Here is a 134,799-nt window from a genome sequence, read left to right on the forward strand (position 1 = left end):
CCGTGGACACATGTGTGCCCTACCCCTGCCCAGACCCTGGCCCCTCAGCTCACACACGAGCCTCTGCAGACACTGGGGCACCTGCTTCTCTCTCCTGTCCTATTTCAAGTCGCCCCTGGCAACCTTTCCCTCTGTTCACCTCTTGTCCTCAGAGAGCTGCTCTCCTCCCTAAAGCCAGCCTCTATAGCTGGCTGTCCTATTTATCAAACTTGACCCTTTTATAGGCCTAAATGCATTAAAATTTTTTTTTTTAATTTTGTAGTGATCTCTATGCCCAACACGAGGCTCGAAGCCCCGACCCCGAGATCAAGCATCACACACTCCTCCAGGTGCTCCTGCTGAGGTGCATTTTAAAACACCAGAAGTAGATACACGGGAATAGCAGCAACGAGCACCTCTGGGTAACGGGACTTCTTTTTTTTTTTTTTTTAAGATTTATTTATTTATTCATTCAAAGAGAGCGAGAGAGAGGCAGAGACACAGGCAGAGGGAGAAGCAGGCTCCACGCAGGAGGCCCGACGTGGGACTTGATCCCGGGTCTCCAGGACCACACCCCAGGCTGCAGGCGGTGCTAAACCGCTGCACCACCAGGGCTGCCCATAATGGGACTTCTTTCCAGTTGAGCACATTCCCGAATTCCTGCAGCGCACACGTATGACTTTTGTAGCAGGAAAAAGGACCCTGTAGATGGCATCTCATGGGATCGTCGATGGCCGTCTCCATTCCACCTCCACACCGGCTGCCAGAACTCCTTTTCCTATTTTTTCCCAGTTTGGGAACATCTGAAATGACTTTAGTCTGTTCATCGAAGGATCTTTGCATCACAGCAGCAGGGACACTTGGAGCCCCCAGTGAGAAAGTTAAGGCCTCAGAGAATCTCCTGCGCAGGACAGGCTGGCTCTCGCCTGCGAGGCCGCGGGTGAGCCCAGGCCGGAGCCTCTTCTGCTGAGCTGTCACCGAGTCACCAGATCCCCCAAGATCACAGCCAGGAGGAAAAGGGGTTCAATTGAAAAGAGCAAACTCTGGGCAGAGGTTTGGCTGGAGCCGTTGGGAGGAAGGTGTGGGTGGGCACCGGGCATGCAGGGAGGGGCTCCGTGGGGGTGGGGGGGGAGCAGGGGCCCACGACGCCCAGTGCGCCGGGGGGTGCAGGACCCGAGCGCTGGAGGCGGGAGCACGGAGTGGCCTCGGACCCTCGGACGGCCTCTTCTTACAGGCCCGCACCCACGCTCACTGGGAGCCTGCGACTGCCCGGCTGGGCGCTCACCCAGCAGGATGGAAGCATTTATGTCACAAAGACTCATGCACACATGTTCCAGAAGCTCTCTTCGAAATAGCCCAGACAAACCTCCCAATGATAGTGGGCTGGTGCACGGATGGATAGCCCCTGATCAGGACAGGAGGGCCCTGCCTGCACAAGTCGCCAGTCAGCAGAGATGAGCCTGAAAGCCGGGTGTAGGCGGAGGAAGCGGCACAGATGAGCACATCCTGCATGATTTCATTTATTTGAAATCTTAGGAAATCTAGTGACAAAAGGACCAGCGATTCTCCAGAGCTGAGTTTGGGAGGAGACAGGGTGTCACAGACCCAGCCCCGGCGGGGATGACACTGTCTACATTTTGCGCGCCATGGGGAGGTGCACGAGTGCATGCATCTGTCAAAATTTTAATTAAACTTCACTGTGAACATAGGTGCATTTTATCGTGTGGATGTTGAACCTCCATAAGGCCAAGCGGGAAGACGAAACAGGAAAACTCAGAGAAGATGCAGCTAAACATCATGCTGTACAGGGCCCATGACCCGACTAGAGAGTGACTGTGTAATGGCTGTGGGGTCCGGAGCTTCCGGAGGGCGGTGAAAATCTTATGGAGCTAGAGGATGGTGACCCGCACAGCACCGTGCATGCGCTGGAGGTCACTGCCCCGCACAGTTTGAACTGGCTGAAATGGCAAATTCTATCTTCTGTGTATTTTACCACAATAAAAATATCCGCTAGCCTCGTACGGCCTGTGGACTGATGTGGGAGACATCACAGACACCTCCTTTGCTGGAGAGCCCCAGAGAGGTGGGAACCAGGGTCAGGGGGTGGGAGCACAGAGAAGATGATGCTCCAGGCCCAAAGGCATGCCGGTGGGGTGTTCAGACCTCCAGCTCTGAGGGTTGGTAGCTCTGGGGACACAGACCCCGCTCTGGATCTCCTCCAGATTCACGTGGGGTGAAAGGGAGAGGTGCACCCCTTGGGAAGCGGGAAGCAACTAGCCCGAGGGTCGCAACCTTGGCCTGCTGCAGTTTGGGGCCAGAGAGCTATCTTGCGTGTGCACATGGGGTCCATGCGGTGCATTGTAGGGTATCCACCAACGTCTCGGCCTCTGTCCCCTCAAGGTCTGTGACATTCACCCAGTTGTGACAACCCAAAATGTCTCCTGACCCGGCCAAAGGTCCCGAGGGGGCACCACCAGCCCCAGCTGGAACCACAGCTCTAAACCAAGGGAGTTAGTCCTAGTCTTGGGAAAATGGGAGACCCTCTCAATGAAACTGAGCTGCCCCCATGCCTGCGGAGACTCCCCCCAGGGTCAGGGGCCAGCCCTGCGCCCTCCCTGCCTGGCTTGCATAAAGCTCCTTACCAAATCACCCTTCGTTGACAGAGACACCCCTGGGGTCAGCTGTTCTCTCGGACGGGTCTCTACAGCCTCTGAATGGATGCGAGGCCCTGGAAACCGGGAGCGAGCCCCTGGCGGAGGCCTCTGGCCGGTAGGGACCAGCTGCCCGTGTGGGTTTCTGCCTTCTTCATCTATGAGCACGGGTTCCTGGCTCTGCTCAGGCCTGGCCACGTGTTGGCCCCCGGGGGTCCCTGCTCCGCCACAGGTAAGGCCCAACCCATTGACTTCTCCTCCTGGGGTCCCAGCCAGCTCACCCCGAAAATGGGGCAGACATCGCTTACTCAGTAGGACCAGACAAGATGGGCCCTAGCCCTCTGCTCGGTGACTGGCACATGGTAAAGATGAAGGAAGCGGGGGGCCTCTGGACCCGCCCGCCCTTCCTCCCTCCCTCCCTCCCTCCCTCCCTCCCTCCCTCCAGGAAGCTGCCTCAGGACCTGAAAGGGCAGCCAAACCCACAAAGGGGATTCCAGCCTGGGGCTCAGCCTGTGGAACCACAGGCCCTTTGTCTGCCTTCTCTGCGTGCCCTTTCCTCGCTGAGGGCTTAGCTGGCAGCTCTGGAGGCCCGGCCTCCGCCGCCTGCCCTGGCACCCCAGCAGCCCATCGCCCCTGCAGCCTCCCGGGGCTGGCCGTCCCTTCCCTTCCGCTCCCAGCGCATCCCATGGGGTGAATGGGTGGCAGCCCTGGGCAGGCGTGTAGGATGGAGCTAGCTGTGCCCTGGGCGCTGGCTGGGAGCCAGTGGGGACACCAGAGCCAGGGAAAGGAGAGAAGCTGGGGGCGGGGGGACAAGGAGCCCTGGGGGCACCCGGGGCCGGTGGCAGGTGTCCCTCCTCTGGCATCTCTGTGGGGGCGGAGGCGGGGACAGTGGGTCCTGCCCAGGACTCCTCTCTGGGAATGAGTTTGGCCCTGGCCCCTCACTCCTTCGGTGACTTGGGGCAAGGCACTAAACACTACCGAGGCTGATTCTTGCACTGGAAGATGTGATGTCCTGAGGCCTGGGCAGCAGGGTTTGTGGGGGTCCTTGGGCGCTGCGGCGGGGCGGGATGCTTCTTAGAGGGAACCTAGGAAGAGCTTCGGCAAGCCCACCGAGAGGCGGAAACCCGGGGGAAACCCGGTGGCCCGGTGCGACCCCCTGCGGCTGGCGGGTGCTTCGTGTCCTGTTGAAGGGCCCTTCGCAGGCAGGACGCGTCTGCTCTCCTCCTCCCTGCCCGCCCGGGCTGCTTGGAGAGAACACGAGCTGCCCACTTTGGGCCATCAGTCCCCTCTGGTGGTCGAGACGTCGCAGCCGGTGACTGTCCCTGCCTACCTGCCCGGCTTTCTCCCGTGTGCGTGGGCGCGGCCTGGGCCGCAGGGCTCCGGTGGGGCTGTGGGCTGGGGCACAGGCGGAGCAGCTGTGCTCTCCGGGACGCCCGCCGGAGAGCCCCGAGTTCCTGCAAGAGTCCGGGCCAGCCGGAGGTCTGCGGGCTGCAGGCTGCCTGGGTCGGTGGGCGGGCGGGCGAGGGGCGCAGACCACCTCCTGGGGGCTGGCGGGACCCTGCAAGGTGTTGGGGGGCCGGGCGGACGGGAAGAGGAGGCCCGCCCTCAGGGCCCAGTGCACGATGAAGACGCAGGGCCCCTCCCTCCCCCTCAACGGCCCGGACGCTGGAGGGAGAAGGGAATGACATCAGTGCGGCCGGTGCTGCTGAGAGCCTGACGCCCAGGAAAGCCGGGACACGCGTGGCAGGAGGGGAGCATCTGAAGGTCCCTGGTCGGCACCTTCCCTGGCGGCAGACACCCGCTCAGGCGAGTGCACGCTGCAGATGCCTCCCGCATCTGCTCTCATGTCACCTGCAGTTCTGTCCCAGAAAGGCCGCTGTGTCCGACGTCCCTGACTGCTCCTGCAGCACCCAACGTGCCTCGTGTTAGGGTTGCCAAATCCAGCAAATATAAAGATGGTACGCCCAGTTAAATCTGAATTTCAGATAAACAAGGAAAAAAATTTTTAGCATAAGTGCGTCCCATACTGTGTTTGGGATATACTTATACTTGGGAGGGGGAAAATATTTAGGACATAGTTATACTTACAAAAATGCAATGTTGAAGGATCCCTGGGTGGCGCAGCGGTTTGGCGCCTGCCTTTGGCCCAGGGCATGGTCCTGGAGACCCGGGATCGAATCCCACGTCGGGCTCCTGGTGCATGGAGCCTGCTTCTCCCTCTGCCTGTGTCTCGGCCTCTCTCTCACTGTGTGCCTATCATAAACAAATAAAAATTTTTAAAAAATGCAATGTTGATATTTACTTCAGTAAAAAAAAATTTTATCTGAAATTCTGAAATTTATCTGGCAACCGTCCTTGAGAGATAGATGTCTTGCTATGAAAGAGCAGGAGCGAGCTGGGGTTCAGGGTGGCCTAGAGCTCGGCTGGAAGACCATCGGGGCCACCTCTCTGTTTCTATTCTGTTGTCCTTTATCCATCATCTTCCTCTCCCACTCGAGAGAGGGCTGAGCGCCTCACTGCACAAGGCTGCCCCCAGCTCCTGGTCACACATGATGACACCGGGCACATGCTCCCCTGACAGTGGCCTGTGGCTCTCACTGTGGCTGCCACGGCCACAGCTCAGGTGCGCTGGGCAGGGAGGTGGGGTCCACAGGGGGGAGCAGTAAGCGGGGCAGACCCTGCAGGAGACACTGGCCCAGGAGGAGGACCTGGTGGGAAAGCTGCCCCCACTCCCAATTAGAGTCTTGCTCACCAGGCCAGCAAGAGGTCACTGCCCGCAGCATTGTAGACCTCTGTCCTGGCCACGGGCCCTGGGCCCACCTGGACCCATGAGGATACATGGGAGCAGAGGCGGCCCCGGGTCTCTGAGGGGGCAGGAGCCATCCTGAGCTCAGGTATGAGGACAGGTGAGCAGGTGTTCCGATGGGGAGGAGCCCCAGCAGCCGGGGGTTGGTCCACATAGGGAAGAACTGGTCACTTGTGAGGGACAACGCGGGCTGACAATGAAGCTCAGAAGCTGGGTGGACAGCAGGAAGGACTTCCGAGGGCCGTTGCAGCTGGGAGCGCTGAGGCCAGACAGGACAGGCGTCGAGGACAGGACAGGCATCGAGGGGAGATGGTCTGGAAAGCCAGTCTCCTTCCTGGCATCCAGCAGAGGTTTGGGGCTCTCCGTATCCTGCAGGACAAGGCGTTGGTGCCGTGGACAGGCAAGCGTATCACTGTGAGGGCCGCCAGTCACCTCCCCCCCGGGCACCTCCACTGGAGCACCCCCAGGGCACCCGCCTCACCCCAGGGCGCAGGAGCCACACACCCTGCTGCTGAGCGCCCCTGCAGGCTCTCCTGCCTCTCGGAACCGGATTCAAGAGGGGGCAGTCCTTGTAGGAGCTGTGACCCCAGGGGCCCACCCCAGTGACCTGTGTGGGGAAGGCCACTCCATGAGGCCACCTGCTGGGTTCTGATGGGGGCCTGGGTCCCCTGGCCCAGAGATCAGGTGACCTCAGGCCAGAGTGCATGGTCCTTGTCACTAAGGGAAGCAGGCCTGGGTGCCCCCAAGCTCCCTCGCCCCCCTTCTGGGCCCCTGCGGTGCATTCTGCAGGGCTTGCACCGTGGTGGCTACAAGGGAGCAGGGGCAGTGGGTCCAAAGGGCCTGTTCGTGGGCCCCCCAGGCAGGCACCATGAGGGACAGGCACGCGGAGTTCACGGGGAGGCGGGGGGGAGCCACACAGGGTTTTCTGACAGCTGCTGGCAGATCCAGATTGTCTGCGCCACGGCTGCTGCGCTGAGCTGGCCCCCTGGCATGCCCCTCCTGCTCCCCCTCCTCCCGCTCCCCCTCCTCCCACTCCCCCTCCTCCTCCACCTCTAGCTCCCGCCCTGTCCTCGTCCTTCCTTCTGATCCTGGTCACAAGGCCTTGACTCCAACGCAGATCAGTGCTTGCCCTCTTCAACCCCACATGTTCTCATTTCTGACCATCCTGGTTGCCGTACAGGGCGCATGGGGACATAGGGTTCCCGCCCCCCGCAAGCTGCCAGCCCCAAGAACCACCCCTGTGAGAGTGGTCAGGAGTCTCTCTCACATTGAAAACAGATTTTCCTTTTAGCCACCTGCAGGGCAAGGAATTAATCATTCAACGGAAGTGGCCCTGGGGTCCCACGGCACCGCTGGGGTGGGGGTGGGGGTGGGGGTGGGGGGCTTTTCCACCACGCAGGAGGAAAACCGTGTCCTGCAAAGTCAGCACAGACGCATCTGTCACAATGTGCCCCTTGGTGTGTTCTCCAAATACCTTTTACCACCCGCAGATCAAGTGGCAAGTCTAAAAACACCCATGGTGTGCAAGCTGTGAGGAGTGTGAATTTCAAGATGACCTTTGACAAAGGTAAGTGACACGCCAAGGTCACAGACGCTGCAGAGGAGCCGGCTGAGGTCACACTCACACTTGAAGAAAACCCGAAATTTCCAGTAGGAAACAAAGAAAATAAACAGGAGTTTTGTTTTCTTCTCCCCAGCCTAGGTCGAGGATTGTCGGAAACCGGCCCTGGGACCCCGGGGGAGCAGCACCCCATGGCCCCCAGCCAGCATTTTAAGGACAAGGAGCAGGACGGCGTAAAACGTCGGCCTGTTTCTGGGGCTCCAGGCCACGCGAACCCCAACTTGGAGGCTTGCTGCTGTGTGACCCAGGCCAACCCTGGGGGGCTGTCTCTGGGACGCGGGCGGCGAACTCCCGTGTGGGACTCCAGGCTTGGGACGGGCAGGGTGTGGAGTCTGCATTAGCGCCCTAGGCTGCTGTCACAAATCACACATCGAAGAGCCCTGTCCCCAGCCACCTCTGGTCCCAGCCTCTGCCCCTGCGGGTCCCTCGGCCCGGGATGCCCTCCTCCTCCTGTCTCTACGGGGCCAGCTCCCACTCCCCCTCCACCCTCCTCCGTTGCCTCCTCCAGGAAGGCTTCCCTGGAGCACTCCCCCATCACCCTGCCTGTACGCTGGTGCCTACTCACAATGCCCTGCGTGTGTCCCCATCAATGCAGATGCCACCACCCACTTCTACAGGGCACCCTTTGGCTAGACACCTGGCCTCTTCTAACCCTGAGTGGCCAGGGGAGCCCAGGCCCCGGCAAGTGTGTGCTGAGTGGGCAAATAAGTGAACGGCTGGCTGCCCTAAGGCCCCAGAGAAGATGGGGACTGAGCCTGGGCCATCAGAGGCCAGCTGGACGGCTTGGGGTAGGGACGGGGTCGGGAGCATCCTCAGAGCCCAGACTCCTCAAGACTGAAGATCTTTGAGGCCTGAAGCCTGCACTTGTCGTTGCGGGCCCTTGTCGTTGGCGGAATCCCCGAGGCCTGGGGCGCCGGACCCCCTCCTCCCTACTCCTTCACCTCCTCCCCGGGCCTCATCCCCCACCGGCTGGGAAGGCTTCGGTCACACCCCGGACCCAAGGACCACACCCGGAGGCACCGTTCGTGCAGAAGCTTTATTAATCGGTAGATTCCAGCCTGAGGTCCAGACTCGGCTCCTCTCGGCCCCCTTGGCTCACAGGGAGGCATACACCTCTGTGATGTTGGTTGGAGGATAGCCCCAGTTAAAGCAGAGGCCCGAGATGCCTAAGAGCTTGTGCTGGCCACAGATGCCCGTGAGCACCTGCCCCTCCTCATCGGGGTAGGCCATGAAGTTGAAGTCACTTTCCTTGCCAAATAAGCCGTAGCGACCCACATGTGTGTATATGACCAGGGAGTGCATGTACAACTTGTAGGAGCCAGAGATCATAGTGATGTACTCTCCCGGCTGCAGGATGAATTCCTGGGTGTTCCCCCCGGAGGTGCCATACACTGTGCTCCAGGACGACCCGCATCTCACCTGGATACTGGGAGACGGGGGAAGAGTTGCCATACTGCCTCCCCGCTCCCCAGGTGCTCTGTCCCCTTGCACGGACAACAACCCTGTCATACAGGTGGACCTCCCCAAGCACGTGGATTTGGGGTCCTGGCACAGGGGTGCTGCTCTCAGACTCCTGCTCTGATGCTTTCGAGCCCTGTGATCTTGGGCTCGTCACCCAGCCTCTCTGGGCCTGTTTCCTTACCTGAAGAGTGGGAGTGCGTGGGGGGGGGGCATCAATGACATCATTCATAAGGGGAGCTTGGCAAGTCGCCACAACCCTCAGGCTCCAGCTGCTGTCGCTGCTCACGGTGGGGAACTGTCCCCAGGCCCAACGTTGGAGCTTCTGAGCCCCAGTTATGGACTAGACCCGGTCACAGGCCCTAGAGGCAGGTGACTCCCACACTGGCCTAGCTGTGCTCATCAGGGCTTCCGTCCACCTGGCCCTGCCGGCGCTCTGTCCCCGGTGGTGCTGGCCGCTCCCCGCAGGACCCTGTGAGTGCAGAGCACAGATCCCCCGCCAGGCCCAGAGCCTGGCTCTTGGCCTCTGCACACTTCTGGCGACTTGCGTCCTGCCAGTGGTCTTTTCTGACCATCACTTTCCTCTGACCCTCCCCTGGACAGACCGTCCCCTGGGTTCCCCATCAGGCAGGCATCTCAGACTGACAGGCTGTTTGGGGTTCAAATGAGAAAGGAGGGAGAAGCATCATCTACCCCTCCTTTCACATCAGCCCAGGAAGCCGCTCAGGACTTGCAGACAGAACCAGAGGGGCCGGTGTGCAGGGCGGGAGGAGCCTGAGGACAGGAACGAAGGGACAGGCCGTGGCTCCAGAACTCCCAGGGTCCTCCGGAGCCCAGCGAAGGTACAGGGAAAGGGGGTAAAGCCCCTCCCCCGGCTCCCAAGGTCCTGCTCCTCTCACCTCTTCATCAGGCCAAAGGTACTCGTGGCCACCCGGATCCCGGTGATTTCGCAGTCACTAGAGGTGCTGAAGTATTTGCCTTGCCCAATCCCGTACATCTCTAGGTGATGAGGGGATCGGGTGGGAGGAAGGGACGCTCAGGCGGAGGTACGGTGCGTCCCTGACCGGAACTGGGCTCGGCCCCCCCACCAGGCAGCCCGCGGGCTCCCGAGATTGGAGTCGGTCTGCGCGAGGGCTCTGCCCAGGGCCCGGTGGGCGGAGGGTGGCCGCGCAGGGGGACGGGCTGGGGGGGGTGGGGCATACCCAGCAGACTTACGCCCTGCCCAGCAGCCGGTGCTCCCCAGGAGGGCGAGGGTCAGCCACAGCAGCATGGCCTCTGGATGGGGAGTCCCAAGGCTCCTGGAGGGAAGAGGCAGGCCACCGAGTCCGACAGGGACCCCGTCCCACCTCACCGGGCCTGTGGGGGAAGGGGCGCTGCCCTACCTGGCCAGGAGAGTCTTGTCGCCCAGTCCTGGTGGCGCAGAGTCTTGTGCCTGGTGCTCTCCGCCGGCTCTTTATACCCATCACGGCCCTGTGGGCCCCCATCCAGAAGGAAGGAGTGAGGGCCGCGGGGGGAACAGGAAGGAACGGGCAGTGGGAGCTCTTCCTGGGGGAGTCCCAAGCCATCCTGGGGGAGGCTCCCGGACACGCTGTGCTTATTGTCTTGGCCCCATGGCCTACACAAACAAAACGGGACGGTGACAACCATTGTCCTGCCGCCTCCGGGCCTCTCCACTCCGCACCTGGACCAGAGCTGCACCCAGATGTGACGGGGTTGCTGGGGGCCCTCCCCAGCTTGGCCAGAAGGTCTCCACCCCATGGGGGGCTCCAGGCCACGTGCCCCCTAGAAGCTCCTGCCTTGTTCAGAACCTGGCCCAGGACCTCATTCGGGCCTGTGCAGAGCTCAGTGTCCCGTGGGCTTCCAGCCGCTGAGGCTGAGGTCCCCGCCGACCCTCGGGGAGCGCCGTGTGTGCCTGGGGCCAGCTGGAAGAGACCCCCCAGGCGCTGGCCCTCCATGGTGTGTCATTTAGAAGACGGTGATGATCTTTGCTCTGTGCGTGGGCCAGGCGTTGCTGGGATGGGCTGGCCTCCACGGGCTTTGGGGTGACCGCATAGCCGAGGTGCCTGGCACGGGCACAGAGGATCGGGGACAGGACGATTCCCTAGGCCAGTGCTGAGGGCTCCTGGGGTCAGGCCTCGGGGTCAGACTCACTGGGGAGGTGACAGAGTACTTTTCGAAGGCTGCGGGTCTCCGGTCCCTGCCGGTGCTACTGCTGAAGCCAGACTGGGGCCAAATCTTGGCTTCCCTGCCTACGAGGTGTGTGCCTTCCGGGGGGCTCCTGTCCCCCGAGTGCTGCGACTGGGTCATCAGTTGTACACAGGCGGCCGCAGAGCCTCGTCGCGGACGTTAGGAGAATCCGGTGATCCTTCTCCGTGCAAGGGCCCGAACACCAGACCCTCACGAGAGCCGCTGGCGTGCAGGTCTTGGCCGTGTCCTTCAGAATTGCAAAAGATCAGAAACGACACACTTGTCCTTTGGTGACCAGTCGCATAAGTGCCAGTGGTGACCAGTCACATAAGTGCCAGTGGCTGGCTCTCCATACTGGTTGCACTGGGACGGCAGTGTCTGGGGCCTGGGCATGGGGGGAGGCCCTGTCCCGCTGGAGCCTCCACCCCTACATGAGGCGCCCAGGCCCGGGGACACACTCTCCTCTCCCGCCCCCCCCCAGGCCAAATCGAGCCCCCCTACCCCGCCTGTTGCAGCACAGCCCGTGAGCTAAGAACACTCCTTACATTTTGTCAATGGTTAGAAACGACGCAAGAGAAGCGCAGCACTTAGCGACGTGAAAGTTCTATGGAATTTCAATGCTGTTGCCCGTGGGTAGTGCTGCGGGCACACAGACCGGCCCTCTCGCGTGCATACCCTCTGGGGTGGCCTTCACCCCCCAGGGCTGTGCAGTCGGTGACCCAGACACCCAACCACGTGTATCCTCTGGCCCTTGCCTGGGGGCTCCCCGGCCCCCACCCTGCAGGGGAGGCAGCCCGCAGCAGTGGACTCGACCCTTCCCTCAGGGCCCGCGCTGTCTCCCTAGGGGCCCTGGGGCCCAGGCCCCCCCAAGCCCGGCCTCCCAGGGCTCCTCGCCCCCTCCCACAGGCCCTGGGGCCCACGGAGGCCGCTGTGGAGGAAGAGCCAGAGCTGCACAAAGGGGCTCTGTTCTGGCCCCGCTCCCCGCCAGCGCAGGTGCCCGCTCTCCAGTGCCAGGCCGGCCGGGCTCGGCGCCCAGAGGAGGCTCTGTATGACCCGGAACCCCGGGGGGCAGTCCCTGGGGGGTGGAGGCAGAGTGGGTGCTCCTGGATGACGGGGGTGCTGGGGGGTGCCCGGACGTGCCCCAGAGCGCACACAACATGCACTCTCAGAGCGCAGGAGCGTGGTTACAGCAGATGCACATGCACACGTGCGCTCACACAGCTACAGCAAACACGCACCGGCTTGCACGCGACCTGCACACACCTGTGCCCGTGCACACCTGCAAAGGGGCCCTTTTCTGGAGGGGCGCCCTGCACCCTCATCCCCGCTGGCCCAGGGCTGGCCCTGGGGAGAGTCCACACAGGCGCTTTGTCCCTCGGGAGGAAGGCTCCCCACCAGGGGATTTGCAAGGCCATAATCCCTCCGTGGGCGGCCCCAGCCCTCCCTCTGCTGGGAGCTGGAACAATGCGGTCTGCTCCCAGCAGAGGTCAGGGCTTCGGTCACCCTCTGGGTGTGGGTTTGGGGAGACCCCTCTGCACTCTGTGGCTTGCAGCACAGAACGCAAGAAGGCCTTAAACTGATGCCACGCTCTAAGCCGAGCATTTTTTTTTCCACTTTTCCCCCCGGAGAAATGCAACATTTACTTTGGAAAACCAGGACGCCCAACCACACATTTTATCTAATCTTTTATGTAACTAAAATCCCATGGGCGCCTGGGTGGCTCAGTCGGTGTCTGACTGCAGCTCAGGTCCTGATCCCGGGTCCTGGGATCCAGCCCCGCATGGAGCCCCACGTGAGTTCCACACTCAGCGCGGGGTCTGCTTGTCCGTCGCCCTCTCCCTCTGCTCCACCCTCCGCCTGTGTTCCATCTCCCCCTCAAATAAACAACTAAAACCTTTACTCAGCCCCAGGTCTCTGAAGGAGAACATTTCCTTGCTTCTTCCAGTGTCTGGTGGCTGCCAGTCGGCCCGGGGCGGAGGGGGTGCAAGGGGCTTCTCGGCTCATAGCTGCACCCCTGCAGCCTCTCCCCTGCCCTCACCGGCTCTGCTGGCCTGTGGCTTCCCTTTTCCTGTCTTCTGTAAAGACGGCTGTTGTTGCATTTACGGCCCATCCTAACCAGGAGAAACTCAGGATCTCTACCTTATTTACATCTGCTAAGACCCTTATTCCACATAAGGTCACCTCAGAGGTTCCGAGTGCACATATCCTTTTGAGGGGTGCCACAGTCTAACTCACCACAGGGCATTACCCAGCCAGCCTGGGGCTCTGCTGGGAGCCTCTCCTGAGCCCCAAGCCCTGCATCCCACCTCCAAGTGGCCGGAACCCCGGCCCCGCCCCCATCATCTCAACCCCACGCGCCTCTCTCTCTCTCTCTCTCTCTCTCTCTTTCGGGCCCGGCCACAGAGCTGGGGTCCAACACACTCAGAGAATGATTCCCTCTGTAAACATCTTGTAGTCCCCCTGGACTGCGGGGTGTCTAGGAGAAGCAGGAACCTGGGTCTAGGCCTCCACCCTGGCCCACCCCTCCCCATCCTTCCACCTGCCCATCCTTGAACAATGTTCAAACAAAACTTCGGTTACTTCCACTTGATAAGATTTAGGACATTTTTCTATTCTTCCCCTGTCCTCCTTTGTATTGCTTTGATTTTTCTTTTCTTTCTTTTCTTTCTTTCTTTTCTTTCTTTCTTTCTTTCTTTCTTTCTTTCTTTCTTTCTTTCTTTTTTTGTAAGACTGTACCACTTTTACAAACATAAAGTGATTACTCTTAAAAACTGAAACGTGTGGGGCATGTAGGTGGCTCAGTCAGTTGGGAGTCTGCCTTCAGCTCAGGTCGTGATCCTGGGGTCCCCGCTCAATGGGGAGTCGGCTTCTCCTCCTGCCATTCCTCCCAGTGCATGTTCTCTCTCTCAAATAAATAAAACCTTAAAAAAAACACACAAAAAAGAAAAAAGAAAAAAAAAAAAACCACACAAAAAAACTGAGAGGTGTTCCTTAACCTATATGTTTATAAAGGATATGAAAGTAGAAGCCTTCAGTGTCAAACAGGGTGGGAAGTGGGTCCATCTTCCTTTGTGGGAGGAGCTCACGGGAGCCATTCTCGTGGTTTAAAACCCTTTGAAGACATGAAGTGCATTTGACTAAAGCATTGCACCCATAGGAAAGCTAGCTTCAGAAATGATTAGGAACAGTGGCCGAGATTTATAAATATTTACATGCAGGTGTCGTGGGTTTTCTGTTTTTAAGTGGGCTCCATGCCCAGTGCAGAGCCCAATGTGGAGCTTGAACTCACAACCTAAGATCAAGACTTGAGCTGAGATCAAGATTTTTTTTTTAAGCATAGTTTTTATAGGGCAGCCCGGGGGGCTCAGCAGTTTAGCACCCCACCAACTGGGTCCTTGTTTGGTTTTTAAATATACTTATATGGAGAAGCCTGGGTGGCTCAGAGGTTTAGCTCCTGCCTTAGGCCCAGGGTGGGATCCTGGAGACGCCGGATCAAGTCCCGCGTCGGGCTCCCTGCAAGGAGCCTGCTTCTCCCTCTGCCTGTGTCTCTGCCTCTCTCTCTCTAGCTATGTCTCTCATGAATAAATAAATAGAATTTTAGGGCAGCCCCGGTGGCGCAGCGGTTTAGCGCCTCCTGCAGCCCAGGGTGTGATCCTGGAGACCCGGAATCGAGTCCCACATCAGGCTCCCTGCATGGTGCCTGCTTCTCCCTCTGCCTGTGTCTCTGCCTCTCTCTCTCTAGCTGTGTCTCTATGAATAAATAAATAAAATCTTTAAAAAATTAAAAATAAAATAAAATTTTAAAAAGCATAGTTTTTATAGAGTAAATGTTGGTTTATTAGACTTGTGATCATTTTTCACTTATGTTGTGGGTGCTACCACCAATGTATTTTTTTTTCTTTTTCTTATTCTCCAAAAAAGTTGTAGAAAGCCAAAGGGGATATTTTATTTTTACTTTTTTTTCAAAGCCGATATTTTAGATATCACTAAGATTTTTACTTCCCTTATGCAAACAAGAATAATTATGGAGAAACTGAAGTATTTCTAATGGGTTCTAAACGTAACCACAATCCAGGGCTTCGTGTATCTCGTAGCCTACTGTATGTTGGATGCGCCTAGGGACACACTAGAGCATCAACCCTTGTCGCCCCGGGTGACAGTGTAGGCGATCACCATCAGTTTTAACCTTCTTACACATTTTCTTTGCTACCCTTTTCCTATCATGTTGAAATCAGAAAACAAAATTAATAAGTGTATTTTTTTTATTTTAAAAAATATTTTATGTATTTATCTGACAGAGAGAGAGCATGAGCAGAGGGAGCATCAGAGGGAATGGGAGAAGCAGGCTCCTCACTGTGCAGGGAGCCTGACGCAGGACTCGATCCCAGGACCCCAGGATCACAACCTGAGCTGAAAGCAGACGCTCAACTGACTGAGCCCCCCAGGCACCAAGCAGCCCCCGCCCCCACATAAGTGTATTTATTTATTTATTTTAAATATTTTATTTATTTTTAATTTATTTATTTATGATAGTCACACAGAGAGAGAGGCAGAGACACAGGCAGAGGGAGAAGCAGGCTCCATGCACCAGGAACCCGATGTGGGACTCGATCCCAGGTCTCCAGGATCGCGCCCTGGGCCAAAGGCAGGCGCCAAACCGCTGCGCCACCCAGGGAATCCCTAAAGATTTTATTTATTTATTCATGAGAGACACAGAGAGAGAGGCAGAGACACAGGCAGAGGGAGAAGCAGGCTCCTTGCAGGGAGCCCCACGTGGGACTCGATCCGGCGTCTCCAGGATCCCACCCTGGGCCTAAGGCAGGAGCTAAACCTCTGAGCCACCCAGGCTTCTCCATATAAGTATATTTAAAAACCAAACAAGAAAAAAAAAAAACAAACAAACAAACAAGGACCCAGTTGGTGGGGTGTGTGGACAAGTGACATTTTCTCAGGCTTATGGAAGAAGCTCTGTAGATGCAGATTCAAGGCACCTGCCTGCCACCAGACTGCTGCTGTGTCACTTCCAAGGACAAATGCCAGGGCTGCCACTATTAGCGACAGCAGAATGCTACCAAGATTTCGGAATAGGATCCCAGAAGGTGGTGCTTCAGGGTCTTCCAAGAGCTGAAAAAAAAGCTATTTCGTTTTTTGGACTCTAGACCTGCTAATAACCAGTCAAGGGGGAGGGCAACACGATGTCATTGTCAGGCAGGAAGGCTTAAGAAGGGGACTCCCTGCCTGCCCTTCCCCAGGGAGGTCCCTGCAGGAGGCAAAAGAACAGAGCCCCAGGATGTCAGCACCCTAAACTCTGGAGACTGAGCACGTCACTCTATGCCGCAGGTGTGGTGGAGCCAACAGCGTGACATGGGGACATTATCCTGGGTTGCCCAGGTGGGACCCGTGTCATCACAGGGGTCCTTCGAACTGGAAGGGGTCAGAGGTCTGAGCGATGCCACCTGACAAGGCCATGCAAGGGAACGGATGCAGGAAAGAGGAAATGAGAGAGCCACACGGTAGAACCAAGGCGTCGGAGCCACGTTTCTACTCCTGGAAAGCCAAGAAGTCGGTCAGGAGTGCTGGGGGGAGGGCAACGAGTCCGAGGCCCGAAAGTCGCCAGCAACCCCTGCCCCCCGGGGCTGCATGGTGGCCTGGGAGGCAGCAGGTGTCCCGCTGACCCCAGCTCGGGGCATGAGGCGGCCCTTGCCATCCCTGTCTACACAGGGGTGCCGACACCGCCCGCTGCTTGGGGAACCAGACGAGCCAACATGTGAGGGGATTAGGACAAAGCCCAAAGCCGGGCACTGGCTGTTGTCGGTAGCCCAGGCCACCGGCCACCCTGCTCATCCCCATCGTCATCATCACCATCTGAGCCCAGCGGGCAGAAGAGAGCACCAGGCAGAGCCAGGACTGTGGCACTCCTCCTCTGCCTCCCCCCCACCCCCGGGTGGCCCAGGCCCCCTCCTCGCCCCCTGCATCCCCTCAGCTGTGGCTCCCATGCGTACTCCACGGGGTGTTATTTCCACACAGTATTAGACTTTATTTGTAAAGGGACTGTGTGATCTCAGACTTCGGGGAAAGTTAAACTGGTCTTGGTCGCAGGACCTTTCAGGCTTTGATATGCCGAGATGCATTAAAAATCTCCAAGGGGAGGGATCCCTGGGTGGCTCAGCAGTTGAGCGCCTGCCTTCACCCCAGGACGTGATCCTGGAGACCCAGGATCGAGTCCCATGTCGGGCTCCCTGTGTGGAGCCTGCTTCTCCCTCTGCTTGTGTGTCTGCCTCTCTCTCTCTCTCTCTCTCTCTGTCTCTGTCTGTGTCTGTCATGAATAAATAAATAAAATCTTTTAAAAAAAAATCTCCAAGGGGACCTACAGTGGGTAGCATTCCCCAGAGTGATCCTGGAGCCCTCCCTTTGGGGGAATTTCACAAGAGACCTGTGAGCCAGCCGCTGCCCCCCGGGACCTGGCAGTTCCCCGGGTCCCTCCCTCTCGCAGGAGCCCCTCATCTCACACCCACCCTACACCTTATGGGGCAGATTTTTCTTCCATCAAATCTCAGGGCTTTCGGCACCTGTCTGCCATGTGCCCCCTCTGACACAAGGGAGCACTGCTGAGCTGCAGGCTCCCTCCCCAGCGGCCCAGGGGCTCCCCTAGAGGGGCGCAAGGGCACGGGGCTGAACCAGCAGGCACCTGAACACGCAGCAGACTTAAGGGGCCTGAAACTATGTTTATTTCCCCCACTTACTCATACTTGTTGGGGACCCCGGCCCCCCCGCCTCTGTGGCCGCAGCCCCATTCTGTGTCTCTCCACCCAGGAGGCCTCTCCCTTACAGAGCCGAGGATCCGCATCCACGTGTGGGCCTGTGCACAGAGCAGACTGGCCTCCTCTGCACGTGGGAAGCGGGCGGTTGCTGGAAGTTTGCACACAAGCAGCCTAGGGCTGCTCATTCCCAGCCCGACAAACTCTGCTGCCCCCAGACAGCAACTTAAGATAACGGGGGAAATGGGTGTCATTGCGCGGCCAGACTTGTTTGTAAAGTACAAATAGCTTTACGGTGATTCTAAAAAGCATGCGTTCTCCTTAGAAAACAAAAGTCAACGAAAGGAGCAAGAAGAAGAAATGGTTAAGGATCACCAGAACCACACTTTGACGCAATCTCATAATATTGGACATTTAGGTTGCTGGCAGATGGCATTCAAAACGACACCTTTGGGGCACCTGGGCAGCTCTGCGGGTTGAGGGTCTGACTCTTGATCTCAGCTCAGGCCTTGAGCTCAGGGTCAAGAGTTCTAGCCCCCAGGTGGGCTCTGCACTGGGCGTGGAGTCTCCAAGACAAATCTTGACTCCAGGCTAAAGATGTCCTGGAAGATGAAAGTTCTGGGTTTAACTCTCCGTGAACTCGATCACAAGGGAAGGCCGCCCTCTGTTGGGCCCCGGGATGCTAGTCCCTTACTGCCCCCCAGCTTCCAGCTTCCTCCCCAGACGGGCCTCCCTGGCCCCCCAGCACGTGGTCCCCCGGGGCAGGACCCTCAGCTGTGCACCAGCGGCCACGGCGGCAGCGGCGGAAGGCCAAGCAGGTGCCCTGGTCAGTGCGGGGTCCCGGCGCGGCCTGCGCCTCTAGGAGGGTGGTGGGCACCCACTCCGGCGGGCGGGCAGTGGCTCCAGCAACAAGGGCACGTGGCTGCGTAGTCTCTGCTGGCCCTTGGGGACCCCTCGGGACGGAGGGCGGGGTAGGCAGGGCGAGACCAGCTGGTGGGAGGGCTGTGAGGGGCGAGGGTCTCAGGCCGGGAGGGGGAACATCCTCCACCAAGGGAACAGCACCTGCAAGGACCTCAGGTCTGACAAGAGCTGGCCACACAAGGGCCACGGGACGGCGTGCGTGGAGCCTTGCAAGGGTGAGGGGCCCAGCCGGGCCAGGAGCCCCGGAGCCCCAGGAAGCCAAGGCAGGGTTCAGTGCCCTTGCCTGCTGGGGGACGGGAGCCCCTCCAGCGCAGGGGGAGCGCAGGAAGGAGCAGAAACAGGGTGCCCACACAGGGCCCCTGAATTGGTGAGGCAGTGAGCGCCCTGCGGGGGCCTCTCTGCCTAGAGGGGAGAACTTTGGTCTTGTTCGTGGTGGCACCGGCGACTGACCACTCTCCCCATTCGAGGAAGCAGAGCCCCCCTTCTGGCCTCCCCCCCCTGCAGATCACAGGTGCGCAGGTGGGTTTGCCCCGGGGATGCAGAGGCAACCCCTGTGATTTCCCACCTGTGATTTCCCACGGGCTTCGGCGGGACTGTGCCTCCCTTGCCCGCAGCGGGAACCTCCTCACTGGGGCTTCTTGCTATCACCCCCCAAATAAACTTCCCGCACCCCGGTCCTGGCCCCAGGCCGGCCTCTGGGAGACAGAGCTCAGGCCTGAGTGGCTGGCATGTGTGGTGGGGCCCACCAGCTAGAGAAGTGGGGAGGTTAGGATATTTCCTCCCCGCACCCCTGCTCCAGTCCTCCTGGGGCCCCAGGGGCTACTAATGTCTTCCCATAAAGGCTCGTTCTTTCTTTCTTTCTTTCTTTCTTTCTTTCTTTCTTTCTTTCTTTCTTTCTTTCTTTCTTTCCTTCTTTCTTTCTTTCCTTCTTTCCTCCTTTCTTTTCTTTCCTTTCTTTCCTTTCTTTCCTTTCTTTCTTTCTTTCTTTCTTTCTTTCTTTCTTTCTTTCTTTCTTTCTTTCTTCTTTTTCTTTTTTTGTTAAGATTTTATTTATTTGAGAGAGACAGAGCAAGAGCAGATGGAAGAGGCAGAGAGAGGCAGAGGGAGGAGGAGAAGCAGGCTCCCAGCTGAGCAGGGAGCCTGACTCGGGGCTCAATCCCAGGTCCCTAAGATCATGACCTGAGCCGAAGGCAGACACTTCACCAACTAAGCCCCATAAGTTATCTTTCTGTCTGAACTAACTGGAGAAGGTTCTGGGGTATGCAACCCAGACCTGCATGGTCAGACAGCTGGAGCAAGGGTTGCCAGTCAGGGAGTGGTCCTAGGGTGACTGGGAGGGTGTACAGGGAGCCACCTGGGGCCACAGAAGGCTCTGCAAAGCATAGACTCCAACATGCAACCCTGTTTATTTAAAAAGGAACAGTTGGGGGAACCGGGCCTGGCTCAGCAGACGGCCCCAACTCTCAGGGGCTCTGCTGGACTCAGGCCAGCTACAGGAGGGAGGCAAGCCAGAGCAGAGGGAGGAGCAGCTGCAGGCAGGGGGCTGGCCTCTGAATGCTGTTGCGGGCCATGAGCGTCCTGATCCACTTGAAGTGCCTACTGACGTTGGTGTAGACACCAGGCCGGTTGGGCCTACCACAGCCGGATCCCCAGCTCACGATTCCAACCTGAATCCACAGCCCTCTCTTCTCACAGGCCAAGGGTCCGCCTGAGTCACCCTGGGGAGCAGTGCAGATGAGCCAGGCCTGGGGTGGGGCCGGAGGGGCCAGTGGAGAGGTGGGGCCGGCAGGAGGGACTGTGGAGCTGGGCAGACTGGGTGCAAACCTGCCCCCTACCCCAGAAGTGAACAAGCCTCAGTTCCTGCATCTCCAAAGTGGGGCGATAGTCTCTACCCTCTGGGGTGGACACAAGGACCAAATGAGGTGCAAGGAGACAGTTCACTCTCAGGCCTGGGGCTGGGGTGGTGGGAGGCCAGACCCCCAAAACCCCTAGTTGGGGCAGGGAGGAGGACTCACAAAGCAGGCGTCCTGGCCACCGAGGGGGTTGCCAGCACAAACCATGTCTCCCCAGATGTCACGGCGGAAAGTCGGCTGTGCGTAGAGGTAGTTACAGATGGCAGTGTTTATGATGCCGACCTGCACTTCCTGGAGGACGTAGGGGGATGGCAGTGCTGCCGGGGGTGGAGGGGACAGAGAAAGATGGCACCCTGAGCCTCTCCTCTGCCATCTGGTTGGGAGGAATGGCACAGGCCATGGGGTGCGGGAAAGGGTCCCTGGGGCCAGCAGCCAGCATCTGTGGGGTCGGCACGCTGCCAGAGCCCCTTCCTGAGAGCCGGCCTCCCCGTCTGCAGCAAGCGCAGGGCAGCCCTCCCAAGCCAGCACCCTGGGCAAGGGGGGGGGGGAGCCTGCACAGGTGGAACAGCCCAGGAGCCTTCCTCTCCTCACACAGGAAGTGCTTCCAGAGCCACAGGCCAGTGCTTTAGGATGTGCTCTCAGGGCTCCCAGGGCCGCCTAGGATGCAGCACCATCATCACCCACTTCCAGGTAAGGGAAGATTCAGGGGGAGTTGGGCCCTGGCCGCTCCCCCGCGGAGCACCACAGAAGTGCCAGAGCCTCTTGGCTCACACCCATTCAGCCCTTTCGGCCAGGGGAGGTCTGCGGGGGGGGGGGGGGGGGTGCACAGTAGCCAGCCCCTTGCAGGGACAGGACCCTAATTCTAGAGGAAGGCAGGGCTAGCCCTGATTCCTCTAGCACCTGCTGCCCCCTGCTGCCAATTCCAGATTGTGACCTTAAGGACACCCACCCAGGGAGCCCTGGCTTCCCCACTGACTCTCTCTGGGGCCCTGGGGCAATTTCCATGTCTCTCTCACTTTCCTCATTTATGAAGCAGATACAAAAATGTTCCCAGCCTCATCCATAGGTAAGGCCCAGAAGGAAAAGAGACCTCACGCTGCTCCTTCCTCGGCCTTGAGAGCCTGGAACAGTGCCAGGCAAGCAGCACGCATGCCAGGAGCTTCATTTGTCGTGACTGCTGTGTGAAGGGGCTGCAGGAACAGGCCGGGCCAGGGAGCAGTGGATGGGGCAGCTCCAGACCCAGGGCATCTCTGGGGAGGCTGTGCCCAGCAGTTTCAGGGAGTTCATGGGGAGATACACAGGTGGCCCTTCATGCTGGCCCAAGGCCCCCTGGAGTGGGATGGGGAGCTGAGGATCATGAATGGCTGGAGATTGCAAGGATAGAGGAATGGGCAAGGAGTTAGTGCAGGCAGATGAAGAAGGGACGGGAAAGCCAGGGTCAGGGTGCTGAAGGCCGAGTGCACACCCTGGCCGAGGTGCAAAGAATGCTTGGCTAAATCAATCAATGCCGAGGCCTTCTGAGGCCATGCCACAACCCCAACAGCCCTGCAGCCTGGGGAGTGCAGCCCCGGTCCAGCTGGCCTCCCTTTCACTGGGGCTTCTGGCTCACAGTGTCTGGATGGGAGAGGGAACTGGGCGCAGGAACAGGAAGTCCTGTCCTTTCAGGGGGAGCAGCAGCAGACAGCAGGGGAGCAGACAATGCTGAGCTGCCCCCAGGAGGGACCCAGCTGCGCACAGACCCAGGTGGGGGCTGCTGAAGCTGGTGTGGGTGGAACAGATGGTGGAACATAAGGTCCCCCTGTGTACCCCCACACTTGCCCCCAGCCTCACCCTGATTTTCCTGGATGTCCCCCCAGCCAGTCACCCAGCAGTCGGTCCGGTTCTGGAACTCGGAGGAGGAGATCATAACACAGATGGGCTGGACAAACTTATTGTAGGTGACAGAGGAGGATAGCTTTAGCAGGGCGATGTCATAGGATGAAGCCCCCAGGTACATGGGGCTCAAAAAGATCTCCTGCACACTGTACCGGTTGTAGTAAGCCTGAAGATTCCAGATAGATGGGGCGGAAGACAGCTCGCCAAACTGGACTGACCACTCAAAGGGATCATTGTACCTGACCAGGAAAGAGAGAGCAGTCAGGGAGCTTTAGAGAGAGCAGGGTCCCTGAGCACACCTGATGTCTTAGGGACTGGGGGCAGCCGGGTACCTCCCCTGGGGCCTGATGTGGCCCCTCAACCAGCCTGTCACGTCCCACCGCTGTCCTAAAAAGAATGAACAGATGCACAGGACCAAAGCTGGTGGCATCCAAATAGCTGCCTCCACCTGGGGCCACAGGCCAGGCTCTGTGACCAGCACTTATCTGCCTCCTTCCACCTCCTGGTACACCTCCGTTGGGAGGTGGGATGAGGAAGGGGATGGCTGGCGCTGCTACTTGGGAGAAAAGCCAGAAAAGCACAACACAAAAGTGTGTGTGAATGTTCTGAAGAACATTCTAGAAGATGGAGAACAGGGTTTTCCTCACATGGCTGCAGCCAGGCCTGTGGCAGAGGGGCACCCGAGGGTCGCATCTGCACCGGAAGGGCACACAGGCCCCCTCCCGCCCATCAGCCGGCCGTGCCCCCCGACTCACTTGTCGAAGCAGTGCGCGGCCGTGAGCACCCAGCGGCGGCTGAGCAGGCTCGCCCCGCAGTGGTGGGAGCCCCACAGGCGCAGGCTGCCCTGCCAGGGCCAGCGCCCCAGCTGCGAGTCCTTTCCACCCACGACGCGCGTCGAAACAGTTCGTTGGCCACAGGGCCCTGCGACGGACAGACGGACAGATGGATGGACAGACGGACGGAGATACAGGCGGCTGAGCCCGTGGGCGTGAAGGGCAGGGGCTCCCGGGACGGCGGGCGTCGGGGGTCCCGGGGCGGGGGCCTCCCGGGGCCTGGGGACTCTCCCCGCGTGGTCCGCGCCCGCCCCCGCCCCCCCCACCCGGGCCCGGCAGTTACACGTGAGCAACGACGAGTTCTCGAAACCTGGGGGGGTGGGGCGGGGAGAGAGGAGACGGTGAGGCGCCCCCCGCGCTCGGTGGTCAGGGGTCAGGACCCGCGGGCAGCTGGTCCCACGTCCCGGCGCCTTACCTGCGAACAGCTGGTCGCGGTCCTGAAACTCTGGGGGGGGGGTGGCGGGTGAGCTCAGCCCCGCCTGCACGCCCCCCACCTGCAGGGCCCCCGCCTGCACTACCCCCGCCCCCCCTCGACCCCCGCCCGCCCCCGCGGGGCTCACCCTGCCTCCCGAGCTCCGCTAGCACCAGCAGCGCCGCCAGCGCCAGCAGCGCCCCGACGTGCGCGCCCATGGCCTCCTCTCCAGCCTCCTGCGCCGCCTCGGCTTCCGCCCGCTGGGGCGGCCCGGGGCGGCCCCTGGGGGAGAGGGAGCGCCCGCCACGCCGCCCGCGCCTGCCCCCAGCCGGACCTCTGGGGGTGCGGGGGTGCCGGGGTGCGGGGATGCGCGGCCGTCGGGGAGCGTCCGGCCTCCTGGAGCCGGCTTGGCCCTGCCCCTCGGCCTGCGCCCCCAGCCTCAGCGCGCGCCCCAACGGTCCTGTCTGCGGCGACCCCGGGGTCCTGGCGGCCCCCGCCCACCCCCTCCTGCGGGAAGGTCCAGGCTGGCCCACAGCCGGGTTCCCGGGACTCCCGTGGGAATACAGGGACAGCAGTTGCGTGGCTCTTCAGTTGAGCATCTGCCTTCAGCCGAAGTTGGGGTCCCAGGATCGAGTCCCACATCGGGCTCCCTGCAGGGAGCCTGTTTCTCCCTCTGCCTGTCTCTCTCTCTCTCTGTGTCTCGTGAATAAATTTTAAAAATCTTAAAAACAAAACAAAACACAGGGACAAGTCCTGTAGGTGCACTTGGGGCCGGGCCTATGGGGCTCCTGCTGAAGCAAGGGTCCCCCACGGGAGCCAGAGGAGGATGGCCTGGTTTTGACCACCTGGAGGGCACCTACCCCCTCCAGGTCTGCGGCTCCCAGCTGGCGCCGCCCACCTGCACAGGGCCCGCAGCCAGCTTTCCTCTTCAGTGGAGCCAGTTGCAGGGCACAAAGTCACCAAGTTGGCTCTTCAGTTACAGGTGTGAATGGGACAACTGAACTGGGGTCTCCAGGACACCCACAGAGTCACGATTCACCAGAACCCACAGAACTCTTGGAAGCTGTTCTACTCAGGGTTGTAGCTCACTACAGTGGTACAGGGAGCATCAGCAAATGACAAAGGTACAGGGGATAGGTCCAGGAGAGCCAGGTGGAAGCTTCTAGCTTCCCCTTCACCATGGAGTCAGATGGGTGGAGATCAGTTCTCCCAGCAATGACGTGTGTTGACACTCGTGAAGTACGGCCAGCCAGGGAAGCTCACATGAGCCCAGGGGCCTGGGGGTGCTATTATGGGGCTTCCATCATGCAGGCACTGACAGCCCACATGGCTAACCTTAGTTCACAGACATGAGCCCCTCCAGAGGCCCTGAGGATGTGGGTGGCCCCAGGTGGTATTCCCGCTAACTCTCTAGAGGCGCACACAGCTCCAGGTCTACAGAGACACAGTTTTCAAGCAAGACATTCCAAAGGCTCAGGGGTGATTCCCTAGGAGCTGGTCAAGAGCCAGCCCCTTCTTCAGACCGCGCAGCGTGGGAACGTGCTAGGCCTGTTCAGCGAGCCTGTTATGAACCCACAGCAACCAAGACAAAGCAACGCTTGAGGAAAGTCTGTACATGCACCAGAACCATCTATTCGAATAAAATGAGCTGTCTTCAAAGAAAACCAAGACATTCCATTGAATAGCTGACGACTTGGAAAATCCCAGCTGGTACGTCCTCAGAAAGTTCCTTGAGGGTATTTGTAAACACCACACAAGAATTCCTACCCAGGAAAGGGGCAATCAGAGAACTAGAGGGCAGACACTAGACGCTGCTTAGAGAAATCCTTGGAGGCAAGGGCTGAATACTAAAATGGAGGTAACTAGAGGATGAACTGGCAATTTTTTTTTTTAAGATTTTATTTATTCATGAGAGACACACAGACAGAAGGAGGCAGAGACACAGGCAGAGGGAGAAGCAGACTTCCTGCAGGGAGCCCGACACGGGACTTGATTACAGGACCTCAGGATCAAGACCTGAGCCAGAGGCAGACGCTCAACCAGTGAGCCAGCCAGGCGCCCCTACAAGAAGTTTTTTAAGTAATAAAATTAAGGGTTGAGAGAAGACAAGACGAGGCGGAGCTCTAGACCACCCGTCAGGTGAGCCGACTGGCAGACCGGCAGGTGTGTGCCTTGTGTCGCAGCTAGATGCTCCAGGTGTGTCTGCAGCAGCGTGCACTGGCTGGCCCGCCAAATGTGCGGGCAGGTGGTCTCCCCTCCGCATCCTAGGTCTCTAACACAAGCTCAGCAGTAACAAGGGATGGGGTGAGCCTGCATGGAGGAAGAGCAACGTGACGTCACCTCTGAGTCGAATGTTGCCTTGTCCGCTCAGGCTGCTATGACAAAATGCCATAAAGTAGGTGCGTGGCCCATAAACAGCATTTCTTTCTTGTGGTTCCTGGGTTGGAAGTCTGAGGTCAAGGTTTCAGGTGAGCCTGCTTCCTGGTTCACAACTGGGCCCTCACATAGCAGAAGGGGTGAGGGAGCTCTCTGTGTCTCCGAGGGCACTGATCCCACTCACGAGGACTCCACCCTCCTGACCTCATCACCCCCCAGAGGCTCCACCTCTGAACACTGGGCTTCAACAGATGGATTTTGACAGATGAACGTGGCGGCGGGGTGGGCATTCTGATCACAGCACAAGCCTGTGCATATATTTTTCTTTTTTAAGATTTTATTTATTTATTTGACAGAGAGCACAAGCAGGAGAGCTGCAGAGAGAGAGGAAGAAGCAGACTCCCAGATGAGCAGGGAGCCCAATGCGGGGCTCAATCCCACAAACCCCCGAGATTACCACCTGAGCCAAAATCAAGAGTCAGACCTTTAGTTTGCCTTCGACCCAGGGTGTGATCCTAGAGTCCTGGGATCGAGTCCCGCATCAGGCTCCCTGCATGGAGCCTGCTTCTCCCTCTGCCTGTGTCTCTGCCTCTCTCTCTCTCTCTCATGAATAAATAAATAAAATATATATATTTTTTAAAAAGTCAGGCGCTTAACCAATGGAGCCACCCAGGCACCCCAGGGCTAAGAGTCTTAAGAATGAAATACAGGAAAACTTCACATTGACCCAAGTTACAAGCCACCAAAAAGCTATGAGGCCTTTATGGCACTGACAACAGAGCTTTGAAATACATAAAGGAAAAAAAAAGTTCTAAACGCTCAAGATATAAATAAATTCACATTCTTCTCAGAAATCAAGAGATCTGGCAAGTGGAAAAAGCAGTAACACCAGAGTATCTGCTGAAGGTGATTTTGGCCTAACTCAAGGATGTGAGGCTGCTCCGAGATCCACACACCCTCCAGGGGAGTGAGTGCTCTGGAGGGGAGGCTGCCCCTGGGCTAGGTTGACGGGGCACCAGAAAGGATGGGTACTTCTTGAGAAACGGAGAAAGCGGGAATCAGGGAAGATCTCCCGCACCCCTCCGTCCCCCTGTGCCCAGGGCTGGGCAGCTCTGCTTTCTGGGCCACAGGTTTTCCAGACGCAAGGCCAGGCCAGGCCAGGCCGTCCAGGTGCTTGCTATTTGTGGTCAGGCAAAGACACCAGGGTGTCTGCTCCACCTCCTTGAATAATGGGTCCCCTCTCACTTCCTGGGCATCCTGGCCCCATCTTAGGACCTTCAGAGCCCCGGGGCGGAAATGAACTGCTTAGGCAGCAGAGTAGAGTGTGTCCTAGGTGCCAGTTCCAGCCCCTCTGCCCCCGGGCCCCCCCGCACTGTGGCACAAAGTAGAATTTCTGGCTTCGTCACCTGTTGGGCCTTGGGCAAGTGGTTCAACCACAGGAGTCTGGCTTCCTGTGCTGTAAGATGGGGGTCGTACTAGCTCCTGGGGAATCAGTTGGGAGGTACACGGCCTGGCTGATGTGGGGCCGCTACATGTGGCCGTCAGTGGTGTGGGAGGCTGGTGCTAGGAGGCCAGGGCCAGGGAGGGAGGGTCCCCAGGGTCTTGCCTAAGATGTGGAGGAGACCCAGGATCCTGTGCCCAGGAGGAGTGGGAGCCAGGCGAGGCGTGGAGGCGTCAGCCCCGCCCTGAGGCAAGCCCCGCTCCTGGGCTGGACTGCAATCATCCCCTGCTCCTCAGTCTGAGGACTCTGGCCCCGGAAGTGGTGGCGGGAGCACACCATGGAGCTGGCCCTCACTGCCGTCCTGCTCTCCCTCCTCCCCGTGGCCCTCCAGGAGAGCACCCCCGCTCTCCCATCCGGCAGCTCCCTGATGAATGAGATAGACCTGGATGCAGGTAGGACAAATACCGGGGTGGGGAGACAGTGAGAGCCTGAGGTTTGCGGGCAGATAAAGAGGAGGAGATCCTCCCAGCCCCATCCCTTATGGCCTGAACTCAGGCAGGTGCGCTAAGGAGCCCAGGCTCTCAATCAGACACTCCCAGGCTGCTGCACCTACACCGCCTCCACCAGGCAGGTGCCGATGACGTGGCACACAGAGTGCTGCAGACCCTCCCGGGAGCCCGGGGCCAGCGGCCCACCACCTCCCTGTTCCTGCCGCGCCTGGAAAGCCCATCCAGGCCCCCAGCTCCCACTTCCCTCAGCTCAGCTGCCCTGTCCCCCCACCCCGGGTCACCAAGCCCTGCCCTCCAGCAGGAATTCTTACAAAGAATTCCACCTCGTGGAGCCCAAGAAGAAGAGACCAGATGCCAACCCATGAGTGGTAGGGATAAATGAGGCCGGGTCTGCAGGGCCCGAGGAGCCCAGAGGGGACCACCTATAACCGGCCCATGGACTCCTCCTGCAGTGTGTGGACGCCCACGTATGACAGGCCGCATCGTGTCAGGGCAGGATGCCCAGCTGGGCCAGTGGCCATGGCAGGTCAGCCTGAGGGAGAATGGAGAGCATGTGTGTGGGGGCTCCCTGATTGCTGAGGACTGGGTGCTGACTGCGGCCCACTGCTTCCACCAGTGAGTATCTTCTGGGAGGGCACAAGTATGAGCCCCGGGGGGAGCCAGGACCCGCCCTTCCCCACCAGCACCCTTCCTTCCCCATTTGAACCACAGCCTTCCACCCATCTGGAATTAGGTGGCATAAATATCCTCCTGGGGGGTCACTTATCCACCCAGGATGGCCTCTGCCCTCAAGCCTGTCTCACACTCACCAAATAGAGGAGGTGGTCGCATCTTTGCAGGGGTGTCTTGAGGAATAAACGGGGTACTCTTCGTTTCTGGTGTGCACTCAGCTTGTAAAGTTGTCCGTCTATAAAACAACAAGTTGTCCGTCTGTAATGTTAGGACCCTCAAATCAAGACGGTCCCTGGCCCCCACCCGGGAGACCCTGGCACAGCCTCCGTGACCCCCTGGACTTCCCCACCTCCAGGAACCAGCCCCTGTCTTCCTACGTCGTGCTGCTGGGCTCCATCTCCTCCTACCCTCAGGCCGATGAGCCCCAGGAGTTCCAAGCCGTGGCCCAGTTCATCATCTACCCAGATTATTCGGAGAAGCTCGGCACTGGGGACATCGCCCTAGTGCAGCTGGCCTCACCGGTCAACTTCACTGACCTCATCCTTCCTGTCTGCCTCCCCAAACCCGGAGACCCCCTGGGTAATGGCACCTGGTGCTGGGTCACCGGCTGGGGAAACATCGCCGCGAATCAGCGTAAGGACACAGGGAGCGTGGTGGGGGGTGGGGGGTGGGGACCAGTGTGGGCGGGGCCTCCCTGGCCAGCAGCACCGGCCACCACACTCACACAGGATGGACCCGGAGCCTGCACACCGGGATGGGCGGAGCACAGGGGAGCCGGTGAAATACCGGGACCTCCCTCGGATAAGCAGCCTGCGGCCCCAGACCCCCTCCCGGGCTCCCCGAAGGCTCCAGCGGAGGATCCTCCAGGCTCCTTCCAGCTTCTGCTGGCTCCTGGCAATGCTTGGTGTCCCTGGGCTGGTGGCCCCAGCCTGCCCCCATCTTCACCCGGCCTCTCCCCTGGGGGTCTGCGTGTCCTCTGCTTTTCTGTCTTGCCTGGATCCAGGATGACTTCACCTTGACTAGTTAAATTGCGAAGGCCCTCTTCCCACAAAAGTTCACCTTCTGAGGTGTGGGTGCATATGAGTCTTTGAGAGGCACTCTTCAGGCCATTTCTGGCCACAGCCTGGGAGGGCTGAGAAGAGTAGGGTCATCTGCTGAAAGTGACTTGCCCCGGGTCTTGGCTCGTGCCCCTCGGTCCCTTGTGTGTCCAGCTCGCCCCACTGCCTGGTCACCGGGAGGGCAGCGCCACACCTTGGAGCAGGTCCTGCCACAGGAAGGAAGGGAACAGCTTTCCCTTTCCTTAAAGATTTTATTTATTCGTGAGAGACACACAGAGAGACAGGCAGAGACACAGGCACAGGGAGATGCAGGCTCCCTGCAGGAAGCCCGACACGGAACTCGATCCCAGGACCCTGGGATCAGGACCTGAGCTAAAGGCAGACACTTAACCGCTGAGCCACCTAGGCGTCCCTCCCTTTCCCTTTCTGAGTGGGCTCACCGCGCTACCTCGGCCTTGTGTCAGGGCTTCCTGAACACCAATGCGGGACCCTGTTCGTCGAGCAGCAGAGGAGGGCGTGCAAAACGGCAAGAAACGGCTTCTTGTCATTAGTTCATCAGAGTGTGTGCAAGAGAGTAGGGACTGGCCAGCTGAGAGCCAGGGGATGGTGCCGTCCCGTCTGAGTGCCGCTCTGCTCCCCACCCAGCACTCCCTCCACCCTTCACCCTGAAGGAGGTGAACGTACCCCTCATTGACACCCAGACCTGTGATGCCTACTACCAGGAGAACTCTAACAACCCCAGCCAGGAGCCCATCATCTTCGAGGACATGCTCTGTGCCGGCTTCGAGAGTGGCCAGAAAGACGCCTGCGGGGTGAGCAAGCAGCCCTGATGGGGGCCAGGGTCTCCCAGTGCCCATTACCCCCTGGGGACTCCCCAGGGCAGACACGCTCCCTGTCACCCCCCCCGGGACCCCCTAGGGCAGACCCACTCCCTGTCACCCAGTGACACCCCCCCCCAAAGACCCCCCTTCCAGGGCAGAGGAGGACAACATTGTTTTAAATACAAGAGTCAATTCAAATAGAAAAACAATCCCTTTAAATACATCATACCAACATGATCAGAATATGAAATATTTCAAAAGTGCTTAAGCAAACTGTGACCATATCCCTTATTCCTAAAGCTTTTATTTTGGGGCCAGAAATGTCTTTTTTTCTTTCCCAAAAATAACACTCAGGGCCTCTGAGCAAATTATCCTGAGGAGCAGGTCACTTCTAGGCTGCATTGGTTTCGTCTTTGACTGCTCTTCATCACATGCCCTATTAGTCTTGTTTAATCACAGAATTTTTTCATCAAAACCAAAGCAAACAGCATGAGTAGCAACACAGAAGTGTTCCTCAGAACCCCTACTCTGAAATGCACGGTTTTATTTAAAGAATGCGGTATTCCCATCCCACAGCTTGTCCCACGTGTCAGGGATTTTGCCCCAAATTCCCAGGCCTCTGCTGCCTTCCAGAAACATCCAGCTCACCAATCCTCCATCCACTAGACCTAGCCAACAGGCCTGAAGAGAGGTTGGTGGGCATAGGGAGGCCCTCGTGGAAGGAGGGAAGACGAAGCAGGTGGCCCTACACTCCTGGACTCCTTTGTCCCTAGGGCGACTCTGGAGGCCCCCTGGTCTGCGACGTTGGAGTCTGGACCCAGGCAGGCATAGTGAGCTGGGGATATGACTGCGGCCTCCCTAAAAGGCCAGGAGTGTACATCAACGTCAGCGTCTACACCACGTGGATTACCAGCCAGATCCAGAGCTCAGCCCAAGGCGTCAGAGCCTTCTTCCCCGCCAGGCTGTTGGTTCTGATCCCGCTGGGGGCTGCCCTGGCCGCCGTGGGGCTTGCCTAACCGGGCAGCGGGCCCTGCGGCCTCAGCCTCTGCGTTGTAGACCCTCCGCTGCTGGCCTGCGTCCTGCAAGAAACCCCTCCCCAGACCCTCCGTGGCTGGCTGCCTTCCGCCAGCCTCCCCGGCCCCTGCCTGCCCCCCATCCCCCCACTTCAGACCCCACGACCTGGGACCCATAGGCCTCAAGGTGCCCTCAGCCTCCCTGCCAACTTGGGAACCCCTGGGGACAGAGCCTGGTTGTCCTGCCCCTCACTCACCATCCAAGTCCGATTCCCAGGTGCACCTGCACTCGGGGACTCCTCTGGGGGCTTGGGGGACCCTTGGAACTGGGCTTTCAAGTCCCCAGTGCTGGGCTGGTGCCTTTGCGGGCCTGTCTACCTGAGAGGCAATAAACGCAAGCTGGCGGGCAGAAGGGCATCGCTTCCTCGCGGGCCGAGCCGCCCCCCGCGCCTCCGGACCCCAGAGGCTGTCCGCGAAAGCATCTCCCATTCCCGGTTTTTCAGACGGGGAGACTGAGGGCTTCAAGCTCCAGGGCTTGCCCGAGCACAGTCACATGGCAGCCCTGTCCCTAGGTTCAGTGGGTGGCACAGCAACACCCTGGGGGCGCGGCAGGGCTGGCAGTGAATCCGTCCACCTCAGGTGTGAACCTGGAAGGCTCAGAGCCGGGCCGAGCTCGCCGGCCATCCTCTCCCTCTTTCCCCAGCTTGGCTCTCCAGGAGCCTGGAACCTGCTGGAGATGTGTGAGCCAGCCGGCAGCGGGAGGAGGGAGCCCAGGTTGGGTCCTAGGGCGACGGTTTCCATCGGGTGGGACATGGGGGGGGCAGGCGGCAGGCTGAGCCCCTTCTGGGACAGGCGCCACCCCGCCTATGCCTGGCTCTCCCACCCACAGGCGAGCCGAGTGGTCACATCCTCAGCGGCCCCCTCGGCCCCCAGGCAGCAGGCTGAGAAACCTTCATCCTCTGAGCACCGCCCCCACCGCCCCTGCAGCGCCTTCTCCAGTGTCCCCTGTCCCTGCAGCCGAGGCCACCCAAACCCCACACCCCTCCCTCTCTGGAGGCTTCTCTGGATGCACAGGGCCTGGGTGTCCCCGTCAGGGCTGTCTCCTGGTGGCCAGGTAGCTGAGGACCCCCAGCCCCAGCCCCCGGGCCTCTCTGGGCGGCGGGGAGCAGCTGTGCAGGCAGGATGGGGGCGGTGGCTAAGGACGGCCACGAGCCTGGAGCCCCAACTGTTAGAGCGTGAGCCCCACACCGCAGCCCGCCCTGTGGGAGACAAGCATGTGCAGGATCTCCGTGGTCATCTGGCACTCAGACCGCAGCTACGGGCTGACACCAGGGTCATCGCTGCTGTCACCACGCCCCCCAGGCCCCAGATGCTGCTCGTATCCAACATGTGCCAGCCAGAGCAGTGTGCTGGGTAGCCAGCCGGGCACACCAGGGGGAGGGTGAGCACAAGTAAGCACAGACATGAGCTCCAGCTGCTGCCGTCCACCGTCTGTGGGCACCTCGAGGGGTGGCAGCCGAGTGTGGTGGCACAGATGAGGGAGAGGAGGACATGCTACCTCCTCACCCACCTGGAGGGATCTCAGTGACCTCCCTGAGCCTTGCGCACCCTGTCTGAGGATCCCCAAGAGCTGACGTCCCCTAAGGAGCTTGGAGGGGCCACCTCCTGCCCCCCCCCCGCCCCCCGTGCTCCTCCACACTGCTCCTCCTGGGCCAGGATACCTGGAGGGCCCTCTGGGATGGCTGCGATGGGGCCCGCCAGGGCCAGAGCCCCCCACCCTGGGAGATGCTCTGCCTCCCTCCTTCTCTTCTACCTTTTCTCCTTCCCCCTTCCTTCCTTGCCTCTCCGTCCACCCTTAATTCCACATAGCTTGTCATGTGGGGGCAGTCCACGGCCAGGTGCACATGTGACCGAATGAGATCATTTTGGATATGGCTGACTTCTTGGGGGGGCCTGGGGCATGGAGCTTGCTGGAGATGGGAGGGGGGCCGGGCAAGCTTTGCTGAGGGGTCACCTTAGCACAAGACTGGACGGGCTGTGGAGCAGCCTCGGGAGAGGAGTCGGCAGGGAGAGCCCGCCCCCCCTGAAGCAAGCTTGGAGTTCAGGAGGAAGAGGAAAAGACAGCTTGGGGGGGGTGCTGGGGGGTGCTGGGGGGCAAGGGAGAGGTGGTCAGAGGGGCTGTTGTGGGCTGCGGGAGCCTGGACCCTTTGTGGCAAGACCTCGGCTTGAGCGACCCTCTGGGCCGCAGCTCCCCGAACAGCTTCAGGATGTGGTGGCTGGCACGGTGTCGCCGGCAACCAACGTGCCACACTTGGCCCAGACCGTAGGAGCTCACAGGACACTAGCAGGTTACAAGTGCTGTGGTGCCAAAGGCCACACCGGGGGACCACTTTAGGGAAAAATCTTGCCCCCTTGCCATGCCTGGGGACCCAGTCCCTACCCAACCATGGCCTCCCACACGCCCCATCTGTCCCGAGTCCACCTGCCTGAGCCCCTCACTCTGCAGGTGATGGGGGTGAGCACGCCAGTGTGTGAAGCCAAGGGGGCCAGCTTCATGGTCTGGAGAAGGTTCCAAGGTCACCAAGCACCGAGTGCCTCTCACAGGCATCTCCTTCAAGGTGCCCTGGGTCAAGGACACCCTGAGGACCTCTCTCGCCTGCTCCTCCAGGTAGGGACCGCGCTCTGGCTGCTGCTGCCTCTAGCACCTGATCCCTTGGCCACTCACCCCTGGGGCGTTGTGGGGCAGGGCTCCCACTAGTGCACACCGAGGGAGACTCCCGCAAGCCCACACTGGCTCTCCTCTGGCTGGGCAGACCTCAGAAGGCAATCGCTTTGCAAATCCTCCCCCATCCGCGCTAATGCTCAGGACACCGAGAGGGCCATCGAGAGGGCACAACCCCCCACACTCCAAGGCGCATTGAGGGAGTCACTGGTTACAGGGACGCTGGGATGGAGGACCTCATGGTGTCCGTGAAACCGCCTTGAGGTTTCAACTCCAAAATTTACCTCGGAGGAAGAGGAGGAGGAAGAGGAAGGGGGCTGGGGGCAGCCTGGGTTGGGCGGGAGCAGCCCGGCGTGGGCTCAGGGAGGGGCTACACCTGACGCCATCATCTCCCCCAACAAAGAAACGGATCTTCTTTTCCTGGCTCGGCCCCATACCGCCCGGCTGAGCGCGCCCTCAGGAGGACTTGTTCCTGTGTTCCCACGGGAGTCCCGGGGACCCGGCTGTGGGCCAGCCCGGCCCTTCCCGCAGGAGGGGGTGGGCGGGGGCCGCCAGGACCCCGGGGTCGCCGCAGGCAGGACCTTTGGGGCGCGCGCTGTGGCTGGGGGCAACTGCCCGAGGGGAAGGAAGGGCCAAGCCGGCACCGGGAGGACATCGGCTGCACCCCCGCACCCCCAGAGGTCCGGCTGGGGGCAGGCGCGGGCGGCGTGGCGGGCGCTCCCTCTCCCCCAGGGGCCGCCCCGGGCCCCCCCAGCGGGCAGAAGCGGAGGCGGCGCAGGAGGCTGGAGAGGAGGTCATGGGCGCGCACGTCGGGGCGCTGCTGCTGGCGCTGGCGGCGCTGCTGGTGCAAGCTGAGCTCGTGGGGGCGGGCGGGCGTCGAGGGGGGGCGGGGGTCTTGCGGGGGGGGGGCGGGGGCCCTGCAGGTGGGGGGCGTGCTGGCGGGGCTGAGCTCACCCGCCCCCCGCACCTCCCCCAGAGTTTCAGGACCTCGACCAGCTGTTCGCAGGTAAGGCACCGGGATGTGGGACGAGCTGCCCGCGGGCCCTGACCCCCCACCCCCGACCACCGAGCGCGGGGACGCCTCACCGTCTCCTCTTCCCCCGCCCAGGTTTCGAGAACTCGTCGTTGCTCACGTGTAACTGCCGGGCCGGGGGCGGGGGGGGGGGGGGGGGGGGGGAGCCGGCGCGGACCACGCGGGGAGGGTCCCCAGGCCCCGGGAGGCCCCCGCCCCGAGACCCCCGACTCCCGCCGTCCCGGGAGCCCCTGCCCTTCGCGCCCGCGGGCTCAGCCGCTGTCCATCTGTCCGCCTGTCCGTCGCAGGGCCCTGCGGCTTCCACAAAATCCAGCTGCGCACGTGGTGGGTGGAAAGGACTTGGAGCCGGGGCAATGGCCCTGGCAGGGCAGCCAGCTCCGGGGGAGGCACCAGCACTGCGGGGCAAGCCTGCTCAGCTGCCGGGTGCTCAAGGCCATGCACTGCTTCCTCAAGTGAGTCGGAGGTGGGGGCCCGGTTCCACCCGCTGGGGTGCCCCTCAGCCCCAGGCCAGGCTGCAGCCACGTGAGGAAAACCCTGTTCTCCATCTTCTAGAATGTTCTTCAGAACATTCACACACACTTTTGTGTCATGCTTTTCTGGCTTTTCTCCCCAAGTAGCAGCGCCGCCATCCCCTTCCTCATCCCACCTCCCCACGGAGGTGTACCAGGAGGTGGAAGGAGGTGGGTAAGTGCTGGGCACAGAGCCTGGCCTGTGGCCCCGGGTGGAGGCAGCTACTTGGATGCCACCAGCTTTGGTCCTGTGCATCCGTTCATTGTTTTTTAGGACAGTGGTGGGAGGTAACAGGCTGGTTGAGGGGCCACATCAAGCCCCAGGGGAGGCACCCGGCTGCCTCACCTCCATGTCCCCAGAGGCCTCAGATTCTAGGACTTTGGACTATCTTCTCTGGGCCGTCATCATTTCTGCACTGGACACTTCAGGCCATGAAAGGAACTCTGTTGTTGTTGTCCAGGGTGCACCCTAGTAGCACCTGAAGCAGTCTCCCCTCAGGAAGTGAGCCCCAGGTGTGCTCAGGTGGCCCTCCGTTCTCTAAGGACTCATAACTGCTCTTTCCTCCCTTGCCAGGCACAGTGATCCCTTAAAATGGACGGCCCATATTGGTGAGCTGTCTTCTAGGCCACATTACTGGAAACTGTGGACCTTCTACCATCGTTACAGGGTGAAGGATATTATCATATACCCCCAATTTGAGGGGACTTCACTCAACGACATCGCCCTGCTGAAGCTGTCCTCTTCTGTCACCTACAATAAGTATATCCAGCCCATCTGTGTTATGATCTCCTCCTCCAAGTTCCAGAACCAGACCAACTGCTGGGTGACTGGCTGGGGGGACATCCAGGAAAATCAGGGTGAGGCTGGGGGCAAGTGAGAGGTGCACAGGGGGTCTTATGTTCCACCATCTGTTCCACCCACACCAGCTTCAGCAGCCCCCACCTGGGTCTGTGCGCAGCTGGGTCCCTCCTGGGGGCAGCTTAGCATTGTCTGCTCCCCGGCTGTCTGCTGCTGCTCCCCCTGAAAGGACCAGACTTCCTGTCCCTGCACCCGGTTCCTTCTCCCATCCAGACACTGTGAGCCAGAAGTCCCAGTGAGAGGGAGGCCGGCTGGACCGGGGCTACACTCCCCAGGCTGCAGGGGCTTGGTAATTTTGGGGGTGGGCTTGTCAGAAAGGTCTCAGGTGTTTTGGGGTTTTTTTATTTCAGATTTAACTCACAACACATAAAATTCACCATTTAAAAATGTGCAACTGTGCAATTTAATACATTCATGGTGTATAACCATCAACGTTGTCAAGTCTCACAACATTTCCATCGCTCCCCAAGGAGACCTGACAATCAGTGAGCAGTGACCATGTCTTACCCTTTCCTTCCGGCCTTTGGCAGCCACTAACAAGCTTTTTGTCCTTATGGATTTATCTATTCTGGCTATTTCATGTAAATGGATTCATACACTCTGTGGCCCTTTGGTTACTTTCATTTAATGCAGTGTTTTCAAAATTTGTCCATGTTATAGTACATGTCGGAATTTCGTTCCTTTTTTTTTTTTTTTTAAGGTTTTCTTTATTTGTTCTTGAGACACACAGACAGAGAGAGGCGGAGACACAGGCAGAGGGAGAAGCGGACTCCATGCAGGGAGCCTGATGTGGGACTTGATCCCAGAATTCCAGGATCACTCCCTGAGCTGAAAGCAGACGCTCAACCACTGAGCCACCCAGGCGTCCCTAAATACCTCTTTTCTTTTCTTTTGTGTATATACCTAGGAGTACAACTGCTGAATCATGTGGTAATTCCATATTTAACTTTTTGAGGAACCAAGAAGCAGCATTCCACAATAGCTGCACCATTTTACATTGCCATCAACAATGAATGAGGGTTAGAATTTCTCTTCTTCTCAATACTTGTTATTTCCATTTTTTTCCATACTAGTGGATGTGAAGTGGTACCTCATTGTGGGTTTGATTTGCATTTCCCTAATATGACAGTAATACTGAGCATCTTTTCATGTGCTTTTTGGCTATATGTAGATCTTTCCTAGATAAATGACTATTCAAGGCCTTTACTTATTTTTACTTAAATATTTTATTTATTTATTTGACAGAAAGAGAGAGAGCACAGATAGGCTGAAAAACAGGCAGAGGGAGAGGTAGAGGCAGGCCCCCCACTGAGCAGAGAGCGCGATGCAGGGCTCGATCCCATGGCCCTGGGATCATGACCTGAGTTAAAGGCAGATGCTTAACCAGTTGAGCTACCCAGGCATCCCTACCCTCATCTTTTGATAGTTTGATGAAAATATATCTCAGTGTGGATTTCGTTCTGTTTATCCTATTTGGAGATTGTTCAGCTTCTTCTGGATATAGATTCATATCTTTTAACAAATCCGTGGCATTTTCAAGCTGGATGCTGCAGGTGTAGTATATTAATCCTAAACCGCCTCAGTGTGTTTATACCCCACCCCCTGCAGCCCTGTGCATGCTGTGGCTAAGGGACCTCCCCAGTGGTTCAGGCAGGGGCTGTCATCTCCCTTCTACAGAGAGGGAAACCGAGTGTCAGCTGTCCATCCATTGGATCCTTCTGCGATGTTATTCATCACCCACCATGAGCAGGGTGCTGGGCTGGCACAGAAGAGTCCTCGAGAGTGATGTCCCCGGCTCTGTGGGTTCCCCAGGGACTTCACCCCTGTCCCAGATGGCAGAGGAAGGGCTAAAGGCTAAAGTCGCCGTCTCTCTCTCTCTCTGTCACCCCCAACCCTTGGCAGCTCTACCGCCTCCTTAGAATCTCCAGGAAGTGCAGGTCTCTATCATAAACAACTCCAGGTGTGACTACCTGTTCCAACAGCCCAGCATCCTCAGTTACAACCTCAATGACATGATTTGTGCTGGCTCCGAGGATGGTAGCCGTGATGCCTGTAGAGTGAGTGCTCCAGCCCCAACAGCGCCTTGCTGGAACCAGGCACCACCCCTCCGGACCTGGAGCCTGGGAGCAACCACTGTGATGCTCATCAACCCCCCTTAGCATTTATTTGTGAGAAAAAGCAGAAGGCCTTAGTTATCCAGGCTGGGAGACAAGCATTGTTTTGCATTAATTGTACCTCCTTTTATCCTCACCTGAAAATGGGGGGGGGGGCAGACAGAGACTATTGCCCCACTTTGCAGACGTAGAAACTGAGGCTTGTTCACTTCCGGGGTGGGGGGTAGGGTTTGCACCCAGTCTGCCCAGCTCCACAGTCCCTCCTACTGGCCCCACTTCTCCACTGGCCCCTCCGGCCCCACCCCAGGCCTGGCTCATCTGCACTGCTCCCCCAGGTGACTCAGGCGGACCCTTGGCCTGTGAGAAGAGAGGGCTGTGGATTCAGGTTGGAATCGTGAGCTGGGGATCCGGCTGTGGTAGGCCCAACCGGCCTGGCGTCTACACCAACATCAGTGCATATTTCAACTGGATCAGGACGCTCATGGCCCACAGCAGCATTCAGAGGTCAGCCCCCTGCCTGCAGCTGCTCCTCCCTCTGCTCTGGCTTGCCTCCCTCCTGTAGCTGGCCTGAGTCCAGCAGAGCCCCTGAGAGTTGGGGCCATCTGCTGAGCCAGGCCCCGTTCCCCCAACTGTCCCTTTTTTATTATTTATTTATTTATTTATTTATTTATTTATTTATTTATTTTTATTTATTTATGATAGTCACAGAGAGAGAGAGAGAGAGAGAGGCAGAGACACAGGCAGAGGGAGAAGCAGGCTCCATGCACCGGGAGCCCGACGTGGGATTCGATCCCGGGTCTCCAGGATCACGCCCTGGGCCAAAGGCAGGTGCCAAACCGCTGCGCCACCAGGGATCCCTGTCCCTTTTTTAATAAACAGGTTTGCATGTTGGAGTCTATGCTTTGCAGAGCCTTCTGTGGCCCTGGGTGGCTCCCTGGACACCCTCCCAGTCACCCCAGGACCACTTCCTGACTGGCAACCCTTGCTCCAGCTGTCTGCACCATGCAGGTCTGGGTTGTAAACCCCAGAGCCCTCTCCAGTTAATTCAGCCAGAAAGATAACTTATGAGAGGACATGAGAGCTGGCCAGCTCCCCTCTCAGGTTTGGCCCATGCCCCCAGAGATGGCGGTGTATCCCCAGGGTCTCTTGTCACCATCCCACCAGCCCCTCCAGCTGCCCCAAGGGGAACACCTGTGGCCCCACTGCCACCAAGCCCTCCGAGGCCATAAAGGTCAGGAGCTGTGGGAGGACAGGAGGCTGCTGCTTTCATTCTTGTAGCACTTTTACGTGTTTGCATCAGCTAGGCTCCACTGCAGGCTGGGCCTGGGCTGCCCTAGCTCATCTTCACAACAGCCTTTTACAGAAGAACAACCTGCCCGCACGGTGTCAGGCCTGGAGATGGAGCGTGCCACGGCCTAATGGCAGACACCTAGGGCTGGAGCGTGGACAGCAGGGTCATGCCCGCCGTCCACCGCAGGTGAAAAGCTGGTGCCAGGATGCCACCAGGTCGCCTCTCCTGTGGCCCTCGCCCTCACCCCCAGCCTGCCGCCCTGCTCGGCCCGTTGACTCGCGCACGGTGCCTGCTCTGCGCTGGGCTCGACTCTGGCCATGGAGGACTGTTAGGGACTGGATGTGCGGGTCCCCCCCAACGTTCACATATTGAAGCCCAACCTCCAGTGCCTATATTTAGAGATCGGGCCTGTATGGAAAGAGTCAAGGTTAAGATGGTTCCTGAGAGTGGGCTCTGATCCCACAGGCCCCTCTTCTTGTAAGAAGAGCGCTCAGAGAGTGCGCCCTGCGTCCAGCACCTGCCCCCCACCAGGCGGAGAGGGGACCGCAGCCCATGCAGAAGGAGCGGAGGTCGCCGAACAGGACCCACCTCCCCAGCACCTGGTTTATGGGCCTGGCAGCTTCCAGAACGTGAGAGATGTTCATCCCAGTGGCTCAGTCTGGCGTTGGGTTCTGGCAGCCTGAGCCGCGACAGACACCCAGACCCCACCTCACAGAGAGGAGCCGGGCAGATGTGACTCAGGCCCCCTCCCTCACCGGGAAGGGCGACACCAGCAGGAGGGCCGGGTTGGAGGGACTTGGAGGGACCGCTGCGAGATGCGGAGTCCACCAGGTAAAAGGGCGCTCCCGAGCCTGCCTTCCAGGTGGTGGACGCAGCCCAGGCCCCACCCTCCACCAAGCCTTGTCCCCAGCATCTGCCCGCGTCACTGGGGCCAGCAGCCTCACGTCCTGGCCACACCCAATTCAAGAGTGGACTGTGCCCCAAGGTCAAGTCTGCGTCTGCTTCCAGTCACGCGAGGAGCGCTGGCGGCTTAGAATTAGGGCAGAGCGCAGAGCGCGGGTCTGGGTGGGCTCCTTGGGGCAGGTGGGGTCGCTGCCGCGCTGGGGTTTCGGGACAGAGCAGTAGTGTTGCCAGCGCCGGCGACCCGCAGGGACAGCCAGGGACCTGCAGGGACAGCCGCGAGTGAGGCTCAGGCTCAGGATTGTCCAGAGCTGCCTGGCCGCTGCCCCCCCCCCGGCTCCTGCCCCCGCCCCCCGGGCCCAGCTCCCACCCCAGCTCTCGGCCCCTTGGCCCAAGCCGCATCCTTTGACAAACCCAGGTGTCCCTTTCCTTTCGCCTGGAAAGTGCTGCTCAAAGCATCTTTGTTTGAGGCTGCCGGTGAAGCCGCAGCCCCGCCCTGCCTCCTTAATCGCCCCGGGCAGGGCCCCCACCCCCTCTGGCCCTTTAAGCCCCCAGGGCCTCCCCTGCCCAGTCAGCAGGGAGTGCACCAGCCGAGCGGGTGAGAGCAGGGCTGGGGGCTGCCAGGAGCAGGCGCCCACCAGGAAGTAGGGGCCGGGCGGGCTCCAGGGCTCCAGGGCTCCTGCGGACACGAGGGAGCTCACATCTTGCAGGGGTTGGGGGGACAGCCAGAGCCCCTGGGGTGTGGGCAGAGGGACGTGCATAGAACCTGTGCCCCGGGGAGATGCCCAGGACCTGGGTGGGGGGCGCTGAGGGAAGGCAGAGGGTCTCTGGGACCTGGGGCTAGGACCCTCCTCTCCTGTCCTTGCAGGTTCAGACCAGAGTCTAGACCCTGAGCGGTGCCGCCCTTCCCCGGGCCCAGCCCCGAAGACAGAATGACGGGGGCTGCCTGCCTCCAGGCCTTGCTCCTGCTGCTGGGTGAGTGGGGCGCAGGGGCTCGGGGTGTTCTCGGGTGTCCTGTCTCATCTCTCTCTGGCATGGTGCCCCTAGAGTACTTCAGGGCACCCCGATCTGGGCTTCATGGGTTCCCATCTCTCCCAGCTCAGGCCCATGTGTGTACCGGGTGAGACCCCACCTGCCAGTGCCCGGGGGAGGGTTAAATCAGGTAACCAGGCCAGCCTGCTGATTGCACAAAAGCCTGGCACCAGCTCCGAGCGACCAGTACGGTCCACCCTCCTTCCTAATCTGTGACCTCCCTCCTGCTCACCCCGTTATCTGACACCAAATTCATAATCCTGTCCCTTCTCTGCTTCCTCCTCCAGGAGCCGCTGGGACAGGGACGCTGGAATCCGCAGGTAAGGAAGCCATGGAGTCCCTGGGCCAGCCCCTCCCTGACCTGGGCCCTGTGTCTCCTGGGCCCCAGCTCCCCCCCGCCCTCGGTCCCCCTTGTACCCTGCAGCCTGCGGGCAGCCCCAGGTGTCCAGTCGCATCGTGGGGGGCCGAGATGCCCGGGATGGACAGTGGCCGTGGCAGGCGAGCATCCAGCACCGCGGGGCACACGTGTGCGGGGGCTCGCTCATCGCCCCCCAGTGGGTGCTGACGGCGGCGCACTGCTTCCTGAGGTCAGGGGGGTGCGGCCGCGGGGGGCAGGGGGAGGCGGGCAGGGGCGGCCAGCGCCCTCAGACGCCCCCCACCCATGGCGCAGGCCGACGCGGCCATCTGAGTACCGCGTGCGCCTCGGGGCGCTGCACCTGGGCCCCGCGTCTCCCCGCGCGCTCTGGGCGCAGGTGCGCAGGGTGCTGCTGCCCCCGGACCACAGCGAGGAGCGCGCCCGCGGCGACCTGGCGCTGCTGCAGCTGCGCCGGCCGGTGCCCCTCAGCGCCCGCGTCCAGCCCGTCTGCCTGCCCGAGGCCTGCCCGCCCCCTGGCACGCCGTGCTGGGTCACCGGCTGGGGCAGCCTCCACCCTGGAGGTGCGGTAGGGGGCCGGGGGGGGGGGGAGGGCGGGGGAGGCGGCCCTGGGCGGGGAAGGGGGAATCCCAGCCACCGCGCTGTCCCAGTCGGGCACCACCTCCGACCTCCCTCCAAGGACCCAAACCTCCCTCCTAGCTCCTAGCTGGATGGCAGAGTCCAGCCCCGCCTGGCGGGTCACACTGTGAGCCCCCGCCTCTCCCAGTTCTCAGAAGCCCCCCTTCCTCCCCCCAGAGCCCCTTCCGGACTGGCGACCTCTGCAGGGAGTCAGGGTGCCCCTGCTGGACTCGCGCACCTGTGACCGCCTCTACCACGTGGGCACCAACCTGCCCCGCGGGGAGCACATAGTGCTGCCGGGGAGTGTGTGTGCCGGCTACATCCAGGGCCACAGAGACGCCTGTCAGGTGTGGGAAGCTGCCTGGAAGTCTGGGGTCTAGCTCCCAAGCCCAGCACCCTGCCTCCCTAGAACCCAACACCCAGGGCTGCCTGTCCTGGACCCCAGCCAGGAGGCACCACCTCGGGGACTGGAGCCCCGGGACTGCCATGCCAAGTTGCCAGATGGCCCAGACCTAGGTTTGCCTTCCTCCTGCAGGGTGACTCTGGGGGACCCCTGACCTGCGTGAAATCTGGGCGCTGGGTGCTGGTGGGCGTGGTGAGCTGGGGCAAGGGCTGTGCCCTGCCCAACCGTCCAGGCGTCTATACCAACGTGGCCACCTACAGCCCCTGGATTCGGGCTCACCTTAGCCTCTAGTGCAGTAACACTGACCCGGAGCTAGAGGCTGGGGGGTCCCTCCGACGACCTGCATGTCTCCCCCACCTTGCCCCCTCCTCCTTGAGGCTCACAGGTGTCATCCATCTGTTCACCCCCTGCCCCCCTGGGGCTCACCAAGCCCAGCCGCCAGCCATCCTGCAGGAGCCTCCCATGTGTCCTGGTCTCATGATCCCTCTCTCCCCTTCTGTTCATATTTACCCTTTCCAGCTCCAACCAGGGGCTGGGCCTGTGTCCCCAGAGACAGACAAGCCAGCTGGTGCCCGGCCCGGCCTCTGTGCCCCCTTTTTTTGCAGGAAGTCAAGGAGATTCAGGGACCCAATTCCTCCCCGCAGCCTCCAGATAAGAGCCCCCCAGGCCAAGCCTGAACCCGGCGGAGCCCACCCAGACTTCTGGCCCACAGAGCTGTGATTTAATAAACTTGGGTTGTTTCAGGCTGCTATGTTGGTAATTGTTGACTACAGAGCAATAGCAAACGAACATAGACCTCGCCTCACTGCCGTGGAGGTGCCCCCAGGGGTCTAGAAGGCTCAGGAGCCTGGGGCACCTGGCATCATGCCCTCTACCCAAGAGGGGCTGAGAGCCCCAGGCAGGCCTGGCCAGAGCTTCTGCTGTGCCTGTTGTTTGTGTGGCTACAGCCATCCTCCCAGGGGGAGTCTGGGGCTGTGTCTCAGCCATGGCAAGGCCCACAGACCCGGGCCACTCCCCTACCCCCACCCCTTGCCCCCTGCATCTGAAAACTGCCCTAGGCCCCTTGCAGCTCCCTGCCCACCCTTGTGGGCCTGGGACCCGGTTCCTATCCCCCCCTGCCATCTGCTTATCCCCAGGCAGAAGACCATCCAGCCCAATAGATACAGCTCAGTGTCTAGAACTACAGAGGGAATAGGAAATACCACCACCTGGAAACCCCAAAGCCTAAAGGGGGCAGTGGGGGAGGACACGGAGGCCTGCCTCAGAGCTGCAGCTGCTGGGGAGGGCCTGAGGCTTGCTGGCTCCCTGTCCCTGCCCTGGGGGAGAGGGTAGCTGCAGCAGGCTGGTGCTGCTGGGCCAGGCGCACAGACTGGGCGGGGGGAGTGGGGGACTCCAGACTGCTCTCTCCCTGCGGCCGGGGCCCATCCATCTGGGGAAGCACTTCACTATCCTTGGGGGACGGTTATCAGGGAGCAGGGTGTCCAGGACAAGGTATGGCTGTGGGCGCGTCAGCAGGGACCTGGTGGTCCCTGCTGGGTGATGCTGGCCACCCCGGCTCCTTCCCTCAGCCTGGAGCCTTCCCAGGGATGCCTCCTGTGGCATTAATATGGGAACAAGCCAGGGGCTGGGAGGCCGTGGGCCGCAGCCTTGGACCTGCTGTGATTTCAGTAGCGGTCCCTCCCTGCCCCCTTCAGAGAGCCCCGTTTCTGAAGTATAGCCTGGGAGCTAAACAGGGGGGTCCGGAGCTGGAGGGACAGGGGCTGGCCCTGGAAGGGAAGGGTCAGCGGGTGAGAAGAAATGAGCTGCTCCACATTGAGCCCTTACCGGATGCCACGCGATGGCTTGGCCACACCAGCTGCTGGGATCCTCACCTGACACCCAGGTGTCACACGGGAAGCCAAGGCCCAGGGTCCTGCTGCAGCTGGTAGATGGTAGGCTGGGATTCTGGGATTCCCGCCCAGGGTCTGCTTCTGGAGGCAGCTGGGGATGGCAGAGGGGGGTCATAATCCCCTCTCCTCTCTCCACTTCCCAGCAGTGCAGGCTCCCGGCTCCCCTCTTCTCAGCCCCTTCCTGATGTGCAAGTTGCCTCTCTTCGCCCAGCAGGCTCAGTGGCACAACAGCCTGTGCTGGTGCATCCTGCCTGCCAGCGAGGTCAGCAGGGGTGGGGGGGACTTGACCCTGCATCAGCCACAGCTGCTTACTGCCCCTGGCCTCACGGCACCTGCCTGACCTTCGAGGCGACAGGCTAGGAGGCTGTGCGGCCAGGAGGGGAGCACCAGGGCAGCAGGGCTGGTCCTGGGAAGTCCTGGGCATGGGGCATGCTGGGATCCCACCTCAGGCCGCCATTTGCTAGCTGCCCACCTGCTCTGGCAGGTGATGCTGCAACCAGATGGCCTCGCCTCCTCCAAGAGTACTGACTTGACCTCAGTATCCCCTCCTGTCATCTGAATGGATGCCACCCACCCTGCCGTAGCTGCTGGGAAGGCTAAGGAAATGGCTAAAGCGCTCACCCTTCTGCCCGCTGGGCACGAATGCTGCACCTGGCACGAGCACGCTCTCGGCGGCTCCAAGAACACCTCGTGGGTGTTTTCAATTTCACCGATGGGCAGACAGGCCCAGAGAGGTTAGGGGGCGTGCCCTAAGGCCCACAGCAGGTGAGGCGGAACCGGGTCAGAGCTGGGCAGCTGACTCAAACTCCATACTGAGCTGTAAATCTTCCCTTGTGGGGATGAAAGTAGTTGTAAAACACTCTACAAATGAGAGGCACCCCAAGAACTACCAGTCATGATAATTATATGATAATCAATGCTTTTAAAAAAAGGAGAGGAAGGCCAACTAGGCTGCTGCCCTCTCCTTGGCACACCCTTTCCCTGCCCCGTGCTCTCCTTCCTCAGCAGTACAGGATCTAAGGCCTCCAAATCTCTGTAGCAAAGATGCTGAGATTAAATGGAAATCTTGGGCCTGAGCCAAGGACTAGCCGCCCTGTTACTCGCCCACTGCCGCTGCCGCTGCACGCAGGCCATGATGCGGACGTGGTCAGCCTGGGGCTGGGGAGCCAGGGGAAGCCAGGCCGCCCAGGCCCAGGGAGGGAAGAGTGACAGGAGGGGAGAGGACTGTGGGGGCCCCCCCAAGGAGGCAGGGGCTAGAAGTCAAAAATGAGTAGTACGGTTGCAGTTGTAGAAACACCTACTGAATACTGATTTTTTTTTTTAAGATTTTATTTGAGAGAGAGGCAGAAAGAAGTGCGTGGGGGGACAATGGAAAGAGAGGGACAAGCACACTCCCCACTGAGCATGGAGCCCCGATGCGGAACTCCATCCCAGAACCCCAGGATCCCGCCCTGAGCCACTCAGATGCCCCCTGAACACCAACTTTTTTTTTAAGATTTATTTATTTATTCATGAGAGACACACAGAGAAGCAGAGACAGAGGGAGAAGCAGGCTCCACGCAGGGAGCCTGATGCGAGACTCGGTCCGGATCCCGGGGTCACGCCCTGAGCCAGAGGCAGACGCTCAACCGCGAGCCCCCCCGGGGCGCCCCCGAATACCAATTCTTGATGAAAATCTGCAAACTTTACAAACAGCTGTTCCGTCGTCTTAAAGAAGACGAAACTGAACTCTAACTGCCGAAAGCTGCCCTGGGGGGCAGGTGGGGGGCCAGGATTTGGATCCCAGGTGGTCCGCGCGCGGAGCCTGCACCCCCCCTCCCCCCGCGATTAGTAGAAGGAAACCGCGCTCGGGGTGCAGGCGGGAGGCCGGCAGGGGGCACTCGGCCTCCCCGCCCGGCCGCCGCAGCCCCGCGGGACCAGCCGCCCGCGAGCGCGAGGAAGCCGCTCCATTCCAGGGGACATGCTGGGGGTGACAGCCGCCCGCATGGCCCCTTCCCTGCGGTCTCTCCCTTGTCCTGCCGCGCAATTCTCTGCCGTCCCCCCTGAAGCCCAGTTTTGCTGGTAAAGCAACTGGCAGTTTCCGTTTCTTCGGGTGAGTCGCCGTCAGCCACCGGCTGGACTCAGGCCCCGCCGGCGGCATCTCCGGGTCCCGCCCGCTCGCAACTGTCAAATGCAGCCCCCCCCGAGGGGCGGAGCCGGCGGCGGGGGGCTCCCGCGGCTCCTGGGGGCCCCGCCAGGGACCTGGCTGAGGCTCGCGCCCTCCCGGGGCTGGCTGCGTCCCAAGGGGAGCTGCGACCGCGGGCGCGCGGCGGCCCCGCCCCCCCGGGGCCGAGCGAGTTCCCCTGACCACCCCCGACCCCGACGGCCGCTTCCCGGAGTCCCTCCAGGTCACCAAGCCCCGCTACGGCTGGTCGTGGAGATGGGGACGGCCAACCACGGGGGCGGCCAGAAGACCCAGAACCTCACCCCCGTGGCGGCCAGGGAGCCCCTCAATTATGAACAGACCCTCCTCCCCCCCCCGACACACGCAGCAGCCAAGGGGTCGCTGCGGCGCGAAAGTTGTGCCGCCCCGATGACCAGGATGCACAGCGGTCACAGCCCTCCCAGGCCCGGGGGTACTCCGCACTCGCCGGGTCAGCCCCCCTCGTTCCCCACGGAGCGCCGAGGCTGCGCCCACACCTCCTGACCGCAGGCGGTGGGGGGCGGGGGGCCTTCCGCTCTGCCACTCCCAACATGGCGCCGCCACCTGCCGCGCCGGACCCCGTCCCACGCCCACCACGCCACGGCGCCAAGATGGCCGCCCGCCGCGCGGTCCGGCCGAGCCGGGGGCGCATCACTTAAAATGGCGGCCGCGGGGCGGGGCCACCGGGCGCGAGGCACGCTGGGGCGGGGCGCGCGGCCTGCCGGGAACGGGGCGGAGCGCGGCCGCGCCGGCGCGTCGAGGGGGGACAGGCAGCCGCCGCGATGGTGAGCGGGTGCGGGGGGAGGGGCGGCGGGCCGGGGCCGGCGGGGGGTGGCGGAGGGCGTCGGGCCGCGCGGGGCTGGGGGAGTGGCGGCCGGCGGGGGCGCGGGGGGTCCGGGCTCCGTGCTCACGCCGGCCCGCCGCCCCCAGGACGTGTTCCTCATGATCCGGCGCCACAAGACCACCATCTTCACGGACGCCAAGGAGTCGAGCACTGTGTTCGAGCTGAAGCGCATCGTCGAGGGCATCCTCAAGCGGCCGCCCGACGAGCAGCGGCTGTACAAGGTGCGGCGCGGGCGGGAGGGCGGGCGGGGGCGGCAGCGCTGCGCGGCGGCCGCGTCGTTGGTGTAAACAGTGGCCGGAACTCCCCCCGCGTGGAGGCGAGGCGGCCGGCTGGGGAAACTGAGGCTGGGCGAGGCGGCCTCGCAGTCCAAGGTCAGCAGCGGCCGAGCGCGGGATTGAAGCCCCGGCCCCCGCCCCCCGCGGGCCGGTCGGGAGCGCCCCCAGCCCTGATGGGCGGCAGCCGAGCGGCCCAGCCCAGCGGGCCTCCCTGCCCCTCCCCCGAGCTCCTGCGAGGCTCTGCAAGCCCGTCCCGCCCTCACTGGTCAGTCGCAGCCGTGCGGCGAAGGCGGCTTGGGCCGCTGGGTCTTCACGGGGCAGGCTGGCCGTCGCCTTGGCCCGACGCAGGGGTCCAGGGGCAGGGGCCCCGCTAGGCCTCGCCGGAAGTCACTCCCGACGGAGCTGGCCGCGGTCAGTCCCTGGGCTTCCCCGCTGCGTGTGCCCCTTCCGGGCCCGGTGCTCTCTGCTTTCCGGGTCGGCTGCCCTCGGCAAAGCCCCTGGCTGCCCAAAACGGTGCGAAAATTCTGGTAATTCCCATCTTACAGATGAGAAAACCACACCTTCCAAGAGATCCACCACTTTGTCCAAGGTGGCGGAGCTGGGATTTAAAGCAAGTCTGCCACTGGACACACTGGGTCACTGAGTCTTAAAATTAGGATCACTTGGAGTTTGGTGGGGAAAGGAGATTGAGGAGCCCCAGTCTGGGAGGTTCTGGTTTTGGAAGTAATGCACGTAGCCCTGGAAGTCGTGTTTGGTATGCTCTGGGGGTGGTTCTCAGCCCTCCTGGGGGCCATCTATCTTCCCTCTTCTGACTTTCAGGGTACTTGCTGACCAGGGAAGTCCTTGGGACTCACCCCTCCTGGGGCCTCTCCCAACACCCTGCCTGCCTCTCTCCTCAGGATGACCAGCTTCTGGATGATGGCAAGACACTGGGAGAGTGTGGCTTCACCAGTCAGACGGCGAGGCCGCAGGCCCCAGCCACTGTAGGGCTGGCCTTCCGAGCAGGTGAGCGGGGGCAGCCAAAGAAAGGGGTCACAGGGAGCCTGCTGCTGTTCCTCCCAGCCTCTAGGGCAGTGTCTTCTGACAGTGTTTCCTCACAAAGGGGGGGAGGGGCAAAGGAGATGCTTGTCGAAATTGAAGCCTAGGGACTAGGGGACGCCTGGGTGGTTTGGGTGGTTTAGTAGTGCCTGCCTTCTGCCCGGGGTCCTGGGATCGAGTCCCACATTGGGCTCCCTGCGTGGAGCCTGCTTCTCCCTCTACCTGTGTCTCTGCCTCTTTCTCTGTGTGTCTCATGAATAAATAGATAAAATCTTCAAAAAAGAAAAAAATTGAAGCCTATTTCACAAGGGATTGAGGTATTCCTAATCACAATACCAGCTTTGTTTTTAAAGAGGTCTTAGTGAGTCCTGGGCCTTGTATTTTATTTCCATTGTCCTATTTAATACTCCGCAGCCTGAGAGGGAAGCACTGCTGTCCCCACTTTGGAGACATGGACGCTGAGGCTTGCTGGCAGTCACGGGGAGAGCTGTGGTTCAGATGCAGACAGGCGGGACCTTGCCTGAGCTGGGCACCATGCCAAGTAGTCTTTGCCAGGCATCGCTTAATCCCACGGCATCTCTGTGCATTCCAGACTGGTATTGTGCCCATTTTAAGAATGAGTAGCTGAGCCTGAGGAAATTAGGTCACTTGCTGGGACTGACAGGCCTGGAATTGATGTTCAGCCCCTGCCCTAGTATTTAAAAATCCAAGGGATACCTGGGGGGAGTGGTTCACTGCTTTCCGTATATGTCCTGCCTATAAGAAAAAGGCTTCAATTTTAACTGGACTGGCTGTTGTTTGCTCCTCCCACAGGTTACTTTTGTTGCAAAATGTATGGGGGGGGGGTCCTTATAGAGTTCTAACACAGGACTCTTCCCACCCTAAACTGGCTGCTCAGTCAAATCAAGTGTTAAATAGCATTTTTCCGGACTATTAACCAAAAATGAGAGCGGCGATGAGAGAGTGGTCATTGCAGATCTGTAGCTTGGAAGATGAAGCCATTATTAAGCTGGGGCAGGGGATCTTTCTTTCAGTTCACTGTTGACATCTAGGTTGGAAAATCGTGTGAGGGGTCTTGTGCCCTACAGGATGTTTACCGTCTCTGGCCATTACTATGGAGGGCTATACACCCACTCTGCCAATTGCTTCAAAACCCTGCACCAGGAAGAGATAAAGTCTCCCTGTTAGAAAAAAGTGCAGGAGAAAAGTGAGGAAGCAGGGCTCATTTGCTCTGTGCTGAGGTGACAGGAACAAGAAGGGCCCTTTTGGAACTGGTGGTAATGGGGGAAGCAGCTGGTCAAAAGAAATCTCCATTTTGGCCAGTGGTAGGTAAATACTCCTGTAGCAACGCACAGGCATTGGAATGCACCGAGTTGGTGTTTTTGATAATTTTGCCAGCAAGAGGGAGGAGCAGAGTGGAGAGGCAGAGACCGACTTCCAGCTAAGCGGGGAGCTAGGAATCAAGACCTGAGCAGAAAGCAGATGCTTAAGCTTAAAGGACTGAGCCACTGCTGCGGTGCAGGGGCTATATAGGATGGTGGGGGAGGGCTTCTCTGAGGTGACTTGGGGTTGACACTCAGCCTGCCCCCAACCAGCCACTCGCAGTGGGAATTCTCAGGATCATCAAATACAAAGGCCCTGAGGCAGGAAAGAGCTTAATGGGGAAACTGGGAGCGCAGGAGACAGGTAGACCAAGGTATGGATGTGTAGACTTGGAATTTTATTCAGAGTGATGGGGAAGGTATCGGGAGGTTTCAGGTAAGGGAAGAACAGTCTGGTTTGAACTCAAAATTGTGTGGTAGAGAAAAACTGTGAATGGAACAGATGGTGGAGATTCTGGGTGAGAGGAGACAAGTGGGTAGGGGTCAGTACATGGGCACACTGGTAGGTGCAAAGGGTTGAGGAGGGACAGGGATGTTGGAGATGGGCAATCTGGGTAGGAGGAGACTCCCTCTTCAGAGGTGGGAATTTGCCCAGAGGACCCCAGAAGCTAGAGGTGGCTGCTCCCTCCAGCTTTCCCCACTCCCCTGTCCACCAGATGAAGCTTTCGAGGCCCTGCGCATTGAACCCTTCTCCAGCCCACCTGAGCTGCCAGACGTGATGAAGCCGCAGGACTCAGGAAGCAGCGCCAATGAACAAGCGGTGCAGTGAGAGGGCCCTGGGCCCGCCCCCAGTGCCCCCCAATAAAAGAGATTTGGGTGTCTGCCTGGTTGCTGCCTTTTTTGCGCACCCTCTTCTGACTCAGGCATTACCCTTTTCCTGGGATGGGGTCTGCCCCCCATTCAAGACTCCTTCTTGGGCCCTTGCTTGCTAGGCCAGCAGGAGAGACCCCAAGCTCTGTGGGCCCAACCGTCCACCCCCACCTGCCCGAAGCCCCTGGCAGAGGACTGGGAGGTACCTGGAGCCCCAGAAGATATTTCTACTCAGCCTGGGGATTAAGGTTTGAGGCTTTGTTCCTTTAGAGACTTCCTCCCAGCAGGCAGGCTCCCACTGCTCCCCCAAGCTCCTGAGCTGAGGAGAAGCAAGCTGGAGCCAGGGTGTAGGCTTTAGACTGGGATCCCTGGAGGACCTGCAGCCTGAGATCCTGAGGCCCAAGGGGCAGCGGGGGCAGTGTCAGAGGACAGCTCTTGTCTCCACCCCTAATAAACAATCTATAGACCCAATTCCTGCATTTCTCATTTTTATTTGACAGAAAAAGTTGCTCTTGCTGTACAGATTTTAAAAAACCAAAATGCCTTTAAGAAACGTGAAGAAAAGTTGGGGGAGGGGCCACAACCTCACTGGGGGGCAGTAGGGGCCAACTAATTTCCACTCCTGCCCCTTCCCTCTGGGAACACCTCACACAAGTTCCCAAGTTCCAAACCACCGCCCCCCCAGGAACTTAGGGGTAAAGGAGGGGGCATCATGGCCTCCCAGACCCTTTCTAACTCAAGACCAGGGTGTCCCCAACTGTATCCTCCCCTCCCACAACTCCCATTCTCATTCCCACCCACCCCAAACCCCCCAAAAACGTGAACCAGGAAAAACTCACAGAGATTAACATTTCACAGGAACAAAGAAAAAGGGGGGGGGGGGAGAGCCCGCCCCCAAGATGCTGCCGGGGCTCAAAGGGGGGCAGACAAGGACCCTTCCCACAGTTCTGCTGGGGAAAGGGGACACTCCCTGCAGCTCCGGAACTTGGGGTATGATAGAATGAGCCCCAGAAAGATTCAAGGAGACCTGCAACAGAAAGGGACAGTCAGGGAAGTGGCCCGCCAAGCCCGCACACTCACAAGGACACTAGCACCTGAGTGCCAGGACGACGCACCTGGAGGAACGGTGCCGCACAGGCCGGGGGCTGGGTGTCTCCTTCCTGCGCTTGTGGCCTGGGGAGCGGCTGTCCCCACGCTGGCCTCTGCGGGAACCCCGCTCACTGCTGCTGCAACAACACCGAGAAGAGATCAGATCACACACAAGGCAACATCAAACTGGCCCCTTTGGGCCTCAGAACTTCTCAGCAATGCTGGTCAGACTGGGCTTACAGACAGGAGGCCCTACCTCTGCTGGTCCCGTGGCGAGGGCTGGGGCGAGGGGCGGCGGCGCTCCGCAGGCGAGTAGCTGAGAGACCGAGAGTCTCGGAGAGAGTCTATTGGCTTCCGGGGGCTACGGGACCTGAGGAGCAGAGCAAGCCCCCATAGCACCACGCACTTCCAAAGCCGCCAGCCGACACTCAGGACCACCCCCCAGGTCCTGACCACCAAACCTCATACCACACAGGGCCAGCCTCAGACCCACCTTTGTCTGCTCACTCACCCATCCGCCCGCACACCATCCACCGAGTGCCCCAAGGGGCAGGGCACGGGGTGCAGCGGGGGATGCAAAGATAAAGACAATCCCTGCCCTTGGAGGGGCTCAGTCTGGTGGTGAAGGCAGGCCAAGGGAGGCCCACCTGGCCCCATGTATGGGAAGCAGCCCCACAAGGACCGATGTACGTGGGTCTGGGGACCCCGGGGGAGGGGATGTGGGGCAGGGAAGGGGCAGGGTAGTCTTCTCGTAGGTGCTGTTTGAGCGGAGTCTTGCAGAACGAGGAGTTCACCAGGCGGACAAGGGAATTCCAGGCAGAAGGAACAGCATGTCCAAAGGCATGGGGTTCTCCTTAGACTGCAAGGCGCTGGGTGTGGCTGGAGCACAGGGCATGTGTGGGGGCGGGCAGGAGAGGAGAACACAGGGCAGGCAAGGCCAGTTGGTGAAGAGCCTCACACGCCATTCCCGCAGAGGTGGGGCTTTATCCTGCAGGCCACAGGGCGTCCCGGAAGGATTTGTGGAGTGGAGGGAAGTAACCAGATGTGCGTTTTAGAAAGATCCCTCTGGCTACGTGTGGAAGAGAATGGCGTGGAGGCAGGGAGACAGGGAAGAGGCTGTGGACAGAGTCGGGAGAAGATGACGGTGGCCAGACCAAAGCCCTGGCAGTAGCAACGGGGAGATTTAAAAGCTAGAATCCCTGGGACCTGGGAGCAGGGAACAGGATGCATGTCAGGGGCAGGGAGAGGAAGGAACCTAGGACTACTCCACAATTCTGACTGGAGCACCCACTCGGATGGTGCAGCCCTTCGCCACAATGGGACACAACCAAGGTGGTAGGGAGAGGAGAGCCCGACTCCTCCCACATAACCAGACACCACAGTCCACCTGAGATTCCCAGCAGGGATCTCATGGGATCTCACACCCAGGGTCTCACCCCACCCCTTCCATCTCAAGCAAGGCAGCACTCACCTCCGCTCACCAGGGGGCGGCTTCTTAGGGCTTGCAGGTTTGGGCAAGGCCTGAGGGCCAGGCTTAGCAGGGGAGGGGGAGGAAGAAGTAGAAGAGGAGGAAGAGGAGGAGGAGGAAGAGGAGGAGGAAGAGGAGGAAGAGGAGGAGGACGAGGAGGAAGATGAAGAGGAAGAGGAAGAGCTGGAACTGGAGCTACTAGAGCGCCTCTTCCGCTTGGCTGGGGTAGGCTCCTGAGGACGTCCCTCTCGAACAGCCTCCTTTGGGGCTGGGGTGGGGCTGGGTACCCTGTGGGAGAAGCAAAGTGTCACAAGGAGACGAGCTGCCCCAGCCCCAACCCTACCTTCCTTGGCCTGGAGGAACGGCAGTGGGGGAGTGGTGCTGCAGAAAGGCTGTGAGTGCTCTCCAGGCCGAGAGCTCAGAGAGCCAGTGAGCGCGTTCTCTGGAGAGCAGTGGCCCCGAGCTGACCCAACCTCTGCTAAGACAAGCAACAGGCTGGGGCCCGCAGCACAAGGGATCAAGGCTAAACCTCAAGAATGTCCCTGATGGAATAAGGCTCCTGGGCTCAGGTGTGGAAGGTGAGCTGGGTGGTCTCCTTCCACGGAGAGCCACAGTTTGGGGAGGCCCCTGTGAGTGCAGGTTGGCTGGGGGAGGGGCCGTCCTGCCTGGAGGCAGGGAGAGGGATGGGATGACCTCTGAAGATCCTTCCAGCCCAGGGAGTTCCTCTTGAGGTCTAACTGCCATCCCTCCTGCTGTAAAATTAAGTCCATTTCCTCTAGTTCTGTCCTCTGTAGAGACGGAAAACTCATCATTATCCTCTAGAGAATTAACCTTAGGAGACTTTTATCTGACCCATTCCTCCCCCCCCGTTGCCCCCACCCCAGCATTCTCTTCTACCCCCAGCTTAAGGGTCAAGCTCCCCATACCTCCATCAAAGAGCAGAGAACCTCTGGACAGGGCTTCTCCCTCCCCACCACCAACCATCCCCAAAACCTGCCCCATAGAAACAGTTCTAAAAGTCAAGCCTCTCACCTCTTCAGTGCTACCTCAGGTTGAGTAGGAAGGCTAGAGCCCTCTGAGTCGCTAGAACTGGAACCGGAAGAGGAGGAGGAGGAAGAGGACGATGATGACGACGATGAGGAAGAGGAGCTGGAGGAGGAGGAGGAGGAGGAACTCCGCCGCTCCTTTGCCGGCTGCAGGGCGGCCAATGCAGAAGACTGCTGGGCCCCCGTGGAGACAGGTGGTTCCCCACCCTCAGGATGGGACATGCCAGGGGCAGGGCCAGAGAGCATGCCATTGTGGTCATCAGCAGAAGACGTGGTCTTGGCCACTGTCCCAGAGGAAAGGGACTGAGACCCTGCTGCAGGAGTGGTCTGGGCAAGCAAAGCTCGGGACTGGTCAGAAAAAGCAGATGGCACAGGTGACCTAGGTCTATCCTGAGCTGGAGGAAGAACACACTGTGAGGAAGCCTGGACCATTCTAGAGGCAGGAGAGGGAGCCCGCTCAGAGGTCATTCTAGACTGGCTCAGGGCAGATGGTGGGGTTCTGGAACCTGGCCCTCCTGGTGGGGTTCTGGATCTGGCTCGGTCAAGAAGCGGTGGTGAGGTTCTACCACTAACGCGCTCATAAGCAGAGAGGGGCACCCTGGGGCTGGTAAGGTTTGCGCCAGACAAGGCTGGAGCCATTCTAGCACTGGTGAGGCTTGCAGGTGCCAAGGCAGGAGGGGTTCTTGAGCTGGCAATATTCACAGGAGCTGTGGCATGTGTAGATCTAGGACCCACCAGGTTTGCAGGCGCTGCAGCCTGGGGTGTTCTGGAGCTGGAAGGATAGTTTGCAGCAGTTGGGGGTGTGCCAGAGCCGGTGAGACTCAAAGCTGCCAGAGCAGCTGGGGTTCTGGTTCCTGCTAGGTTCACAGCTGGAGCTGTAGGGGTGCGAGGGTCAGCAAGGTTCACAGCAGAGGGTGCCACTGCTGTTCTGGGGCTGGCCAAGTTCATGGCTGCTGCAGCAGCTGGTGTTCTTGAATCAGCCAGGTTCACTGCTGTTGGTATGGCAGGTGTCCTGGCACTGGCCAGGTTCATGGCTGCTGCAGAGGCTGCAGGAATCCTGCTGGCAAGGCTGGCAGCTGGGGCCGTTCTGAGACTCATGAGAGGCACTGGAGCTGGAACTTGGGACATTCTTGCAGCAAGGCCAGCAGCGGACATGGATGGAGGTGGCCGCGCAGTGCCAAGACTGATGGCTGTCAGGGCAAGTGCAATTCTTGACTGTGCATGATTTTCTGGCACAGATGTTCTTGGGTGATCAGGAATTCGGGGACCTGGACCATCCATCATGGAGCCACCAGCTTGCTGCAGGACAGACATGGGTGTTCTAGAACTGCCAAGGGGTTCAAGCATTCCAGGTGATCTACAGCGGTCCAGAGGTGTTGGTGACATGCTAGGACGACTGAAGCAGCTCATTCTAGAGCTATTGAGTGCTACTGGAGGTGTCCGAGAACCAGAATGATTCCTTGTTGCTGGAGGACTAGCAGACCGTGAGCGATCGGAACTGCTTCCAGATGCAGAACGCCTTCGGATGGCAGGAGGAGATCTTGTTAAGGACCGCTTGCCCCGAGTTGTTCGCGGAGTACGGGATCTAGAACGGCGGCGGATAGCAAGTGGAGAGCGACTTCGAGACCGTTTGCGTGGCAACAGTGGGGTCCGAGACCTGGAGCGGCGCCGAATAGCTGGAGGTGTTCGGGACCGTGATCGGCGGCGTGTGACTGGAGAGGTTCGAGAGCGGGACCTCCTTCGAGTTACCGGAGATGTGCGAGATCGAGATCTCCTACGGGTGACTGGAGATGTCCTGGATCTTGATCTTCTGCGAGTGATAGAAGTTCTGCTTCGAGATCGCCTCCTGGTTACTGGTGGAGTCCTAGATCTAGACCTTCTTCGGGTCACTGGCGGAGTTCTAGAACGGGAGCGGCGGCGTGTTGGTGTTCTGGACCTTGAACGACGGCGGGTTACTGGTGGTGTTCTAGACCTGGATCGCCTTCGACTCACTGGGGATGCTCTGGATCGAGATCTTCGTCGAGTCACTGATGTCCTGGACCTTGATCGTCTCCGACTGACTGGTGAAGTTCGAGACCTAGACCTACGGCGGCTAACCAGCGGTGTTCTGGACCGGGATCGCCTGTGAGTGGCGGGAGAGGCCCGAGACCTTGACCGTTTCCACGGGGCTGGTGAGGTGCGTGAGCGGGACCGCTTCCGACTGGTTGGGGGTGTCCGAGAACGACCTCTTCGACGTCGGGAAGAAGTTCGGGAACTCTCCTGCCGGGCAGGAGACCTTGAATGGTAACCAGAACCTCCCCTCCGCCGCCGAGTGACCCGAGACCTTGACCGGCTCCGCTGTCTTCTCCGAGAGGTTGACTGAGAAGATCCAGACCTATCTCGACGTCGAGTCGTTCTGGTTTTCTCCCTCCTTGAGCGGGAACGGGACCTCTGGAGCCCGCGAGGCTTTGGTGAAGGAGAACGGCCCCTCCTTGAAGTTGTCTTAGCACGTGGGGATGAAGCTGAGCGCCGACGGCGAGAGGATCTGGACTTTTCAGCTGGCTCTGGAGAAGACACTGAAGGACTTCTTCTGCGTCTTGGTGGAGTTCTAGAACGGGTCTCTGGTGAGGATGATGCAGAGCGGCTTCTACGAGAGAGTCTGGCCTTCCTAGTCAGCTCAGGAGATGATCGAGAACTGCGACGGCGAGGTGGAGTACGGGATTTGGTCTTGGGCTCTGGTGATGACCTAGAGCTTCTTCTAGCAGTTCTAGATTTGGGTGGGTGTTCTGGAGAGGACTCTGAACTGCTGCTTCCTTCAGGAGAAGGGCCTCTGCCTTTACTTGATGACCCCGATCTGCTTCGTCTGGGAAGAGCTCGAAGGGCAGGAGCCTTGGGTTCAGGAGAGGAATCAGAACCACTCTGTGCCCTGGGTGCTGCTCTTGGCTTATCTTTAACTTCAGGAGATGAGCCAGATCTACTGCGCCGAGGAGAAGGTCGAGATTTGCTCTCGACCTCTATAGATGATCCAGAGCGACTCCTTTCTCTAAGCGGTACTCGTGTCTTAGCTTTAGAATCTGGAGAAGAGTCTGACTCACTTCTCTCTTGAGGGGATGCACTCGGTTTCCCATCAAGTTCTTGAGAAGATCCCGATCGACTTCTCTGCCCAAGAGGAGTCCTAGCCATAGTCTTCTGTTCAACTGAAGATTCTGACCCACTTCTTTCTCTCTGGGGGGTAAGACCCTTGTTGTTGAGCTCTGGGGATGATGGTGAACGACTTCTTGGTCTAGGAGTCTGAGGCAAAGCTTTTGGTTCTGGAGAAGAATCACATTCACTTCTCCCCCTGGATGGTGTTCTAGGTATATCTTTCATTCCAGGAGAGGACCCAGATAAGCTGTGTCTTGAGGGAGTCCCAGACCCATCTCTAAGTCCTGGAGAAGACCCAGACCTACTTCTCCTTGAAGGGGTTCTGGGTAAACCATCTTTCAGCTCAGGAGATGCAGAGCTACTTCTTTCCCTTGATGGTGTTCTAGGTACTGCATCAAGTACTGGTGAAGAAACACTCTGATTTGAAGACATTCCAGCTTTTTCTACTGCATCTGGGGATAACTCTGAACTGCTACGTCTAGAGGACCTTGTTGATTGTTCTTTCAGGTCTATATACGGATCTGTCTCCAGTTGATTAGGAAAAGAGCCATTCAAATCTTCTTTAACTTCAGGAGAAAATCCAGTATTCATTTCTGCAACAGGGCCTGAGTTTCTAAATTCTAAAGGTGACCCAAAGCTATTCTCCCGTGGAGGAGAGTTAGACAGTTCTTTATGTTCTGGAGAAAAATGTGGCCCACTCCAAGTTGAGGCCACTGCAGGGACTTCTGCTTCCAAAGAAGTCTGTGACTGACTTTGGTCAACACTCAAACACACAGTGGGTCTTTCTTCTATTTCAGGTGATGATTCAAAGTTACTTCCAGCCACTTCTTTAAGTTCCGGAGACAAATGGGAGAGAACCTGGTTTGAGGATTCTTCAGATTTCTCTACCACTTCCATTAATTCCTCATCTTGGTTTGGCTTAGCTAACGCACTTTGGTCTTTCGTATCTGGAGATGATCCAACACCACCTCTTTCCCTTGACGGGGTTTTAGGTGTTTCTCTGAGTACTGGTGAGGAATCAGGCTTATCCTGCACTGGAAGAGGACTCAATTTGTCTCTTGGTATGGGAGACGATGCAGTAAAATCCTCCTGAAGGAGTAAGACTGATTTCTCTTTCAATTCAGAAGGCTCCAATCTACTCTGCCCCAGAAAAGATTTAGAGTCCATTGCAGGATATGGGGAAGAGTCAGATTGGGACTTGCTTTGCTCAGGAGACAGTCCAGATTTTAGCCTAGGACTTGACAATTCCCTTCTTTCTGGTCTTGCTGGAGATTTGGGTGCCAGCTCAGTGATTGGAGAGGAGGACCTGGACCGGCCACCCATAAGAGGTGTCTGAGATTTGCTCTGCAGAGATGGAGACTCAGAATGACTCTGTTTCATTTCTGGGCTTGAAGTATCAGATCTAGGATCTGGTGAAGTTTGAGATTGTCCTTTCTGTTGCAAAGAGGAGGCTGCAAAATACAGCTCTCCTGGTGGTGTGCTAGACTTTATTCCTGGACAGAGAGAGAAGAATCCTGAACTTTGTGCTGGTGAGTCTTTAGACTTCTCTTGGGAACATGGTGATTTTGATTCACTAAGACTGTGCCCTGATGGAGTTTGGGGCTTTACTTTAGGGCATGGCGAAGTAGACCCTGAGTGACTTTGTCTTGGTGGTGTTCCAGGTTTCACTTTGGTATCTGGTGAGGAGGACCTAGAACGGCTCTGTCTTTGCAACAATCTAGATTCCATCTTGGAGCAAGGAGACTCTGATCTGCTTTGCCTTGGCGGTGTTTTAGATGTCACCCTACTAGGACTAGGAGAAGAAGAGCCAGAATGGCTTTGGACTGGTGATGTTATTGCCTTGACTTTGGGTTGTGGAGAGGATGACCCAGATCGGCTCCGTCTCGGAGGTGTGCTAGATTTTACTCTAGGAGGAGAGGACCCGGAGCAGCTATGTCTTGAAGGGGTTGCAGATTTCAGCTCAGGGTCAGGTGATGATTCTGAACAGCTCTGTATTTGTGGTGTTGCAGATTGTTCATTTGCCTGGGGACTTGTTACAGACCCTTGCCTTGGTGGTGTTCCAGACTTCACTTTAGGTTGAGGAGATGAACTGGAACAACTCTGTCTTGATGGTGTCTTAGATTTCTGATTAGAAGGAGGTGAAGAACCAGACCGACTTCGCCTCGGTGGTGTTCTGGACTTAGCTTTTGGTTGGGATGATCCAGAGCGACTGCGCCTTGGTGGTGTCCTAGACTTTTGTTTAGGACATGGAGATGATCCTGAAAGGCTTCGCCTCAAAGACAAGCGAGATTTTGCTTTGGACCGTGGTGAAGAAAGAGACCTACTCCGCCTTGAAGAAATGCGAGACTTTTTCATTTCTGGGCTTGAGTTGGACCTGCTCCTTCTCTGTGACGTCCTGGATTTGTTCTTCCGTTCTGATGATGAACCAGATCTGCCTCTTCTTTGTGGTGTTCTAGAGTGAGATCTTCCTCGTCTAACTACACTTCTACTACGAGATCTTCGTCTTGCAGGTGTCCTAGACCGAGATCGTCCTCGTCTTGCTGGTGTCCTAGACCGAGATCGTCCTCGTCTTGCAGGTGTTCTAGACCGAGATCTCCCTCTTCTGGCTGGGGTTCTAGAGCGTGACCGACCCCGTCTGGCTGGGGTTCTAGAGCGTGACCTGCCACTTCTCCTGGCTGGTGATCTGCTACGAGACCTCCGTCGTACTGGCGACCGGGTCCTAGATCTGCGCCTAGCAGGTGTTCTAGAGCGAGACCTGCCCCGCCGGGCTGGTGTTCTAGAGCGTGACCTACGTCTGGCAGGTGTCCTGGATCGTGACCTCCGCCTGGCAGGTGTTCTAGAGCGAGACCTGGCCCGACGGGCTGGTGTTCTAGAACGTGATCTGCCCCTAGTGGCTGGGGATCTAGAGTGTGACCTGCCTCGCCTTGCTGATCTAGACCTGCCTCTTCTCTGGGTATTTCTGCTTCTAGACCAGCCTGGTCTCTGAGGAGACCTAGAGCGGCCACGTCGCTGGGGACTTCTGGAACGTCCCCACCTCTGTGCAGACCGGGACCTACGCCACTGAGGGGACCGGGACCGAGAATGACCCCTTTTGGTAGGGGTTCGAGACCGAGATCGCCCCCTCTTGGTAGCAGTAGGGCTACGGGACCTCCCCACTCTTCGAGAAGGGGTATGAGAATGTGACTTATCCCGCTTTCCCCGGCCATGTGAGCGACTCTTGGATGCGGGAGAAGAAGAAATCTCTCGGCGGGACCCAGGAGCCGGTGCAGGTTTAGGACTTTCAGGGGAAGAGCTGGCATGTCGAGAAACTTTGGTAGGTTGAGGGGATGGTGGGCAGCTCTCTGAAGAAGACTGGGGAGGTTTCTCAGGAGACTTAGGTAGTGAACGGCCCCTGGTTGGGGAACCCTCAGATGGGGGGTTCACTGGCTCCTGACTTAAGGTGGCTGTTGCAAGGGGTTGTGGGGAGCCGCCATGTTGCTCAGCAAGGAGCGGAGTGGGAGCAGGTGGTTCTGGGCCTGTGCTGCTCCTTTCCGGAGAGGGGCTAGGTCGAATTCCAGATTTCTAAGAGTGGAAAAGAAAGTATGGATAGGAACATAAGCACCAGAACTTCCTATTACCTAAAAGACCCCAAACACCCTTTCCAATGAAATTTTCCTCTCACACACCCCATCACACCAACTGGTCCTTTTCTCACCACAGGCAGTCATTCATTAACGAAAGACCGTATAAAAAGACAGTGGGGAAAACATGAAAATATGGACAGGCTATCACTTTAAAAGTCTTATTATCTAGAAAAAACACAATGTAAACTAACATATGACATTTTCTAACAACCGTAACAAAGTGCCATGGCAACATAAAAAAAAGGCACTTTTATTAAATTGAGAAGCAAAGCAATTTCCCTTAAAGTGGGAGGCATCTAACTTCACCCTTGAAAAAGAATACTGAAATAAAAAACAAAGGCAAAGGTTCGAGGACATGACTTATGTAAATAAGACTACAGTTGGTATAGTTATAAGAGCTTTAAATATAAAAAAAAACATTAAGTTTTTGAAGTGATCCATCCTGTAGTTAGAAAACTTGATGACGTGAAAAAAAGAACAAAGAGCTAAGAATTTAGCAAAAAACTATTTATGGAATTTATGAAGTAAGAAAACATTGTGAATAAGGCTCAATCAGAATACCCATAAAACGACACATACTTAAAGCACAGGTATAGTAGCGTGTTCAAATTGCAGGCAGCAACCCAGTGGGTTGGAAACGAGCATTTAAGGAAATAAAAAAGCCTAGATATCACAGATAGTAAAGCTAAACATAATTTAGAAAAAATAAACTTTTACCCAGACTGTATATAAACACATTAAAGGACAATGACATAAAACCTATCAATAGCCAGCAGTCTGAAAACCAGAATTCTGAAGAATTTGTAAATACAAAAGAGAACTTGATCAAAAAGAACCAAATTCACTTCTTTCCTTCTCTTTAAACATCCATCCTAACCCTGCAACCCAATAAACATCCATTAACTCAGAAACATACCTCCTTCTCTTTATCTTTTTCATGAGGACTGCTAGGCTGCTTTGTAGATGGCTCTGGGCTGCTAGGCTGCCCTGTGTTAGTGGTACCTGGTTCTTTAGAAGGCGCATCTCCCTCCCCTCGACGCCCTGAAACGGGGGAAGGACTTCGCCCAGTCAAGGCAGTTGTATGGGTTTTTGCTGCCGTACTTCGAGACCTGAGGAAGGTAATTGAGGGCAGGGAAGAGGAAGGAAATCAGCTCAGGGAAGAACAGAGAACCCCCTCCCCAACTCCCAACCACCTTTACTGACTGTACAAACCCTCTTCCAAAAAGCCTTCTCTTACACACAAGACTCAACTCACTCATATGGAAATTCAAGTCCAATTCACTTTGGTCCTTTTCTTCCCAACACAGTTCCCAGAAATGTTCTCCCTCTACCCCTTTATTCACCTCCCTCAACCTCCCCAAACCCTCCACCCTGCCCATTCCCTACCCACTTCATTCACAACTCACCTCTGAGCCCACCTCCTTCAGGAAGCCTTCCCCGATTAAGGAAGCCAGGGTAAGGATTCCTTCCTCCCCCAGACACCACGAACAAACCACCACCCCCCCTATTCTGGCAGTCCATATACATCAGAACAAAACAAAAAAAAAACAACAAAATAAACAAAAACAAAAACAAAAAAAAAAAGAGAAGGGGAAATGTATATGTCTGTCCATCCTGTTGCTTTAGCCTGTCAGCTCCTAGAGGGCAGGGACCGTGTCTTCCGAATGGTCTGTGCAGCGCCTAGCACACCGTGGGCGCTCAATAAATATTAAATTGATTAACCCACAAGTCCCTCTCCCTCCCTTCCTCCTGGACCACCCCTTACCGACTGCGAGAAGTATCGGAAGAGGAAGCAGAGTCAGCAGACGTTGAACGGTGGGCCCGGCGGCTCTTGGGGGCTGGTGTTGTACTTCGAGACCTGAAGAAAAGCCACAACTCAGAGTGCTGTCTCACTTGTACTGAATTCTCCTCATCCATCTCTCAACCCTTTACCATTAGTCAAGAACATAACTAACTCTCCTCATCCCCCACTCTGTAGCCTTCACCTACTTCCTAAGCAAATTACCCTTAAATCAACACAAATTCACTTACCGCTTCCGCTTCTTGTCCTTAGATTTACGTTTGCTCTTTGGAGTGGGAGACCTGCCAAATAAAAGATTATTAAAAATAATCATTTTAAAAGTTCATAAAACCAAAAATGAAATAAAAAGAATCAGGAAATTATTAACAGTCCAAGATCGAGAAATTGAGCTATACTGCAAGAAGCTCTCTAGAGAACAGGTAAGGCCAAACTGGCTCACCTTTCCATGTGCCACTATGCCCCTTATGCCCCAAAAAGCGCTTACCTATGCTTTCGTTTTTTGGATTCAGACTCTGACCTGTTGGGACGGAGGAGGGGAGGGGAAAAAAAAAAAAAGAACATGAACCAACACCTACGCCTGGAACAATCAAGCCTCTCCTATCACCCCACATACTCCCATCTCATACCTGTGCTTCTTCTTCTTAGAGCTCTTCTTCCTTTCTCTTCGAGGAGAGCTGCTCTCTGACCTGCTAAACATGGGTTCAAAAACAGTCATCCTGCTTTGCTCCTTCCATGACTTACAACCCATCCCCACAAAGGCTTCTAAATAATAATAAAGAAAAACTAACAGCACCATGGTCTTACACCTAAGCCCAGCACTTATTTATTCTCCAAGAAGTTTAAGTACCTCTGCTCTGAAGCAATAAATCTCAAATGAAAAAGAAAATCGGGCAGCCCCGGTGGCGCAGCGGTTTAGCGCCGCCTGCAGCCCAGGGTGTGATCCTGGAGACCTGGGATCGAGTCCCACATCAGGCTCCTTGCATGGAGCCTGCTTCTCCCTCTGCCTGTCTCTCTGCCCCCCCCCCCCCCCCCCGTGTGTGTTTCTCATGAATAAATAATAATTATTTTAAAAAAAAAAGAAAGAAAAAGAAAATCCAATTTAAGATATTGCTAGCTAGTTCTCAGTTGGCAAAACTACAGAAATCAACCCTTTCCCACTCAAGAAACATACATATTCTTCCTCCAACTGAAATCTGAATTGTAACTCCCAGGACGCCTGGTTGGCTCAGCCTTTGGCTCAGGGCATGATCCCGGGGTCCAGGATAGAGTCCCACATCAGGGTCCTTGCAGGGAGCCCGCTTCTCCCTCTGCCTGTGTCTCTGTCTCTCTCTCATGAATAAATAAAATCTTAAAAATAAATAAAGAACAGTAACTCCCTCTTCCTTATCTGACAATTCTTACCTCCTTCCTAAAAGCAAGAACTCCTTATTTCCAGAAAGAAAAACAGAATTTGTTCAATAGCTATTGAGTAACTTTCCAACTAACTTACCGTCCTCTATCTTTCTTCTTTTTTTTCTTCTTTTGCTTTGGGGTTGGTGAGCGAGAACTGCTGGATTCCCGGACAAGGCTGGAGAAAGATAAAGAGTAGTAGAATAAAGACTAAGACATATCTTAGACATTTTAGCTTCAAAACAACAAAATCTGAACAGCTTGATTAAAAAAACAAAAACAAAACCCAACAAAGAAACCCCCACAGAAACAAAAAACAAAGCTTAGAATCAAGAAAAGCAGCTGATGTGGGTTCCTTGGCTTTGAGTACCTATAAGGTTTGGGAGGTTCTGGAGCTGGTTGTTTAGCTTCTCGAGCACGACGTTGAGGATCAAAAGAGCTGCCATCCACATACGAATCACTGATGCCAAAGGCAGCACGGAGTCGCTCATTTTTCTTCTCATTCAGTTCTGCCAACTGGTGAGTCTCAGTTACCCTAAGGGGAAAAAAGGCAAAGCTCAGAAAGAGTTAGCAAAAAACAGTCATAATCACATAACTGTAGGCAGCCAAATGAGACTGGGAAAAGAACATGAGAGCAGGCAGAGAGTACAAAGTAAAAGACGACAACAGAAGCAGCTATTTAGGGTTCTGAGGAAACAAGTAACAATTAAAACACTCACGCTGGCCTCTGTCCTGGGGTCTCTTCCTTGCCCCCAGGGTTCACATCCTTCTCCAGCAACATGAGTCGAAAGGTAGCCACTTTTTCCTGAATTTGCTGTTCCTCGTACCTAAAGAACAAATCCCTTCAAGGTTAAAGCTTGACTAGGCACTTTCCCCAGTCCCAAGTTTATAGTCTCCTCATTCCCAGGAGGATCCCTTTCCTTTCCATGCACACATAAAACTTCACTCACTGTTACCCAAAGGGCCTTTCTCTTAAATCTTGCTATTATCTTTCTTCTCTCTGCTTACTGAAGCCTCTAGAACAGTGGATTTTAAACAAGCTACACTCGAGGGGCCAAAAGAGTAAAGTTAAGCAGAATTCCAGGTGTTCCTCCCCAACTTCAACAGGCTATTTCCTGAGATTCCAAGGTAAGGTACACTGTATAAAAAGGGTGCCACTGCTGAAGTTTGAAAACCACTGCTCTAAAAGGTTTTCTGCCTGATTGTGCTCCAAAATTTCACTTCCCTACCCATCATCCCCTTATCCAGCTATTATTCCAGTTCTTCTTTTCCTGCCTTCGATATTTTCCAAGGCCTCAATCCTTTATATCCGTTTACTTTCCTCTTCTCTACCAATGGCAACACCTGTCAGCTTATACCTTAGCTCTTCTCTTGCCTGACACCTGCTTTCCCACCTCTCCCCTTAAAGTACATTTTTGTTTCTCAATGGCTCCCCCCTTTCCCCAAGGACCTTCACCTAAATAATTCAGACTCCCTCAGGCTTCCTCTTGTCGCAGTTACCTCATCTCCCACTTTGAGCTGTCCCTTAACTCCTTTCCACTTGCTAGCTCCTTAACCTCCTCCCCTCCTACAACTCCTCTCCAAGTCTCTTCAACCAGCCCTAAGTGCTCTACATCCCACCTAATTCCCCCAGCTCTGCACTCAGTGCTTGGCTCTCCCCCAGCCCTCCCCTCACCCCTGCTCTTCCATCATCTCTTCCAGCTCGAGGCATCGCAGCTCCACGCGCCGCTTGCGCTCGTGGTCCAGGATGTCAGGATTAGGCCGCTTCACCAGGGCAGCCTCCAGGCGCCGCAGTTCCTCCTCTCCCTTGTAGTCAGGCCGCTCACCCCGGCGGCCCCGCACCAGGGACAGGTTGCGCTGGACGTAGCCGTTGGTGCCGCTGCCCCGGGGCGTCGGCAGCCCGATCCCGTTGTACATGGCCCCGTGCCCGGGGGGAGGGGGGGGCACCACCGCTCCTGAAGGGGAGCGGGGAAACACGGGTCAGGGCCCTGACCCCAAACTAACCACCACCCAAATCCCTGTTCTCCTTCATCCCTATTTCAACATGAATCTCCACATTACACCTCCTTTAGCTGCATAATCCTCCTGGTCTCCTAACAAAAACCCTTCCTTACCTTTCCTATACTTTCCATTGAATGACATCTACGCTTACAGCCCTTTCCCCCCAAAATGCAAGAACTATTTCCATTTGTTTGCACCTAAATGTTCTTTTCCACCCTTAAAAAAAAAAAAAAAAAAAAAAAAAGAAACCTATTTCTCCCAAATTTCTCCACACTACCTCTTTATTCTCCTTTGGCCCCAATAAGCACAAGTGACGTCTCCACCAACCAATCTAATCCCAAACATCTGTTAACTGACTAGGATCTCCCAACACGGCACAACCACCACCATGGATCTGTGTCACCTAAAGGCCCACAGTCCAAGTTCAAAGGTTCTTCTAAAAACTGACCTGAAAACTTCAGACTACCCCGATACAAAAACAAAACCTACATATTTGAACTGTGGACTAATTGGTTCCAACATAAACCAAGTGTCCTGTGCAACCTCACACTCAAGAATAAAAGCCAGCACGCCTATCATAAACATATGATTCCTGAATACAGAATCCTCTTCTTCTTTACCTCCCAAGAGACCATTTCCTTGTTTCCAAATATTATAAGCTCCTATTACCAACCCCACCTAATAACTTATTCCTTTAATTTCCTTCCCAATAGGATTTCTTACATGATCTGCAGCTCACCCAAGTCTCGTTAGCTTTTACACATCATCTGTTCTCAACTCAATGCTCTGAACACATCAAATCAGCCTCCTCTGCTCCAACTACCCTGTACTCTCTACGTCCCTTGCCCTCAACTTATTCAGAAGCCCCCTCACACTTTATACCCATCTTCACTAACCTCAAACTGTCAGCTTTCCCTGGCAATCCTCTGTATCTGACTTCCTAGAGTTTCTCCTCCAGCCCTGTCTTATCCCTTTCATGTTATCTCCATGCCTCCTACCAAGTTCTATTTTCTCAACCTGTTCCAAAGAACCCTCAAACCCCCATTCTTCTGGTTAGATCGCTTAGTTACGCATACTCTATTTATTTTCCCTATTATGTATACTTTATTTCTTCCCTCATCTTATCCTGTCGAAGACAGCTTCACAGAGCGTAAATGAGGGAAAATTACCCCAAGAATAAAACCCAAAAAATAAGTAAAATTAGTTAAAGAGATAAAAATGGATAAAAGACTTATTTTTAAAATTCTAAAATTTTTTTAAAAAGTATACAAACACCTGGAAAAATATACTAAAACAAAAACATAAGTATGGGGAGACAACGAATGGAAGAAAAATTGCCGAATTCCAGAACTGCTTGTACCTCTATCCCCAAACTCTAAAGGCTGGATCCCTGCCCAATCCCATTAGCAGATCCAAGAAAGCTTGGGGGGGGGGGGGGGGGGCTTGGAAAAAAAAAAAAAAGGCCTAAGGTAAAGGAGACAAAGCTAAACCTAGGAAAGGCAAGTAAATATGCACAAAAAATTGAAAAATCTCCTTACAGCACAAATCACTTTCTCTACCTTCCAATCTTCACTTCATTTTCTCAAATCCCAATCCTCCCTACTCTAAACCTAGGTCTCTTTCTCTAAACCCCACCTAATTTCTGCCTCCCATAAAGAACGCTTCTGACATGCAATTAATTCTTCAGCTTAACCATTCACCCACACTTCCATACCACCTCACACAAAAATCCTCCCACTCCATTAGGAGAAAAAACCAGTAGCTGCTGAGAAAAGAGTATTAAAACACAACGAATTGTAGAACTTTTAGAGAACAAGCCCCCCCCCCAATCCCACAGCTTCAGAGGCAGTCCTCAAAACACTAAAAGGAAGAACCTAAGGGGAACGTCAACACAGAGAAATAACCAAAAAAAGTAACTTTGTAATAAAACAGGCATTCTTAACTGGAGTCCACAGACTGGGAAAGCACAAAAGTTACTCAAGCTAAAGTCAGAGTAAAAATAAGCTGCAAAGCAAGACAACAGAGAATTTCTTTTGTTGGGAAATTTATCACAATGCCAAACTAACAAAGCGTTAGAAAGCAACCTGGAAATTCAATACTAAGATACTGAAGACAACGCACCAAAAACAAGGAGGTAGACGTGCAGGAAAATGGACATAGGTAAGCGCGGAGAGGGGGCATTTCGGTGGCTCGGAGGACACTATGGAACCCAGAAAGTTTGAAATATTAGTTCAAGAAGAAAACCTAATAGCACACACTTAAAACACAACACTGTCTCCGAATTTCTGGTCCAGACGACATCTTAGATAAGCGTGAGTGGAAATGAAGCCTCCGAGAGTTGGGTGCCAAATAATGCCTGAAACGGCGCCCAGCGATTCCTTCCCAAGGAAGGGCTCCAACGGCCTCCTCGGCTTTAACACAACTTTTGAGAAGACGATTATAGAGTGGAAAAATGAAAAAAAGAATTAAGAGAGACCCAGACTGCCTTTACGTACCTGGGCTGAACACGTCTTAAAAAAAAAAAAAAAAAAAAAAAGGTGGGGGGAGCAAGGTTTGCAGCGCCCCTCTGCCTAGCGCTTCGGGGCCCGACGCGCGGACACCTCGTCCCGGGCCTCCCAGCAGCGGCCGGGCTGCCGAGGCCTATTTTCGGCCTTGAGGCATGGGGGAGGGGGCTGCGCGGCGCCCGGGAGTCTGGGCGGCTCTGCGCCGGACCGCAAGCCCGCAGGAGGGCCCGGAGGCCGGAGGGGCTCGGGGGAAGCGATCGGGGAACTGGCCCCCGCCGCCGCCTCCCCACCGACAAAATGTCGGAAGGGGCAGCCGCGGGAGGGCCTCCTCGGCCGCACGCGTGGGGGAGGCGAGAAGCCGAGGCGCGCGCTCCCCACCTCCCCGCCGCGAGCGCGCGCGAACCCGAGAGCAGTCGGCGGCGCGAGCCGTTGCCATGGGGGAGGGGAGGGCAGTAAAAGCCCGCGCGCGACGGGAACCGAACGCAGCCGAGGGGGGGAGGGGAGGCAGGCGAGCGAGAGCGTCCGCACGAGCTAGGAGCGGCGAGCGCGCGTGCGCGCGGCGGCCTGGACCGTTCTCCGCGCGCTTTGGCCTCGCGCCGGGGGCCGCCGCCCCTCCCCCACCCGGCTCGCGCGCTCCCTCACCCTCTCACCCGCCGCCGCCTCCGCCCGCCGCCTCCGAGGGGGAGAGGTGTTGCCGCCGCTGCCGCTGCTTAAGCTCCCGAGTCCCTCGGGGCCTGGAGCTGCCGCCTCGCCTCGCCGGTCCGCCCGCCTGCCTCAGCCGAGACCGACGCCTCCTCGCTTCCTCAGGGGCCGCAGCGGGTTCCGACTGCGCCACTCGCACCCCGCCTGGGCCGCGCTGCACGTCAGCACGACCAACTAAGCGCGTCAGCACGCACCCGCGCGCGCGGCGCAGGGCCCGTCGGGAACCGTAGTACGCCCTGCGGCATTGTGCGCAGGCGCCGAAGCCACACCGGGAACTGTAGTTTCTTAAGGCCCGAGGGAGGGTCAACTCCACAGCCAAGGAACTACAAATCCCTTTAGCCAGTGCGACGAAGGGCGGGCGAGCGGCCCGAAACGGGCCACGTATTCCAGAGCGTTTCCGCCGGGAGCGGGGCGGGGCACAGGGCCTAAGCGCCACATCGAGGGTCGCTAGCGCGCTCCCCGCCCTCCCACTTTCGACGCAGAGCACTGTGGGAGTTGTAGGTCGTGCGTGCCGCGGGACCCGTATGTGGCTTCGCCAGGGACACGGCCGCCATTTTATCTCCCCATGTTTGGAGTTGATGGTGCGAGCCCAGCGACATAGCTGCTCCCGCGTGAGCGCGGGCTTCGCGGGGCGTTCCCGCGGCCGCGTCGCCCTCGGCCTTCAGCCCCCGAGAGAAGCCCCCGCAGCCCCCAGGCAGCGGGCACGCCCCTAGCTTCCAAGCCCGGCGTCAGGCGCAGGGCAGGGCCTGAGCCGAAGGCCGCGGCAGCTGCGTAGGCCTGGACCACCCGCAGGCCGCTGCACCCGGCGCTGAGCCGGCCCGTACCGGTGGCTCTGGCTGAGGAGGCCGGTGGCCAGGCCGCGCTCTCCTCCGGAACCTGGACAGGCTCTCCGGGCACGGCGGAAATGTCACAAACACTCTTGGTTGCTCACCTCGCACGGGAGGGCGGGTCTCCCGTTACCGACTTAAAGTCCGTTTCTCCAGCCGCTGTCTCCAAGCAGAGCGGACAGGCGCCAGGCTCCGCCGACCTTGGGCTCGCCCTTGGCGGTGCCCGGGGTCATGACCTCTGGTGCCCCGCAGGCAGCGGCAGGCCCTTAGCCTTCGGGGCCTTGTGCTGGCTGTTCACAGATTTCTTCTTTAACCTGCCCCCGGGGCTCAGGGGCTGGACCGGGACCGCGAGCGGGACCCTCCCGGGACCCAGGGGACCGTGTGCACCTGAGCTGGGGTTTCTGGAGTGCAGGGTGCGGTGAGACTCTCTTCCCAGGGATGATCCTTGTAATTACCCAATGTTTTTGTGCGGTGTTTTTTTTTTTTTTTTTTTAAGATTTAATTTATTTATTCATGAGAGACAGAGAAGCAGAGACACAAGCAGAGGGAGAAGCAGGCTCCACGCAGGGAGCCCGACATAGGATTCATCTCGAGTCTCCAGGATCACGACCTGGGCCCAAGGCGGTGCTAAACCACTGAGCCACCCCGGCTGCCCTTACCCAGTGTTTTATGCTGAATCCTGTATGTGAGTCTGCATTTGATTTGATGTTCGTAACAACCGCACGCAGAGAACAACAGTGAACCCCTTACATATCCACAGCCTGGCTTTCCGAATCTGGAAAAGCTGGCTGAAACAATACATAATCTGCGGGTCTGTCTGTTTTTTTTGTTGTTGTCGTTGTTGTTGTTGTTGTTGTTGTTCTATGAAAGAGAGAGAAAGAAGCAGGCTCCATGCAGGGATCCAACGGACTCAATCCTGGGACTCCAGGATCATGCCCGGGGCTAAAGGCAGGTGCTAAACCGCTGAGCCACCCAGGGATTCCTACAATCTGCGGGTGTTACTGAAGCATTGTTAGTGGTTCCAATAAATCTTTCCTAGTAAGACAAGGTTCAAAACCGTGCACGCCTGGCATTCAGTTGTCCCGTCTTTTTCAGACTTCTTTAATCTGGAACAGTTCTAGTTCTTGGTAATTCATGACATTGCCATTTTTTGTAGGACATCCCTAAAGTTGGGTCTGTCTTATGTTTCGTTGTTTTCGACTGGGGTCGCACACGTTGGCCAAGAGAGACCATGGAAGTGATGCTGTGTTCTCAGCGCATAACACGAAGAGGTACATACTTTCCAGAGTTGATGTGTTTCCGAAGGGCAGTCAGCATGGTTTCCTTGCTGCACAATTAGCATTACTGGGGCATCATTTCTTCTAGGCCTTCTTGGAGGACAGAGCTGGAACGTGGACGAATGCGAATAAGCATGAGTTTACAGACTCTAATTCCAACCCAATCCTGTAGGCTTCCTTCTCTTCCCCACTCAGTATTTGTAACTCCTTTGTCTGGCCCGGAGGGACTTGGCTTCCTTTATTTATGTGCTCAATATGCTAGAATCCCAAAGAGAAGCTTCAGAATTGTTCATTTATACTTGGAGGGGCAGAGAAGCTTATCAATTAGAGGTAAATGTTTCTTTGGAGTTCTTTTTGTCTTTGCCCTGGGGGCATATGCTCTAAAGAATATATTCAGAAGTTACTTGAGTTACCAGTTTTATTTTTTCTCACCCTTGAGTGTATTATTCACTTGAAACAATGCTTCCGTTCATTTATTTCTGTTTGTATTAAATTTTAGGATTTTTCTTGCCATCCTTGAAGATTTTATTTTACTTTATTTTTTAAATGTGAAACAATAACATAGTTCCAGTAGGCGGGTCTGCACAGGAAGGTCTATTCAGAGAAATGGCTTCTCCCATTCCCTCTCTCCATGCAATTCCTGCCAACTACCTTTTGAAATCGGTCTCAATCCTCTCTGGGTTTTCTTTCCTAGGTTTCTCTTTGCTCAGGTGAAGAGGCAAATGTACATCTTCTTAATTCCCCTTCCTCTATATGCACATTATAGATATTCTTTCACACTTGCCTTTTTCACTTAGCAACAGAGCCTGGAAATCATTCCACATCAGTTCACAGAGATGTATGAATGGACTTTCATTCAATCACTCTTCTCTGTGTATGAACATCTAAATTGTTTGCAATATTTTATAATCACAAACCAAGCTGCAGTGAATAACAAGGTCAGAGGTATTTTCATATTGTTGAGGGTGTACCTTCAAGGTAATTCCAGAATTAGGATTGCTAAGGCAAATGGTAAAGACACATGGGGCGCCTGAGTGGCTCAGTGGGTTGGATATCCGACTCTTGATTTCAGCTCACACTGAGTTCTCAGGGTCATGAGATTGAGCCCAGCAGTAGGCTTGGCCTCAGCGGGGAGCCGGCTTCTCTCTCAGACCTTCTGCCCCCCTCCTGCGCACACACTCCTACACTCTCTGCCCTCCCCCCTTCCTCTCTCTCTCGGCCAGTGGGAGGAAGAGTGGATGAGCAGACCTGAGCAGTAAAATAAATAAATAATTTTTAGGGATGCTTGGGTGGCTCAGTGGTTGAGCGTCTGCTTTTAGCTCAGGGCCTGATCCCAGAGTCGGGCTCCCTGCATGGAGCCTGCTTCTCCCTCTGCCTGTGTCTCTTCCGCTTTCTCTGTCTCTGTTTCTCTCTGTCTCTCTCTCTGTCTCTCATGAATAAATAAATAAAATATTTTTTAAAAATAATTTTTTTTTTTTATGATAGTCACAGAGAGAGAGAGGCAGAGACACAGGCAGAGGGAGAAGCAGACTCCATGCACCGGGAGCCCGACGTGGGATTCGATCCCGGGTCTCCAGGATCGCGCCCTGGGCCAAGGGCAGGCGCTAAACCGCTGTGCCAGCCAGGGATCCCAAAAAATAAATATTTTTTAAAGGTAAAAACCTGTAGTATTGTTGGTAATGATAGATTTGTTCCAGGAGGAAAATAGGAGAAGGCCTGCTTTCCCACAGCCTCTCCAACAAAGTGGATTTGCTGTACTTTCCATTTCCTGCTAATCTGATGTGAGGAATGGTATTTCAGTGTAGTGGTAAAATGTACATAACATGTACCATTTTCACCATTAGTGTCCAGTGTTTTGCAGCCATCACCACCATTCATTTCCAGAACTTTTTCATCACCCCAACTGAAACGTTGTCCCCATTAACAATAACTCCTTTCTTCCTCCTTCTCCCACCCCCAGTAACCTCTATTCTATTTTCTGTTCGTATAAATGTGCCTGTTCTAGGTATCCCAAGCATGGAATCACACAATATTTCTTCTTTTGTGTTTGGCTTATTGCACTTAGCATCATGTTTTCAAGGTTTCTCCATGTTGTAGCAAATGTCAGAATCTCATCTTTTTCATGGCGGAACGTATTCCATTGCATGGATAGACCACATTGTGTTTATCCATTCGTTCGTTGATGGGCATTTAGGTTTCCACACTTGGGCTATTGTGAATAATGCTGCTGTGAATGTTGGTATACAACTTGGTGTGTGGACATATGTTTTTATTTTCTTGGGTGTGCACCTAGGATTAGGATTGCTGGGTCATATGTAACTCTACGTTTAAGCTTTTTTTTTTTTTTTTAAAGACTTATTTATTTATTTATTCAGAGAGAGAGGGAGAGAGAGAGGCAGAGACACAGGCAGAGGGAGAAGCAGGCTCCATGCAGGGAGCCCGACATGGGACTCAATCCTGGGTCTCCAGGATCACACCCCGGGCAGCAGGCGGCGCTAAACCGCTGCGCCACCGGGGCTGCCCCTACATTTAAGCTTTTTTTTTTTTTTTTTTTTTTTTATGATAGTCACAGAGAGAGAGAGAGAGGCAGAGACACAGGCAGAGGGAGAAGCAGGCTCCATGCACCGGGAGCCTGACGTGGGATTCGATCCCGGGTCTCCAGGATCGCGCCCTGGGCCAAAGGCAGGCGCCAAACCACTCATTTAAGCTTTTGAGGAACTTGCCACACTTTCCAACGGAGGCTGCACCATTTCACATCCCCACCAGCAGTGGACAAGGGTTCCAATGCTCCACATCCTCGCCAACACTTGTTATCTGCCTTTTTTATTCCAGCCATGCTAGTGGATGAGAAGTGCTATCTCATTGTAGTTTTGATTTGCATTTTTCTGAGGACCCAGAGCCTCTTTTCATGTGTTTTTTGTTCATTTGAATATCTTTCTTGGAGAAATGTCTATTCAGGCTTTTCATCCTTTTTTAAAAATTGGGTTGGGTTTTTTTGCTATTGAGTTTTAAGAGTTCTTTATGTATGTTTCCTTCCATTCTGTGGGATGTTTCTTGTGTTTTGATAGTATCCTTTCATGCATGAAGGTTTTTAATTTTAATGGAGCCTGACGAGGGAAGGCCTGCCACGGGCCACAGGGACAGTCCCAGTCCGCAGCATCTGGGGCATTGTCTCCTTTATGTACTCAGCAGCCTTTGTGCAGCACATACTGGCCCTGTCAGTGCTGTGCCCGGCCCCCCTCCCTCCTTCTTGGAGAGGACACTTTCTACAGATTTGGGATTTTTCTACAGCTTCAAAAGCAATAACTTGTGACACCTGGGTGGCTCAATCGGTTGAGTGTCTGGCCCTTGGTTTCGGTTCAGGTTGTGATCTCAGGGTCCTGGCACTCCAGCCCTGTGTGGGGCTCTGCCTTCAGTGGGGGAGTCTGCTGGAGGATTCTCTCTCTCTGTCCTTCTGCAGGCCCCCACCCCCGCCCCGCTCATGCGTGCACATTCAACTGCTCTCAAATACATCTTTAAAAAAAGTAAAAAATAAAATCAAAGCAATTAGTTTAGGGACACTTGGCTTACTCAGTTGGAAGAGCATGCACCTCTTGATCTCTAGAAGGTGAGTTTGAGTCCCATGTTGGGTGTAGAGATTACTAAAAAAATAAACTTAAATAAAATGAAATAAAAGTAGCTATTTTTTTTAATTTTTATTTATTTATGATAATCACACAGAGAGAGAGAGAGAGAGAGAGGCAGAGACATAGGCAGAGGGAGAAGCAGGCTCCATGCACCGGGAGCCCGACGTGGGATTCCATCCTGGGTCTCCAGGATCGCGCCCTGGGCCAAAGGCAGGCGCTAAACCGCTGCGCCACCCAGGGATCCCTAAAGTAGCTATTTTTTTAGGATTGTTTTATGAAAATTCAGATCAATTATGACTACTAGGCTTGGCACTTTTTTTTTTGTTTGTTTTTGTTTTTGTTTTTGTTTTTTTGGCACTTTTTTTATTTAAAAATGTTAGGAAATGGGGATGCCTGAGTGGCTCAGGGCATGGTCCCGGGGTCCTGGGATCGAGTCTCACATGGGGCTCACTGCTCAGCAGGAACCTGCTTCTCCCTCTCCCTGCCACTCCCACCCACTCCCAACTCGTGCTGTCTCTCAAAGAAATAAAATCTTTAAAAAAAAATTCCTGGGATAAAACAAACACTGAAAGGTAAAAGATCAGCCAAATCCCATCACTTAAAAATTACAAAATTAGAAAATACAAAGTGGCTTCCCCTACCTGGCCACAACTTAGCCCCGCACTGTGGAGCCCCCAGAGCCACTTGGGAGCTGCTGGCTGGGGGCCCACAGAGTCACCTCACGGGCTCCCAAGTACAGTGTTGGCACAATTTCATCATACAAAAAGATGAGGAGGGCAGCCCCTGTAGCGCAGCGGTTTGGCGTGGCCTGCAGCCTGGGGTGTGATCCTGGAGACCCGGGATCAAGTTCCACATCAGGCTCCCTGCATAGAGCCTGCTTCTCCCTCTCCCTCTGTCTGTGTCTCTGCCCCTCTCTCTCTGTGCCTATGAATAAATAAATAAAATCTTAAAAAAAAAAAAAAAAAGATGCGGAAAACCTAAATGCTTCTGTAGTTTAAGTCCTGGCAGTTGTTTTGGTTGGGTTGGGTTTGGTTTAGTAATGCTGGTGTGTGACTTCAGCTTTGATTGCTAAAGCCTCCATTTCACAGTGGCATTCCCGCCAAAAAAATAAAAATAAAAATAAATAAAAAATTAAAAATGAATAAATTTTTAAAAGAGAAAGTAAGCAAGCAAGCAAGCTATCTCAAACACATTTCCAGCCACACTAAGAAGCCAGGCCACGTCCCCCAACTGAGGCTCCTCTGTATTAGAGAGTTTAGTTGATCTGAGTAACTGACCACTTGGGCCACTTGTCCATCCCTCTCCACCACCACCCCCAGCTTTAAATTCCTGCTCTTAAATTTTAAATCCAGCAATAAGAACAAAGTCATGAAACCCTAAGCCTGCATCCTGGACCCCAACAAAAGCAGAACCCTCAGCCTGTGAACCTGCCTTTCCAAGCTCAGAATCTCTCCCTCCCAGAGACCTCACTGCCTGGCCCCAGGTGTGTTGTATAATTTCCTGGTCCTAAAGTAATAAACTTCCCCCACCCCACCCCCCGCCACAATTTCCTTATGGTTGTTGCCGAAATGCTTCTTGCAATTATCTCAACAACACTGGTTATTGAGAAGCTCTGACCAGCACACAAAACAATCTGCAGTTGGCAGGATTGCATGATTGCCCTTGCAATTAACTGAGGGGAATGCCTTTACCTGTAACTTGCTTACAACGGCCTAACTCACTCCAGTGGGTGGCACCATCTGGGAAACAAGCACCACTTGCAGGCAGTCCTGCAGCTTTGTGCTTTTGCAAATTGCCTCTGTCCTCTGTTGCCTGCGGTGACCCAACCCCAAAAGGTCACAGCTGCCATAATTATCCAATGATCTCCTTAGCGCAGTGTGATCTGTGGTGGAGGCCATGTAGTCTAACGAGATGATTAGACCACTAATTATAAAGCCCTTAATTGACTGTTGACATGCATGAGGGTGCTCCACATCTCAAGGCCAAGTTGAGCTAAGGAGAGTGGGCTGGATCTCAAGGCTAGGAGCCCCGCCCAAGGGGGAGGTGAGGGCTGACTCAGTGAGAAGATTCCCATAAGTGAGGACAGGAGACCTATACCAGCGACCAAAGTCAGTGGGCCATGCCCGCACTATGCGTCCCGACCCAGAAGAGTCCAATAACCTTGCAGTGGAAACCAACGGTGGCACCAGAGAAAGAAACGACAAAGGCCCTGGTCTCTGGGCCACCCCCTCACACACTACTGTCGTTCTCTGTCCCCTGATATCCTATTCCTGGTGAGATATTGCTAAAAGATTAATGCACAAATGTAAATGCCCTGAGCATCTGCTGCCAGCACTCCCTGAGAAGCCTGAGGAGGGTACCAGCTCCTTGATAAACCCAAACCCCGTGGAAGCTTCTGGGCATCACTCGGTGCCATGTATTCCAACACGCTGAGCCTCATACACCACTCCAGAAGCCTGGGGCTTTTCCCAAAGGCCCAGCACAGAGCACACCCGCGGAAGTGTACCCTAATTTCAGGGAGATCTCTTGGAACACCCCGGGAAGGAAAGCAGACACAAAGAGGGCTCCCAGTGACATCATCCTAAGATTTTCTGGCGTCCTGGCCACCAAGGGAAAAGCTGATGAGCTTATCAAGGTCTCTAGTGAGGAGGCAGAGGGAAAAGGGAAGCAAAGGCCCCCAGAGCCTGATACTCATACCCCCTCTTCACTTGAATAATATGTATTGCCTGGTGCCATGCCCACACCGTGATCACTGCCGAGGCTCACAGGGAACAGCAAATATTAAGATGAGGCCCATATCCTGTGCAAATTTGGCACGATCTAGTGGGCTGGTCATTTCTGCGACCATAGGGACCCAAATGATCCCCTCTTTATTTCCAACCTGCAAGAGGTCCCTTTTTGACCCTGAGTCCAGAGAATTCTTCTCAGGGCATTCCTCTGAATTACAGGGTGATACTTCCACCTTTTAATTGGGAAAAATTGCCCCATGAGGAAATGTTATGTTTCTTTTTTTTTTATTTTTAAGATTTTATTTATTCATGAGAGACACAGAGAGGCAGAGACACGGGCAGAGGGAGAAGCAGGCTCCATGCAGGGACCTGATGCAGGACTCCATCCCGGGACCCTGGGGGTCACGCCCTGAGTCAAAGGCAGACGCTCAACTGCTGAGCCACCCAGGCGTCCCTGAAATGTTATGTTTCTAGGAATTAAGAGATGTATTCATAAGCTTAACAATCTAAAAGATGGCCGTGTAGTTCGCAGCTGCACATTTCTTAGTTTGCACTAGAAACTAAGTTTTCTAAGGGTTGAGAACTTAATTAATATATGTAATTTAAACTACTAGAAATAATAAAGAGAAAGAAAGTAATTTCATCCTATTTTTAAGCAATCTCTACATCCATCATGCGGTTCGAACTTACAACCATGAGATCAAGAGTCATGCACTCCACCTACTGAGCTGGCCAGGTGCTCCAAAAGTAATTGTGTCCTAAAGGAAAGCTGGCTATTTCAGAATAAGAAAGGGGAAAATAAAGAAAAAACTGTGCACATAGGAAGTTGAGAAGAGAAAGAAAAATTGGGGGGCAGGGGATCTTGTATGGTCAACTTGGCTAAAAATGGAATGACTATTATAAGAGTTTTAAAAATAGGCTTGGGGCGCCTGGCTGGCTCAGTCCCCAGAGACTACCACTCTTGATCTCTGGGTCTTTCCAGCCCCATGTTGGATGTAGAGATTACTTGGAATAAAAAAAATTCTTTTTAGTCTTTAAAAATAAGCTGTAGTCCTGATATTGTACTGATCCAGAACTAAAACTTAATTCTTTCATCTGCTCAGAGGACAAAGTTTTCTTGGACTACTGCTCTGCCCCTAAAAGAGATTATTAGGGTTTTCTTTACCTTTTAAGTAATATGCCTAGAAAACCAAGATCCTGTGTTTTATCCAAATTATTTCCTGTGCTTCCTGTTATTTGTATCATCAAGTGTTTGATTATTGAGTAAACGGAATCTTCTCCATATTAAAAGAGCTAAGTTTTGCTCAGATCCATGTCACCTTCTATATTTACCTTTGAAATCTTTTTGTCACTTTGGTTAAAGGGATAAGTATTGTTGGGAGATCCCTAGGTGGTTCAGTGGTTCAGTGCCTGCCTTTGGCCCAGGGAGTGATCCTGGAGTCCTATGATCGAGTCCTGGGATAAGTCCCGCATCAGGCTCCCTGCATGGAGCCTGCTTCTCCCTCTCTGTGTCTCTCACGAATAAATAAATAAAATCTTTTTTTAAAAAAAGAGATAAGTACTGTTTCATAATTATTTGTGATCCTGGAGTGCCTAGGTGGCTCAGTCGGTTAAGTGTCTGCCTTAGACTCAGCTCATGATCTGAGGGTCCTGGGATGGAGCCCGGATTGGGCTCCCTACTCAGCGGGGAGCCTGCTTCTCCTTCTCCCTCTGCCCCTCCCCCTGCTTGTGCTCTCTCCCTCTGTTAAATAAATAAAATCTTAAAAAAAAAATGATTTGTGATCCTATTTAGTTAACTGCCCAAAACCTTTTGATGTTTTTTGAAAGATTTTATTTATTCATTTGAGACAGAGAGATACTGAGAGAGAACATGAGCAGGGGGAGGGGCAGAGAGATTGGGAGAAGCAGGCTCTCCACTTGGAGGCAGGGCTCAATCCCAGGACCCCAGGACCCCAGGACCCCGGGACCATGACCCAAGCCAAAGGCAGGTGCTTAATCATCCATGCCATCCAGGTGCCCCTTTTTTGATATTCTTTTAAAGATCTTAAAAAGTATTTATTTATTTATTTGAGAGGGGGAGAGAGAGAGAGAGAGAGAACAGAGCTGGGGGCAGAGGGAGAAGCAGACTCCCCACTGAGCAGAGAGCCAGATGCGGGGCTCCATCCCAGGACCCAGGATCATGACCTGAGCCAAAGGCAGATGCTTAACTGGCTGAGCCACCCAGGCACCCCTCAAATTCCTTTTTTTTTTTTTAAGATTTAGTTTATTTTAGAGAGAGCATGAGTGGGAGAGGCAGGGAGAGAGGCAGAGAGAATCTCAAGCTGACTCAATGCTGAGCTTGGAGCCCAACTCAGAGCTCCCTCCCATGACCCCAAGACCACGCAGAACACCACAACCTAAACTGAAACCAAGAGTTGGATGCTTAACCCATCCAGGAGCCCCTCAAAATCAAATTCTAAATGAAGTCTTTTGACCTGGAAATAATTTTTGGGTTTTCCAGAATGCCAGTGGAATATCTTGAAACGTTTGTTCTCTGTCTTCATAAAGAGAGACGTTAAACTAATTAGTACTAGTTAATATGTGACATTACATGGAAAGCATTTTCAAATAAATAATGCTGTGAGCTCTTTATTAATATCCATATGTGGACATATGCTATTATAAGTGTTCCAGAAATTATATGAAACTCCTGGGCAGCCCCGGTGGCTCAGCGGTTTAGCGCCGCCTGCAGCCCAGGGTGTGATCCTGGAGACCCCGGATGGAGTCCCATGTTAGGCTCCCTGCATGGAGCCTGCTTCTCCCTCTGCCTGTGTCTCTGCCTGCCCCCCCCGCCCCATTGCTAATGAATAAATAAATAAAATCTTAAAAAAAAAAACTCCTGAAAATCTGATATGTAATAATATCATTCATTATTCCAGTTACCATCTTAAAATGTTGTGTGTCACAAAAATAACCAAATTTCATTGTCAATTGCTCTGTAATGAACGCTAATCAGATCTTTCGCCTCGGCCATGTTCAAGTCTTTTGTCAAATACAGACAGCTATTGTTGTATTCTGATGCTTTTGCAAAATTGTTTCATTTTCAGAGAAATTCCCGGAAAGGACTGACGGGCACTCTAGAAAACCCCTTCAGATAATTCAGATCACATCACTCAGCTGCAAGAGAATTTACACAGCTCAAGAGAAAACCTGGACTCGTAAAACCATTAACAAAAGATCAAGATCAACAAGAATTAATTTCTGGGAACTGACAGATGTGATGAGCATGATTATAAATTTTTATGACTTTTGTTTGAAACATTGCTGGTTCTTTAATCTCGTATCTTCCAGATTTCAAGAAACTTTCTCTTAAACTAGCTATGACCTAACAGCAATTAGTAAAGTCTACCTTTGTCAAGCAAGATGAAGCAATTACCTTTTCTCCCTGCCTGATGTCTCCATAATCTGGAGACTCCTGGTAAGTATTTTTTTTTTTAAAGATTTTATTTATTCATGAGAGACACAGAGAGAGAGAGGCAGAGACATGGGCAGAGGGAGAATCAGGCTCCATGCAGGGAGGCCGACATGGGACTCGATCCCAAGACCCCAGGATCACGCCCTGGGCTGAAGGCAGGTGCCAAACCGCTGAGCCACCCAAGGATCCCCTGGTAGTATTCTTATATTTTCATAGCAACATATTTATTTGTGTAAGTCCGGTAAAACTATGTTCCCCTTAGGTAAATAATCAACCCAAGTAATTTGAAACTAGATTGAATCTGAAAACAAAATAGTCTTGCTCTGATTATCTTTGATAAAATCGGGGTGATTGAGGAGGGAACAATTGTGTTTCAGTAATAGGCCTGTGCGGCTATATCCTAATGCTGGCAATGATCTTCCCCGGGCTAGATGGTCAGTTCTTGCAGTTGCCTCCAGTGTTTGGCTGACATCCCTCCACACTTTTATTTATTGATTTTTAAAGATTTTATTTATTTATTTATTTATGAGAGACACACAGAGACAGGCAGAGACACAGGCAGAGGGAGAAGCAGGCTCCACGAAGGGAGCCCGATGTGGGACTCGATCCCGGAACCCCAGGATCAGACCCCAGGCCCAAGGCGGCTAACCCGCTGGGCCCCCCGGGGCTGCCCTCCTCCACACTTTTAGCACTTCTGGTTCTTCTCCCACCATCCAACCCGGAATCCTTGAGAACTAGAACTGCCCTCGTCCCGTCCCGCAGCCTCACAGGCTGATGTGGGGCCGCGTGACCCGGCCTCGGAGCCACCGCACAGCGGCTCGTGACAGGGTGCCCAGGCCCGTCACCCGTGGGTCCCTGCGGGGGGACCGCCCAAGTCGGCGGAGATGCAGCCCTCGCCACGGCCTGCCCTCCGTCCAGCTGGAGAACCTCAAGCCCTCAATTGTGAAGACCTAGAAATCTCCCCGGGGTGCCCTCAGAGCTCAGACTGCCCACCAGTGTCTGCTCCAGCCTTAACCCCTATTGTGTCCCGTCACATCACGGCAGGAGTCAGGGTGAGTGGAGCACAACGAGGTGTTCGAGGAGAGAGGCCACGTTCACATAAGTTTTATTATGGTTTCTCATTGTATAACGCATAATTTATTTTATAATACAATATACTATTTCTATCATTATACTTGTTCTACAATTGTATTTTATTATTACTCATTCTTTTTTGTTTTCTTAATATATTTTTTAAAAGATTTTATTTATTTATCCATGAGAGACACAGAGAGAGAGGCAGAGACACAGGCAGAGAGAGAAGCAGGATCCCGGTGGGGAGCCTGATGTGGGGCTCAATCCTCTGACCAGGGGACCCAGGGGACGTCTGGGTGGCTCAGTGGTTGAGTGTCTGCCTTCAGCTCACGCTGTGATCCCGGGTCCGGGATGGAGTCCCGATCCTGCATCAGGCTTCCTGCGAGGAGCGTGCTTCTCCCTCTACCTCTCTGTGTATCTCATGAATGAATACATAAAATCTTTCTTTTAAAAATTTTTTTAAAATATTTTATTTTATTTATCCGTGAGAGACACAGAGAGAAAGAGAGGCAGAGACACAGGCAGAGGGAGAAGCAGGCTCCACACAGGGAGCCCAACGCAGGATTCGATCCCAGGTCTCCAGGATCATACCCGAGGCCGACACCAAACCGCTGGGCCATCAAGGCTGCCCCTGAATACATAAAATCTTTAAAAAGAAAAAAAAATCCCCCAACCAGGATCCTGCCCTGGGCTGAAGGCAGATGCTCAACCACTGAACCACTGAGACATCCCTTATTACTTATTATTAATCTCTTATTGTTCCTGATTTATAGATTAAATTTTAGCCGGGGTCTATGAATGGAGCCAGGGATAGTGTATGTAGGGTTCAGTACTACCTTCAGTCTCAGGCATCCAAGGGGGTGCTGGGAACTACCATAGGCCTAACTTGGGAGTCCCACCCCCCTGACATGGGACCCAACCTTTCACTAAACTGACCTGTCCTCAGGACTCAGACTGGTTCAATGAGCTATGGAACAATCTTGCAGCTCAGGACAGGTTGGAACCCGCTCTGGAGAGGCCGCTCTAGGAGACCAGTTCCCACAGTGACACCCCCACCCCCACCCCAGGCTGAGCACAAACAGGCCCATCAGGTGGCCGTAAGCCCTAGCTGACCAATGGGCTGCTTCCTCGGTTAGGAAGATTCCACACTTCCTTACCTTCCCTTTAACTCCAGCCCCACCCTTGCCCCCTCCTCCTCGCAGTCAGCCTCTCCTCTGGGGTCCTGCCCACTGCTCCCTGCCGAGAATCCTATCAGCTTCTACCTCCAGTCTCTGCTCCAGCCCACCTGTCTCCGCCTGAGCTGCCCTCAGGAGAGGTGGCACAAGTAGTTAAAGTACCTGGTAGTATCACCCAAACCCTCCAACAGGTCCCCTGAGTGGCCCCTGCCAGGATGACCATGGGTTTTCGTGGCTGGACCCTACAGTTTGGGGCGATGGCTACAGACCACAGTCCAGACTACTGCCCGTGTAATTTTGATAGGCTAGGGTACCACAGTCGCTGTGGAAGGGCACTTGCCTTGTCACAACGTGCCCGCCCAGCTGGCAGCACAGTAGCCACCCACACTGGGCCTGGTGGAGGCCCGCAGAGCCTGGGGTGGACAGAGCTCGGAGCCCTGACCCGGCTCTTCCCTCTGCTGCGATGCAAGGGCCCAGCTTTATAAATTTTTTTTAATTTTTATTTATTTATGATAGTCACAGAGAGAGAGAGAGGCAGAGACACAGGCAGAGGAAGAAGCAGGCTCCATGCACTGGGAACCCGATGTGGGATTCAATCCCAGGTCTCCGGAATCGTGCCCTGGGCCAAAGGCAGGCACCAAACCGCTGCGCCACCCAGGGATCCCAAGGGCCCAGCTTTCACCTTGATTGCTGAGGCCTCCGTCAAAGAGGCACCTACCTCAAGGGCCATCTCGAATAAACCTGTTGCCAGCCACCCCACAAGGCCAGGCTGCACCCACGCTCCCCACCCCTTCCCCACCGGCCCTCCCTCCCTCTCCCCAGCTACCCCACCCCATGGCCCCCAGGGTGCTGTGGAACCTCCAGGTCCTGTAAATAATAAATCTTTTTCTTCCTTAAAATTTCCCGATGGTCATGGTTAAAGGGCATTGGAGTCACTGCCCTCCCAGGGCCAGAGTCCCCTCCTCCGAGAAGTGTCCCAGGCCTGAAGGCCCTTAGGCTGCAAGCTCCCAGGGGAAGGGTCTTTGGCCAAAAACCTTGGCTCTGGGGATTGTAGTGAGTGCTGGCCGGAGGGGCTGCAGCTATGCGAGGGACCGACACGGGCTGCACCTGAATCTGCTTTAGGCAACGAGCTCAGGGAACCCTTCCCATGGCCACTATTAGGGCGCTCAGGGAACCCTTCCCATGGCCACTATTAGGGCACGTCCCGCACTGCCCCTGCCGTTGGGGCCTCACCGCGGTCTCCTGTCTCTCCCAGAGCCAACCCTCTCGCTCTCTCCCTCACCCTCCTGGTTGCCTCACAAACTAGGAACATTTCAACTGCTTTTACTTCAGAGCATGCAAAAGAGAGATGAAATGAAACCAGGGCCGTGATGACCTCAGAAAACGTCACGGGGGTTCAGGGGAACCCCTGCTTTTCTCATAAGCCACAGGAGGTAGGACCCAGGAAATGCCACTCTCAAGTCCATTTCCAGGTCTGGCCCAGCCAGTCTGAGGGAGCCTGTGGGGAGGGAGAGCTCGGCCTCCTTCTCAAGGTGAGGGCAGGCAGCCTGGCCAGGGACCAGGGCAGGGGCAGGGCAGGGGCAGGGCAGGGCAGGGCCAGGGCAGAGGCAGGGCAGGGCCAAGGCAGGGCAGGGCCAAGGCAGGAGCAGGGCAGGGCCAGGGCAGGGGCAGGGGCAGGGGCAGGCCAGGGCCAGGGCAGGGGCAGGAGCGGGGCAGGGCAGGGCAGGGCAGGGGCAGGGCAGAGCAAGGCAGGGCAGGGGCCAGGGCAGGGCAGGGCAGGGCAAGGCAAGGGCAGGGCCAGGGCAGGGGCAGGGGCAGGGCCAGGGCCAGGGCAGGGAGGGCAGGAGCAGGGCAAGGCAAGGGCAGGGGCAGGGCAGGGCAGGGGCAGGAAAGCTGCCCCATCAGGATGTGTCCGGGGGGCCTAGTGCCAGGCTGGGAATGAGCAGGGCTCTGCAGGGAGGAGTAGAGGTGGAGAGGGTGCTGAGCCCCGGGGTCCTGGGGGGACTTGGGGACTGTCGTGCATGCGGGAAGCAGACCTTCCTTCAGAAGGGGCCGCAGGACACAAGGATGAGGACCGGGGTTGGGGGACATCCTGGCCGCGGAAGGTGTGCCTCTGTGCTGGCTGGGGGGTGGGGGGGTGGGGGGGTGGGGGGTGGCAGCGGGGAGCGGCGGGGGGCGGAGGCGGGAGGGCGTGGGCTGCTCCCTTCCACACGCAGCAGTCCCCAGCGTGGTCCAGACCCCCACCCACTATCGCCTGCTAGCAGACTGACATAGTTTGGGGACATGGGGGAGGTTGGGAGGGTGAGGTCCAGAGCCTTCCAGCAAGAAAGAATTCTTGAGACGTCTTTGGTGCAAAGTGGGGGTTTTATTAAAGCCCCGGATCAGGATCCATGGGCGGGAAGAGATGCTGCCCAGCGTGAGGGGGCTGAGTATGTACCTGGAAGTCGGGGGAGGTCAGGAAAAGTTTTTCTGTTTTTTTTTTTTTTAAGATTTATTTATTTATGAGAGAGAGAGGCAGAGACCCAGGCAGAGGGAAAAGCAGGCTCTTGCAGGAGCCGCATGCGGGACTCCATCCAGGATCCCGGGATCACGACCTGAGCCGAAGGCAGCTGCCCAACCGCTGGGCCACCCAGGCGTCCGTAGGAAGGATTCAAAAGAACTTTCCTTCCCCGAAAAGGACCTCGGAGACCCCTAGGAAACACCCGAGGCATTGCCCATCAGCGCTGTGCACCCTCAAGGAGGGGAGCCTGCCCCCCCCCCCCCCCCCCCCCCCCCCCCGCCAGGTCAGGTCATGGAGAAGAAAATCCTGTAAATCACTAGGATGCTTGTGACCTGAGGGGGCCTCCCGTCAGCAGGACTGTGATCCCTGTAAGGTAACCCTTTGTTTCCCCTTCCTTAGCCCCCGGGCAGCCAGGAGCGCCCCAGCAATGTCCCACCTTGGGGGGCGGGCAGGGTGTCAGCCCCGGGGGGCTCTGTCCTCAGCTAGCCTTCTGCTCCCTCATCAGGACCATGCCCTGCAGGCCGCCTCCCAGATGAAACTGCCTAGGGAGCAGGGAGAGGGCGCAGGGGGCCGCTGGGGGTGTCCTCAGGGGACCCAGGGAGCAGAGGAGGGGTCCACGGGCCAAGCCTAGGACTGCAGGGTGTGGGGGGCAGTGGGAGGGGCGGGGGGCCAGGCTGGCAGCCCCTGGAATTTCTCAGAGGAGGGTTACCCCAGATGGAGCAGGGGACAGGAGGCTGACGCCAGGAGAAGCGGTCACCGCTGTCAGGAGGCAGCACAGGAGACCTCTCTCCTGTCAGCTCCTGCCTTCTGCCACCGGCCCTCCCCGGGGTCCCAGGAGAACAGGAACTAGGGTGGGTAGGGAGCAGCCTGGGGTGGCTCCTGGTGTATTGGGCCAGGGGGCAGTGAGGGCCCCTGTGGCTGGCGAGTCTAGGAGGCAGTGGGCCCCCCAGCAAAGGGTCCTGGGGGGATGTGAACACCCCAGGCCTGCACAGGTGACACATAAACCAGAGGCCAAGAGGGTCGTGGGACCTCCGCAACCCCTCCCCCCCAGAGAACAGGCCAGGGGTGGTCTCATAGGCTCCAGGAGAGTCAGCACTCTGGTCTCTTGTCTGAGTGACCCCTTCAGGCTGTAAGGTTGACACTTGGCCTTGGCCTCTGGGGAGTGGGTCCCCAGGTCTAGGAGATTTGGATCATGGAGGAAGAAAGACAGTGTGGGGAGTCTTCCCCACAGGGCTGAGCTCTGAGAGCTGGGATGATGGTGGCAGGAGGAGTGCCCAAGGTGGCTGTCACCACGGTGAGACCCAAGAGTCCCCCTTGACCCTCAGCCCGGCCTGGCCATGTCCAGCCGCCAGCTAGAGAGGGGACAGGAACCAGGACCCCAGTCATTTCTCCTGTGGACCAGGCGCACCCAGGACACCCAATGGCCCAGGGGCCTATGGGGAGGGGCACCACTTCCCCCTGGGCTAAGACCCCAGGACACCAGGATGGGGCATTCACAGCTGCAGGCCAGATGTTTTCAGGTCACCCAAGGGACCCCTTGGCTTCCAACCCCTGCTAGGGGTCCCAGGCCTGGGCAGAGCTGTGCTGGGGGGTCAGAGGGACCTGCCCCGGAGCCTGGAGGAGCCTCTGCCACATGCTGGGCTCACCTGTGAGTGCCTCCGTGCCCCCTCCTGTGGTCTGCCTCCAGCCTTGGGGGTGGAGCGTAAGGTCCCCATGACCTGTGGCAAGTAGGGCTCAAAGGGGCCAAGTCACCGCCCTGGGGCCACCAGCTGGTCACTGCAGAGGGTGGAGCGGGGCCAGCATCTGCCTCACAGCCCATTCTTCCCCCTGGTAGGACAGGGGATCTCGGGGGTCCCTGTCTTGTCTCTGCTTCCTGCCCCCGTCATCCTGGGACTCTGAGCCCCACAGTCCCCTCAGCGTCTGCATCCTGTGGGGTCGGCCTGGGGTCACTGCGGTGACCCACTGTGCATTTCCTGCTGGGCACCACTGTCACGGAGCTTGCCACCGGCTCCTGGAGTAGGTCCAAGCAGGCCTGGGATGAAGGGGGGTGGGGGGACGGCCCAGGCTGGCAGGGGTGGGCGTGGGGGCACGTGACTTACAGGGAGGACCCGGGATGGCTTGGGGGAGGTGTAGGTCAGGTCAGGAGGAGACTGGACCTCTCGGTTGGCCGGAGGCCCAGCAACCCCTCCCACCCTCCTCCCCAGGGGTCGGGCCCTGCCTGCACCCCTCCTGTTGCAGATAAAATGAACAAGCTGTGTGGACAGGAGCCCCCTCTGAGCCGCCCCCACCCCCAGCACTGCCCGGAAGCGCCCTCCCCCAGGGCGGGAATGTCTGAGGCAGCCAGCTATCCCTGCTTGACATTTCTGGTGCGAACGAAGTCAACTTTGGGGCAAAAACAAAATCCACCGAACACCCATCTGTTGAGTGCTTGCTGCGGGCCTCACTCCTTCCCAGAGTCGGGCTCTTTGTCTCCGGAGACCCAGCTCCAGTGCGGCCTCCAGGAGGCCTGGGACCTTTGGGCCTCTACCCGCCCCTCCCTCCAGGGCTGTCTGGCTGGGGTCCTCCGGGGCCTCCTCCACCCAATCTGGAGCCTGAGAAAGGAAAAACAAGTCGCGGAGGCTTCCAGCAGCAGGGGTGTGGGATCTCCCTCGCCCAGCAAGCCTCCAGTTCCCACTGCCCCAGACCTGAAAGGGGGCAATGGGGCCCCCAGCAGGGACAGGGCACCAGGCCTGGAAGCTTCTTTTCCAGCATTTACTGTCTATCAGTTTCAGTTTATAAGATTCCCTTGACCCTACGCACACACAACTGGCTTCAGGATGAACCCCACCCCCTCCAGATGCAGGGGGGCTAACCCAGGGAGTCTCCTGCTGAGCTCTCTGCACCCACCAGGCAGGGTGACCTCCAGGCCTAGATGTGCGGAGCTGCCACCACGCTGTCCCCTCCACCTCGTCTCTTGTGACTGATAGACACTCAAAGTTGGGAGAGCTTTACGGGGGGAAAAAGGCCCCTGATTGGAGGCCGTGGCCCTGGAGAAGCTGGGGCAGCTGACTAGGAGGGGTGTCCTGTGTGCCCGGATTGGGGAGCATAGCAGGATTTCTCTGTGGCCACTGGCTGAGTCCTGACCATGGCTGCAGATGGCTGCAGAGGTGGGGCTTCGGCTTTCTGGGGCAACTGTTGCAGGGCCTGGGGGCCAGAGTGGTCACGTGGCCGGCCACTGTCCTTTCTGACATTCCTGGTCTCCAAAGCAAGATGTCCCCTGCTCTCTTGCCTCTCCCCAGTGCCCAGGACAGGCCCAAGCACGGAGCAGGGGCTACAGGGACTGGCGAGGTACACGAGGTACCAGAATGCTGGACAGAGTACTACCGGTCACCTCCAGGCTATGGCACTGGCAGCCAGGCCACAGGGTTTTCTCGAACACTTGACTCCCCTAGCAGCAATCACCTGTAAGCCTGAAAAAGAGAATTGCACTCACTCACAGTCCAAGGCAAAAATTCAAAGATTGCCTCAGGTCAGGCCAAGGTCAGCAGCCGAAAGGGGACATGGGGGTGGGGGGGGGGACAAGTGATGATCGTGGAGGCCAGGCTGAGGCCAAGAGCAGACCCAGGCCCTAGAGGACAGAGCTGTGTGCGCCTGGGGAGACAGATGCGGGGCACCCAGCTGTCTCTGTGGTGTGGGCCTCCTTGAACTTGTCTTCTGCTTTTTTATTTGTTTAGTGGAGATGCTACTTCACAGCCTGAATCCCTCTGGCGACTGGAGGAGGCCGCTGAGCGGACTTGGGGCTGCCCAGGCCCATGCACCTCGCCCTCCGCCGCCGGCCCCGCTGCCCCACCAGCTCCCCCGTGGCCCCCTGCTGCACTCTCCAGAGGTGCCTGGGGGCTCAGCCGGTTAAGTGTGTGCCAAGCGCTGCCCCTGGGCTCCCCTGGAGACCCGAGTGTGCCCTTTAGTCCTATAGCTGCTTGTGTAGACGCCTCTGTGGCCCTCTCTCTCTCTCTGTGACTATCATAAATAAATAAATAAATAAATAAATAAATAAATAAATAAATAAATAAATAAATAAATAAATAAAATCTTTAAAAAAATAAAGCGTGGATAAGAAATATCTTCCTAACCAGAAAGTAGAACTTTTCATTTTTATTTTTTTAAAGATTTTATCTATTTATGAGAGACACAGAGGCAGAAACACAGGCAGAGGGAGAAACTGGCTCCATGCAGGGAGTCCGACGTGGGACTCCATCCCGGGTCTCCAGGATCATGCCCTGGGCCGAAGGCAGGCGCCAAACCGCTGAGCCACCCAGGGATCCCCAAAGTAGAACTTTTTAAACTTTTTATTTATTTTATTTTTAAAAATATTTTATTTATTTATTCATGAGAAACACAGACAGAGAGAGGCAGAGACACAGGCAGAGGGAGAAGCAGGCTCCATGCAGGAAGCCCGATGTGGGACTCCAGGATCAGGCCCTAAGCCAAAGGCAGGTGCTCAACCACTGAGCCACCCAGGCATCCCTAAACTTTATTTTTAAATAATTTTAGGCTTACAGGAAAGTTCCAAAAAAAGACTTCACATATATCCTTTACCTAGTTTTTCCTAATATTACCAATATAGGTAATATAGTCTAACATAGTCAATATAATTAACCATAGGAATGAACATTGAAAAAAAAAAAAAAAAAGAATGAACATTGATATAATCTCCTTAACTAAACTTTTTTTAAGATGTTATTTATTTGTTTTTGTTTTTCTTTTAAAGATTTTATTTATTTATTCATGAGAGACAGAGAGAGAGAGGCAGAGGGAGTAGCAGGCTCCCTGAGGGGAGCCCAATGTGGGACTCGGTCTCAGGACCCTGGGATCATGCCCTGAGTTGAAGGCAGATGCTCAATCACTGAGCCACCCAGGCATTACAGATGTTATTTATTCAAAGAGAGGATGTATGTGAGCAGGGGAGGGGCAGAGGGAGAGGGAGAGGTAGTCTCCCGGCTGAGCAGGGATTCCCAACACGGGGCTCGATGCCAGGACCCCAAGATCATGACCTGAGCTGAAGTCAGCCGCTTAATTAACTGAGTGACCCACGTTCTCCCCCTTTAACTAAACTTCTAAACTCTCAAAAAGTAGTCAAATTAAAAAATAATAAACTTCTAAACTCTCAAACTTACTGAAATTTGGCCAGATTTTCCACTAATGTCCTTCTCTGGACCAGGATCTAACCCATCTTCCCAAGGCATTTATTTGTCCTGTCTCCTTAGCCTCCACTAATGAATGACAACTAGTATATGTTTACACGCATTAGCAATTTAAATCATATGTGTATTAAATCGCATGACCCAAATTTTCATCAACCCTACTTTATTTGAAAAATATGAACCGGGAAATTAAATGATGGGTGGTATCACCTGTTGGCTTGCACACCAATAATAGCTTGGCTTAAATTTCAAACTATTAAAAAAAAAAAAAAAGACTCAAACTATATTTATCTCCAGATTGAAACGGAATACTTTAGGAATGAGAACCATCTCATGTGGATATGTATGCTTGAGCCTAAGGCACATTTGTAATTTGATTCAGGCACCACACCGGCTGGAGTACACGTCCCTTCTTGGCCTATGTAAAGACGATGACTTTTTCAACACAAGTAAGTAACATCTGATTGAAAACTGTACACACAGTGGAGCCAGTACCCCATGAATCCGATGAGGTCAGGATCAATACAATCCGTACAAAAGAGATCAGTGATTTTTGCAAGTATTGTTTAAACAATAATTGATTTTAGTGTCAAACAGGGAATGAAAATAAGCAGAAAATCCATGTCTAAAATCAAGGAAGAAAAGATATTTTAGCTTCACTGTTGAGTATTTAAAATGTAATTATGGGGCAGCCCCAGTGGCGCAGCGGTTTAGTGCCGCCTGCAGGCCAGGGCGTGATCCTGGAGACCCTGGATCGAGTCCCACGTCGGGCTCTCTGCATGGAGCCTGCTTCTCCCTCTGCCTGTGACTTTGTCTCTCTGTCTCTCTCTCTCTCTCTGTGTTTCTATGAATAAATAAATAAAATCTTTAAAAAGAATAAATAAAATGTAATTATGTAAAATAAATGTGAAGTTCTTGGCTGGCTCGGTCTCTAGGGCATGCAACTCTTGACCTCGGGGTTCTGGGTTCGAGCCCCACATTGGGGATGCAGATAACTTAAAAATAAAGTCTTTTTTAAAATCTTTAAAGGGACACCTGGGTGGCTCAGCAGTTGAGCATCTGCTTCAGCTCAGGTCGTGATCCCAGGTCTGGGATCGAGTCATGAGTTGGGCTTCCTGTGAGGAACCTGTCTGTGTCTGTGCCTCTCTCTGTGTGTCTCTCATGAATAAATAAATCTTCAAAAGATCTTAAAAGATAATATAAATAAAATTATGGATATAGAAAATATTTTTTAGCTAGATAAACCTAGTTTTGTTTCTCTAGGTTTATTACTTGACTCGGCCTATCATTAGCTCTCTTACCATGATCAGCTTAATTCAAAGTCTCTTAGACTCCATCTGCTCACACATAAAATGGGCTGATAATAGCAACCTCATAGGATACTCACAGGATTAAAATGAGATATATTTACATAAAGCATATTAGATGTTAACATTTACTGAGCGCTGTTTTTGTGCCAGACATGTGCTAAATGATTTACAAAGATCTTATTGAATTCTCATGACCTCTCTTCTAAGGAAAAAGGAATTCTAATTTCTTTTAAAGAAATTAAGGCTCATAAAGATTAGTTGTTTGCCCAAGGCCCTGTGACTACTAAGTGTTGTGTTTGGCTTCCCAAGCCCATCTTATTTACCCTACATCCTGTTGTTTGTTTTTTTTATTAAAATATAATTAACACACAATGTTATATTAGTTTAGGTGTCTACCATACTGGTTCAACAATTCCATCCATTAATGCTCACCTTGGTATCTGTGCTCTGTGTCACCAAGCAACATTCTTATATATATATTTTTTAAGATTTTATTTATTTATTCATGACAGACAGAGAGAGAGGTAGGCAGAGACATGGGTAGAGGGAGAAGCAGGCTCCATGCAGGGAGGCCGATGTGGGACGCGATCCCGGGTCTCTAGGATCACAGCCTGGGCTGAAGGCAGGCGCTCAACCGCTGAGCCACTCAGGGATCCCCGCAATGTTCTTATATTATCAACTACATTCCCTATACTGTACTTCTCATCCTCAACATTTATAACCGCAAGTTTGTACCTCTGAATCTTTTTTTTTTTTTAAAGATTATGTATCTATGAAAGAGAGAGAAAGAACAAGTGAACAAGTGGTGGGAAGGGGCAGAGGGAGGAGTGGGAGAGAAGCAGACTCCCACTGAGCAGGAGACCTGATGTGGGGCTAGATGATTCTAGAGCTTGGAGATCATGACCTGAGCTGGCAGATGCTTAACCAACTAAGCCACCCGGGACCCCTAAATCTCCTTTATTTCTTTCACCTGTTGTCCCATCCACGTCCCCAGTACAAACCATTTTTGAGGGAGCAATTTTAATGAAGCTGCCACTTTGATTGTTCGTTTGATTGTTCGTTTGTTTATTTATTTATTTTTATTTTTAAATTTTTTTATTTATTTATGATAGTCACACACAGAGAGAGAGAGGCAGAGACACAGGCAGAGGGAGAAGCAGGCTCCATGCACCGGGAGCCCGACGTGGGATTCGATCCCGGGTTTCCAGGATCGTGCCCTGGGCCAAAGGCAGGCGCCAAACCGCTGCGCCACCCAGGGATCCCTGTTCCTTCTGTTTAAATTGAGATTTAACCTCAAAATGTTGAAAATAGAGCTACCTCATGACCCAGCAATTGCATAACTAGGTACCTACAGCAAAGATACAGATGTAGTGATCCAAAGTGGTACCTGCATCCCAATATTTATAGCAGCAATGTCCACAATAGCCAAACTATGGAAAGAGCCCTGGTGTCCATCAACAGATGGATAAAGAAGATGCGGTTTATTTATTTTTTTTTTGAAGATGCGGTTTATATATAAACAGTGTAATACTACTCAGCCATGAAAATGGAAATCTTGCCATTTGCAACGATGTAGATGGAGCCAGAGGATATTATGCTGAGCGAAATAGGTCAGAGAAAGATAAATACCATATGATTTCACTCATATGTGGAATTTAAGAAACAAAACAGGATCGTAGGGGAAGAGAGGGAAAATGAAAAAATGAAATCAGAGAAGGAGACAAACCATAAGAGACTCTTAATTCTGCTGGAGAAGAGAGGGGTGGGGGGTTGGGGTAACTGGGTGATGGGCATTAAGGGGAGGGTACATGATACGATGAGCCCTGGGTGTTATATGCAACTGATGAATCACTGAACTCTACCTCTGAAACTAATTACTAATTTATTGAATCTAAATTTTAAAATGGAGATTTAAATCACATGCCATACAATTCACCATTTTAGAGTGTACAATTCAGTGTTTTTTTTTTTTTCCTAAGTAATCTCTACCCTCAACCTGTGGCTTGAACTCACCACCCAGAGGTGGAGTCACAGCTTCCTCTACTTAGCCAACCAGGTGCCCCCAATTCAGTAGTTTACCGTCACTTAATTCCAGAACATTTTTATCACACCAGAACGAACATCCGCACCCATGAATAGTCCAAGTTTCCCTTCAAACCTCCCCCAGCCCCGGGGGAACCACAAATCTCTCTGTCTAGATGGGTTTCGGCACTGTGGGCATTTTAGGGCAAGGGAATCAGGCAGGATTTGTCCTTGGGCTGAAAGACCCTGCAGGGCGAGCACAGACAACATCTGTTTATCCATCCGTCACTTGATGAACACTCGAGGCACTTCACATTTGAAGTAAATAATTCAAAAAAGCCATGTGGCTACATCCGACACCTCGAGGCGGGCCAAGGAGCTACTGCGATGAAACAACTAGGTCCGACGCCTAAACAGGAGGTCTTCTAATTATTCAGAAAGGGGGTGGGGGTGACCACCCGCCAAACGGAACAGCCCCGCGCCCTGCGCCCCGGACCTCTGTGGCCCCGGCCGAGGCGGCCAGTGGCCGGCAGGGGGCGCGCGCGCGGCTCGGCGGTCCCGGCCACCCCGCGGGGCCCAGTGAGACCCCCCCACCCGGTGTCCCTCCGGAACCACCTGCTGCGCCCCCCACGCCCCGTCCCATTTCCCCACCGCGCGCACCACCTGTAACACCCCACAACTCATTGTTCGTACCCAGTGCTTCTCGCCCGCTCCCCGCGACAGAAGCCCCAGCACACCCGAGCAGGGGTCCTCGGGCATTGGGGTCCCTGAGACGTCCCCGCGGATTTGGGCTGGTGGGGAACAGAGAGGGGGCGGGCAGAGAGACGCCGGGAGTCGGAGGACCCGCTGGGCCCACGGGACCCGCACCTGCACCTGCACCTGCCCGGAGCCCGGGGAGGGGGTGGGGTGGGGGGCACTTCCAGCAGCAGCTTTAGGGAGACGGGAGCGAGGCGCAGGGGCGGGGGGACGGGGCAGCGTGGAGGTTTCTGGAAAGGAGCAGCGTCTTCACTCTGCAAAGGCCGAGGACGCGCGGCCGGAAGACCGGGGGCTCCGGCCTGGCGAAGGGGAGCGGGAGGCTCGAGGGGTCCCCGCGGGGCTGGGGAGGGTCGCGGTGAGAGGAGGCCCGGGGCGCCGTGCGGAGTGGAGGCGGGGGCGTCCCTGCGCCCGGAGCCTGGGGGGGGGGGGCTCGCGGGCAGCAGCCGGGCTGATGCTGGGGCGCCTCCGGCCGCCCCCCGCCAAGTGTAGGGGCCCGAAGCGCCCAAGCCCGCAGGTCCCCGCTGTGTCCGGGTCCCCACTGCACCGGGTGGTCGGAGAGCGATCGTGCAGGGGCGTGGGCTGTGGGGGGGGGCGAAGCGCAAGTGGGACACCGGTGGGCGAGGGAGGAGGGACGGATGGGCGGGGCCGGTGGGCGGGGCCAGTGGGCGGGAGGAGGGACCGTGGACGAGGGCGGGGCGGGCGCTGAGGATGCTGAGGCTTCAAGGATGCTGGGTTAGCCGAGCCAGTGGTTTCAATGAGCAGAGAGAACGGCGCTGGCAGAACGCGATCGAGGCCTTTAACCGACAGCCCTGGTTCCTCAGCCGCCAGTGGGCGTCACGTCCCGGGCAGGTCCCGCGGTCCCCTTTAAGCCCACCCGCCCGCGCCGGGAGAGCCCCGCCCAAACTATTCCGGGCCGCGGGGTCGCCGCCGTCCCGCCCTCCGCGCCGCCGCCCAATCCCGGGCTGGTCCCGCCCCCTCGGCGAGCCGTGGCCACGCCCCCGCACGCGGATTGGTCAGACCGCCAGCTCGGCTCCGCTGGGCGAAGACCCGGAGCAGCGAAATTCGCCCAAGGAATGCCCCCGCCCGGCCCTGCTGCGCATGCTCGCTCCGTGACCCCAACTTGAGGTGACGGCCCCGACCGAGGCGGGGGCCCGAGGCAAGAGGCTGCAGGACCTGCCGCAGCCCGGTGTCCGGAGAGGAAGGGCTCCGCTGCCGCCGACGCCCGGCCCGTGCCCGGTGAGGACGGGCCCCAGGGGGCCGGGGAGGGCCGCGGTCCCACGCCGTGGTCCGGCCCTCCCGGGAGTCCCAAAGGCTGCTGATGCTGGGAGGGGGGTCACCAGCTCGGCGTCCGGGCGCTCAGGCCTCCTCTTTCCTCCTGGCTCCTCCCCCCATCCCATTGGATCCCGGCCTGAACCCTGACGCCCCCTCCCCCCGTCAAGGGTCCCCACGTCGGTGTCCTCTCCTTGACCACACCCAGACCTGCCCCCTCCCTGCGCCCTCGTCAGCCTCGTCCCACTGTGCAGTTGGAGTGAGATCTTGCGGGGAGACACCCCGGAGGCTTGCTGGCGAGCTGGTGGTACTAACTGGAGAGGAGGGGAGCCGGGACGGGGGGCCGTCGGGGTGCCCCACACACAGATGTGATGGCCGATTACAGTGTATGAGTAGGAGCCCCTGTTCCCAGGAGCCCGCGATTAGGGGCAGGAGGTGTCACCAGGCAACATTCCCACGTGGGCAGGCTCTTCCCTGCCTACTACAGGGTAGCAATCCTTGACCTTTTTCGGATTACTGCTGCCTTGAGAAGTCTCCGTGTAAGGATGTGCACCTGCACGCCTGAGGGGGCCTGTCATCCCACCGGACAGCCCAGTGACAGTGGTCCATGAACGGCCAGGGACAGTGATTATCCGGCACAGCTGCCAGTACCACCACGACTTTTGAGAACAGCTTACCCTCACCTACCTGCTATGAAGGACCTCTGTCAGATTCACCACTATTCCCATTACACAGGTGGGACCAGCCCGGAGAGGGTAAGGGACATGTCCTAGTGGCTGAGGACACAGGTGCTTGGTGGCACTTTTCTCCCATAAGTGTGGAGGTAATTTTCTTGAGCCCTCATCAGTGTCCGGGCAAGGGTCCTATCTTTCAGAGCTTCAGGAACAAGGGATCGGACCTTGAATTAGTCACTCGCTGCCGTAACAAATTACCACAAATTTGGTGGCTTTACACAACACAGCTTTGAGACTGAGACTCTCCTGCCAGTTCCTAACATTGTATGATTTGGGGTTTACACTGAGCCATCTTTACACCTCTGGGTCTGCTTCGGGCCGACCGATGTCCTGTCGGTGAGTTGGGATGAGTGGGCTACTGAAGGTGATATCAAATCACCAGATTGCAGAGTTAGAGGGAGGCTGTCAAGTGAGGGAAGTGAACTATTGAGCCCTTTGCTCTTTTTAATTAATTTCTGCTTTGCTGTTAAAAATTCTATTCATTCAGGGTGCCTGAGTGGCTCAGTGGGTTAGGTGTCAGACTCTCGATCTTAGTTCAGATCTTGATCTCAGGGTGGTGAGCTTTGTGTTCTATTTTTATTTTGTTATTAAAAAATAAAATGAAAATTCTGTTTGTTCAGTGAACTTTCATTGAGTGAAATTAAACTTTCAACAAATATATATTAGGCTTATTTTTTAAAATATATTTTTAAGGATTTTATCCATTTATTCATGATAGTCACACACAGAGAGAGAGGCAGAGGGAGAAGCAGGCTCCATGCAGGGAGCCCAACGTGGGATTCGATCCCGGGTCTCCAGGATCACACCCTGGGCCAAAGGCAGGCGCTAAACCACTGCACCACCCAGGGATCCCCTATATATTAGGCTTAAAATAGCTGCCTCTCAAGTCTTCCCCCCACACCTAGAAAATAAACCGCTAAAAGGTTAAGGATGACTCCAGAATAGAGGCTGATCCAGCCTGAACGGCATGACAACTCCTGTTCATGGAGAGCTTGATAAACAATTCATTTTTTTAAAGATTTAATTTATTAATTAGAGAGATTGAGAGTGCGAGTGGGGGGGAGGAGAAGATCGAGAGGGACAGGCCGACTTCCCATTGAGCCTGGAGCCCGGCTCCATGCATGGTCCCAGGACTCTCCTGGAGTCATGACCTGAGCCAAAGGCAGACACTTAACCTGCTGAGCCCCATCCAGGCACCCCTGACAAACAGTTCAACCTCTGAAGTAGAAGTTACAGACCTCTGAAGTGATGGGCGCATGGCATCACCCGTGTCTCCCAAAGTATCAGAATCAGATGGATGGAAGTACTGGCAACAAAATGTAGATTCTCAGGCCCTGCTCCAGACCCTATGAGTGGAGGTGGGGGTCGAGTTGTCCAGGACTGTGTATTTGTCACAAGAACCCTGGCGATTCTTGGATGTATTGAAGTTGGGGGGCCACTGGTTGTAGACTTCATTTCCCTTTTTCTTCATATATAACAGTTTTAGGGAGCTCATTCACATACTGTGCAGCTCACCCACAATGTATTCATAAAGTTGCACAACCATCGCCATGGTCAGTTTTAGAGCCCTGCCATCACCCTAGAAGCCATCCCCACTAGCAGCCACTCCTCATTCTCCCGCTCCCCGCCCCTCCCACCCCTAGCCCGCCACACAGCTACCATCTCCAAGGATAGATTTTTCTGCTCTACAGATTGTCTAGTGTCTAAGGCCAATTTTATGATGTGGTCTTTCATAACTAGCTTCTTTCATGTAGCATAATCTCTTAATGGTTCATCCAAGTTGTAGCATAATTTTTTTAAAGCTTTTATTTATTTGTTCATGAGAGACACACAGAGAGAGGCAGAGACACAGGCAGAGGGAGAAACAGGCTCCATGCAAGGAGCTTGATTCAGGACTCAATCTCGGATCCCGGGATCAGGACCTGAGCCGAAGGCAGACACTCAACCACTGAGCCACCCAGGCATCCCAGCATAATTTTTTTTTTAATTGCAAAACAATATTCAATTGTATGGATATGTGATCTTTATCCATTCATCTGTTGATGGGTATTTGGATGGGTTCCACTTTTTGATGACGGTGAATGTTGTGAACATTCATGTACACATTTTTTTTCAGATTTTATTTATTTCAGAGAGAGACTGAGAGTGCGGGGGGGTGGGGAGAGGCAGAGGAGAGGGAGAGAGAATCCTAAGCAGACTTGCGCTGAGCACGGAGCCCAATGTGGGGCTCGATCTCACACCCTGAGATCATGACCCCAGCTGAAACCAGATGCTTAACTGACTGCCCCCCAGGCGCCCCTCACCTACGAGTGGTTATATAGACATTTGTTTCCAGTTCTCTCGGGCATGTACTTGGAGGGGAATTGCTGAGTCATATGATAACTCTGAGTTTCACCTTTGAGGAGCCACCAGACTGCCACCATGGCTGCACTGTGGACATCCCCACCTGCAGCGGAAGAGGCTTCGAGTTTCTCCTCATCCAAACCAACACTTGTTCTGTTTCTTGGTGTGTTCCTTTTATTATATCCACCCTGATGGTGTGAAGTAGTATCTCATGGTGGTTTTGTTGTGTTTCTCTCAGGACTCATGATGTTGAGCATCGCATATGCTCACTGGCCATCTGCATATCTTCTTTGGAGAAAGGCTTATTCAGAGCCTTTGCCTATTTTTAAATTGCGTTGTTGGTCTTTTTGTTACTGAGTTGTAAGAGTTCTTTATAAATTCCAGATATAATTCTCTCATCAGAGATATGATTTGCAAAAACTCTTTCCCATTCTGCTGGCTGTCTTTTAAACTTTCTGGATGGTGTCCTCTGATGCACAAAAGTTTTATTTTATTTTATTTTTCACAAAAGTTTTAAATTTTGATGGTGTCCCCTCTATTTCTTCTTTGGTTGCCTGTACTTATCGTGCCTTATTGAAGAACGCTCTCCTTGGTTTAAGGTCATGAAGAGTTCTTGTTTTTTTTTTTTTTAAGATTTTATTTATTCATGAGAGACACACAGAGAGAGGCAGAGACAGAGGCAGAGGGAGAAGTAGGCTCCTCGCAGGGAGCCCGAAGTGGGACTCGACCCCTGGACCCAGGATCACACCCTGAGCCAAAGACAGACGTTCAACCGCTAAGCCACCTAGGCGTCCCCTTAAAGAGCATTTTATTTTATTTTTTCCCCTATTACTTTTATTCTAAATGATTACTTCTATTTTATTATTCATATTCCAATAATTCTTTCTTCTTTTTTATTTTTTTATTTTTTTAAAGATTTTATTTATTTATTCATGAGAGACACACAGAGAGAGAGGCAGAGACACAAGCAGGCTCCATGCAAGGAGCTCAATGTGGGACTCGATCCCGGGTCTCCAGGATCGCACCCCAGGCTGCAGGCAGCGCCAAACCGCTGCGCCGCCGGGGCTGCCCTCTTTCTTCTTATTATTATTTCATTCTTAATTTTTCTCATTAAATTTTATTTTATATATATATTATACAAATTCATTTTTCCTCTTTTCATTTGTTTTCTAAGTGGTATTTATTTTGTGACCTATATCTAAAGAGCATTTTAAAATTAACTTTTATATAAGGTGTGAGGAAGAGGATCACTCTGGGATTTCAGCCCCAGACCAGGGAGACTCTGTGAGCAGGAAAGGGGGGCTGGCTAAGAGGGACGTGGGCTGAAGCCAGTCCGCTGGTGGTGGGGCTCCCACCCTAACCTTTCTCTGCCCAGAGCGGCTCTACCAGGGGATGCTTTGGCAACGTCCTTTCTAAAGCTGGTCCCTGTGTTCCTCCAGGGCTACTGTGTCACCCTGTGGGACAGGATGGGCAGGGCAGGGAAGGACTGTACTGGGGGAGCAGAGGTTGGCTTGTTCCAGGGCTTGACTGGGGGGACCAGGGGCAGGAGGGTTAGAGGGTTACAGAGACACCGATCCCGGGGTGCCTTGTTATTAGGCAGATTTCCTTAAGGGCTCAACCCTGGAGGTGAGGGCTCCATATCTGTCACAGTCCAGGAGGTCTCTGCTTTTATGTCTAATAGCCAAGAGACTGGGGAGGAGGACTTACAGGGGACAAGGCATCCCAAACCCTCCTTGGCGTTGCACCTGACTCCTCTCATGGATGGGGTCTTGGAAAACTTTGGATATCTGGGCATGGCCTCTTCAAGCCGTATGTATTGGGAGGGATCCCAGGAAACAGAACTGAAAACCGGGTTGGATAAATAGGGCCGGGGCTGGGGGGCAGGTGGGTGTCTGTGACCCCTGCCATTGCCTGGGTTCTGAGATGCATAGGGGAGACGTCTGCTAAGGATGAGGTCATGATTCTGGGCTACCACTGTATGCTGAGAAAGACCCTGCCATCCGCCCACCACACAATCACCCCCAACAGGCAAAAAGGCCACTCTACACTGCACTGCTGGTGGCCTCTGTGAGTAGTCCTTTCTTCTCCAGGCCAGAAGCCAGGGAGCCCTGAGTGACTGTGGAGTCTCTGGACACCTCTGCGGCCCTGTCGCCTCCCAGCTGAGGCAGCGCCAGCACTGGCTCACACATAAGGTCACTGCCCTCCCGGGGCCCCGGCACCTCCCGAGTGCTGGGTGGTCCAGGGCCTCTGGCCCGGGATGGGGGACAGGTCTCGTTGTGAGGCCAGAGAGTGCCACCTCCTGGAGCCACGCTTCCCCTTCGTGGTGTGCAGTGTGCCAGCGGGTGCCCGGCTCAGTGTGCCTGTGACACAGTGTCAGGATGAAGGCCACCGGGCCTTCTGGGGGGGTCCGTGGCTGAGCTAATGTCTGGTGCTCTTGTCTGATGCTTGGTGCCCGGGAAGGTCAGCTACTGTCATCCTGGACGAGGCACACCAGGTACCGTGAGGGGACGGGCTCTGGATCCCCCTCGGCCAGCTGCCCATCTCTGCACTTCACAGTGTTGGCTGTCCTGGTGTGCCTCGGTGTCCTCATCCATAAATTGGGTCACCAGGGATGATCGGCTTTCGTAACATGGGGCCAGGTTAAATGGGAAAACCGGTGAAGACACATCCCACCATGCACAGCTCCAGCACCCCCGGGCTCTCTTTGTAGAAGCTCAGGGTTTCCCCTGCCTCCGTCCTGCAACCCCTGGAGAGCCCTGCAGGTGGCACAGCTTACAGACAGGAAGGTGCAGGATGGGCAGGGAGGTCACCGAGCCAGGGCTGCGGGAGGTGGGGGCAGCCCCACAGAAGCCCCGATCCCCCGGGGTGCTCCTGCTCTGTGCTGTCAGCCCCAAGGCCCTAAGGCAGCCACATCTGCCTCGACCTCCACCCACATCCATTTTCCTGAGCACCAGGCCCGAAGGTGCCTCCACTGATGGCTTTTGCTTCCCTCCTTAGGACAAAGCTCCTGGACTGCCAGGTTCCCCACCAGGGAGGAGGAGGAGGAAGAGGAGGAGGAAGAAAAATCCCTCTGCTGGGGCCTGAGCATGGCCTGGGGGACAGGCCATCGTCCCAGAATGCCCCTGTCAGAGCCCAGCGAGCAGGAGGGCGAGAGTGTGAAGGCTGGCCAGGAGCCATCCCCAGAGTCCCCTGAGCCAGGCACAGATGTCGTCCCCGCAGCCCCCAGGAAGCCGAGGAAGTTCTCCAAACTGGTCCTGCTGACGGCCTCTAAAGACAGTGCCAAGGTGGCAGGAGCTAAGCGCAAAGGAGTGCACTGCATCATGTCCCTGGGGGTACCCGGCCCTGCCACCCTCGCCAAAGCCCTCCTCAAGATCCATCCTGAGGCTCAGAGGGCCATTGAGGCGCCACCCCAGGAGCCTGAGCAGAAACGCAGCAAGCTGGACCAAGGTGAGGCCCTGGTTGTAACGAGCACAGTGTGAGCAAGACCCTCCTTGGGCCTGAGGCCCCCTGACCCCCGGGATTGCAGAGACTGGGCCAGCTCTGGATTGTGTGTATGCGCTGTGCACATACCACCACAGTGTATGCCTCCACGCACATGTGTCTGGGTGTGGATTTGCCTAGGAGGGCACCTTCATGTGTCCCTCCGGGTATATTCGTGTGGGCCCTTGCGTGTGTGTCTAAGGTCCCTGGCAGGCCCCCACCCCGACTCAGCTTGGTGCAGGTGACACTGCACTACATTCTTGGAACGTGGAATCCTGAAGGGGTGCCCGGTGTCTGGGAGGAGATGAGCTAGGCTTCTTCCCAACTGGAAGTGTGTGTGGTGTGCGGTGCCCTGAGGCATGGAGACAAGGAAAGCCACAAGGATCGGCCTCCACTTGCAGCCTATGAACAGGTGGCCCCCTTGGAGCCATCAGGGCACTGGGCCTGTCAGCCAGTCCTGGGAAAGGTGGGGGGCCCTCGTTTTCCTCCAGTTAGCTGGGCTGTGCCCTGATGGAAATGCAGAGGAATGCTCTGAAGTCCTAGGGGAGGGAACTCCGCTGCTTCCCCTGGAGCTGAGACACTGCGGCACTGAGATGGGGGTGTCTCCAGCCACAGGCCTGGAGTTTCAGGGGACCCAAGGGAACCCTCAGCATCCCTCAACTTCTGGACAGGAGCTGCACTTAAGGAGTTGGGGCGCCCCATTGCCCAGAGCCCGGAAGCCCCTCTGCAGCACGTCCAGCTCACCCTTGAGTGTCCCGGCCCGTCCTCCCCCGAGTGTGTCCTCATGTCTACCTCCTGCCACCCACCAGTCCGAAGGTCGAGGGTACCATCCCCATGACTTGTGAAGAGGGATGACATCTAAGCCCACCGGCTGGGCACTGCAGAGGGTGGAGCGGGAGGATCCGGTCAGGTCATCTCCTGGTCCCTTCCACCCCGACTGAGACCTCTGCGCACTTCTCAGATCTGCCTGGGCCCCGGCACCATGTGGGCCCCACCCCATGGCCCCTTGGTGAGAATGAAAACAAAGCCACCCTTCCTCTAATAGAGGGCTGGAGGGCAGAGCAAGGGGAGTCAGCCCCATAGACTCCCCTAAGCAGTGCTCTTGCACAGTGAACAACGCCCTCAACCCGCTGCCCCATGTATACCTCTATACCTGGCCCACAGACTCTCCCACCTCTTCTCTCCTCCCAGGCCAGGTGCTGGGGAGAGCAGTGCTTAGCCCAGGTTTGGCCCAGAGTTCCCTGGGAATGACTGTCGCAGCCTCTGTGTCCCGAGCTGGTGGCCTTGGGGGGCATGTTGTGTAGTCAGCCACCAGCACCCTGGAGCAGCCCCTGGCTGGGCTGGGAGCCTCAGGCCCCGGGTGCCCCCCTCCCTTTTCCTTTAACGCCAGCCTGACCCACTGCCTTCTCTTCCAGACGGAAAAGAAGAAGGAAGCTTGGCAGGGCAGCCCGCCCCCAGTGCCCCGGCGGAGGGGGAGCCCACTGCAGATGCTGTCAGGCCCGCGCTCCTGTAGCTCCTGTAGCTCTTGCCCACGTGTCTGCCCTTACGGCCCGTGAACTTGCCTGTGACTGCTCGACCCAGGGACCCAGCCGCCAACTGATTTTCATTCTCAAACACTGTATAATTTTTTCCAAATCCAGCACAAATTACTTTTATAAATAGAAAAAAAAAAACTACCAAAAAACCTCATAAAGAATAAAAGAAGCCGTATGCTAGGTCCCATGATGGACAGGTTTTAAAACCTTCCATGGTTCCGGGTCCTTTGAGACCCAGCTGCAACCCCTCCAGCCCTCGCTGGGCCCGCTCCCGGGGCTGCCGGGCCGGGCCGTCTCTCAGACCCCTGGCCCTCGGCCTGGAGACCACTGCTGGCCCCAGAGACCAGTGGGGTCTCTGAGCTTTCTCCTTCCTGCTGCTCTTGGCCTCAAAGTGGGGCAGTGGGACGCTGAGGCCCCAGCCCCTGGGAAGCCTATCCCACCCCACCCTGGCCGTCCCTCCAGGGCCTGTTTCCCAGCAGGCCTCAGTCTGTCCTGCTGGACCATCAGGAGGCTTGTCTCCTCCAGGCAGCTCACCAGTTGGCAGCTTCCCCCCACCCTGCATAGGGGCCCGTGTTCGCGGCTGCCCAGGGTTCTGCTGGGGAAGGGGTGGGCCTGCAGTACGGCAGGGGGACCCCGACAGTAGTATATGATGCCCCTTTCATGTTCCTTCTGGGTGTTTTGGGGGCTGAGATTCCTGGGCATCTGAGCCCCTCCCCAGGCACCTCGGGTGCTACCCCTGCTGGAGGAGGACGCAGACCAAGCACAGTTACCCCCTGCAAGCGGAAGTCAGGGTTCCCTGGAGGCCCCCGACAGGAAAGGCTTCGGCCTCCAGTTGCTTCACCTTGCCTGGTCCTCATTTTGTGAAAACTGCCATTGGACAAAGGAAACAAATGGATTATTTCTAAAAAGTTGAGACTAGAGGCCTTATGTTTTTGAACATCATTTTCCCAAGTTTAACCTGTACCTAGGGACCCCTCCTAGGAAAAGTGAGTTCCTCACACCCCTCCCTGCCCAGTCCACCTCACTGTTTTCCTCCAGCCTGGTTGTTTATAACATTTATGTTCTGTAACCATCATTTGAGATGTTCCTTTGTCTTAATTCTATATTTAAATAGATTCCTGCTCCTCACCACGTTTCTCCTTTCCTGCCGCTCTGTGTCATCCATCGTGATCCGCATGGTGGGCCGGATTGGTCAGATGACAGGAAGGCATGAGGAGTTGGTGGTGGGGTGTCCCCTCCCCCTAACAGAGGGAAAAAGGGGTATGAGGAGGACAGAGGGCAGGCAAGGCGCGACTTGGCATGGCGGGGCCTGCTGTGCAGGTGGCCAGTGGCTGTGGTGGCCAGGTCTCAGGGCCTGTGGGCCTGCAGGCCACAGGGAAGATTCCAGGCTCACCACGGGGAGGGGGAGGCCAGGGAAGGATTTATGCAGAAGACGCACGTGGTCAGCATTGTTTTACAAAGCCCACAGGGACCATGAAAGCATCCAAAGTGTGCACTGAAAGGTGCTGAGGAGGCCACCACTGCCTCGAGGGAGAGGAGACAGAGGGAAGGTGAGGGGCGCTAACAAGACCTGAGACTTGCTCAGTAACAGGTTATCCCTCTGGGAGGGACAGTGCCAACCCTCCAGGAGGAAAGTCCGTGATTCCTGTGAAGAGTGTTTCCCTCCTGGGTGAGAGCAGAAAATCCTCAGAGGTTACAGACCGATGCCAGCGCTGGGTCTTCGCACTCTGGGCGAGGGCGGGCGGGGGCCTTCTTTACAGAATGAAGGGAGGTCTTTGTCGAGTCACAGGCGCCTGAGTGGCTCAGTAGGTTGAGCATGGGACTCTTGATTTCAGCTCAGACTGTGACCTCAGGCCGGTGAGATCCAGCCCCGTGATGGGCTCCACGCTGAGCCTGGAGCTTGCTTGGGATTCTCTCCCTCTGCCCCTCTCCGTCCCCCCCAAGAAGAGTAAACAGGATGACTAGACTCTTCCTTCAAAACATAATTTACTGGACTTCAAGCTAAAAAAAAAAAAATGTTCATGGTCATTGAAATAAATACATACGGGTAACAAGACAATATTACAAATATCTGCAGTTATTCTATCATCTAGAGATAAAGCTGTAACATTTTTCATATTCAGAAAGTTGGGAGGATACAGCTCATTTTCTCTTAATACATTACGAACGTCTTTCCGACCCTATAAGGACTGCAACGTGCCACTCGGCGGGCGATTGCGCCTCCAGGCCTGCCCCCCCCCCCCGCCCCGCCCCGCACCCCGCGTTTCCAGCTGGTCAACAATCCCGCAAGTAGCCCTGGGTTTTCCTAGGACAAAGCCCTAGGAGGGGGACTGCTGCCTACGGGGAGGACCAGCAACCCCATGCTCCCCACGGCCCTGAGGATCTGTTCTCAGGGTCTGTGCCACCTGCACCGGCGCTGTCACCGAGGAGATGGTGATCGTGAGAGCGACAGTCCCCGCTGCCTCCGACCCTGCGACCTCCGGGGGCTCCCACCGCCCACACGCGGGCCGAGGCGGCCAGTGGCCGGCAGGGGGCGCGCGCGGCTCGGCGGTCCCGGCCACCCCGGGGGACCCAGTGAGACCTCCCCACCGTGTCCCTCCGGAACCACCTGCTGCGCCCCCCACGCCCCGTCCCATTTCCCCACCGCGCGCACCACCTGTAACACCCCACAACTCATTGTTCGTACCCAGTGCTTCTCGCCCGCTCCCCGCGACAGAAGCCCCAGCACACCCGAGCAGGGGTCCTCGGGCATTGGGGTCCCTGAGACGTCCCCGCGGATTTGGGCTGGTGGGGAACAGAGAGGGGGCGGGCAGAGAGACGCCGGGAGTCGGAGGACCCGCTGGGCCCACGGGACCCGCACCTGCACCTGCACCTGCCCGGAGCCCGGGGAGGGGGTGGGGTGGGGGGCACTTCCAGCAGCAGCTTTAGGGAGACGGGAGCGAGGCGCAGGGGCGGGGGGACGGGGCAGCGTGGAGGTTTCTGGAAAGGAGCAGCGTCTTCACTCTGCAAAGGCCGAGGACGCGCGGCCGGAAGACCGGGGGCTCCGGCCTGGCGAAGGGGAGCGGGAGGCTCGAGGGGTCCCCGCGGGGCTGGGGAGGGTCGCGGTGAGAGGAGGCCCGGGGCGCCGTGCGGAGTGGAGGCGGGGGCGTCCCTGCGCCTGGAGCCTGGGGGTGGGGGCTCGCGGGCGGCAGCCGGGCTGATGCTGGGGCGCCTCCGGCCGCCCCCCGCCAAGTGTCGGGGGCCCGAAGCGCCCAAGCCCGCAGGTCCCCGCTGTGTCCGGGTCCCCACTGCGCCGGGTGGTCGGAGAGCGATCGTGCAGGGGCGTGGGCTGTGGGGGGGGGGCGCGAAGCGCAAGGGGGACACCGGTGGGGGAGGGAGGAGGGGCCAGTAGGTGGGGGCGAGGGACAGATGGGCGGAGAGGGGAGGGGCCAGGTCTCAAAGGACCCTGAAATTACCACCCGAGCCAAAAACAAGAGTGAGTCCCTAACCACTGAGCCACCCAGGGGTGTGTCTCTCATGAATACATAAACTCTTTTTTTTTTTTTAAAGAAACATAGTTTTTTTTTTTTTAATTTTTTTTTAAATATTTTATTTATTTATTTAGGATAGTCACAGAGAGAGAGGGAGAGGCAGAGACACAGGCAGAGGGAGAAGCAGGCTCCATGCACCGGGAGCCCGACGTGGGACTCGATCCCGGGTCTCCAGGATCGCGCCCTGGGCCAAAGGCAGGCGCCAAACCGCTGCGCCACCCAGGGATCCCCATAAACTCTTTAAAAAATTTTTTTTCACACCTACTGGAAAGTTGCAAGAAGTATGGAAGCATTCCTATATGATCTTCACCCGGATTTCCCAAATGTTAGGAATGAAGCCAGCCATGCAGCAGTATTTATAATAGCAGGATTTAGAAATGCAATGTCCACCAAGAAAACAACCAAATTGTGTAGCTAATCATATGTAAAATAAGCCTGTAACATAGGGGATGTTTACAATATAGAGTTCAGTGAAAAGGCGAGACACACGCAAATAATTGCTATGCATTGTTTTCTCAACAATGTAAAAATTTTTTTAAGACTTTATTTATTTATTCATGAGAGACAGAGAGAGAAGCAGAGATACAGGCAGAGGGAGAAACAGGTTCTCTGCAGGGAGCTCAACGTGGGACTTGATCCCAGGACCCCCGGGTCACGACCTGAGCCCAAGGCAGGCGCCTAACCCCTAAGCCACCCAGGTGTCCCACAATGATGTAAAATTTAAAACAGATTTGTTGTCAAAAAGATTGAAAAGAGGGGTGCCTGGGTGGTGGTTAAATCTTGGACTCTTTTTTTAAAAAATATTTTATTTATTTATTCATGAGACACACACACACACAGAGGCAGAGACACAGGCAGAGGGAGAAGCAGGCTCCCTGTGGGGAGCCCAATGTGGGACTCGATCCCAGGACCCCAGGATCACAATGAGCAAAAGGCAGATGCTCAACCACTGAGCCACCCAGGTGCCTTAAACTTTGGATTCTTGATTTCCGCTCAGGTCATGGTCTCAGGATCCTGAGATCCAGCCCCAAGTCGGGTCCCGGACTCAGCATAGTCTGCTTGAGATTCTCTCCCTGTCCCTCTGCCCCTCCGCACACTTTCTAAATGAATGAATGAATGAATCAATGAATGAATGAATCAATCAATCAATAAAATACTTTTAAAAATTAATTGTAAAGAAGATGACACATGAGAATAGAAGGGACCCAGAACAGCCAAAATCATACTAAAAAAGAAGAAAGTTGGAGAACTCACACTTTGATGTCAAAACTGACTACAAAGGAGCAGGAATGATGGTGTGGCACTGGTGTAAGGAGAGCCATAGATCAATGAAATAAAATGGATAGTCCAGAAATAAACCCTGGTGTTTATGGTCCACTGATTCTCATCGAGGGTGCCAAAACCACTAAACTGGGGAAACAATAGTGGTGGCAGGACCACTAGGATATCCACATGCAAAAGAATGAAGTTGGAGCCCTACCTCACCCCATATACAAAAAATAACTAAACGTGGGCCTATAACTCAAATATAAGAGTTAAAGGACAACAATCTTAAAATACATACAGGTAAATCATTGTGAACTTGGATTAGGTAGGAATTTCTTAGATGTGACACCAAAAGCCCAAGCAACAACAACAACAACAAAAATGAGTTCCATTCTTTTTGCTGTTCAGTTTGGGTGCTGGGGGATTCAAAATGCAGTGCTTTCAGAATGTGCTGGCTAAATCGCAGAGGTGAAAAGTGCAGCCTGGGGAATACAGTGATACTGTAATAACGTTGTGTGGTGACAGGTCTGACCACGCCTATTGCGGTGCGTGTTGTCTAGTATATAGAATTGTCAGATCACTCCGTTGTATACCTGACGTTGATATAACATTGTTCGTCAACTAGACCTCACTAAGAAAAGCAAGGTGTAGAACAAGCAATTAACAGTAAATATGCAAAAGGTATATGAGGCAAAACCACACAAAAAAGAAATACACAGATAAATTGGACACCGTCAAAATTAGGAACATTTATGCTTCAAAGGATGCCATCTCAACTGTGGGCAGTGTAGACAACCCACAAAACACGAGAAAGTTAACAAATCATATATCTGATAGGGGACTTATATGTCTACAATGTATAAACAACTCCTTTTTATGTAAAGATTTTATTGAACAGTCCGGGCGGCTCAGCGGTTTGGCGCCACCTTCAGCCCAGGGCGTGATCCTGGGGTCCCAGGATTGAGTCCCACGTTGGGCTCCCTGCATGGAGCCTGCTTCTCCCTCTGCCTGTGTCTCTGCCTCTTTTTCTCTCTCTATGTGTCTCTCATGAGTGAATAAATAAAATCTTTAAAAAAAAATAAAGTTTTTTTAAAAATTAAAATAAATAAATAAATAAATAAATAAATAAATAAATAAATAAATAATGAAATTAGCTCTGGCAAGCTAAATAACTTACAAGGCTCCTGTTTGAACATACCTCACAACAAAGATGACTGTCTTTACTAAAACCACTTTTCCAAGGCTGGGGTACATAGATGCCAATTTTGATGCCTAGAATATAAGATAAAGTGTCCCAATGTTATTAAAAATACATTAGCATTACCTGAAGACTTATTTATTAGTTTTAACTGTCCATTAAGTTAGCTTTCATTTCTCCCTCTTTGTGTCTCTCATGAATAAATAAATAAAATCTTAAAAAAAAAAGATTTTATTGATTTGAGAGAGAAAGCACCAGAGAAGGTACTAGTGTGGGGGAGGGGCAGAGGGAGAAGTCAACTCCCGGTTGAGCAGGGAGCCTGACGTGGGACTCCATCCAGGACCCTGGGTTCGTGACCTGAGCCAAAGGCAGATGCTTAACCAACTGACCCACCCACGTGCTACTATATAAAATGACACTTATGCTCAAAATCAAATGACAACCCAATTTTAAAATTGACAAAGAATCAGGGCACCTGGGTGCTTAAGCATCAGACTCTTGATTTCAGCTCAGGTCATGATCTCAGGGCCATGAGACTGAGCCCCCTGATGGGTTCCACACTCAGCCAAGAATCTGCTTGAAATTCTTTCTCTACCTCTCTCTTTGCCCCTCTCCCTTCTTGAGCACGCACACTCTCTCTCTAAAAATAAATAGAATCTAAAAAAATAAATTGGCAAAGGATCTAAATAGACATTTCTCCAAAGAAGATATACAAATGACAAAGAAGCACATGAGAAAAGGGTCAACATCTTAATATCAGGAAAAAATGCAAATCAAAACCACAATGAGATACCATTTCATATCTACCAGCTTGGCTACACTCAGATGATAACAAGTGTTGACAAGATGTGGAGAAATTGAAACCCTCATATGCTGCTGATGGAAATGCGAAATGGTGAACACCTTGTAGAATACGGTCTAGCGGGCAGCCCCGGTGGCGCAGCGGTTTAGCGCCGCCTGCAGCCCCGGGCGTGATCCTGGGGACCCTGGATCGAGTCCCACGTCAGGCTCCCTGCATGGAGCCTGCTTCTCCCTCTGCCTGTGTCTCTGCCTCTCTCTCTCTGTGTCTCTATGAATAAATAAATAAATAAAATCTTAAAAAAAAAAAAGAAAACGGTCTAGCAATTCCTCAAATGGTTAAACATAGGGTTACCATATGACCCAGCAATTCCACTCCTAAGTGCACATCTCAAAGAATTGAAAACACAGGGACACCTGGGTGACTCAGTCGGTTGCGCATCTGCCTTCGGCTCAGGTCATGATCCTAGCATCATGGGACTGAGCCCTACATTGGGCTCCCTGTTCACGGGGAGCGTGCTTCTCCCTCCCCCTGCTCTTGCACGCTCTCTTTCTCTCTCTCAAATAAATAAATAAAATATCTAAGAAAAAAGAATTGAAAACATGTACACACAGAAATCTGGACATAAGTGCTCATAGCAGCATGAGTCATAGTAGCCCAAAACTGGAAACAACCCAAATGCCCAACGACAGATTAATGGGCACACAAACCATAGTCTATATATACCATGCAATGTTATTTGCCATAAAAAAAAAATGATGTCTTACTACAGGCTGCAGCATGGATGAACTTTGAAAACATGAGGCTAGGGATCCCTGGGTGGCGCAGCGGTTTGGCGCCTGCCTTTGGCCCAGGGCGCGATCCTGGAGACCCGGGATCGAATCCCACGTCGGGCTCCCGGTGCATGGAGCCTGCTTCTCCCTCTGCCTGTGTCTCTGCCTCTCTCTCTCTGTGACTATCATAAATAAATAAAAATTAAAAAAAAATTTATATATAAAAAAAAAGAAAACATGAGGCTAGGTGAAATAAGCCAGACATAATACACCACATATTGTATGACTCCATTTATATGAATGTCCAAAATAGGCACATCTATACAGAGAGCAGATGAACCGTTGCCTAGGGTTGGGGGATGAGGGATTTCACAGCAATGGCCACAGGTTTCTTTCTGGAGTAAAGAAAATGCTCTAAAACAGATTGTGGTGATGTTTGCGCACCTTTATGAATATACTAAAAAACACTGAAGGTGTAGCCCCGGTGGCACAGCGGTTTAGCGCTGCCTGCAGCCCAGGGCATGATCCTGGAGACCCTGGATCAAGTCCCACTCAGGCTCTCTGCGTGGAGCCTGCTTCTCCCTCTGCCTGTATCTCTGCCTCTCTCTCTCTCTGTGTCTCTATGAATAAATAAATAAAGTTTTAAAAAATAAAAAATAAATAAAAAAATAAAAAACACTGAATTGTACACTTTGAACCGGTGAATTACATAGTCCGTGAATTATATCTCAATGAAGCTGTTCTCAAAAGTGAATAATAAACCCTTTATGTGTTAACATAATAACATATTTTTATGAGAAATCGCTATATTTTTCAAAACAAAGAAATTCAGTGAGAAGAGCAGGAACTCTTTTACATTTTTGCAAATCTCCTTAATGGAAGCCTACAGAAATACTAGAGGTTCTCATGGGTGCTTTGGCCATCAGCCTGTTACAACATCATGTCACATCGCCTTTGCAATATTCCATAGGGACCTCCAGGAACCCCAGACTACACTTTGAGAACCATTCTTCTACTGTAAAATTCACACTCGCCCCTTCTTTGGGGACTCCTGGGTGGCTCAGTGGTTGAGCCTCTGATTTCAGCTCAGGGCGAGATCCTGGGGTCCAGGGATGGAGTCCCACATCAGCCTCCCTGCATGGAGCCTGCTTCTCCCTCTGCCTGTGTCTTTGCCTCTCTGTGTGTCTCTCATGAATAAATAAATAAAATATATATTTTAAAGAGTATCCTTGGGATTATGTAAATACCATTTCCTTGCTAAGCTTTCACCCTCCAGTTTTAGTGGCCATCGATGATTTTTCGCCCACATAGGCTATTAAGCAGGATGGTTGACAAATGGTGATTTTCTGCATCATCCCTTCTGCGCTTCTTAGTTGGCCTTCTTTGGTGAGAAACAGCTTTCCCTTCTCCCCACTTTTTTTTTATCCCTTTTTTTTTTAAGAAAAAGAGAGTACTTAAGCGGGGTGGGGGTGCAGGAAGGGCAGAGGGAGAGGGAGAATCTCAGGAAGACTCTAACCCCAGCAAAGGCCCCCATTAGGGGCTGAATCCCAGCACCCCAAGGTCATGACCTCATCCAAAACCAAGAATCAAATGCCTAACCCACTGAGCCACCCAGGCGCTCCTGCTTATTTAGATCAGTATCAACTGGTGGGTTCTTATTTTATTCGAAGTTATAATCCGTTATGATTATTCCCTGTGTTTTGAACCTCAAATTGGCCCGGCTTTGCGGTGGGGTCATCTGAAGGTTTTAAGAAGGTGTATAGGAAATGTCCTCCTGCCGGCTAAGGAACACGCAGGGTCTCAAGCGCTATTTCAACACGCGTCCCGCCCCGCGAGCACCGAGCGGAGCCCCGGGCGAGGCCTGCTGGGCGGGGGGCGGCCTCAGTTAAGCCCCCGACTAACTAGTCTCGGGGGGCCCCGCCCCGAACCCGCGTCTGGGCGGCCGACGCCCCGCCCCCGCCCGCCGCCGCCCAATCCCGCGCTCGCCCCGCCCCTTTCGCCCGCCCCTGCCCTCTCCCTCCCACGCCGATTGGCCAGGCCGCCTGCTCGGCGCCGCTCCCGGAAGAGCCGGAGAAGCGGAGTTCGCCCGAGGAACGGGGCCCCGCGGCCCTGCTGCGCATGCTCGCTGCGATCCGCTCCGGCGTTCCGAGAGGCGGGCTCCGTAGCGGGGTGGCGCGCTCCCGGCCAGCGGGAGGGCAGTGGGGGCGGGGAGCGAGCGCTAGGCTTGCGGCGGCCGCAGGGGCCGAGGTGCACGCTGTGGCCGCGGCGGCCGAGGCCCGAGGACCCGCCGCGGCTCGGTCTCCGGAGAGGGAGGGCTCCGCCGCCGCCGCCGCCCGGCCGGTGCCCGGTGAGCACGGGCCCCAGCGGGCGGGGGGTCCCGGGTCCCACGGCGTGGCCGCGGCCCCGAGGGCTGCTGAGGCCGGAGGGGATGTCACCCGGTTCGGCGTCCCGGCGCTCAGGCCGCCTCCTCGTCCTTCACCGCAGGCGCGCCTCCTTCCCGGCTCCTCCTTCGCCGCAACCCGGCCACCCCCGCAGCGGGAGCCCCAGGGTCGCCGCCCCCTCCCTGCCGCCCCAGCCCCCGCCCCCGGCGCCGCCCCGCGCCTCGTCCACCCAGCCCCGTCCCATCCGTGCGGTTCTGTAGGTCCCAGTGACCTTGCACTTTTGCCTATTAGACCCCTCCTCCCGCTTCTGGTTACGCAGTTCGCCTGTTGTGACTTTCAAACTTTTTTGCCTCAACCTACACTAACAAATATGCCCTAGGTGCATAACTTGTGCCCGCAGGTGTAGATCCTGAAAGATAAGTTCCCAGGGAGACATGACCCCAGCCTCTCACGATGCAGCCGGATCCGCTGTACCTTTGTTCTAATCCCATTCTGTTCTTTGCTTCCCAAATGACTCTCGCTAACCGACGAAATTGATTTCAGGACCTAATGGTTCTGACAACACTTTGAAACCCTTGCTTTTAACAAGCATCACACTTTCTCTGCCTTTGGGGGATGCTGAGTTCCAATAATCAGATAATCACGGGTGTCCTCCAATTCCAAAGAAAAGGTATATTTTTAAGATTTTAACGTTTCTGCTTCTCAGGGCCAGAATCACTTTGAGGACTTGATTTGAATTTTCTAATTTGATGCCATCGGGTTTATCTTGCTCTTCTTCCAAAAGCTAGTCGGACTTGGAGAAGAGAAGAGTGTGTGAGGTTGGGGCTGGATTGTGGAGTGTTGATAATGGAGAAGGAGACGATTTTTGCTGGAGAGAGAAATAATTAAAGTTCAGCTTTAGAAAGATTAAGCGGTGTCCACTGTGTAGGGAGAATTGACTGGGCTGAATGGATGCTGGATGGGAAGACCTTTGAATGGGTGGGGATGAAAGCCCTGAAGTGATGTTCAGTGAGAATGCAATGGAAGGTCACTCTGTGACCAGGTGTACAGAGAATGAGATTTGAGGACACACGAGGCCTGGTAAGGAAGGAGTAAAAATATAGCTAAGATTCTGGGGCGCTGGCTGGCCCACTGGGTAAAGCATGTGACTCTTGATGCCCAGATTGTGAGTTCCAGCCCCACGTTGGGCATAGAGATTACTTGAGGAAAAAAAAAAAAAAAAGTTAAGTTTCTGATCTGGTGATTGAAAGATTTGGGACTGGGAGGACCTGGAGCTAGAATCTTCCTTCTTGTGCCCTGTGCATCTCTCAGGAGCAGTAGTTCCCAGGGGACGTATAGCAATGTCGATCGTTGGGCTGAGGCGTGCTACTGGCATGCAGCAGGCAGAGGCCAGGGATATGCTGAACATCCTTCATTGTCCAGGAGAGCCCCCCGCCCCCAATAAAGAAGTAGCCAGCGCAAAAGGCCAATGGTGCTGGGGTTGAGAAGCCCTGCTTTAGGACAGAGATTCATAATGGCTGGTGGGAGGGTGGGTCACACCCTCAGCACCTCCCAGGAGTGCTACCCGTGTGCACACACAGAGAGCATGCATAGTTCATAGGAGAGCTATGAGTCAGTCAATGCACACCTCTGACCCCTCATAGTTCATTAGTGTGTGGGGGAGGGGGGCAGCAATTGGGGTCAGCCAGGAGCTTCTTCAAACATCAGGATCCCTGGGCCGGACAAAGAACTCTGTTCTTGTGTGATGATTTACAGTTTACAGAAGCATTTCCCGTACAGTGTCTCATTTGCCACTTTTCCTGTTTAACAGGTAAAATCAATCCAGAGAATCGATGGAATTTGCCCCAGGTGTGGCACCCAGCAAGCCAGCAGTGAGGACCTGGGTACTGGCGGATGGGGATGGTGGTTCTCCCTCTCTGTTTGTGAAGGTAATTCTGTTGATCCACCATCAGATGCTGACTGAGGCTCGGCCTTTCAGGGTCCTTGCTGATTAGGGCTTGCCTGAGAGGCACCTAGCAGTTTATATTACTGTGTGTCTCTTGGGTGTTAGGCTTACAGTGACCCCTTTGTGACCACCAGCATGACAGCAATATCAGAGCAGGCAGCTTGAGAATTGCACTCAAATTCCTTTGTGCCTCAATTCTGGGGGAGGGGAGAGAAGATAAGAGAGTGATGAAGCATAAACTGTGAGGTTTTCAAACTCTCCATTTACATCTGCCCGATTTAAAAACACTCCAGTCAATAAATCTTTAGTGAGTAAAAATTGAATATTAACAAAACAAATGCAAGGACCCAAGTGTTGACCTCAAAGCAATGACCTTTCAAAGTAAAAAATGCATTTAAATTTACCTAGTATAAATAGATATATGTATAACAAATGAAAGTTTCATAGCATAATACCCATTTTTACTGCATGCAATGCAGATTGGTATTTCATGTGTAATTTTAAAAATTTCTGAAAAAAAAATTAAAAAATTCTGACGGGAACCAGAGATTATAGGACCAATGACGCAAGCAATTAGAAAAGTATAACCTTAGATGAAAACAATGGAAATAAAGGTGTTTCATACAGATGTAAAATGAACGCATATGGAAGCTTTTACTTAACTCATTAACCAAAGAACCAGAAAGCTCAAACAAGAGAAGCCAAAGAAGATTCTAGAAGACTATAGATATTGAAATAAATGTGCACAGGGAGGCAAAATTGGCTTCTTCTGAAGTGGGAAGAATTATTTACATGTACTTACTTACATGGAGAGAGTTTATTGCCTACAGACTAGAATAATTTCGCATCATTCTCAGTCATCTGCACTGTGCAGAGTTGAACAAATAGCTCGAAGGCTAGAACCCTGTAACCTGGAAGGATGTGTTCTAGACAATGCATCGTTTTCGTTGAGGCATAAAGTTTCTTTACAGTCTCATAACCTCAATGAAAGCTACCGCTAAAAAAAAAAAAAAAAAAAAAGAAAGAAAGAAAGAAAGCTACTGCTGATCATAAACTAAGACTGGTCTCATTAGATTCGGCCTGGTTGTTTACATAGGTACGGGCATGTTAATTCACCATAAAGGCCTTCTTGAGTTTGCTTTGCTGGAAGCCTTCGTAAGGAATCTCAGATGGGATTTTTAGAAGTCTGGTATTTGCTCTCCTAAGGTACGGAAGCCATGCTCGAGAAGGTCTCCACCAGATTTAGCGCTGCCTTCAGCCCAGGGCGTGATCCTGGAGACCCCGGATCGAGTCCCACGTCAGGCTCCCTGCATGGAGCCTGCTTCTCCCTCAGCCTGTGTCTCTGCCTCTCTGTCTCTCTCTCATGAATAAAGAAATAAAATCTTAAAAAAAAAGAAAACAAAAGAAAACGTAAGGAGCAAAAAGAAAGATTCACTGTTCTTACTACTTTTAACACTTTGAGATATTTCTAACTAGTTATCTAAGATTTTGCTTTTTTTTTTTTTTAAAGCCACGAGTACTGAAAAGCAGGCGGGAACTGGAGGCCTTGAGCAGAGCTTGGGGGGGGGGGGGCAGAGGGCGGTCTGAGCCCGACTGGGGTTTGTATCTTGGGAAAACCTTAGCTTCCAAAAGATAGCATTTGCAGACCTTGTTAACCGCGTCTGCCATCTAACTGGTAAGTCCTGTAAATGCAAGCATTTTTGGAAACCTTTAGTTATTTCTGCCGTGTGGGAGAGCTCCCGAATTCTTGATTCGGAAGCGTCTGTGTCTGTGTCCGGCAGGTCATTTCCCCCCACGATCAGCGTGAGGAGCGACATCGCCACCTCGTGTCCTCCTGGAGCGCTGCTTCTGCGGTCGGCGGGCGTGCCCGCTCTGGGCCTCTGTCACCTGGGGGTGCGATCCCTCCCGACCGCCCCCCCCCCCCCCCCCGTCTGCTCGGTGAAGTGGGGGTGAAATAGCAGACACCGCGGTGAGCGCAGGGTGCACCGCAGAAAACACGAAGTACGCCGAGGGCTCTAACCCAAGAGTGGAAAGAGCTGTGCCTCTGAGCGGCAGGATCAGGGGCAAGTTGTAGTAAAAGGTTAACATTTAAAATATATTTTTAGGGGGATCCCTGGGTGGCTCAGCGGTTTAGCGCCTGCATTCAGCCCAGGATGTGATCCTGGAGACCCGGGATCGAGTCCCATGTCGGGCTCCCTGCATGGAGCCTGCTTCTCCCTCTGCCTGCGTCTCTGCCTCTCTCTCTGTGTGTCTCTCATGAATAAATAAATAAAATATTTATTTTTTTATTTTTTTTAAATGCACATGCCTTTATTTATTTATGATAGTCACACACAGAGACAGGCAGAGACACAGGCAGAGGGAGAAGCAGGCTCCATGCACCGGGAGCCCGACGTGGGATTCGATCCCGGGTCTCCAGGATCACATCCTGGGCCAAAGGCAGGTGCCAAACTGCTGCGCCACCCAGGGATCCCTAAATAAAATATTTAAAAAATAAAATATATTTTTATAGGGACGCCTGGGGGTCTCAGTGGTTAAGCGTCTGCCTTCGCTTCAGGGCGTGACCCCGGGTCTGGGGAAGAGTCCCACGTCAGGCTCCCTGGAGGGAGCCTGCTTCTCCCTCTGCCTCTCTCTCTCTCTCTCTCATGAATAAATATTTTTAAAATATTTTTATGTAGTTTTTACAATATAATAGCAACTTACACAATATCCTCATATGTAATCATGCCACTCCTCTTCTATGATGCGGAAGCCAAGGGCAGTAGCAAAAGGCTTGCTTGCGGTGTAGAAAACTGGTTTTTGGTGGAGGGTGCAATTCTTGATCTCAGGGTTGTAAGTTTGAGCCCCACACTGGGTGTAGAGATTACTTTATTTATTTTTTAAGATTTTATTTATTCATGAGAGACAAAGAAAGAGAGGCAAAGACATAGGCAGAGGGAGAAGCAGGCTCCCTGCAAGGAGCCTGATGTGGGACTCGACCCTAGGATCACACCCAGAGATGAAGGCAGACGCTCAACTGCTGAGCCACCCAGGCGTCCCAGAGATTACTTTAAAAGCATTTAAAATCTTAAAACAAAACAAAACAAAACAAAAAACAACTATTTTTCATCCAAGTGACCCTGCGGACCTGAGTCCCCATGAGGATTTTTTTCCCTAAGTTTTATTGAGATATGATTTACATACCATACAACTCCCCTATCAAGTGTAGACTTCAGTGCTTCCAGTGTATTCACAGTCCTACAATTACAACCATTACCACAAACAGTTTTACATTTTCATTACCCCAAAAGAAGCCCCACACCCCTTAGCATCAACACTTCCTAATCTTCCCTTCCCCAGTCCTATGCAACCTCTCATCTACTTTCCATCTCCGTGGATTTGCACGTTCTGAACATGTCATATAAATGGAGTCATATGTATGGTATCTTTTGTGTCTGGCTTTTTTTTTTTTTTTTTTTTTTTTAATTCATTTGAGAAAGAAAGAGCAGAAGCAGGGGAGGAGCAGAGAGGGAGAAGCAGACTTCCTGCTGAGCCAGGAGCCCAAAATGGGGCTGGATCCCAGGTCCCAGGGATTAGCTGAGCAGAAGGCAAACACTTAACCATCTGAGCCACTCAGGCACTCCTGTGCCAGGCTTCTTTCCCTGAGCATGATGTTCTCAAGGTTCATCCACATTGTAGCACGTGCCAGAACTTGATTTCTTGCTATGGCCGAATAATATTCCATTGCACGGGTAGACCACGCACAGGCCAGAGCAGATGGTTCAGAGGGGTGATGTGTGGACTGATCCTCATGGTGGCTGAAGAAGAGAGTGGTGTCCGCAGAGCTGGCGGGCAGACCCGGACAGCCAGGGTAAGAAGGAAGGGGTGTGGGCTGTTCTTGCAAAGTCAAACTGTTGAGGGAAGGAGGGGCTTTTGTTAGGTGTTTGAGGACACAGGAGCCTGAAGAACCTTGGTGGTCCCAATGCAAAGAACTACGGGAGGCAGAGAGGTTTGGTGACCAAAGACAGCAGGATACAGACGGTGGTGAAAGGGCCCCAAGGCAGGGGTGGAGGCTGTGTCAGGGGATCTGGGTGGATATCCTTTTATTTCCAAATCAGGATAAAATATGTATGCGCTTCATCCAGATAGTGAAGAGTGGTAAGAGCTTATGAAGAGATCCACCCTCAAGGAGTAAACTGTGAAACAGATAAAATTGTAACAGTCTGAATCATGGAGATGTAACTTTAGTTTGAAATCTGCCTTTTTTGAAGAACCTCATTCACCCATGGTGTTCGGTAAATGGAACATTACTACATGTAGTTTGTTACAGGTGTGTGCGTGTGTGTGTGTGTGTGTGTGTGAGAGTTAAAATACATATCGCAGAAATTTACAACTTGAATCATTCTAAGTGCACAGCTCGCTGGCATGAGGCACCCCACACGGGTGTGCCACCATCACCACCATCCTCTGCCAGAACCTCATCATCATCCCAAATTGAAACTCCACACCCACTGAACAGCTCCCCGCCCCACCCCCACCCTGCAACCACCACCTGACTCTGCCTCTGTGAATTTAACAAGCATAGCGACATCACATAAGTGGAATCATAGAGCATTTATTTGTGTGTGTGTGTGTGTGTGTGTGTTTTGTGACTGGCTTATTTTACGTTTTGCATTACAGACTTTTTAAATACATAATTCTCATTGCTATCCTTTGTGCTTACTATTTTTATTCTCACTGAATTATCAGCCCTTTAAACATGATCAACTGAGGGATTTAACATTTGTGTAGCATGGCACATGAAGTTCAAAGGCACTTTGGTGTGTGTTTCACAATCTTTAGTATTCCATCCATCAAAAAGCCAAAACCCACCAAGTTCACCCAAGAATATCAGTTACTGCTGAGTAATAAATGACCCTGGTATCACTGGCTTAAAATAACAGTCTGAAAATAAATAAAAAACTTAAAAAAAATAAAATAAAAAATTAAAATAACAGTCTGTCACCGATCAGTGTTCTCGAAGATGGGTAGGCCATTCCTCTGGCCACCACGCAGGATCGGCGCCGGCCGGCTTGGTTTCTTCTGGCCCCTTCATGCAGCTACCCTCAGCTGGGGGGCCTGCGGGACTGAACGGTGCAGGATGATTTTCCTTGGTGCCTGGCAGTGCCTCCGTCCCTGCGTGTGGCCTCTCCCACAGCTTCCTAGCTGGGCAGTCTCAGGGCCGGGTGCCTGAGGGGGAGGACTTCCAAACCCCCACAGCCTGCTTCTGCCACACTCAGCAAGTCACCCGGGAGCGACCCATCTGGGCTGGAGCCAGTCCAGATTCAAGACCACATTGCAAAGGGGCCTGTGTACTTTATGGGAGGATTTGTGGTCACGGGACAATCTGCATCCCAGGGCCCTTTAATAGGTGAGAATGGTAACGGTCAGTCCAATCCACGTTCTAGGTCACCGCTGGACACACGCTTTTCTGCAGGTGGGGGTTGGCCATAGCTCGTTTGTCGCGCTGGAACTCCTTCCATTCTTTGAGGTGCGTGGATCCTAGAAGCCTTTTAAGCACAGCTTGTAGTTGAGACTCCACGGTCTCCTGACTCGAGGTACCCATGACTCAGGCCCGGTTCCCTGGGAGTGTGGGGGCTCTTGGTCCCGCCAACGCCCTCCGCGCCGAGGAGGCCGAACCCGATGGCGTGTCGGAGTCCCCGCAGCGTCCCCCACCCCCCGGCGCCCCGCGGGGTGGGCCCAGGCCTGGAGGAGTGCGCGCTGTGTGGACAGCAGCGCCTCGGCCTCGCTCCGGCCGGCCCGACGTGTCCGAGGCCTCCTGCGGGAGGGAGGGAGGCGCCCGCCCGGCCGGAGGCCGCGGGGACCCCAGAGGGCGTCTGCAGGACTGGACAGTGCAGGGGACCTGGAAGTGGGGACCCCGGCACGCGAGCAAGGGGCGGGCTCCCGGCGGAGCGATGGGCGCCGCGGCCAATCCGCGGGGGCAGGGCGGGCCGGGGGCGGGGCCTCCCGCCCGAGCGGCTCTGCGGCGCGGCCTCTGGCTGGGGGGCAGACGCGCAGGGCCCGCGGGGGCAGCGGGGCTTGGCTCGTCCAGGGCTTGATGCGGGAGGGCAGGCCAGCCGGGACTCCCCATCAGCTGTCCCGTTACGGGAAGATTTCCTGGAGTCTCGGCACCCCGACCCCTGGGGATGGGCCAGACGCCTGGGATGGGCAGGCGTGGACTGCTGGGGGGGGGGGGGCGGCGGGGATGAGGCACCCCTCGGCGTGGCTGTGTCTTGGCAGGGACGCTGCAGCCCTGCCCTTAGGCTGACCAGACTTTGGGGAGCTGAATGTGGGCTCCAACCAGGGAACTTCGGTGCAGGAGTAGGGGATTAGAGGGCATTGGAGTAGCAGAACTTGGAAATGAGGGTGACCCCTCACAAAGGGAGAGCTGAAATGTGAGGGAGGCCCCAGTCTTCCTCTGGGCTCTTGAGGAGAGCTGGGAGAGACCCAGCCACTCACCCACCACCCAGTTCCGCAAGAAAGCAAAAAAGTTCACCCCACACCCCAGGGCCTGTCTCCAGGCTAGCTCTACCCGCATAATAACGTCCCGCTTGCTTCTCCAGGCCAGAAGCCACGGAGCCCTGAGTGACTGTGGAGTCTCTGGACACCTCTGCGGCCCTGTTGCCTCCCAGCTGAGGCAGCGCCAGCACTGGCTCACACACAAGGTCACTGCCCTCCCGGGGCCCCGGCACCTCCCGAGTGCTGGGTGGTCCAGGGCCTCTGGCCCGGGATGGGGGACAGGTCTCGTTGTGAGGCCAGAGAGTGCCACCTCCTGGAGCCACGCTTCCCCTTCGTGGTGTGCAGTGTGCCAGCGGGTGCCCGGCTCAGTGTGCCTGTGACACAGTGTCAGGATGAAGGCCACCGGGCCTTCTGGGGGGGTCCGTGGCTGAGCTAATGTCTGGTGCTCTTGTCTGATGCTTGGTGCCCGGGAAGGTCAGCTACTGTCATCCTGGACGAGGCACACCAGGTACCGTGAGGGGACGGGCTCTGGATCCCCCTCGGCCAGCCACCCAGCTCTGCGCTTCAGGGCTGTTGGCCATCCTGGTGTGCCTCGGTGTCCTCATCTGTACATTGGGTCACCAGGAATGATCGGCTTTTGTAACACGGGGCTAGGTTAAATGGGAAAACCCATGAAGACACATCCCACCATGCACAGCTCCAGCATTCCCGGGCCTCTCTCTCTCTCTCTTTTTTTTTTTTTAATTAAGTTATATAAGTTCTTTTTTAAAGATTTTTAATTTATTTATTCATGAGAGACAGAGAGAGAGAGAGAGGCAGAGACACAGGCAGAGGGAGAAGCAGGCTCCATGCAGGGAGCCAGATGTGGGACTCAATCCTGGGTCTCCAGGATCATGCCCTGGGCGGAAGGCAGGCGCTAAACCGCTGAGCCACCAGGGCTGCCCCCGGGCCTCTCTTTGTAGAAGCTCAGGGTTCCCCCTGCCTCCGTCCTGCAGCCCCTGGATAGCCCTGCAGGCAGCACATCTTACAGACAGGAAGGTGCAGGGTGGGTGGGGAGGTAACCGAGCCAGGGCTGCGGGAGATGGGGGCAGCCCCACAGAAGCCCGACCCCCCGGGGTGCTCCCACTCCGTGCTGTCAGGCCCAGGCCCTGAGGCAGCCGCATCTGCCTCGACCTCCACCCACATCCATTTTCCTGAGCACCAGGCCCAAAGGTGCCTCCACTGATGGATTTTGCTTCCCTCCTTAGGACAGAGCTCCTGGACTGCCAGGTTCCCCACCAGGGAGGAGGAGGAGGAGGAAGAGAAATCCCTCTGCCAGGGCCTGAGCGTGGCCTGCGGGACAGGCCATCGTCCCAGAATGCCCCTGCCAGAGTCCAGTGAGCAGAAGGGCGAGAGTGTGAAGGCTGGCCAGGAGCCGTCCCCGGAGTCCCCTGAACCAGGCACAGATGTCGTCCCCGCAGCCCCCACGAAGCCTGAAGAGTTCTCCAAACTGGTCCTGCTGACAGTCTCCACAGAGAACGTGGATGGGGTGGACTCCCAGCCTGAAGGAGGACACTGTGTCGTGTCCCTGGAGATGTCTGGCCCTGACACCCTGGCCAGGATGCCCCAGATCCTGCAAGTGGAGGAGCAAGTGGGGGCAGTCCAGCCAACCCTCCAGGCCCCTGAGCAGTATCGCAGCAAGCCAGACACAGGTGAGTTCTAGGCTGCTGCTCCTGGCCCAGCCCTCTTTGTGGCCTCACATGCTCAGACAGAGGTTCTGTGCACCCCCTTTCTAGGGGGACGGCCTTGGGGTCCCATCCCTGACCTGAGCTAACCACAGGACACCATCTTAGGCTGGTGTGATGATCTCAGGATATCACCCCTGGGCATCCGCCCTCACTCCCATCCATGCCCTGGACCTGAAGCCTTGCTCCATCCCAGCTCACCCCACCCTCTCTTGCCCTCAGCAGCCCCCAAGCCCCTGGAGTTCCTGAGGACCCCTTTCGGGGGCCGCCTCCTGGTGCTCGAGTGCTTCCTATACAAGCAGGAGAAGGCCGTGGGGGACAAGGTGTACTGGAAGTGCCGTGAGCACTGTGAGCTGGGCTGCCGGGGCCGGGCCATCACCCGAGGCCCCCGGGCCACAGTGATGCGGGGCCATTGCCACCCACCTGATGAGGAAGGCCTGGAGGCCCGGCGCCGGAGACAGAAGCTGCCTAGCCCATCCCTGCCTGAAGGCTTGGGGGGCCCAGAGGGTCCCGGAGGAGGCCGAGTGGAAGAGCCGCTAGAGGGGGTGGGCCCGTGGCTGTGCCCTGAGGAGCCAGAGCCTGCCCCCACATTGGTGCTGAGCAAGCCTGCTGCAGAGGAGGATGAGGGGCTACGAGCCCTGTCGCTGCTGAGCTTGCCCCCCAAGAAACGCCCGACACTGGGGATCGGTAAGTGCCCCACGCGTGGGCTCCACTCTGGGGCCAATGAGTACCCATGGGCCTTTTCCTGTGCCCAGGTGGAAATGTGGGGTCCCACATGGTTTTCTAACGTGCTCAAAGTCAAGATATCATATTTAAAAGATATAAATATATCTTAAGCCCATGGGATAGAACCAGGGGCCCCAAGTCCTTTTGGAACTTTCTGATTTAGCATGATCTTGTGTGAGGTCCAGAAACCTGAGTTTTAACAGGCCCAGGTAGTCCTAGTAACCCATGAGGTTCGGGAAGGTCAGCCTAGGGGAGAGCTTTGGGCCAGGGCCAAGTCACAGCCCAGCCCCACCTGGTGTCAGAACATGTGCTGAACCTCTGGGGTGTCGGGAGCTTTGTCAGGGATGGCTCAGATGCCAGAGAGATTAGATGTGTGATGCACGGGAAGCGCTCAGCGCCAGTCCCGTGATGGTGGCGCTGAGTGCCTGGAAGCCGCAGGCTTCTTGGAGGCTTTTATTACCAGCAAGTGGGAGGTGGGCTCAGTCCCAAGCGCTGGCTCCCTCCTGACCCAGATTCGAGGGTTTAAGGACTTAGGGCAGCTGCTGTGCTGGGTACTGGATGGAGAGGGGGAGGGAAACACTTGTTTTTCACTGCGTGTCTCTTGCCACCATTTGTATTTTATGGCGTGTCCATGTGTTATTCAAAAATAGATAAAAGTTTCAAACAAACCCTAAAAAAAGAATGACCAGAGTGACTGAACACATAGGCTGTGAAGTCAAAGCCAGCTTGTCCTTCCCGGGTGCATGAGCTTGGATGTGATGTTTACCCACTGAGAGCTGTGGCCTCGCCCACTGACCTCCAGGAGAGGAACTGCACCTCCTGCCTGGGTCAGTGGGTGGGGGTCAGTGGGAATGCACAGGGGCCCATGCACGCCCCGCTTGGGGGAAGCTACAGGAAATGTCCCCATAGAGGGGAAGCACGCTGCCCACCCCCTGCCTCCCCGGCCTCCTATCCTATCGGCCTGCCTGCCGTGACTGCCCTAGATTCCTCCTCCAGGAGAACTCCGGCCCCCCCTGGAATTCCTAAGGACATGCTATGGGGGCAGCTTCCTGGTGCACCAGTCCTTCCTCTACAAGCGGGAGAAGGCCGTGGGGGACAAGGTGTACTGGACATGCCGGGACCACGCACTGCACAGCTGCCGCAGCCGGGCCATCACCCAGGGCCAGCGGGTAACCGTGATGCGGGGCCACTGCCACCCGCCCGACATGGAGGGCCTAGAGGCCCGGCGGCAGCAGGAGAAGGCCATGGAGACGCTGCAGGCCAGGCCTGGTGGGCCTGGGGGCCAGGCGGACCAGCTGCCTCAAGGCGTGGACAGCCTGCTCTGCCGCAGGGGGCCCGGGACCCTGAATCTCAGCAGAACCCGGCCTAGAAAGCGCCCAAAAGTCCTCCCAGCCCAGCCCCCAGCCCTGCCAGGATCCCCCGCTGAGGACCAGGACAAGGACCTGGGTGAGTCCTTCACCTGCCGGCCCAGAGCCGGCCCAGGGAGGTAGGAGGGGGCCCAAGACCTGGAATTCCCACTTCCCTCCCCACCCACCTCTCCCGTTTCTCCCCAGGAGGCCCTGAGTTCTTGAGGACCCCCCTGGGGGGCAGCTTCCTGGTGTACGAGTCCTTCCTGTACAGGCGGGAGAAGGCGGCGGGGGAGAAGGTGTACTGGACGTGCCGGGACCAGGCCCGCATGGGCTGCCGCAGCCGGGCCATCACCCAGGGCCAGCGGGTGACGGTGATGCGGGGCCACTGCCACCCGCCTGACCTGGGGGGGCTGGAGGCCCTGAGGCAGCAGGAGAAGCACCCGGGGGCAGCTCAGCGGGGGAGCCCAGGTAGGACTTCAGGTGGGCCTCGGGGCCAGCAGGGAACCCGGGTGGCCAGCCTCACCCTCTGACCCCCGCGGCCCCCAGCAAGCATCCTCCGTCCTCACGGGGGCGCTGTGGTTGCCGCCCTCCTCGTGCTCTGCCTCCCTGCCCCCGGCCCCCCTCGGCAGCAGGGTTTCCGGAGGAAGCTCATCACAGGCTGCCCGCATGCCCCGTGTGAATGGGTGACACAGGGCCCGCAACCGGCACATCCTGCAGGAGGGGACATTCCCTCCCTCCTCCAGCCCTGCTCCCTCAACGGCATCGTCTGTAAGGGACCCATGACAACAGTCGGAGCCCTGCTCTCTTCATCTTTGTCCACCTGGCGTTTTGTCTCTCTGGTCAATATTCCTGTGTTCATCTTGCCAAGAAGAGCGCTTTGGAGTGTTCCCTGCCCGCCCAGCAGGCCTGCCCTGGATGCCACTTGTGGAAAGACTGTGTCCTCCCCCTGGCGCTCGCCCCTGGGCTCTGATGTCCTCACTGGCTTCCCACCCAGGCTGCTTTGCCAAGTTGCCCACCCACCCCCCCCCCAACTCTGCCCATCCTTCGGGGGCCCCTGTCCCTTAGGTTCCCAAGTCAGTGGAGTCACCTTTACAGTCTTCTTGGCCACAAAGTTCTCTCAAACTCCAGCATTCTGGTCTTACTCCCTCTGACTCTCTTTTTTTAATTCCATTTCCGTGTGACTGCGTCCGCGGGGTGCAGGCTCCAAGGCTTGTGGCAGCACCGGCCCCGTCCTCACCCCGACTCCTACCCCAGATACCATCTGCTCACGGGGCGTCCACTGCCCTGATTCCAAACCGCCTCTGTCAGCTGGCCTGTTGACCTGGGGGCGGGGGGGTCCCTGCGGAGCTTTGTTCGGGGCGGCACACGGGCCCGCACGGCTCCGGTCCTTCTCATGAGGCCGTTGCTCAGCCGTCCAGCGTCCAGTAGCTGCTTAGTCTGTGGGCCTCACGCACGGGGTGGCCGGGCCAGGGGCAGCTCCAGCTTTGGCTCCAGTCCTCCCAGGACCCCCTTGGCTGTGCCCCGCCGCCGGGCCCCTCTTTCTCTTGCCCGGTTTACTCCCTTGTCCTGCGGAGGCCCTGGGGCCACCCTAGGGGACCACGTGCATCCGAGGATGCCTGATGGAGAGTGGCTGTCGTGAGTCCTTTTCTGGGGTTGTTTGGTCCCCATGTCGAACCGACCAAAGCTTTCAGAGGACGGGTCCTAGGCCTGTGCTGCTTCTTTGTTGAAGTTTTGGGGTCACGTCTCCATCGCTGGGACACCTGGCTGGGCTGAGGGCCTTTGAGGCAGGAATCGCAAGTCGTGCACTCTTTCTCCCGTTCCCGGGCACTTTCTGCTCCTTGCTCGCTTCTCTCCGTTTCTCCTGTTGGCCAGACGTCCGTCCTCCCGGCGTGCCTGCCCTGGACAGCTCCTCCATTTTGCCTTCCGGTCTTTCCATGTAACATCTAAGTTTCTGCTGTTGTATTTGGACATCTCTGCACTCACTCCGTCATCCTGTCTAGCCTGTGGCGGTGGCCGTGTCGCCCCCTCACCCCCTGTGCCGTGGCTTGGTGCATTTGCTTTGGCCTCTGCCCTCGGGGTGGAGCTTCTCTCGTGTCTGGTGACCCTTCCTGGCTGCTCCTGTTCAAGGCCAGGCTCACAAGCTCTGTATGGGGTGCTGAGCAGGGGCCTGCAGTCAGGTGGCTGCGAGTGTGAGTGGTGACTGTGGCCTGAGACCCCTGACTTTGGCTCTATGGGTCTGCGGGTAGGCCAGTACCCAGCCTTCCGCTGGGTGTCTCACCCAATGCCAGCCTTCTCGGAGCCGGCAGACACGATGGGCAGGAAGTGCCAGCTTTGGGGACACAGGCACCTGCTGCCCCTTCCCCTGGGCGCGGCCCCCTGGGCTCTTTGCTCTCCCCACAAATAGCCCCATCCTGTCCCTGTGGGTGGAGGCCTGCCCTGGATGCCACTTGTGGAAAGACTATGTCCTCCCCCTGGCGCTCGCCCCTGGGCTCTGATGTCTTCACTGGCTTCCCACCCAGGCTGCTTTGCCAAGTTGCCCACCCCCCCCCCACAACTCTGAAATTCTGGGGGCTTCTCCGCTCCAAGTCCCCGGCCTGGAGTGCTGTGCTCTTGTCACTCTTCACTGCCTGTTGTCATGGGCTGCAGAGGGAGCGAAGACAAGCCCTGCGGTCACATACTCAGTTCCTCCGCCTGCGTCTCCAGGACGTACTCGTCCCCAGTGGCTTCTGCAGCCCCGATAGACTCCCCAGTCTGTCACCTGCTCCTCTGTGGTCCCCGTGCCTGGGAGGATGTTTTCAGGGTGGAAGGCACAGCCGCCTTCTGGGTCCTCACCCTCCACTGGCCCTGCCACTCCTTGCCTCCTCCCAGCATCTCGGGTCACACCCCCGCTCAGCTTGGGGACCTCATGCTGCCGTAGCCTCTTGCTGCAATGCACACCTTCACCCCGGCCCCCATCTCTCTCCTGGACCCAGAGGGCCCGTGCATATTCCTCCAACTATGCCAGGACCGAACAGACCTGCATGAGCACCCCCACCCATCGCAGGAACCTAGAAGTCAGCGGTCATAGCAAGGCCACCACCTCCCTGCAGGCCCCACAAGGAGGGAGACAGATTCCCACCTTCAGGGGCTTTCGCCTCACCAGGCTCCCGCCTCCCTTCACTCCTAGGCTTGAGAAGGGAGCCCCCTGGGACCTGAGGCTAGGCTGGGTTTGGGAAGTGGGGGCCCTGCACCCTGGAGTCCAGAGCCATGTCCTCTCCCTGGGAGGACATACTGGGATGGGGCGGTGGGGCTCACCCCAGGGGCCATGCTGTTCCTGCTTTGACACGGGGGCCCGCATCACCTCACTGCCCAACTCCAAGACCTAGCTCCCAGCTCTCCCTCCCCACCCACCTCTCCTGTTTCTCCCCAGGAGGCCCTGAGTTCCTGAGGACCCCCCTCGGGGGCAGCTTCCTGGTATATGAGTCCTTCCTGTACAGGCGGGAGAAGGCAGCGGGGGAGAAGGTGTACTGGACGTGCCGGGACCAGGCCCGCATGGGCTGCCGCAGCCGGGCCATCACCCAGGGCCAGCGGGTGATGGTGATGCGCAGGCACTGCCACCCGCCCGACCTGGGGGGGCTGGAGGCCCTGAGGCAGCGGGAGCAGATCCCCAGCCCGGCCCAGAGGGAAGGCTCAGGTGCGAGTAAGAGGGTGTGGAGGGGGTCAGGTGCTCCGGTCTCCCCGCTGAGACATTCTATCCACAGCCCATGCTTGGTGGCCTCGGGCACCCATGCACATTGTTCTATCTGCCCCCCCGTGTGAGCTCCCTAAGGGCAGGGTTGCACGTGGGCTCCACAGTTATGCCCGCTGCTGGTGTGGGATTGGCCGTCAGCAGAGAGGAGCCCACTCAGACAGCTGGAGGGCAGGGAGTGGCAGGGCATCACCTCCAGGAAGTGCTCAGCATCGTTTATGGGGCGATGCGCCTAGACTTCAGGGACCCTCTGTCTCCCCTCTCTGGGTATCTCATGTCTGTTTTCCTGCCTCCCCTGCCCCAGTTCTCTCTGGCCACCCAAACCCCAACATCGTGTGACCTTTCAATTCAGAGTGTTAAAAGCCTCAAGAGAGAGTTGATTGGTTGCCAGCTAGACAAGGGGAGGGTGGGGACGGAGCCAGGAGGCCCAGGTGCATGGCCCCAACCATGGGCCTGGCTGAATGTTCCAGCCTAGCCTCTGACCTGGGGGGCTGGCCCGGGTGTAGAATCCACTCCAGCTCAGGAGAGTCCTGCAGGAAAGCTCAGGTTTTGGGCAGTTACGGGGCCAGCCTCCCGGGCTGCACCAAAGCCCTGAGGAAGACACAGCCAGCCTGTGCTGGAGGGTGTCAGGGCCCTGGGCCCCGCAGCACGGGCTGGTGGAGAGGCGGCCAACAGAGTGGGTCCTGCGGGGGGATTGCAGTTCCTGGGGCAGGCTGGGGCACAAAGGAAAGAGCCTCTGAGCCTGGAGCCCGGGCTCTTACCCTGCTTCCGAGATGCCCCTTTCATGCTGCCACATTCCTTCCAGGAGCCCTCCAGCCTCTGGAGTTCCTGAGGACGTCCCTTGGGGGCAGGTTCCTGGTGTACGAGTCCTTCCTCTACAGGAAGGAGAAGGCGGCGGGGGAGAAGGTGTACTGGATGTGCCGGGACCAGGCCCGGCTGGGCTGCCGCAGCCGGGCCATCACCCAGGGCCAGCTGGTGACGGTGATGCGTAGCCACTGCCACCTGCCCGACCTGGCAGGCCTGGAGGCCCTGAGGCAGCGGGAGCGGCTCCCCAGCGTGGCCCCGCAGGAGGACCCAGGTACAGCCCGGGACAGGGGTCAGAGCTGGGAGTACAAAAGAGCCGTGGGCCTTTCGTCTCTGCCAGCCCAAGGCTCAGACCCCTCGGGATAGGCACCATCTGAGGAGCTTTGTGCCCTAGCCTTTCGACCCCAGACTCTCCTACCTCTTGTCCACTGATGCCTTCTCTGGAACCTGAAAACTAATCCTTCCCTAGATCCTTCCCATCCTCAAGACGACTTCCCTTCTAATTCAGTTCCTCTCCTGTCATTTATTCTAAGAGGTCTTGACTGGTTACAGATCAATCTCTCTTGAAAATCAGATGAAGAAACAGAGACTGCTCCAAAAAGAGCAAGCTAATATTTGTGTGTACACACATGCACACACACATGTACACATGCATGCTCACAAGGTTTTGCCAAGAATTAATTTTATTGAGCTGAAAATGAGTTTCCTTCATATAAACAGAATACAAAACTAGTCTTTAGGAACCATTTTTCTGTTTGTTTGTTTGTTTTTTTAAGATTTAATTGACTTATTTGAGATAGAGCACATGAGCGGGAAGAGGGGCAGAGGGAGAGGGAGAATCAGGCTGCCCCCTGAGCAGGGAGCCCAGCCGCATGCGAGCTTGATCCCAGGTCATGACCCAAGCCAAAGGCAGACGCTTAACCAACTGAGCCACCCAGGTGCCCTGCATTTTTTTTTCAAGATTATATTTATTCCTGAGAGACACAGAGAGAGGCAGAGACACAGGCAGAGGGAGAAGCAGGCTCCCTGTGGGGAGCACGATGCGGGATGTGATCCAGGATCCCGGGATCATGCTCTAAGCCAAAGGCAGATGCTCAACCACTGGGCTACCCAGACGCCCCGGTGCCCTGCATTTTTGTGTTTCATATGAATTCGTGTGAATAATAAGGGCCATATCTTATAAAAACGAATCCAAGTTGTATAAAACAACTGAAAGAAATTTGATCTCTGCTAAAAAAAATAACTAAAAATTTTTAAAAACGAGGTTTCTGGGAGAAAGCCACTGTTTGACGACAATATGAAAGAGAAGTTGTGGGACACCTGTGGCGCAGTCGAGGGCACTTGTTCAGTCCTGCTCTGCTGAATGACGGGCTGAATGCTGACCCTCAGAGTCCCAAATAGCTTCTTTCACCAGGCACGGGTAGTTTGGGGCTTCAGAAAACCAGAATTCCCAGTGACTGCCCAAATCAGAGTCATTCTACCCAGTTTTCTTTATCCTCAAGGTGAGGTCATTGTTACAAAATATGCACTTTTGGCTCTAGCAGCTTCAATATGAAAAGAATTAATGGGGCGTCCAGCTGACTCAGTCAGTGAAACACATGACTCTTCATATCCAGGTTGTGAGTTCAAGCCCCACACTGGGTGTAGAGAAGACTTAAGAAAGGAAAGGGGGGGGTGGTGCCTGGGCGGCTCTGTGTGTTAAGTGTCTGACTCCTGATCTCGGCTCGGGTCTTGATATCAGGGTTGTGAATTCAGGCCCTGTGTTGGGCTCTGTGCTGGGTGTACAGCCTACATAAAAAAAAATAATAATAACAAAAAGAAAATCATAAACACAAAACAGAATTACTAATCCATGTTTTCAATTTTCTTTCCTCAGAAAAGGTGAAACTTCTGCCGGAAGTGCAGCTGTGCGTCCAGCCTGGTTCTCCAGAAAGCCAGCAGTTGTGTGGGTAATTGTGAGTTGTCTCGGGCACCACAAGTCCCCCCAACACGTAGTGGCTTATGTTGGCAAACATTTACTGTCTCTCTCAGAGTCTGTGGGCAGGAGCGGTTGGGCTGGCGGTTTTGGCGTGGGGTCTCTCATGAGGTTGGAGGAAGGACGGCAGCCAGGGCTGCGTCTCTGAAGGCCTGAGTGGGCCAGGAGCAGCCCACAGTGCCTCACTGCGCACACGCCTGTGGGCTGTGTGCCCCGCTCCTCCACCGTGACAGCTCTCTCCCCCCAAGACAGTGATCTGCGAGTGAGCAGAGCCAGGAGGAGGCCACCAGCAAGCGCAGTTGGTGGTCCCCCTAGGAGCATCTGGAGCACTCACTGGGAGACAGAACCTAGGCTGCGAAACAGGCCTCGTCTAACAGCAAGGACTGGAATCACACAAAGCTCGTTATCTGTTCAGAGTGGAATGAAACCAGAAATCAGCAACACAGAGAAAGCTGGAAACATAGACATGGGACAATCAACATCCAGAATAACTGAGACTCTGAGAAGAAATCCCGAGGCAGATGGAGACCCAGCACAGCAAGATGCACGGGGGGCAGCAGAGCAGAGCTT

General features: G+C 55.5%; 8 protein-coding genes and 4 long non-coding RNA genes across 35 annotated transcripts in view; 6 read left to right on the plus strand and 6 right to left on the minus strand.

The window, feature by feature from the left end:
- Nucleotides 1-3,078: 3,078 nt before the first annotated feature.
- Nucleotides 3,079-6,144, minus strand: LOC140637613 (uncharacterized). The gene is made up of 3 exons (XR_012034683.1): nt 5,383-6,144; nt 4,719-4,883; nt 3,079-4,604 (listed from the first exon to the last, which is right to left on the minus strand). It is a non-coding gene; the product is annotated as an uncharacterized lncRNA (long non-coding RNA).
- Nucleotides 6,145-8,079: 1,935 nt separating this feature from the next.
- On the minus strand, nt 8,080-9,975 carry ZG16B (zymogen granule protein 16B). Its single transcript, XM_072835410.1, has 4 exons — nt 9,898-9,975; nt 9,731-9,813; nt 9,415-9,514; nt 8,080-8,483 (listed from the first exon to the last, which is right to left on the minus strand). The coding sequence occupies exons 2-4, from the start codon at nt 9,783-9,785 to the stop codon at nt 8,153-8,155; spliced, it is 486 nt and encodes a 161-aa protein (XP_072691511.1). The 5' UTR covers nt 9,786-9,813; nt 9,898-9,975; the 3' UTR covers nt 8,080-8,152.
- Nucleotides 9,976-19,768: 9,793 nt separating this feature from the next.
- Nucleotides 19,769-23,728, minus strand: LOC140638314 (testisin-like). Its single transcript, XM_072835415.1, has 7 exons — nt 23,503-23,728; nt 23,358-23,387; nt 23,226-23,252; nt 22,865-23,030; nt 22,065-22,348; nt 20,397-20,551; nt 19,769-20,099 (listed from the first exon to the last, which is right to left on the minus strand). The coding sequence occupies exons 1-7, from the start codon at nt 23,570-23,572 to the stop codon at nt 19,872-19,874; spliced, it is 960 nt and encodes a 319-aa protein (XP_072691516.1). The 5' UTR covers nt 23,573-23,728; the 3' UTR covers nt 19,769-19,871.
- Nucleotides 23,729-24,107: 379 nt separating this feature from the next.
- On the plus strand, nt 24,108-31,656 carry LOC140638313 (serine protease 33-like). 2 transcript variants are annotated; one of them, XM_072835414.1, is made up of 6 exons: nt 24,108-25,064; nt 26,582-27,623; nt 28,133-28,295; nt 28,708-28,985; nt 30,056-30,222; nt 31,005-31,656. In XM_072835414.1, exons 2-6 carry the CDS (start codon nt 27,509-27,511, stop codon nt 31,245-31,247), a joined length of 966 nt encoding a protein of 321 aa, XP_072691515.1. In that variant the 5' UTR covers nt 24,108-25,064; nt 26,582-27,508; the 3' UTR covers nt 31,248-31,656. The 2 variants fall into 2 exon arrangements, with proteins under 2 accessions (XP_072691515.1, XP_072691514.1); XM_072835413.1 differs by lacking the exon at nt 24,108-25,064 and having other exon boundaries at nt 26,427-27,623.
- Nucleotides 25,246-35,124, minus strand: LOC140638315 (uncharacterized). 2 transcript variants are annotated; one of them, XR_012035408.1, is made up of 4 exons: nt 35,053-35,124; nt 31,502-31,622; nt 28,490-28,587; nt 25,246-25,664 (listed from the first exon to the last, which is right to left on the minus strand). It is a non-coding gene; the product is annotated as an uncharacterized lncRNA (long non-coding RNA). The 2 variants fall into 2 exon arrangements; XR_012035409.1 differs by lacking the exons at nt 25,246-25,664; nt 28,490-28,587 and adding an exon at nt 30,759-31,089.
- On the plus strand, nt 34,872-43,841 carry LOC140638312 (serine protease 33-like). 5 transcript variants are annotated; one of them, XM_072835412.1, is made up of 12 exons: nt 34,872-34,972; nt 35,287-35,451; nt 36,083-36,366; nt 38,270-38,424; nt 38,817-38,985; nt 39,184-39,305; nt 40,238-41,647; nt 41,992-42,024; nt 42,129-42,291; nt 42,375-42,640; nt 42,873-43,042; nt 43,231-43,841. In XM_072835412.1, exons 7-12 carry the CDS (start codon nt 41,605-41,607, stop codon nt 43,387-43,389), a joined length of 834 nt encoding a protein of 277 aa, XP_072691513.1. In that variant the 5' UTR covers nt 34,872-34,972; nt 35,287-35,451; nt 36,083-36,366; nt 38,270-38,424; nt 38,817-38,985; nt 39,184-39,305; nt 40,238-41,604; the 3' UTR covers nt 43,390-43,841. The 5 variants fall into 5 exon arrangements, 2 of the variants coding, with proteins under 2 accessions (XP_072691513.1, XP_072691512.1); XR_012035406.1 differs by lacking the exons at nt 38,270-38,424; nt 42,129-42,291; nt 42,375-42,640; nt 42,873-43,042; nt 43,231-43,841 and having other exon boundaries at nt 34,909-35,101; nt 40,238-40,401; nt 40,488-41,647; nt 41,992-42,128; XR_012035405.1 differs by lacking the exons at nt 38,270-38,424; nt 42,129-42,291; nt 42,375-42,640; nt 42,873-43,042; nt 43,231-43,841 and having other exon boundaries at nt 34,911-35,101; nt 40,238-40,603; nt 41,541-41,647; nt 41,992-42,128.
- Nucleotides 43,842-46,877: 3,036 nt separating this feature from the next.
- On the plus strand, nt 46,878-51,529 carry ELOB (elongin B). 2 transcript variants are annotated; one of them, XM_072835434.1, is made up of 4 exons: nt 46,878-47,079; nt 48,100-48,234; nt 49,188-49,293; nt 51,365-51,529. In XM_072835434.1, exons 2-4 carry the CDS (start codon nt 48,112-48,114, stop codon nt 51,475-51,477), a joined length of 342 nt encoding a protein of 113 aa, XP_072691535.1. In that variant the 5' UTR covers nt 46,878-47,079; nt 48,100-48,111; the 3' UTR covers nt 51,478-51,529. The 2 variants fall into 2 exon arrangements, with proteins under 2 accessions (XP_072691535.1, XP_072691534.1); XM_072835433.1 differs by lacking the exon at nt 46,878-47,079 and adding an exon at nt 47,831-47,954.
- A 460-nt stretch (nt 51,530-51,989) lies between these two features.
- SRRM2 (serine/arginine repetitive matrix 2) lies at nt 51,990-70,464 on the minus strand. 10 transcript variants are annotated; one of them, XM_072835427.1, is made up of 15 exons: nt 70,213-70,464; nt 66,733-67,012; nt 65,777-65,884; nt 65,428-65,592; nt 65,158-65,235; nt 64,295-64,354; nt 64,153-64,185; nt 63,899-63,949; nt 63,633-63,725; nt 62,784-62,976; nt 55,108-61,805; nt 54,079-54,363; nt 52,864-52,977; nt 52,634-52,744; nt 51,990-52,545 (listed from the first exon to the last, which is right to left on the minus strand). In XM_072835427.1, the coding sequence occupies exons 2-15, from the start codon at nt 66,972-66,974 to the stop codon at nt 52,536-52,538; spliced, it is 8,241 nt and encodes a 2,746-aa protein (XP_072691528.1). In that variant the 5' UTR covers nt 66,975-67,012; nt 70,213-70,464; the 3' UTR covers nt 51,990-52,535. The 10 variants fall into 10 exon arrangements, with proteins under 10 accessions (XP_072691528.1, XP_072691525.1, XP_072691529.1 ...); XM_072835424.1 differs by having other exon boundaries at nt 64,295-64,357; XM_072835428.1 differs by having other exon boundaries at nt 70,205-70,444.
- Nucleotides 70,465-70,468: 4 nt separating this feature from the next.
- Nucleotides 70,469-90,904, plus strand: LOC140638321 (uncharacterized). Of its 3 annotated transcripts, none has more exons than XR_012035417.1 (4): nt 70,470-72,362; nt 73,854-74,022; nt 81,810-82,180; nt 90,640-90,904. It is a non-coding gene; the product is annotated as an uncharacterized lncRNA (long non-coding RNA). The 3 variants fall into 3 exon arrangements; XR_012035418.1 differs by lacking the exon at nt 90,640-90,904 and having other exon boundaries at nt 70,470-72,039; nt 72,248-72,362; nt 81,810-83,303; XR_012035416.1 differs by lacking the exon at nt 90,640-90,904 and having other exon boundaries at nt 70,469-72,362; nt 81,810-83,303.
- Nucleotides 90,905-97,213: 6,309 nt separating this feature from the next.
- FLYWCH2 (FLYWCH family member 2) lies at nt 97,214-106,683 on the plus strand. The gene is made up of 3 exons (XM_072835416.1): nt 97,214-97,430; nt 103,538-103,987; nt 105,436-106,683. The coding sequence occupies exons 2-3, from the start codon at nt 103,627-103,629 to the stop codon at nt 105,531-105,533; spliced, it is 459 nt and encodes a 152-aa protein (XP_072691517.1). The 5' UTR covers nt 97,214-97,430; nt 103,538-103,626; the 3' UTR covers nt 105,534-106,683.
- Nucleotides 106,684-111,080: 4,397 nt separating this feature from the next.
- On the minus strand, nt 111,081-115,069 carry LOC140638318 (uncharacterized). Its single transcript, XR_012035412.1, has 4 exons — nt 114,369-115,069; nt 113,116-113,303; nt 111,550-111,623; nt 111,081-111,417 (listed from the first exon to the last, which is right to left on the minus strand). It is a non-coding gene; the product is annotated as an uncharacterized lncRNA (long non-coding RNA).
- A 139-nt stretch (nt 115,070-115,208) lies between these two features.
- FLYWCH1 (FLYWCH-type zinc finger 1) overlaps nt 115,209-134,799 on the plus strand; it is a 23,590-nt gene continuing 3,999 nt past the window's right edge. The window contains exons 1-11 of one of the 6 annotated variants that reach the window (XM_072835421.1): nt 115,209-115,468; nt 117,313-117,430; nt 122,874-122,956; nt 124,029-124,130; nt 125,172-125,615; nt 125,871-126,335; nt 127,371-127,820; nt 127,928-128,191; nt 131,133-131,396; nt 132,256-132,528; nt 134,131-134,199. In XM_072835421.1, the coding sequence (XP_072691522.1) occupies nt 125,282-125,615; nt 125,871-126,335; nt 127,371-127,820; nt 127,928-128,191; nt 131,133-131,396; nt 132,256-132,528; nt 134,131-134,199 (2,119 nt within the window). In that variant the 5' untranslated portion in view covers nt 115,209-115,468; nt 117,313-117,430; nt 122,874-122,956; nt 124,029-124,130; nt 125,172-125,281. Of the gene's footprint in view, nt 115,469-117,312; nt 117,431-122,873; nt 122,957-124,028; nt 124,131-125,171; nt 125,616-125,870; nt 126,336-127,370; nt 127,821-127,927; nt 128,192-131,132; nt 131,397-132,255; nt 132,529-134,130; nt 134,210-134,799 lie in introns of all 6 variants that reach the window. The other 5 variants (XM_072835422.1, XM_072835419.1, XM_072835420.1 and 2 more) reach the window with 5 other exon arrangements.

Source organism: Canis lupus, chromosome 8, assembly GCF_048164855.1.
Source record: "Canis lupus baileyi chromosome 8, mCanLup2.hap1, whole genome shotgun sequence".
In the NCBI taxonomy this organism is placed as follows: Eukaryota; Metazoa; Chordata; class Mammalia; order Carnivora; family Canidae; genus Canis; species Canis lupus.

Coding starts and splice junctions, on each gene's coding strand:
- ZG16B (XM_072835410.1), bottom strand. CDS start 9,785: ATGCTGCTGTGGCTGACCCTCGCCCTCCTGGGGAGCACCGGCTGCTGG. Junction 9,515..9,730: donor CACCGGCTGCTGGGCAGGGC/GTAAGTCTGCTG, acceptor CTCATCACCTAG/AGATGTACGGGATTGGGCAA. Junction 8,484..9,414: donor ACCTTTGGCCTGATGAAGAG/GTGAGAGGAGCA, acceptor CCCGTCTCCCAG/TATCCAGGTGAGATGCGGGT.
- LOC140638314 (XM_072835415.1), bottom strand. CDS start 23,572: ATGGGCGCGCACGTCGGGGCGCTGCTGGCGCTGGCGGCGCTGCTGGTG. Junction 22,349..22,864: donor GCCGCGCACTGCTTCGACAA/GTGAGTCGGGGG, acceptor TTTCCTGGTCAG/GTACAATGATCCCTTTGAGT. Junction 20,100..20,396: donor GTGGCCAGGACGCCTGCTTT/GTGAGTCCTCCT, acceptor ACTGCTCCCCAG/GGTGACTCAGGCGGACCCTT.
- LOC140638313 (XM_072835414.1), top strand. CDS start 27,509: ATGGAGCTGGCCCTCACTGCCGTCCTGCTCTCCCTCCTCCCCGTGGCC. Junction 28,296..28,707: donor GCGGCCCACTGCTTCCACCA/GTGAGTATCTTC, acceptor CCCCACCTCCAG/GAACCAGCCCCTGTCTTCCT. Junction 28,986..30,055: donor AAACATCGCCGCGAATCAGC/GTAAGGACACAG, acceptor CTCCCCACCCAG/CACTCCCTCCACCCTTCACC.
- LOC140638312 (XM_072835412.1), top strand. CDS start 41,605: ATGACGGGGGCTGCCTGCCTCCAGGCCTTGCTCCTGCTGCTGG. Junction 42,292..42,374: donor GCGGCGCACTGCTTCCTGAG/GTCAGGGGGGTG, acceptor CCCATGGCGCAG/GCCGACGCGGCCATCTGAGT. Junction 43,043..43,230: donor GCCACAGAGACGCCTGTCAG/GTGTGGGAAGCT, acceptor TTCCTCCTGCAG/GGTGACTCTGGGGGACCCCT.
- ELOB (XM_072835433.1), top strand. Junction 48,235..49,187: donor ACGAGCAGCGGCTGTACAAG/GTGCGGCGCGGG, acceptor CTCTCTCCTCAG/GATGACCAGCTTCTGGATGA. Junction 49,294..51,364: donor AGGGCTGGCCTTCCGAGCAG/GTGAGCGGGGGC, acceptor CCTGTCCACCAG/ATGAAGCTTTCGAGGCCCTG.
- SRRM2 (XM_072835423.1), bottom strand. CDS start 69,216: ATGTCCATTTTCCTGCACGTCTACCTCCTTGTTTTTG. Junction 65,236..65,427: donor GAACCTCCCAAACCTTATAG/GTACTCAAAGCC, acceptor ATCTTTCTCCAG/CCTTGTCCGGGAATCCAGCA. Junction 62,977..63,632: donor TCCGATACTTCTCGCAGTCG/GTAAGGGGTGGT, acceptor TACCTTCCTCAG/GTCTCGAAGTACGGCAGCAA.
- FLYWCH2 (XM_072835416.1), top strand. CDS start 103,627: ATGGCCTGGGGGACAGGCCATCGTCCCAGAATGCCCCTGTCAGAGCCC. Junction 103,988..105,435: donor ACGCAGCAAGCTGGACCAAG/GTGAGGCCCTGG, acceptor CTTCTCTTCCAG/ACGGAAAAGAAGAAGGAAGC.